Raw genomic sequence first — 121,896 nt, forward strand, 5'->3', positions numbered from 1 at the left:
AGCTTTTACTACATCCCATAGATTTTTGGATCATTGTGTTTTCATTGTCATTTGTCTCTAGGTATTTTTTGATTTCCTCTTTGATTTCTTCAGTGATCTCTTGGTTATTTAGTAACGTATTGTTTAGCCTCCATGTGTTTGTGTTTTTTATGGTTTTTTCCCTGTAATTCATTTCTAATCTCATAGCATTGTGGTCAGAAAAGATGCTTGATATGATTTCAGTTTTCTTAAATTTACTGAGGCTTGATTTGTGACCCAAGATGTTATCTATCCTGGAGAATATTCCATGGGCAATTGAGAAGAAAGTGTAATCTGCTGTTTTTGGATGGAATGTCCCATAAATATCAATTAAATCTATCTGGTCTACTGTGTCATTTAAAGCTTCTGTTTCCTTATTTATTTTCATTTTGGATGATCTGTCCATTGGTGTAAATGAGGTGTTAAAGTCCCCCACTATTATTGTGTTACTGTTGATTTCCTCTTTCTTAGCTGTTAGCATTTGCCTTATGTATTGAGGTGCTCCTATGTTGGGTGCATATATATTTATAATTGTTATATCTTCTTCTTGGATTGATCCCTTGATCATTATGTAGTGTCCTTCCTTGTCTCTTGTAACATTCTTAAAGTCTATTTTATCTGATATGAGTATTGTTACTCCAGCTTTCTTTTGATTTCCATTTGCATGGAATATCTTTTTCCATCCCCTCACTTTCAGTCTGAACGTGTCCCTAGGTCTGAAGTGGGTCTCTTGTAGACAGCATATATATGGGTCTTGTTTTTGTATCCATTCAGCAAGCCTGTGTCTTTTGGTTGGAGCATTTAATCCATTCACGTTTAAGGCAATTATCTATATGTACGTTCCTATGACCATTTTCTTAATTGTTTTGGGTTTGTTTTTGTAGGTCCTTTTCTTCTCTTGTGTTTACCACTTAGAGAAGTTCCTTTAGCATTTGTTGTAGAGCTGGTTTTGTGGTGCTGAATTCTCTTAGCTTTTGCTTGTCTGTAAAGCTGTTGATTTCTCCATGGAATCTGAATGAGATCTTCCTGGGTAGAGTAATCTTGGTTGTAGGTTCTTCCCTTTCATCCCTTTAAGTATATCATGCCACTCCCTTCTGGCTTGTAGAGTTTCTGCTGAGAAATCAGCTGTTAACCTTATGGGAGTTCCCTTGTATGTTATTTGTCATTTTTCCCTTGCTGCTTTCAATACTTTTTCTTTGTCTTTAATTTTTGCCGATTTGATTACTATGTGTCTCGGCGTGTTTCTCCTTGGGTTTATCCTGTATGGGATTCTGTGCTTCCTGGACTTGGGTGGCTATTTCCCATGTTAGGGAACTTTTCAACTATAATCTCATCAAATATTTTCTTGGGTCCTTTCTCTCTCTCTCTTCTCCTTCTGGGACTCCTATAATGCGAACGTTGTTGCGTTTAATGTTGTCCCAGAGGTCTCGTAGGCTGTCTTCATTTCTTTTCATTCTTTTTTCTTTATTCTGTTCCGCAGCAGTGAATTCCACCATTCTGTCTTCCAGGTTACTTACCGATTTTTCTGCCTCAGTTATTCTGCTATTGATTCCTTCTAGTGTAGTTTTCATTTCAGTTATTGTATTGTTCATCTCTGTTTGTTAGTTCTTTAATTCTTCTAGGTCTTTGTTAAACATTTCTTGCATCTTCTGGATCTTTGCCTCCATTCTTTTTCCGAGGTCCTGGATCATCTTCACTATCATTATTCTGAATTCTTTTTCTGGAAGGTTGCCTATCTCCATTTCATTTAGTTGTTTTTCTGGGCTTTTATCTTGTTCCTTCATCTGGTACATAGCCCTCTGCCTTTTCATCCTGTCTCTCTTTCTGTGAATGTGGTTTTTGTTCCACAGGCTGCAGGATTGTAGTTCTTCTTGTTTCTGCTGTCTTCCCTCTGGTGGATGAGGCTATCTAAGAGGCTTATGCAAGTTTCCTGATGGGAGGGAGTGGTGGTGGGTAGAGCTGACTGTTGCTCTGGTGGGCAGAGCTCAGTAAAACTTTAATCCGCTTGACTGCTGATGGGTGGGGCTGGGTTCCTTCCCTGTTGGTTGTTTGGCCTGAGGCAAGCCAACAATGGAGACTACCTGGGCTCTTTGGTAGGGCTAATGGCAGACTCTGAGAGGGCTCAGGCCAAGGAGTCCTTCCCAGAACTTCTGCTGCCAGTATCCTTGTCCCCACGGTGAGCCACAGCCACCCCCCTCCGCCTCTTCAGGAGAACCCCCAACACTAGCAGGCAGGTCTGGTTCAGTCTCCCCTGTGGTCACTGCTCCTTCCCCTGGGTTCCGATGTGCACACTACTTTGTGTGTGCCCTCCAAGAGTGGAGTCTCTTTTTCCCCCAGTTGTGTCGAAGTCCTGCAATCAAATCCCAGTACCCTTCAAAGTCTGATTCTCTAGGAATTCGTCCTCCTGTTGCCGGAGCCCCAGGTTGGGAAGCCTGAGGTGGGGCTCAGATCGTTCACTCCAGTGGGTGGACTTCTGTGGTATAAGTGTTTTCCAGTCTGTGAGTCACCCACCCAGCAGTTACAGGATTTGATTTTACTGTGATTGCGCCCCTCGTACCGTCTCATTGTGGTTTCTCCTTTGTCTTTGAATGTGGGGTATCTTATTTGGTGAGTTCCAGTGTCTCCCTGTTGATGATTTTCCAGTAGTTAGTTGTGATTCTGGTGTTCTTGCAAGAGGGAGTGAGAGCACGTCCTTCTACTCTGCCATCTTGGTTCCAATCTCGCAATCCTCCCTTTCTTGAGCAAGGATTAAATTAGCCTTTTACATGTTAAGATTGAACAATCGTGATTTATTTAACATTTTGAATATAGAAGCTAAAAATAGGTATTGTGGGGTTACGAGGTTAGGAAACAGAAGCTGGTCTTTCAATAAAATAAAATTACAGTTAAAGTTATTGAACTTAGCATAGGGAAGGCCTACTTAAGACACACAAAGAAACCACTACATAAATAAAAATATTGGTTCACTTGCCTTGGTCAAATATGACCTTTTGACAAACTGATAAACCAGGATAGACCATTTATACATATATAAGCTACATATGATGAAAATTGTTATTAAAAATAAATGAGAAGCTTCTACAAATCAATTTCCAAAGGAAACCAATTAAAAATAAATAAAATAGTTTATTTTTTCTTATCTAATCAACAATTTGGATGAAGGTGGAACTTATGTAAGGCAACCTTGATTGTTGAATATATTAACGTGCAGTGAAATATGTAATTGGGTGTGTGTGGTGTCTGTGTTTCAATCTAAAATGAACTGCAAGTGCCATTTATTTTTACTTAAAATACTTTGGACAAGAGAATTTAATATCTTGTCCCAAAACTCTCCCGTTAGCTAATAGGCACTTATTTTGAAGTCAATCTGATAAATTATAGTACCATTTATAGCTTTATACTTCAAGTTAGAAAGAAAGAATGGAAGGATGGAAGGAAGGAAGGAAGGGAAGAAGGAATTTCATGTTGTGTTTTTGCCAAAACAAAATTTTTAAAAATTTAAAGGACATTACAGGGACAATTAGCAAAGTCTGAATAAGGCCTGTATATTAGATAACAGTACGATATCAATGTTAATTTCTGATTTTGGTACTGTGGTTATATTAGAGAATACTATTATAGGAAACATACATTGAAGTAGGTAGAGGTAAAAGATCATCATGTCTGCAACTCTCAATGATTTACATATATACATATATAATAAATTAAATGAGATTAAATATTCAGATCTGGGAAATTTGAATGATGATAAATAGGAATTCTTTGTCCTGTTCTTGCAACTAAAAGCTAAAATTACTTTAAAAGTAAGAGTTAAAAGAAAAGGTAAGAATAAAATATAAGTTCAGATAATCAAATCCCTTAACAAAAGCCCACATTTGGTGAATGGCAGATCCAGGAAATGGATAGATACTTTATCACCTAAAACTCGATGCTCCTTTCTCTTCTGTGCATGGTCAGTCACTTTATTGCCAGACTTTTCTCTGCATTCATATATAGACAGATTTTGTTTTTTTACAATAAGAGTTTGGTCCATTGAATGAATAGTGCTTTCTTTAGAGGGAAGAAAACATCTCTGAATTGAATTGAAAGCCACTTCACTTTTTAATCTATGCCCCAGTGCAGAATCTTAGGAGTTTTCTGTTGAGTTTGCACTGTAAGGAGACCAACTGAGTTCTTTGCTGAGTATGAGGAGACTACAAACCTCCATTAAACCTCGTTACAAAACCGCACTTGGGGTTCAAATAACCTTAGAAGAGCTGACCTCGAATTTCTCTTATTTTGGTAGTTAAGAACTTCCAATAAGAAACAGAATGGAGAGTTAAAATTTCCAAAGAGAACTCCCTGTTAGCACAAATACCTTCTCACTCACTAAAACATTGGTGAATTCATCATCATTAGATAGAGAGAGAAAGGATAGGATTATGAATTATTGATCTAAAATTAAGGAAAAGGAATGGATGCATTTACTTTATTTCTGTCAAAGTTTTACTCTAAAACTGTCTTGGAAAAAAAGTCACTGTCAGCAATGCTTCCCCTGGAGTTGTAGAAATAGGTTCTTTCTCATTTGGGGGGATTTTCTCCCTAAAACTTGATGCCAGTTCCCTTTTATTATTTTTTACATTTATGTTTTCTGCACCTCTGGTTAAGTTGCTTAAAATCTACTCTTTTTCATTTTAAATCTATCTTCCAAAAAGAAAACAATATGCTCTGCCTCTCTTTCCTACATAATTCTTCCCCTTTTTTGCAACTCAAGTGTCCCCCTCTGTGACTTCCCAGATTAAACAGAATTTCTCATATATGTTCTCCTAAATCTCAGTCATTCTTTTTTGTAGCATTTATCATAGTCATGATATTATATTTCTGTCTGTGATCATGTAATTGATTTCTATCTCCTCCTTCCTTCCCACTAAGCTCTTAACTCCTTGGAGGTGGAGACCAGACCTGTTCAGCTCACCTTTCCACATGCTGAATGAGTAGGCATACAATACATAATTTTTGGAATGAGGCGATGAACGAATGTTTCATAGGTATCAGCTAAAATAGATAAAGGTAGATCTTCTGCTGCTTGGGGCCAGCTGTAAGAGTTGTTTTTCTGCACAGATCTTCTTTCAGAACTCATTTCATTGATCTCACATCCAGAAATATAACTTCTTGAACCTGATATGCTGGCCCAGAGTCATGATACTGATGACTAGATGTTTGCCTCTAATGGTCCAATTTTAGTCAGCCTAGGAGAGGGAATAATAGTCCCATAAAAATCAACATCAAGAAGTAAAATATGCCCCTATAACTGCCATGTTTCCTTAATACCAATTTGGGATTTACTTTATTGGTTTATGAAAGTCAAGGATTTTTTTTTCAGTGGTTCATGGACACCTAAGATCTTAAGGGGATCAATGAACACCTTCAAAGAATATAAAAAATTTATCCATATGTCTGTTGGAGCATTTTTTCGTGGTGATCATTGGCAAGTTTTCATCAGATAATCTAATGAGTTTATGTGCCATACAATTTTAAGAACTATTATTTTAAACCATACTGGATACTGTTTGATTTTATAAATAAGATTATTTGACATTTTAAACCATGACTTTGAACTGGAAAATATTAGGTTTAGACCCTAATTTGGTCATTTATTTCCTAGCTGTGATTTGGGCAAGCTACTTCATTTCTCTCCAATTCTCAGTTTTCTCATCTCTAAAATATGCATAATAATGCTTACTTTTGTGAGTGTTTTTAGGGATTTAAAGGTATGTGAGGAAACACAAAAATGCAACATAGTAAGTGTTCGATAAATTGCAGCCATTTTTCATCTATGTATAACTTAAGTAAGATTGCTTGGTGTTTGAGAAACCAGCAGAATATATTTTTAAATGATTTGAATAAAAAGTTTTCCAATTTTACTCTGGAAATCTCTATTCATAATTGATATTGAACACCTAAGTAGTTAAATTCCAGTACAGTATAACCATATGATAGACCATCAGTAGAGAGCCTGAGGGTGATTGAGAATGCAGGTGTATGAGAATGCAGGTGTAATTAGAAGAGGTTAAAAAAAACCTCCAACCACTGCGATTAAAGAAAATATCAGACAAACGACTTTTAGGAGGGAAAACAGACACCTCATTAGGCCCTGCTGGGATTCAAACCCAGGATTATCCTATTTACGTGACAGGCTCTTTAGCCAACTTAGCCACAGAGCCTGCGGTTCGAAAGTTAAGGCCTCCTTTCTGTTCAAATCGTACTCAATTAGGTGAAAACCTGAGTTAATTAGAGTCACTGCTCACTTTCTTCTCGAATAAATCGACCTTGCAGAGCAGACAGACCCGCGATGGAGACTCCTGGAACTTAAGACTCCCATCAAGCCTAGCAAAACGCATACACGCACTCACACCGTAACAGAGAAAATGTACTTAGAACAACCATGGAATGGAAAAGAGTAGATACTAGCCGAGTGTTCGTTGTGGGGGAGGGGACTTCTCTGAATGAGGCCAAAGAAGTTCTTATATTCCATCCGATTGTAGTAATTTAGAATCCTCAAGTAAGTGGATATTCTAAAAGTAGAGTGAAAAGCTTTAATAGCAGAATAGGTCAGTTAGAACTTCAATCAAATTAATGGCATTCCTGGTTGTTAGAAGAGGGCACACTTGTGCACTGAAAAACAAACAAAACGGAGACAAACAACCCAAAATTCCAAACACATTCAGACTCTGCTAACAGCTGTCCGCTTGTGTTCTGCTTGGGGAAGTAGGAGATGGTCATTCAGGAGGCAGCTCGGTCAGAGTTCACTTAAAGGTTTTATGATTCAAATCCCAGGAGCCTTTGCCTGCCCGAGGCTGGGAAATGACCTCTGTTCCTGCAGCTCTTAGGAAGGTGCACAGATGTAAACCACAGCTCCCTAGGCTCTGGGAGGCGTCGCAGATCGGGAAATTCCTCCTTTTCTATACTACCTTCTTCTTATTGGTTCTTCAAAAGGATGTTCTTTAGTATTTTCCTCATGGACCCTCAACTTGTAGAAGCTAAACAAACATTTACTGATTGTACAATTACGAAATTAAGAATCCATTCTTAAACTGTTAACACTTGCCTCCTGGTTTTCTGCCTGTAATTGGAATAAGGCTGACGCTGAAAAGGGAGTGAGTTCATCAAATTAGCAGATGCCATGGCATATCCACCCAGCTTCTGCTGCCTGGTTAAAATACAAAATGCGAGGACTCCAAAATTCTTTATTTAACCAAGTAAAGGCTGAAAGGAGCTCTGGGCCTGATAATACCTTTGAATCCCAAAGTCTTTTTTAATTCCTTTCTTGGGTCAAATGGTCTGGCACTGACATTTTCTATCCCATTCAGAATGTTTTTATAGTGAATATAAACTTATTTTCTTGCTAACCAGGATAGTCACTTTTTAATTTAATATATGCTAACAAATTTCTATGATAAGGGTCATGCTACTACTCCATTTACGGTTACTGTATATTTGGAAAATATACAGTTTGGAAAACAGCACCTTCAAAATAATAATGGACAAGGAATCATGGTGCTTCTGAATTCTAATTGGCTCAATTGTTTATGATCAGGACTGTATAAATTTCAGTTACAAAAGCACAATTGGGATGACAGCATTTTTGGCTAAGTATTTTTCAAGTATTGTCCAACAAGAGTGATATTACTGAGTACCTACTATGTGTCAGGGGCTGAAATTAGTTCTATGGATACAACTAGGTACCAGATGGCCAAAGATGATAGAAAATAGAACAAGAAACTTTAATAAAAATTTAATATGATAATAAAAGAAGCACAAGATGATAGATGAGCACCTAACAAGGGCTTGTAATACTCTGTACTATGAACACTGCCCAGTTCAATACATTTTTTGATGATTTCTCTTTAATGTATTTGATTTTTTGTAGAAAAAGTATATTTTACATATATATATAATGTATAACTGTACAAGTAGTACTTGGAAACATCTTTAAAACTTTCATGTTAATCCCAGGTATTTAACCAAAATAGGAATCTCTGCCAAGGTGGAATGAAATAAATCTGACCAAGGCCCAACAGTAGGAAGGTCTGCAAGGCACATGAAATAAAATTATCATGAGAGTAGAAAGAGTCAGAATCCATGGAACCTATTCCAATGAGGTCCTTCCGGAAATAGCCTTGCACTCAGGTAAACAATACGTATGAGAACTGAAAGAGCAAATAACATATGAGACCCCAGGACAATTTGATGCACAAGTGCTTGATTAATGTTAGACCCAAAATAACTAAATGAGGGATATGAATATGGATAGTGGAACAGGGGATTTTTCGTAACTGCAATGATTTCTCATTACCCTAATGAATGCTTCCTCTGTTGAGAATAGGGTGATTCAACATAATACTAGCTAGTAGATGTTATCAGTTGAATTTTGTCCCACTAAAAATTCATATGTTAAAGTCCTAATCCCCACTACTTCAGAATGTGACTGTAGAAGTAGTCGAGAAAAAGGGTCATTACTAATGTAATTAGTTAAGACAAAGTCATTCTGGAGTAGGGCAGGCCTCTCTGTTACAATATGACAGCGGTTCTTGTAAATGGGGGAAATTTGGAAACAGACATACACACATGTGAACATGAAAGTGGAGATTGGGGAGGGGGATGCACCCATAAACCAAGGAATACCAAAGATGGTCAGCAAACCATCAGAAGCTACAGGAGAGGCATAAGAAGATTCTCCCTCATAATCCTCAGAAGGAACTACCCTGCCAACACCTTGATTTTGGATTTCTAGCCTCCAGAATCATGAGATGATAAACTTCTATGGTTTAAACCATGTAGTTTGTGTTATTTTGTTACAGTAGCACTAGGCATCATCCTCTGAGTATGAGCTAAGTTTTTTCCTAAATTTTGCCCCGAACTTAACTGAAGACAATTTATTTTAAAAAGGGTTGAGAACTATATTCAATTTTCTATGATAAACCATAATGGAAAACAATATATATAAAACAATATGTATATATATACATTCTTATGTAATATATATATATTTCTATATAGATATCTAAATCACTTTGCTGTACAGCAGTAATTAACAAAACATTGTAAATCAACTGTATTTCAATAAAAATTAAAATAAAAAGAGAACCAATGAATAAGGGGTGATGGGAGGTAAGTGTGAGAAGGGCTCAAGTACACTAACTAAAAAGCTGAACAAAAATTACTATAAATTTTTTATAGATATACATACATGTAGTAAAAGATTAAAATGCAGATTGAAAAGATACTAATGGACTTCAGGATGGTGGTTACTTTTATGGAGAGAGGAAGGGGAATGGGAAGTGAGGGGTGATGCTTCAACCATACTTCTAAATTATTTCCTTAGGGAAAAAAGAAGATCTGGGTAAAGGGTACATGACATCTATTATAATATTCTCTGTATTTATGCTTTACTATTTCATAATTGATTTTAAGTTGAATAAAATAAAATATATTTGCATAAACTTTCACATTATCGTATTAGAAAAATAACAAAAGTAAAAGTAAAGATTAGTGCACTTGCAAAGCCCCAAGTATTCACATATTTGCTTTACATGTAGTAGAGCCTCTTCCCTTAACAGATATTGCCAGAATTTCTATAGTTTCTAGAAAATAACAGAGCAGAGACATAATCTTTGCCATTAAGTAGCTAAAATGTTAGTTGACAAAACAAAATGTATCTATGGGTAATGATACTGTAGCTTTACCTAGGCCACATGGAAATGGGCTTTCCCTGAAGCATAGTGACATAAGTAAAGGCAAGCCTTCCAACATTTTATGTCAAACATACCAGAAAGCTAATACAAGGGGAAAAAATAAAGGCAATGACTTGGAATAGTAATCTAAAGTTTCCTCAGTTTGTGAAACAACCATTCAAAATAACTTAGAATTTACCCTAAAAGAAAAGTTCGGGGGAAAAAAGTAGTAGGACCCCTTAAGGATTAAGCACAGGAAGTTCTATGTGAGCAAATGAGCTCTCCCCTGTATAACTTTTTTCTGTCTCTTCAGTTTATTTTCATTTTTAACTTTTATTGGTGATAGCTTATTTAGAATACCAAAAGATATGAATATTGCATTTTTATGCACCTAGCACATTTGTTACTTTGTTCATTACTAGAAAGTTAATCCTTTTTTTGCCATTTGGTAGCAACTGTGAAATAGCTATTCCAACCCCCTTATCCAACCCTCCTCTCCTTTGATCACCTCACACTCTATGAATTCAAAAAATGATCATCAGATTGCCTTCCCTGAATGTTTAAAATCTCCCAGATTTACAACATTTTCCTGAGGTCCTGTTGTCTAGAATGCACTTGGTGCTTTGTGACCACCTAGAGGGGTGGGATAGGGATGGTGAGAGGGAAGGGATATGGGGATATATGTATACGTATAGCTGATTCACTTTGTTATACAGCAGAAACTAACACAACAATGTAATGCAATTATACTCCAATAAAGATGTTAAAAAAAAAACAAGCCTTCCATTATAAAGTCTTAGCCCCAAGTTATCAGTATCAACTCCCCTTTTTCATGAGGAAATTTTATTTTAGAAAATGTAGTGTCTTTCCTGCTTCAAGTCTAGGTCAGAGCCATCTCAAACTACTGATAGATATCCCCGAATTTAAACTTTGGGGTTGGGGGAAGATTAGAGTATATTTGTTCTGTCCTGGAAGGCACTGAATTATTAAGTGATCTACTTTCTTCCCAGTGACCAGCTTTGCAAACACAGGGATCTCAGGAAGTAACAGTTTTCATTTCACAGTCCTTGAACAACTGTGGTAAGATAAAGAGAGAGAGAGGTGTTTCTCTTTACTTAGCAGAATGGTATGTGAAATTAAGTTATATCCCATGGATCACCCCTGTCTGCCCTTGACTTGGCCAGTCTGGGGGCTGCTCCTGTATCTGTGACTACCTCAGTCACCAGTGGTGTTTCTAGATAAGCTTAGACTAACTGAGAAAGGGATAAGCCTGCAGGTATACCTCTCTTATGCCTCTTCCTACCTTTGTGGATATTTTGAGATAATTTAAATAGAGAATTTCTAGACCAGTGGTTCTCAACCTTAGCTGCATATTCAAATCACCTAGGGGGATTTTTAAAACGCTAGTGTCCATTCCGCACTCCAGACAAATTAAACTAGAATCTCTCAGAGTGGGATCCAGGCATCAGAAAATTTTAGAGCTCTCCAGGTGACTCCAATGTGCAGCCAAGTTGTAGAACCACCGCTTCACTTTTAAAGAAATTTGTGGGCTCAGGGAAACCGTATTGATTTCATCTTTCCCTCCCATCACCCAGTACACACTTTACCTACCAGATAAAATAATTTAGTTAGGACACTGTTCTTGGATTGCACCTAAAACTTTTTTATTGGTTAAATTAAGGTGAGTCTTTTCATGTGGTTTGGAATAGAGAAATCTTAAAAACAATCTTTGATGAAGTTGATCATAGTCTGGTGACATGAAGTGACAAAAAAATCAGGTGGTAAGTCATAATTACAACTCGAAACTGGTTCCTAGGTAGAACTGTTGGTATCTCACCACTACTAGACTTGAGTGTGGGTAATATGGCATATTGAAAATGGGAGGAACAAGAAAGGATAAAGTCTGTGAACTATTTCCTTATTAACCGCTCAGCTGGTAGATGCTATGGCTACTATTTTAAGTTTGTTCGAAGTGTTCTAATATCTTTAGAGCTATACCAGAGTTAAACTATTGTAGATCTGTAATAAATATTGGCAAGACCAATTGTTCAATACATGACAGCACAGGATGATTTAGCTAATAGAATGCAAGCTTCAGCGCACCACACTTTCAAAGGCCCATTTTAAGACCCATACTTTAATTTTGTGGTTTTTCTTAAATAGTCAAGAGGCACAAGCACTAGATCCACCCATGAATGACAGACCAAATCATTAAAGAGTCCAACATAAAGGATCGCAGCCATTATTATTTTTTAACACTGGACTCTTGTACCTCTAAGAATTTGGTACATTCCATCCCCTAAGGTTCAGGAGCCCTTAACTACAGCCAGGCAAGGGACGCCTGGAGCTGCTGGAGGCCTTGCTGAGAAATAAACGAAACAACAAAAAACTGTTTTCTAAATTTCCTTCCCTTGCTAATGTGACAAGGTGTCACAAATTGGAAGTTGAGACAAAAGCACCAAGATACAGGAGATGCTGCATTCCAAAGGGGAATAGCACTTCAACAAAACACACAAAGGAGCTAGCCAAAGAAAGTCCTTACCCACATGAATGGTGTAAAAGGGCTAGGTTTAGAAAGAGAAGTGGATTTTTGGAGAGAATTAAAGTCAGTAACTTTAGAATCAGTGAGGCAAATTCAGAGATTACAAAAGAGATCAGTATAGAAGGAATGAAATCCACAGCGATGTGAACGCTGCGAGCTCTGGCAAAACGCACTGAGGGGGAAACATGTCTGCGTCGAAATGTTTCTACTTCACTCCTTTGTGTTCGATTTCTGAGAGAACTGTCACGTTTTAAGAAGCGAAATTTACCCAATACTTTCACAGCCTCCGGCCTGGGAAAAGCGTATTTTCTTTCTAGGGGAGCTTCCCGTGAAATCCATCTTTCTTATCGAGCCTCAGAGTATGAAACCAGAGACAGAAGCTCAGCCTACCGTCCCATCTCCCGTTCGAAACCCCGCAGCAAAATTAAGTGAAAATACTAATCCGTTCGCAAATCTTCCATTTAGAGTTTACATGAATAACTGTCATTTTGTTTTTTCATGGAACAGGGACTAAAGTCACTCTTGATTTCACTTTGTGGAAGACCATCTCTAATCCCTGCTGAGGATGGAAAGGAATAAAATTTTTAAACGGAAAGGTTACTAGCATAACCCAAGCAAACTGTTAAGTACCTGGAGGCAAGATGGTTAATCTTCAGATTCTACAGGAATGGGCTGTGATCGTAAGGCAGAAGAGAATTGTTTCCGGAGCTAGGAAACAAAAGGTTGGAGATGCTGGGGATCGAACCCGGGACCTCATGCATGCTAAGCATGCGCTCTACCACTGAGCTACATCCCCATCACGCTTGAAAGCTCTTTTCTAAACTACCTTCATGAAATAAAACAAATTTACATTTTTAAAACAAAATTATTTTGTTCTTTTCTAAACGATACAATTCTCACCCGCTATTTTATAGAACTCTGTTACCAAGGAATTCCTATTAACCTGTATCTTGCAGACATTCAGTGACTGATGAGAATACACTGATCTCGGAAATCTGAGTAGGAAACAGTCTCACAGACCCTCCTTTTCTGAGTGCTTGTCTCGTTTGCCAAAAGATATGTGGAACAAAGGAAAATTCCTTACAGGAAGGATAAGAAAAATACTTTGCCAATGACTGTCTTTAATTATGAAACCTACCAATCTATCCCCAATTCCCCTCCCCAATTCTGCACCCTAGTCCCGGACTCCAGAAACCGCTATGTAACTATTAGAAAACAAGGAGCCAATGAAGGTATTTCTGATAGAAAAATAAATTCCTTCCACTCTTAGGAACTGGGAGGGCTAAAGGGTAAAGATGTTGGATTGCTTCCTAAGGCCTCTGATCCTCATTTTATCCAAAGAATACAAATCAAATCCAAGGAATACGAATCCTCGGATCTTGTTCTGATTCTTTGGAAAGAAAAGCCAGGAAGTAAGAAACGTGTTACTTTTAAGATTGAGGCAAAACCTCTGCTTCCGGGTTGCTTTATTTTTTCTGCAGAGGGAGTGATCCTTTGGAATTCAGATCACTCTCAACAAGGGTCTCAACAAATCAAGAAGTTTTTATCCCTGCCTAGTTCTGGGAAGTCCCCAGATATAGTAACCTGTGAGCAAACCTGGAAGAATGAATAAGAATGTCAAATAGAAAGGAAATGAAAACTGAGGATACAACAGGCATACAGGAGTGGAACTGTATGTAGTTCAGAACGGTTTGAGTTGGGAGGTGCAAGGTGGAGATGAAGGCAGAGAAATCAGCTTGACCAAGATGACACCTGCATTTCTCATCTTTTCACCTTGCTAAGAGAACCTAAATTTTATTCATGTAGTAGAGATGGTGGTCCCAGACAGTTTACATAAAACATGAGTCATCTAAAATAATTATGGTTTTTCCATTTCTTTTTGCCAGGGATTGTTTTAATGGTAGATTCATGACCCTCTGATGGATAAGTTGCACTAGGCAATCAGCCTAAAATCTTCGGATTTTTTTCAGGATAAAAAGAGAAACATGTGAGGAGAGCCACACATCTTAATTTAGCATTGCTATTTGATTTTCAAATAGTAGTCTGCAAGCTTGAGAGAAACATAAAAATTGTATATTTTTTGTAAATAATGATTATTCCTTTAAGAGAAATGTTAAAAAGGCTTGCTGTGAATATTAGTTATCTATTGGTGAATAATACTCCAAAATGTACAGGGTTAAAAAAAATAATATTTATTATCTCAGATTCTGTGGGTCAGGAACTCCAGTGTGGCTTGGCTGGGTAATTCTGGCACCAGGTGTCTCTTGAAGTTGAACTCAGGGTGTCTACTGTGCATGCAGTGCTCTGAAGGTTGGACTGCGTCTGGAGGATCTGCTTCCAAGATGGCTCATTCACATGTGGGTAGGAAGCCTCAGTTCCCCCTCATGTCTTGGTGACTGACTCAAGTGGGAGAAGACTGCACAAGGGTGTGATTACCAGGAGGTAAGGATCATAGGGGGTCTTCTTGAAGGTTAGCTAAGACACTGTGTTATCCTTAATTGTATATCAGTACTTATTACAATACCCAGTGTAAGTAAATATTTGAATCATTTTTAAAATGTAAATGAATGGATGGATAGAGAGATGGATGTTTGCATAAATGAATAAACAGGAGAATATTTTCAGTGGCTACTTAGGAAATTTTAAAAGTGAGAAATCATGAAATTTGGCTTCAATCCTCTCAATTCCATTCAAAGAAATGGAAAATGTATAAAAATGTATAACTTATCAAAGCTAACATAAAAAGTTATAGAAAATCTGATTTAATATATTGCCATTTAAAAAACTGAATCGGGAATTGAAGCAAAATTTCCATAAAATTTGATTTCCAGTCTGAGATCAATTTACTGGCATGTTCTATGAAATCGTAAAGGAAGCATTAACCTCTGTGTTGTACAAAATATTCTGAAAAACTATAAATTATTTTAGGAGATTAGTATAATACTGATACCAAAACCCAGTGGAGAAAATACAAGAAGGAAAAATTATAGGACCATTTCACTATAAGTACAGAGACAAAAACGTATAAAAAACTAGCAAACAGACTTCCAGTTTCTGGTTCCATATATAAGAGGCTGGGAAGTCACCACTCCATTCTATCAAGAAGGAAAAAGCTGAGCAGACTGAAAAATCAACACCTTTTCTTGAATCTATAAGAGAGGTGTGGACACAGGGCAAACGGCTGCCCCCAAGAATGGAGAGATAGACAGGTGAATAAAGGGAGTGATGACTTACCTGAGCAGTGACTCACAAGTGGAAACCACAGAAAGAACAAAAACCTGAACTGTAATGATAAATTGCTTAAGGATCCATGTAAGCAAGTCTGAGAGTTAAAAACTCCAGGGACCCTGAATCATGGCCAGGGCAGGGTGGAGGTGGCATCCCCACAGTTCTGCGAGTTTTACCCCTAGGAGTTTGACCAGATTCTCACATTAAATATGCAAATATTGGGGGGAAATTCCTTCATGCTTCCAGCAGAGTGGGGAGAAGAGGAACCCTGTTGAAATATGCCAGAGCACTCTGTTGTTCTTAACAAGGCCTGCCTACTAAAGAATCTATTTAACCAGACCCTAACTTGCTGGGGTTTTGTCAGAGCCTAATTGTCCTGAAGGAAGGGAAATACTCAGTTCCAGCTGGCTCTAGACTTTCACATGAGAGAGGGAAAAACCCAACTCCAGCATACTCTAGCTATGTTGTCCCACCTAAGTCGGGGCATTTGCGGGGGCGGGGGGTACGACTGAGAAACAGTTGTGAAGTTCACGACCCAGAGGTAAAAGATCATTAAAAGACTGAGACTTAATCATTGGACTAGAGAAAGCTTCTCCTTCCCCAACATCTCACCACTACATTACTAAAGTTCTATATATCCTTTTATCAAGTAAACCATGTCAGGCTATACAGAAAAAATTACACAACATATCAAAAGGCAAAAAACAATTTGAAAAGGCAGAACCAGAAGAGAACCAGACATTGCAGGGATGTTGGAATTATTAGACCAGAAATTTAAAACAACTATGACTAATATGCTAAAGGATCTAATGAATAAAGTAGATAGTATGCAAAAACAGATAGGCAATGTAAGGAGAAAGATGAAAATCCTAAAATAAACAATGGAAAAAGAAATGCGAAAGATTAAAAACACAGTAATAGAAGGAAGAATGCCTTTGTTAGGCTTATTAGTAGAGTGGACATAAGTAAGGAAAGACTCTGAACTTGAGGCTATATCAATAGAAACCTCCAAAACTGAAAAACAAAGAAAACAAAGGCTAGGGGAAAAAAAAAAGAACAGAATACCCAAGGACTCTAGGACAAGCACAAAAAATATAACATATGTGTAATGGGAATACCAGAAGGAAAAGAAAGAGGGAAAGGAGCAGAATATTTGAAACAATAATGACTGAGAATTTCCCCAAACTAATGTCAGACAGCAAACCACAGATCTAGGAAGTTCAGAGAGTGCCAAGAAGGATAAATGAAAAAAGAAACAAACAGAAAACTATATATAAGCATATCATTTTCAAACTACAGAAGATCAAATAGAAAGAAATTACTCCTGAAAGAAGTCAGAGGAAAAACAAAACAAAACATCTAGCCTATAGAGGAACCAAGGTAAGAATTACATTTCACTTCTACTAAGAAACCATGAAAACAAGAATAGATTAGAGTGAAATATTTCAAGTGTTGAGAGAAAAAACCACAGCCTAGAATTCTGTACCCTGCAAAATTTCAAAAGTGAGGGAGAAATAAAAAATTTCTCAAACAAAAATGGAGGGAATGTGTTCCCTGTAGACCAGTCTTGCAAGACATGTTAAATGAAGTTTTTTAGAGACAAGGAAAATAATATAGGTCAGAAAGTCAAATCTTCATAAGGAAAGGAAGAATATCAAAGAAGGATATGGGAAGGTAAATAAAAACTTTTATTTTCCTTAGTTGATCTCACAGATAACGGTTTGTTCAAAATTATAATAGCAACAATGTATTTGGTTATATGGTTATACAAATATTGTATATATACTTATGTATGCTTATATATAACCGAAATAAATGATAGCAATGATACAATAGCTAGGAGGGAGGAAAAGTAGGATTTTTTTTATTACAAGGGTATTTACACTACCTGTGAAGAAGTATAGGGTTATTGGAAGGTGAACTTGGATTAATTGTAAATGTATACCACAAACTCTAGAGGGACCACTAAAAAAAGTTAAAGAATTATAACTGATAAGCTAAGACAGGAGAAAAAAAGGTTTTTGTGGTTCCTCAAAAAATTAAAAATAGAACTACCATATGATGCAGCAATTTCACATCTGGGTATACATTATTAATATTGTGATTTATAATAAGAAATGTATATTTGGCCTTCAGCCCTGCTGCTGGCACAGAGCTCCTAAAATCCTTAGAATTTCCTAAGTGAAGAGAGAGACAAAGGTGTTTTGTTATGTTAATGAGGTGAGCTTTGGCCAGCTTCTAGAGTTAGGGGCTGGTTGCTAGGAGAACAGTCATGCTGTTAAGGGTGCCTTCCATTTCCACAGGCTATTCCTAACCTTTACTGCATTTCCAGACCTCCTGTACTGGACTGTGACCAGCTTTTCTGCACAGAAACGTTGAGTAATGCCAAAGATGCAGTGAGAAATAAAATGGTAACTAGGTTAGTAACTATGCATAAAGAAATTCCTCTATGGTCATAGGGTGTACCCTTGAATACTGATGTGCAACTACCACATCAATACTAAAAACATGCTACCTTCTCCTCCCCTTAAAAAAAATTACTGAGATATTTTATTTTTACTGATTATTTTCCAGTGGATAGTGGGAATGGATAGGACCTCCTTTAATTGAGCTAAATAAATCTTTGATATGCAGCTGTATTCCCTTTTCCTGGGTGCATTCATAGGATGAATTTACTTGTGAATTGTCCCTTTGGCTTTGTACTACTCACTGCGTAATAAGACACCCCAAGGAAGTTTCCAGGAAGCAGGGGAAATGGCGGTGGTTATTTAACAAAACGGAAGAGAAATAAGCACATAGATGGAAAATAGCTCGATTTAAAGGGAATGATAATGGGAGAAAAATGAAAAAGAGCTAGAATATTTTATTTAATAATGTAAGGCCAAAGGCTGAATTTGACAGCAACGAAAACTAGAGGACCTACTGGAGATGCCGGGGATCGAACCCGGGGCCTCATACATGCGAAGCATGCGCTCTACCACTGAGCTACATCCCCTGCTGGAGGTCAGTCACCGGGCAGCATTCCTCTCCCTTTAAAATCTCAAAACGTTGTGCACAATTTTGGGTTTTTTTGTTTCCGACTAGAGAGTAGCCGTCATTGAAGACGAATTACATCTAAAGCCTCTTTCGGATTATATCCAAGTAGCCCCCTTCCGAGACCCGCCGACAACATCCAACTCGTATTGTTACTGAGAACAGAGCCCAATTTTAGTAGCTTCAGCACAATTATTCTTATTTTAGTAGTTTCAGCACAATTGTTTTTTCTCCCGTCAGTCAAATCGAACCCCCGGTGGAAAGAACTGAGGGATTTTTCAGGACCCTTTGAAAAATGGTCTACGAGCCAAAACAAAGGCTCATGGAAAATGAGACCCAATTTTTTTGCAGCAGAGTAAGTTGAATGGTCAAATGAATCTTTGGAGCTGCGTCGTCCAACTTGATCCCGCTTGGAGGAAAAAAAAAAAGAAAATTGTCCAGATAGATGAAATGTGAAAATCCTGCCCTCATATTTGTCCCCAGAGGCAACGGCTTGTCCCACAGAGACCTTCGAGTCCTCCTGACCACAGATAACCGGAGTGGTTATCTGTGAACTTTGGCTTCATAAAGAATCTTAGATTTAAAGAAGCCCGCATTCCTTTGTTTCCCCCTTTCCTTTATCCAGGGGCCAGCTTCTCGTTCCGCAGGCTACTTTACCCCGTGGAAGAATGAACGTGGACAAGACCTCCTAAACCAGCATCCGGGTCCGGAGCGCTTCTGCACCCGCAGCCCCGCTGCACTACTACAATCTACTGAAAAGGCTTTTCTGACCCCAGACCCAGATGCAGTGATTTTTGTCTCTCACTTCAGAAGTCATACAGCAGAGAACAGAAACTCTTCAAAAGTGAAAATGGCAACACCAAAGGCACGATTCATGATGATAAATTGGACTTCATTAAAATTAAAAATTACTGCTGCTCTGAGAAAGACACTGTTAAGCCATGGGCTGGGAGAAAATATTTGCAAAACACGAATCTGATAAAGGGATGGTATCTAAAATATACAAAGAACTCTTAAAACTCAACAAGAAAATGAAAAGCCGATTATAAATCAGGCAACGTATCGGAACAGATACCTCATCAAAGAAGAAACATAGATGACAGATAACCATATAAAATGATGCTCTACATCGTACATCATCAGGGAATTGTAAATTAAAGCAACAATGAGATACTACTACACACCTATTGGAATAGCCAAAATTCAGAACACTGACAATACCAAATGCTAGGGAGTTGTACGAACCCTACTCCATTAGTTTCCCTCAGATATCTACCTACCCACAGTTTTCTGCCCTCAAAAGCCTTTAAAACCCTTTTCCTTTATCTCATCACTTCTCTACAAATTTATTTTTCTTTCCTAAGACACTATATAAGCTCAGGGCTAACTACCCCTTTGAGTCATTTATCATTGAATCCTCCCATGTGTATGCATGATGCATGCATTAATAAACTTTTGTTTCTCTGTTGTTAATCTGTTTTTTGTCGCTTTAATTTGCACAGTTCCAATCAACGAAGTTAAGACGGGTAGAGGAAAAGATGTTTTTTCCCCTCTTCTACACTACTTTATCATCCTAAATCCCAGATTGAGAATATTGAAGAGCCAACAGCCAACCAATGAGGGAAAATATACAATGTGCCTTTATTGTTTAAGCCACTGAGATTTTGTGGATGTTTTCTTTTACATCATGATCAAGCCTATGCTGAGTGACACGGGGAAATTATGCCTTTTGTTATATGAATAGCAATTTTATTTTCCCAGTCTGAATTTTTCATTGACTTTGCTTGTGTATTTTTACAGGAGGCTTTGTTTTGTTCTGTTTTACTCTATTATTATTCAAATAATACATATTTATTGCAGAAAATTTGGAAAGTAAGAAAAGGATAAAACTACTAAACAAACTCTACCTATACTCTTACCACTCTTTCAGAAGCTCTCTTGAAAAATCAAATTTGTTAAAATTTTCCTTTAAATAATTTTGGAAATTTTTCTTTTTTTTTTTTTTTTTTTTTTTTAGCGGTACGCGGGCCTGTCACTGTTGTGGCCTCTCTCGTTGCGGAGCACATGCTCTGGACGCGCAGGCTCAGCGGCCATGGCTCACGGGCCCAGCCACTCCGCGGCATGTGGGATCTTCGCGGACCGGGGCACGAACCCGTGTGCCTTACATCGGCAGGCGGACTCTCAACCACTGCGCCACCAGGTAAACCCTAATTTTGGATTTTTGAATCACAATTGATTCAATAGCCTTCCCCACTCCAAAGTTATTAAAAATTTCACATGTGTTTTTGAAGTACTAGTAAGTTTTGTTTTCATAAATCTCAAACACCATTTAGAATTCATCCTGCTGTGAGTTGTGGGATATGGAGTCAAAACTTTTTTTCCAGGTAACTACCCAGCTTTTGCCACACCAATTATTAAATAGTCCATTTTTATCCATAATGGGGGATTATAACCCATTGTGCTCAGTAATTACCGTCAGAAATAAAGTATGGATACATAGTATTTGAATTGTGCAATTTATCTAACAGACACACATAGAACTCCTGATGAGAACAGAGTTCCCTCATAATGAAAATAGCATTATACCAATTAGAAGACTCTAAAGCCCAACTAATATCCTTTGTTTTACTCTCCTCCCTTCTTTTTTTCCCTGAAAGATATTGTAACTCTCTTTCTTTTCAAATGTGTATCTGAATTTCCTTTCAGATGAAAATTTTACCTTGTTTATGATAAAGTCCTTTGTTGAAAATATGTACATCTGAATCTCTTTTCAAATATATATTTTATCTTTTTACTGTGACACACTGTTTTCAAAGCATATACGTACTTGAATAGCTTTTTAAAAATATATATCAACCTTTTGAAGTTGACTTTCTTGTGAACAGAAGGATCTCTCTCCCCAGTGGCTCTCAAAGTAATTTCTTGAAAACTGAGGGATTCAGAGTCTTGTGGAAATGTGACCACTGACTTAGAAATTTTAAATATGGCTTTCTGTATACAGGAAGTAATGGGGGGAATATCCACTGGCACAAATATCCAATGGCATGTTTCCTCTCAAGTCTTAACACATGCATTTTTATGAGCGAATGATTTGGGTAGAAGACAATCTCTGTCACTCACAGGAAAACATATATTAGTCTTTAGGTATAGAAAGATAAAGGATGGTAAAAGGATATTAAATATTAGCACTTTATCAGAAAGAATTCAGGTAACCTTACATAGTGGCAACTTACCAGTATTTGCACATAGCCGCTCCTGGACTGTAGTTCTCAATAAGTTCCCAAATAAAACTGAAACTCATAGCTCCCGCATTGTGCATTTTTATTTCAGTTGACACATGTTGACTGGAAAAAAAAAAAACCACAATGTGAGAGTTGTGAGTTAAGTTTTATTTGGGGCAAAGTGAGGACTATAGCCCAGGAGACAGTGTCTCAGATAGCTCTGAGGAACGGCTCCGAAGACGTAGGGGGGAAGGTCAGTATTATATAAGATTCTGGTGCAGGGGGTACGTGCAGTTAAGCACACATTTTGGCAGAGGCTTGCTGATGTCACCGTTAATGATTTTAGTGCTTTTCTAGATATGACAAGATGTAAGAATTTGGGCTCATAAAATCTCCTGAAAATATCTAACTATTTGAAGGCCTGTTGTGCCAGTTTTTCCCAGAGCACAGAGTGCCTCATTTCTGATCTCCACTGCAAACTCCTTTCAGGGTGTGTTGAAGGTCAGCGGCTGCAGTGGCTAGTGATTTAGTCCTTGTAGAGACAGATGGCAAGTGCCAATTTTTAGTTGGCACGCCTCACAAATATGAGTGAAATTTTGCATATAGATTTTGAGTTGAGTTACAAAACTGCTCTAATTTGCACATCTATATATTTTCTTCTGTTTATTCAAATGCATTAATCCTTAGAACTCTGCTGTCCAATATGGTAGCCACTAGCACATGTGATTCTTGAGTAATTGAAATATGACCAGTCCAACTTGAGATGTACTGTAACTGTAAAGTACACAGCAGATTTCAAAGACTTAGTAAGAAAAAAAAAAGAATGTAAATGATCTAGGTAATATGCCTTTATATGGATTATTTATTGAGATGATAATATTTTAGATATACTGAATTAAATAAAATGTTATTAACTTCACTTGTTTCTTTTTACTTTTTTCAATGTGACTACTAGAAAATTTAAAATTATATATGTGGTTGGCATTTGTGCCTCATATTATATTGGGCAGTGCTTCCCAATTTACCGTGCTTTTGCTTATATCAGGAATGTACAAGACCCCACTTGGAATCCAGTTTGCTTCCGTCACAATGTAATGATTTACCAGGGACAATGGACATGATCCTAGTTATGCTTTACACCAAGACGCAGAGGCAAATTAAAGTCAGCCCAATTTCCCCACCCCACACATTTCTCTCCCTCATTGAGACCTGTCACTTTTCTGTTTCCTATTCCTTATTCTGGCAGTCAGATGAATCTATTGGACAAACTGAAAGACAAGTTCTTCCCGACAAATGGGGTCCTTCCAAGTTCAAAATCTACTTCATGGGATTTCTGTGAACATGAACAAAACTCTCCTATAGTCAGAAGCGGGCAAAAAGGAGATGAGATACCAATCACCTCACCTAGATTTCTAAGCATTTCCCGGGATTTCTAAGGAAGTTCAAGGAACATTATACTAGAGTCCAAGATTAGTCTAGCTTAATACACCTTTTTTTCTGGGAATACCGTTAATGAGTTCCCAATCTTCAAATCACAATAAGCCCTTTTACATTCTCACTCTACATACTGTCTCTCTTTTCCATAATAATAAAACCCCTCCCAATCACAGATTGCTGCAGAGTTGCCATCTTAGGGATCAGTGTGGTTGCCAAATATCTCCACAAGACTCCAGCTTAAATTTTCTTAAACAGGCATCTTAATCATGTTCAAACCCAAGCTACTACTCGTTCCAAGCTCGATCTAACGCCCACAAAGCAAAAACACAACAGACTGCCAAGAGGTATAAGGGGATTCATTCTTCTCCGCACACATTCCACAATCGAAAGCCCCACCCCAACCCCCCTTCTTCTGTCTACTTGGGCGAAGGTATGAAACATTTAGGATTAATCTGCTTGCCTCTGGCAGTTCATAGCCCAGAACAGGGACTTTTTTTTTTTTTTAAATGTTAGGAAAGAAAAGCTCATTTTCCGCCCGAACAGGGACTTGAACCCTGGACCCTCAGATTAAAAGTCTGATGCTCTACCGACTGAGCTACCCGGGCCCACGAACAGCCGCTTCTCTTACAGCCTAGAAAAGGTAAGTTCGTTAGGTTGGTTTCAATTTTGAGTTCTCAAAGCGTTGAAAAATAAGTCGCCGGCACAAGTACCTCACATAGTCAAGACAAAAGCAGCCGGCGGATCTCACTTCTACACTAACTAGCTGCCACCACAACAGGCAACACGTTTGAAACAATTTGACTTCCCTCAAAAATCCAGCGCTCTGAGGAGCTACCTCAGCTATTGAAAGAGCCCCACGATGCTCTCAAAAGCCAACAGTTTGAGTAAAAATGAGGAGGATCTTCTTGTGGGACAAAAGTTTGCTGCTCACTTCCCTAAAATCACGGAAAGCCAACATTTTCTTGTACCTATAGGATGCAAAGAAGAGAGGTGGAGCTTGGACACGTCCTTCCTACCCATTTACCCAAATCCTATTCATGTTTAGAGATTCATATTCAAGCCCTCTTCGCCCTACTTCGCTAACTCCAACCTCGCCTCCTCCCTCTTCCCATTCACGCACTGCTTCGCCTTTCCACTCTGGTCCACTCTGCCAGCTCCTGCGTGAGATCTTCCCAATAACTCAGTCCACTCCATCCAGGTTCCGGGTTGTTGACACTCCAGTCAGGGTTTCCCAAACCTGCCAGATTTTGAGTCTGCGGAGCTTTCTAATAGTATAAATTATTGTCCGGCCTCTTCTAAATATGCTTTCGGACTTCATCCAAAATTCATATCTGGATTACCTGTCGGACAAAATAGGCGGAAAGTGGTTTTGCGCCTGACTGCCTGAGGTGTGAGATGCTCTCTAGGCATACAAGGTGCTAGTTCCTTTCCCAGCCCACACGTTTCCCCGCTCTCTCACATTCCGGAGAGAATTCCGTCCGAAAGAGGTTGTGTATTGTTTCCTCCTCCCTCTTCCCTCCTTCTGTCTTTCAAAACAGAACCTCAGTAAGGAAAGCAGTTGCCGGGTCCCGACCGAGTTGCTGCCCTAGGTTTGCTAGACACTCTCTGTCGCTCTGCATTTCTTGGTAGGTTTTGTAAATTCTTTCCCTCTGTCATCTCTTTCCTTCCGGAAGGACCTAAATCCCCCTCTATCCGCCCCGTCCCTACCACCCTTACGCAATACTTAACGCTGAGGATTTCCCTGGTGGCGCAGTGGTTAAGAATTCTAAAGACTAGCTAAGTCACTAAAGCTAGTGACTAAGGGTTTGAGCCCTGGCCCAGGAAGATCCCCGATGCCGCGGAACAACTAAACTCGAGTGCCACAATTAGCCTGTGCTCTAAAGCCCGCGAGCCACAACTATGGAGCCCACGTGCTACAAATACTGGAGCCAGAAATACTTGACTTTTCTATAAAATACTTAACTTTTCTTCTTTGTATTCTTCTGCATTACCTCTGTGGTCTTTTAGGCAGCTTTGGAGGCAGAGGAGGATGAAGTTGGGGGAAAGGAAGAATTTGAACACAAGAAAAATGCCCCATTCCTGGGACTTTCCTTGGTGATGGAATGGAAACGCCTTCCTGAGAGCTAGCTGTGGAGCAGACTTTGAAGCAAGCTGAGAGAAGTAGGGAAGATACCCGAAGCAGAAACAAAGAGCCGCAAGGTCCGAAATCAATCTAAAGCCAGCCATTCTTTTGTTTTCCTGCAATGCATAGCAATGACTCCTAATTCTCCAATTCCAATGGGTCTTTTTCAGTCCGTGTGCTACTCTCATCTCAGGCGCCTTCTCTTCCATAGCCATGTGAAAATCCAGGTCTCTAGATGCAAGCTATCTGCTGAATTATAGACTCAGGTATGACCTTGCTTACCAGACATCTTCATCATCATGAAGTTGCTTCCTACACATTTCAAATTCATCTCATGTTCAAACAGTGCCAGAACCAGTGATTGTCCGTGGCAGACACTTACCCCTTTTCCTTTAGTAGCTGAAGGTTTTCTGTCTTCTCTTTCCATCTGGACCTAAATTTCCAGAGGTAACTTTCTGAGTTCCCTTCTTTGTACTCACTCCCCTGAATTTTTTGCTAGGTCTCTGGCAGTCAGGAGCAGCGGAGGTACAGTCCCCTGCTGTGATGATGTGGGAAACCGGTGGTACCATGGAGATGACCAGAGAAGGAGTGACAAATCCCAAGGTCCAAGCTGAAGCCACTTGAGGCACACTGACCATCAGGGAGCCAAAGGTGAACCTTAGAGGTCCTAGGTATTAGTTATTTTCTTTCCCTGGGAAAAGTGCCCAGAATATGGATTCCCTTGGGGGCTACAGTGTCTACAGTCCCAGTGCTCTTCAGAGACTTTCTGTCTTTCATGATTCTGCCCACTGCCTTCATTTATCTGAGACTGTATGGAGGCTCCATGTCTAATCCAGTGAGTATGAAGAGGAAGAGAGAGAAGATGCATCAGTGTTCCTGGCATGGAAAACACCAAGGGCAAGCTTTTGTTCTCTGCCAGGAGCTGCTAGGAGCCACTGGAAGGAAAATAAAGAGGACAACAGATAGCTCACTCAAAAAGGAATTTAAAAGCAGTCTCTACTTGGCATCTGCCCTAAAATAGACACTGCCTTGTAAAAGCATTTCTCAACTGGGAGGGTCCAAAAACGATGCCCTTGGATGTCTGTGCTTTAGGGGGTTACAGCAGCTGCTGGGTAAACTGGGCATCCTAAGGTCCAGTGTCTGTGGAGTCCTGTCTTCTCATCTTCCACTGTGAGTTGCTAATCCTACCCTCTCAGCCCTCCTAGCCTTTGAGAGGCTAAATGGAAATCTTTTTTGTTTGTACACATGAACCAGCTTCCCTCCCTCTGCAAAATTCACCTTTTGCATTATTCTACTCTTTTGATATACAAACTAGCAACCAAAAAAAAAAACTGAAAATGGAACTGATTTTGATATATTCACCTAATGCACAATTATGTATAGCAACAAAGTTGTTGTATAATTTTAATTAGCTCTTTGTTTATACCAATAGTGTTTATTTTAGGAAACACAAGAAATTTATGCATCCGTCTGTTTTTATCCCTCCCTCTTCATCTCCCCAACCCTGCACACACTACCCCTTTGGTTGCATCTCAGAAATCTTTGGTGTGATGTTAAATCATGTATTCCACTTTATGACTTTATTTAAAATTCTAAAAACAAGAAACTGGAATTCCGTGGGCAAATGTAGGAGATGTAGAAGGGAAGACATTTTAATTCATTACTCGCCAATATCCTTGCAGCTTTATTTCAGCCAGGAGTGTGTGTATGGGGTTGGGTGTTTTCTACTACCTGGTCTGTGAAAATCTCCAATGAGACCCAATTTATCATCTGCCAAAATCCAGCTTCTAACAAAAATTTTTAATGCCTTAAACCTAATTTCCACCCAAATCAAACTATTCCTGCCAGCTAATAGCTTCCAACCCTGAAACTTCCAATTATGTTCCCAATGTTCACGTTGACAGTCTCATCATTCCTTAGCACTGCCGTTTGGGTTGTTCAATGTTCTCTCAGTCACTCACTCAGAAAGATTTGGGACCCACTTCCCCCACCTCAACTGCTTGCGTCCAGTAATGAATGGAGGGGTGGAGGGAAAGGAGGTGGGGATGAGAAGGGGGAGGCAGGGGAGGCAGGTGAAAGCTTTTCTCTTGTCTGTTAGATGATGCAGATCTGACTGCTCATACAACGAAAAGAACTAAAAGAATAGGGCCGTTTCTCTTCCCCTTTATTCTGTCCTTTTTCTGTTCTGTCTTTATTTGCATATGCCAGTTGTGGTGGGAGGCTTCTTGCTTTGGAAGTGAAATGTCTGATGGGAATGTCTTTCTTTTCCTTTCTTCCCTTCTTCCCTCCTTCCCTCCCTCCCTTCCTTCCTTCCTTCCTTCCTTCCAGTCTTCCTCTCTTTCTCTCTCCTTCTTCTTGTCTTTATTTTGCTGTTGCCCCGCCCTGGGAGGTGATAAGCCAGAGGCAGCAAAAATGGGAAAACTATAAAAGCAATCCACTGCCCTTCTTTTCGCAGAGGATATGAGAAAAGGGGTTAAAACTTAAGTGGAGGTGCCAGGGATTGAACCAGGGACCTCGTACATGCAAAGCACGCGCTCTACCACTGAGCTACACCCCCATACCTCTACCTTTTTCTAGCTATTTCATAAAATATTATTTCTCCGTCTTTTTTTTTTTTTTTTGTAAGCTAAGAGTTCTCTGGAGAAGGTCTATCAGGTTAAATTACACTATTTCTGAAATTACTAAACTGGATACAGTCTAGTGGCTTCTCCCTGGCCTGCAGTTATTTAATTAACCCAGGAACAGTTGAAAGAATAATGCCTTCTAAGAGATAATTGACTGAGAATGTCTTACTTTTTTCTTTTTCTCTCTTTCTGTTCTTTTTCCTTCATGCTCCTCAATAATACTACCAATGGAATTGATTGCTCAAGATTGATGTTGTGAATCTGCCATGTTTGTCGTTTTGGGTTCAGGAAATCCTGAATGAGCCAGATCTTTCTTTTTTGTTTCCTTCAATTAAATATTCCTTGGGAAGACAGACATCACCAATGATGATGAGGCCCTTAGAGTGGAAAGGGATCAGGAGCAAATGGGTATGAAGTTAACTGTGCTATGAGCAAGAAAAAGTGAGTTAGGGAATATAAAGAGGAAAGTGGGAAATGTTTGTGCCAACATGGTTTAAGAGAGTAAAAGAAAAGGGCAGGAACAAAGGTGCTAGAAACCAAACCCAGTACTTCATTTTGTGCACTCTACTCTCACATAATCCAAGAAATTCGGAAAAATACCTGTCCCCACTGATTTCCATTATTTGCTACTGGTTCTCCAAGAATAAGTCTAGAAATGAAAAGCAAGGATTTAGAAATTTTAGGAGATCTTGTAAATTGCTTTCACTCCCAAGTTCATGATCAGAGGACTTGACTCATTTTAATAGTGTGTAGATCTAATGGGGTGCTGTCCAATTGCTTGGTGTATAGAATGTGGAGAGGGCAGCATACTAGAACGGGAGGGACAACACTTTATTCAACTTAGGCTTTCACCTGGCACACTTACACATAAAGGTAGGTTAACAAGAGAAAACCAGAGCTTATTAATGTGTGCAACAGGCATCACACAGAAGAAACCTAAACAAAAAGTAACTCAAAGTGGCGGCTTAGCACCGCGGCTAATGAAGTATATTCAACAAAGAACAGTAAATTTGTAGACAAATGACAGGATCGAGGAATGCAGTTTTCACCTTCCAAGGGCAGAAAACTGTGGGAAATTAAATATATGGGAAGAAACTAGTGGAGTAAGATTTGTTTGCAGATTCCTCTGGTGCGTCTCTGGGCTGATAAGAGTTTGTCTCCAGTAAAAGGAGAATTTATATCCTGCCTTTGGGTGAATATGGGAGGGTAGAGAGAGCTTTCCTGTGTGTGTGTGGTTTTTTGTTTTTTTTTTTTTTGCATCTTAATTAACTTCAGCTCAAAATAATTTTCATGTCAAAGAGGCATATTTTGCGTGACATAATCTGGTTTCATATATAGTCATGTGCAGAGGGAGCATGTTACAGTGTGTGATATATTAGAGCTAATTTGTCACTTCAACTCAAAAGTGCATGAAGATCTGAGAAATTATGAGTATGTCTTTCTATATCTTATCATATTTAAATCCTTTTAAGTTGCTTTTTAAATTTACAGTTTGATGTCATTAGTTTAAAAAGCCATTTAAAATTACATTATTTCTACTTAAACTAATTTACTGAATGCTAAACTAGATGTATTTCACTTTATTTTATTTTATTTTTTGGCGGCGCCGCGCGGCTTGCAGGATCTTAATTCCCCAACCAGGGATTTAACCCACGCCATCAGCAGTGAAAGCGCGGAGTCCTAACCACGGGACCGCCAGGGAATTCCCATATTTCACTTTTTTCCCATCCCCCCTGCAAAATAAGGAGGTAGCTCAATATGAAGAGGATAGTAGTGATTCCAAAAACCGAAGGCCAGTTTTAGGCAGAAATACGAACACTCACAAGGAGCTGGTCTCATCACGCAGAATGAGAAACACTCGCCTGCGGTTGGAGGTGCCGCGGATTGAACCCGGGGCCTCGAGCATGCCAAGCACGCGCTGAGCTACACCCCCTTACTCTTTTTGCTCGTGGAATAAAATTTAATGGCAATATCTAACTGCCTTGTGTTTCCAGAACCTGAAATTGTTAGTACAAAAATCCCTTATGTACGATTCCGTTATTTCTGAAATTCCTTTATTGCATTCTCTTTCCAGTCTACATGAAGAGAAAGGCATCTTCATGCTAGGCAGAAAGCTACATTCCTAGGATCTATTCACACTTGTCAACCTACAAAAGGTGAATAGAAGAAGGAAAAGAAAAGCCTAGAATCAGTGACACTCAAGGAACAACTGGGAGAACTAGCCCCACAACTTAATTTCTTCATACAGATCCCCATTGTAAGAATTTGCTGTCACCTAGAATATCATTCTGTGTCAGAATGTAAGAAGGTGCTTAAAGATGATAGTAAGCTCAACAGATTACAGTATCTTCGAGACAATCTTGGAAACACCGAGCATTAAAATGAATAAGAAACGATAAAGGAATACAAAGTAATGGATGAAATAAGACTGCTAGACCAGAGAGTTGACTGAAATACTAGGTCTGAGTGAGGAGATAGCCAGCATCAAAGGATCCTCAACTTTGCTCTGAGGATGGTAAGAATGACTCTGTTGTCTGTTACACAACATGGGGACTTCAAAAGTTCAGTCTGAATTGAGAGGCCAGTGGCTCAAACAGATTACTCAGACACTTGCTGAATTAAAGTTGTAAAATCACATGTACTTTGGCTAGAGTAAGATTCCATAAGTTCATTGAGGATTCATTCATAGAAAAATCTAGAGCCATTTTGTGACCTTCAGTGATGCCTAAAGGATTAGTGGGCTAGAAGACATAAGAAACCCCCAAACCCTTGAAATAAGGCAATTATAGCTTTCTCTCTAGATTTTTGTCGTGGCTCCATTACTTGAATAGGCAGGAAGCTCTGGGAGCAGCATTTTTTCCCCAGCACACACCAGGCACTTATCGCTAGCTTATCACCTTCTAGAATACGGTGGAGGAAAAGCTAAGGAAACAAAAATGTGACTCATGTTTTTAGTAGGATGATGTTTCCTTTAACTGAAATTATCTGTAAGTCCCATGTTCTTCACTATAGAAAATGTACATTGCTTCCCCGACCCTCACCAAACTTGAGGAATTGGGAATGGGTCTTTCCACTTTTTATTTTTCTTATTTATGCCCTTTAATTTATTGATTTCAAACTTTTCCCAAATCTAAGAGCCAGTGCACTTGAACTGAATGAAGAAGCCTCTTCCCAGTGAGTGATAGATGATGAGCATCACTTACTGCCAGGTGGTGGAGAGTTTGAGTTTTGAGGCATTGAAACTTGTTGGGTTTCCCAAGGGAAACTTGAAATCCTGCTCACAGAACTCTAGGTTGAGTTCTGACTGTGGTCAATGTGACACATTTATTTTTTCAAACTTTCAAAATAAAAAACAGTGCTTGTTTAATGTAGCTGGAGATAACAAGTGGATAATAGTAATAACAATGGGTTACATTAAATGATTATATCACCTCCTTCATAAACAGACTCCCTAAGAGGTGAAGTAATTAGTTGGCCACTAGTTCACAGTCAACATGTAACAGGGCAAGTTTCAAAGCCAAGCAGATTTCCTAGAACACCTGCTCCAGATCCTTCTTTACAGTCAGGAATCCTGAAGTCAAAAGACAGATAGAATGACTTTTGGATTCATCTCCGTTTGAAAATGTCATTATCACTCACAGGGAAAGGGATGGCCCTACATAATTTCTTAATGTTGAGCAGCTCTCAATGCTGTGGGGAAATGAGAAAGAAGGGAATGAATTCATAAATATGTACCACGAAATAAAACACCTTAAATGCAGCAATATGGCCTGCAAACCCTACTATGACATTTTGTAGGGGACGCTACAGCTCTGGTTCTGGACGCCTCAAGGAACGGAGGACACAAAGACAGGAGAGAGGAAAACAAAGTATTTCTGAGAGTGAGGCATTATAGCATCTCTTTCAAATGGAATTTTCTCTGCAATAAAGAGAATGCCAAGGAGTTTGTGACTAGGACAATATCTACCAAATAAATCAGTTGAATACGTGTCCACTAGCTAGACCTGTAGATTCGGGTAGCTCACTAGGTAAATTTCAGAATTTTTAATCTGGGGAAACAAAGTTTGAATCCCTAGGGGTTCAGGTTCCATGTGTTTACATTTATTCTCCAGTTATTTCTAATCGGCAAAAGGCTACTGAAGTCTTGCCTGCTTGATGTTCTGAATATTTACAATGGACTCTTCTACCCTAGTGGCTGGTAAACTATTGCGTTCGAGCTAAGAATGGTTTTGGAAAGTTTCATGGATGTGCATGTCATCCTTGCGCAGAGGTCATGGGAATTTTCTCTGTATCTTTCCAGTTTTAGTATAAGTGTTGCCGAAAGGAGTACCGTTTTTTATTTTTAAAGGTGAAAAATAAAACAAAAAATAGTATTGGGTGACACGTGAAGTTTATATGAAATTTAAATTTCGGTGTCCATATATAAAGTTTTATTCGAATACAGCCACTTCATTTACACGTCGTCTATGGCTACTTTAGGGCTATCACGGAGAGTAATTGCAACAGAGACAGCACGTGGCACCCCTTCCCCTTCCCACTGCTGCTGTGCGCACTGCGCATTGCAGCGACTCAGTGATCTTTCCTCAAGTTTTTCAGTGTCCTGTGCATCTCTGAACCATAACATTTTATTGTTATTACTTTTATTAGTAGTGCTTGCACATCATGTGAAAACAAAACAAAACAAAAAGTGTGAACTGTGGCGCAACATTGTTTTTATTGTGCAATTAGGCTTTAGCATGCTAAAGGAACTCAACATTCGTGGGCATCATCCGAGTGAATAGGTACCGGTCCACGGCCTGTTAGGTACCAGGCCGCACAGCAGGAGGTGAGCGGCGGACGAGCGAGCGAAGCTTCATCTGCCGCTGCTCGTCGCTCCCCACCGCCCCCCACCGCTCCCCACCGCTCTCTATCGCTCGCATTACCGCCTGAACCATCCACACCCCTGTCCGTGGAAAAATTGTCTTCCACGAAACCGGTCCCTGGTGTCAAAAATGTTGGGGGCTGCTGCATTACGACGTTCCTTATTAATGCGCAGAAAGGAAACTCACCCCTGGGATCAACTAAAACTCTTAGTGTGCCGAAACCCGGGATCGAACCAAGGACCTTTAGATCTTCAGTCTAACGCTCTCCCAACTGAGCTATTTCGGCTACCTGAAAATCCCCTATTCCTGACATTTCTTTTTTAATATTTAGATTGTTTTCAACTTCCGTTTTAGACGTTTTCAGATTCCTTAAGCGTGGCTGCCTAATTGTCCAATATACTTGCCTATCTGGAAAGACCTGGAATCTATACCTTCCACGTATGCCAGTTGCATCCAATTCCTGGCAGTATTGGATGAACACGTAAAGGTGGGAGAATTTGAAAAGAGGTAATAATGAGGGATTCAATAGAAAGCCTTTCCGCTCCTCTACATCCTGTCAGTTGACCCAGATACAGCTCAGAATCTAAAGGAAACTAAAGAAAATATTATTGGGGGGGGGGTCCCTTATTTTTCTCTTCTTTTCATTCTTTCATCTCTCACAATCTCCAAAAATGCTGAGAAATGGAGTCCAATGATGCTGTGAATTTGCTAAAAGAATACCGTATACATAAATATTACCAGACTAAACTCTTGAGACGATATTCCCAACTGACAGGGAAGCAACTTTCACAAAATTTAGAAAATTTGAAACGGCATATCTCATCATAACAGAATTTCTTCACAAAAATTCCTTCAAAAATGAAAATGAAACTACAACCAAATCAGATTTTGATTGGCTCCTTCGTTAGCCAGGCAAGGAAATCATTTAGCATTGTGATGTAATAAACAGTGCACAGCACCATTTCATATTCAAGTATAAATAGAATATATGAGCAGGGCCTACACACATGAGTAATTTGCATGAGAAAGTAGCTTATGTTCCCATGGCTCCTACACTTGATACAATCCTCCATTCGTCAATCTACCTCTATAGCTTCATAGGGAGTTCCTACAGCTAAAGAAGAAGAAGAAAAAAGAACCAGACTTGGTTTATAGGTGGTTCTGCTCACTACTGGTGAGCAGAGGTGAACAGCTCTGAGCAGGTGAGCACTTTTCTCAACTCTGGGAGCTGCTAAACCACTGTAAAGAATAATTAATGTTATTCTGTAGCAGTTCTCAGCAAAGAGACTCCTAAGTGGAGGTGCCGGGGATTGAACCCGGGGCCTCGTGCATGCTAAGCACGCGCTCTACCACTGAGCTACACCCCCGATGTTGGGGGCTTATTTCATTCATATTAGAAATCAGTGAGGATTTGGTGAGTCTCGCAAAACCACCAATTGTTCTGTGAATTAACTTAACGAGCTCTAGCGGGTGCACTCCACCCAAAGTGCACTCCACTCACAAAGGTGAGCAGCTTCCATAGTACCTGAATGTTGGTGGTGAAGGTAAACCCTCTCAGTGGGCGTTACTTCAAGCAGGGCACGTGACTGTTCATTTTGCTTGTAGAGTAGGGATCTACACTAATTTATGAGAGGTGGCTAATAGTTTGGCTGGTAATTAGGAGCTTGGAAGGAAAATTATTGAAAAAGTGGTGACAGAGAGGTCTGGGAAAGAGGCAGGTAGTTAGAATTGCCCAAATGTGCAGTCTAAGGATATTTGTTTCCATGTGAATGCCCTCCAGAGAACAATCTCCTCAGAGGCGATCTAATAGGCAGTTGGACACGATGACCCATTCTGTTGATGTCTGGAAGCTTCTCTTTAGCCACCATTCTACTTGCCCAGTGAGCTCATGGACAAACTGGCCATGATGACAGGAACAGAGGTCATACACAGGTTCAGCAACATGCACCTCTATGCACCGAAATGATGTAGTTCAAACCACTGCTAAGTGACTAAACTACCAATATCACAGACAAACTTTGAGCCCTCACAAGCTATCATTCCATGGGGGAAGCAGCTAAACCCCTGGTGTCAGGTTCATTATATTTGACCAATTCTGTATTAAGGGGACAGTGTATATCTCACTGGAATAAATACTTAACCTGGATGTGGATTTTCCTTCACCTCCCACAATGCTTCTGCCAAAACCACCAACCATGGATTTACTGAATGTCATATTCAACAGCATCCACAGCATTGTTTCTGAGACAAGAAGCCAGTTTATAGCAAATAAAATTTGGCAGTGGGCTAATGTTCTGGAATTCACTGGCCTCACCGTAAGCCCCTAACCCTGAAGCAGATGGCCTGATGGGATGGTGGAATGACCTTTTGAATACTTGGTTATTGTATGAGCTGAGAGACAATACTTTGGAGCGGGGAGGAGGGGCTGTGTAATGATATCCAGGACATGGTGAATATTCTTAATCAGTGACTAATAATGGGAATGTGTGTCTCTCTCATCAGGACTCATGGATGCACGAATCAGAGAGAGGAAGTGGTCTTTTCACTGTTACGGCTAACAGACACAGGGGCATTTTGCTTCCTCTCTAATCCACTGATAACTTTTATTTGGACTCCAAAGTCTTTAGGTGATTTTTCTGGTGTCTCTTTGTGATTGGAATTTATGAATAAAAGGCATTATTTTATTTAAAAAGATAAAAACAGTGTGGAAAGGGGGTTTATTGAGTGATGTCAAAGAAAGCTTGACAGCCTAAAATCCCTAATTTCACTAAATCAGTACTCTGATGAATTCACTTTAGGAACTGAAGGGAGGAATGTGTGGTCAGCTAATTTGTGTAAATTACTGAGAGGGGAATAATTCCTCACGACAAGAATCTGACCTCCTTTCATAATCCCAATAAGGATACGTAACTCCTCATGACAAAAATCTGACCTCTTTTCATAATCCCAATAAGGATGGGTGACACTATTTTGGCTAAATCAGAACACTTGTGGATTCACTTAACCACCTGCAACCTTTCTGCACATTTCTCAACCCTGGGAGCTGCTGAACCACTGTAAAGAATAATCAATGTTATTCTCTAGCGGTTCCCAACAAAGAGACCCCAAAGTGGAAGTGCCAGGGATTGAACCCGGGGCCTCGTGCATGCTAAGCACGCGCTCTACCACTGAGCTACACCCCCGATGCTGGTGGCCTATTTCATTCATATTAGAAATTAGTGAGGATTTGGTGAGTCTCGCAAAATCACCAATTGTTTTGTGAATTAACTTAACAAGGTCTAGCGGGTGCACTCCACCCAAAGTAAATGTCTTAACACCAGATTACTTGCTCAGAAAGACTGATGATCCATTGTTCCCTACTTCTGCTGACTATAGAAGATAATCATGCTTGGAGGTAGAAGAGTAGACGAGCACAGAGAAGGGATCATCACTGGGCAGATTTGCTTCTCCTTAGCCCACAGCTATTGCATTGACCAAGGCACAGTTGAAACAATAATGCCTTCTTAAAGATAATTGACCGAGAATGTCTTACTTTTTTTCCTCTTTCTGTTCTTTTTCTTTCATGCTCCTCAGTGGTACTGCCAGTGGCACTGAGTCCTCAAACCTGATGATGTGAATCTGTTGTGTTTGTTGCCTCAGGTTCAAGAGATCCTACATGAGCCAGATTTTTCTTTTTTGTTTCTTTCAGCCAAATGTTCGTTGGGAAGACAGACTTCAACAGTGATGAGGCCATTGGAGTGGAGTAAAGGGTTATGAATTTAACTTTGCTATTGAGCAGGAAAAGGTAAGGTAATATAGAGAGGAAAGTGGGAAAAGTCTGTGCAAGCATGGTTTAAGAGAGTGAAATAGGACAGTAATGGAGGTGCTAGAAATGAAAGGTTGCATCAAAGATGCTGGCTTGGAAATGCTGGATGAACATATGGCAAAATTAAGTTAAATGAAGCGATTTAGTATCCATATCAAGGAATATCAAGAAAGAAGTTATTGATTTAGAGAAGAATTGGATTGTCAAACCTGAATCTTTATGACCTTATTCTTTCATCTGCTTTCAGTTTTCACTACTCTAATCTGAGTGGTGAACTTATCCTTCATTTAAGAATGCTTAATACTATCTCCTGGACATTCCAGACAAATTTGGACATTCCAGACAAAGGGCAAAACTCTACCAGTGATGGCATGTCAGCTACAGGGATGTTTTGTCAGTAAGGAAAATGAGAAGGCTCAAGTAATTGTTAAAATGTCCAGGGATGTTCATCTCTTTCCCTCATGTCACTGGTTAATTAAGCAGTGAAATCAAGATACGAAATGTCACATAAATTCTCACACATATATATCATACATATAGCACTGACACACACACAATAAAGCGATTATTCTTTTATGTGTCATTTCACAGTGACTAAACCTCACAATACTCCCCAATGCACACACACACATAAAACCTCAAAGTAAAATGAAATTAAAAGTGTGATGCTGAGTAGCAAGTATATTGGAATTTCTTATCCTGCAACTTTCCTAGATTTTTCCAAGTAAACTTTATATTTTTATTTTAAAACTGTAAATGAAATCACAACCAAAATAGGTCAGTTAACAAAGCACAGTTGTTGGATTATGATAGTTCCATTTGGATTCCAAAGGTTTGATATAAAATTCCTGTAAGAAAATGAGATGTATTAAGAAACCTGGGAGACCGGCTAGTTTTGATGTCACTCCCATGATTACATATGTGTTGTCTGTGCGTGTGTTCAAAACAGAATAACAGCAAAAACCCCTAATCATTGATAACAATGACGGCATTTGGACTGGAGAAGCCTGAGCCGGAGGCTAAATTCTGCAGTGAAGGGGAAGGAAATGATGATGAGAGATGACAGGACTAGGGGAAAATAGAGCGCCAGAAGATAGTATATTAGGAAGGTTTGCCTATCAGAGGAAAGAACCTCCAGAAAGGACCTCTAAGCAGCAACTGGCATCTGTACCAGAAGGAAAAAAAAGTCTTTAATACAATTCACTTACACTGTAGATTTCAAGACGGTGATCCTACAACATATGTTTGGCTGAATCACCAGATGTTAAGGATGGGTAGACATAGTGGGTCTCAAATCTGAGTGGAAGGAGCGTCTTCTTGGGAGACCGTGACTTTGATGCTATGTCAAGCACAGTGGCACGGAATAGCTTGGCGGAGCGCTTCTTGCAAGAGACATTTACGTTGGGTGGAGTGCGCTCCCTAGAGTGCATGTAAGTTCATTCATGGAACAATTTCTAGTATGACTGAAACGGGTCGACTATGTCGGGGGTGTAGCTCAGTGGTAGAGCGCGTGCTTAGCATGCACGAGGCCCCGGGTTCAATCCCCGGCACCTCCACTTGGGCATCTCTCTTTATTGGGAACCGCGGCAAGCAAACCAGGAGTGGCTTAGGCTTTCTGAGTGAGAGAATATCCAAGTTTCCTGCCTTGTCCTGGTGCCACAATCTTCTTTGTCACTGTGGAATACAACGATGCTCGTGCTGAGTTACCCAAACCGTTTATTCAGGTTTTTATTAGCCATTTGCTCTCTAGCCATTTTGAACAATCACAGCTATGCCGTGGGATACACACAGCATAAGGGATGCCTGCCCCTACCCTTACTATTCTTAGGTATTGTGTGATGACTTCTGAAGTAGCCAAAGTGAAGCCAGGTACTTCTGATCCTCATGTGTCTTTGGTGGAAATAGCATTGGGCTTAAAGCAAAGATCCACAGGAGAGGAACAGAGGAAGTCTGTTCAAACTATTGCTCTTCAGACTCCCGCTGGGAGAAGTGTAGAATATAAGCAGTAAAGGAGAACACTGAAAATGTCCTAAAAGATATCTAGAAGAAAACTGGGTTTCCGAGGACTGACTTCTGCGTATGAGTAAGAAACAAGAATGTAAGAACTAAAGAACCTGCCCTCAGAGACTGAAACGGTCGACTTTCAGGTCGAAAGTTTGATGCGCTATCCGAGGTGCTGACACTTGTATTCTTGGACATCTATTCAAAAGTATTTGTTTGTTGTCCGGCTTACCTTTCTTTCTCATTTGTCCCTAACATTCCAAGCCCAATGCGCTAAAAATCAGTTGCTGCCTCAGATACATAAGCCCAAAGACACCGGCAGACCCTGCTTCTACGCTCAACATTGCTCCCACTACGGTCACACGGGAATCCAGATGTGGCTTTCCAGCTGCTCCCTATAAAGCTATCAATTCCAGCAGTACTGCACCGCAAACAAAAATTCAACCACACGAGCGCCCTACAAAGTGCTCAACTTGTTTAACCAGCGAGGAAAAGAGCAACTAGTAGCTCTCAGACTACGATAACTGGAACAAAACAAACTGGATTCTTGTGGGACATAACGTTTTCACCTACTTCGCTTAGAATAATGGAGCTTCTCTTGCGGTGGACCTGTAGAAATACAGAAGAGATAAAGACCTTGGATACATCCACATACTCCCTCATCCAAATATTACTCGTGTTTAATTCTCATTCCCAAACTTTCTTCTAGCGTCTCGTTCTCCTGTCCTCCTTGGCTGCTTCTCCCACTCAACTGTCTTCCCCTCCCCACAGGATACTCTCCGCTCTTCATCCCCTCTCTTCTCCGTCCCCCTTCAACTCTCCCTTTCTCAGCATTAGTCTAGGAACAACCGAACCTTGCTGACCTTTCAGAGTCATTAGTCACATGTCAACTAATACTCTTTTTTGTTTTATTTTTTCAACCTTTTAACGTTCCCAAACCATTCTTAGCTCGCAGGCAACAGTTTACCAACCACAAAGTATAGGGTCTCAGAACTTGTAAATACTCAAACTTTAAGAACAGGCAAGCTTTCAGTAGCCTTTTGCCAGTTAGAAATAACTGGAGAATAAATTCGAACAGAAGGATCTGAGCCCCTAGGGATTCAAACTTTGTTTCCCCGGTTTAAAAGCTCCAAAAGTTTACCTAGTGAGCTACCCAAATCTATAAATCTAGTTACTGGATATACATTCAGCTAACTCATTTGGTAGATATTATCCTAGTTGCAAATCTCCTTTGCATTCTCTTTATTGCAGAGAAAATTCCACTTGAAAGTGATACTGTAATCACTAGCTCTCAGGATTACTTTGTTTTCCTCCTTCTTTTCTGTCTTCCATTCCTTTAGGTGTCCAAAACCAGAGCTGTAGCGTCCCCTACAAAATGTCACAGCAGGGTTTGCAGACCATATTGCTGGACTTAAGGTATTTTATTTCCTGGTGAGTATTATGAGTTCATTCGTTTCTCTCTTCCCAATTTCCCCAAAGAATTGAAAACTGCTCAACATTATATGATTATGTGGCACCACTTCTTTCCCTATGAGTGATAATGACATTTTCAAAGAGGAATAAATCCAAAAGCCACTAATCTCAAGTGGTCTTTTGACTTCAGAATTTCCATCTCTAAAGAAAAGACCTGGAGTAGGTGTTTCTAAAGCAAATCTGCCTGGCATTGAAACTTGCCCTGTTACATGTTGGCTGTGAACTGGTGGCCAAGTAATTACTTCATCTCTTAGGGAGTCTGTTCATCAAGGAGGTGATATAATCATTTAATGTAACCCATTGTTATTACCATTATCTGCTTCTTACCCTTAGCTACATTAAACAAGCACCTTTTTTTTTTATTTTGAAAGTATGAAAAAATAAATGTGTCATATTGGCCACAGTCTGAACTCAACCTAGGGTTCTGTGAGCAGGATTTCAACTTGCCCTTGGGAAACCCACCAAGTTTCAATGCTCAAAACTCAAACTTTCCTACACCTGGCAGTAAGTGATGCTCATTATCTATCACACAGTGGGAAAAGGCATCTTGATTCAGTTCAAGTGCACTTGTTCCTAGATTTGGGAAAAGTTTGAAACCAATAAATTAAAGGGCATTAAACAAGAAAAAAGTGGAAATACCCATCCCAATTCCTCTAGTTTGAGGGGTAAAACAATGTATGTTCTCTATAGCGAAGAACATCGAACTTTGAGGTAATTTCAACTAAAGGAAACATCATCCTACTAAAAACATGGGCCACATTTTTGTTCTCTCAACTTTTCTCCCACCATATTCTAGAAGGCAGAGAAGCTGATATCAGTTCCTGGTGTGCTCTGGAAAAAAAAGTTCCTCCTCCCAGAGCTTCCTGCCTATTCAAACAATGGAGCCATGACAGAAATCAAGAGATAATTGCCCTATTTTCAAGATTTTGTGGTTTCTTGTGTCTTCTAGCTCGCCAGTCTTTTAGGCAACATTGATGATCACAAAATGGCTCTAGATTATTCTATGAATGAGCTCACAATGAATGTATTGAGTCTCACTCTAGCCAAAATACATGAGATTTTAGAACTTTAATTCAACAAGTGTCTGAGTAATCTGTTTGAACCACTGGCCTCTCAATTCAAACTGAAGTTCTGGAAGTCCTCAAGTTCTTTGACAGACACCATAACCATTCTTACCATCCTCAGAGAAGAAGTTGGGGATCCTTTGATGCTGGCCACCTCCTCACTCACACCCAGTAAACCAGTCAATATCTTGTCTAGGAAGAAGTTGTTCAAATTTCTGAATTATCAATGATTTGTAAAATAAAAATCTTACTGGCACTTTCCAGTTTACAGGCCATATCTTTTCCTCCCTAGTTACTTTCTACATTTCTCTAAATTTGTAACCTTAAAAGCAATACTGAGGTTTCTTTTTTAATGTTGTAAGGAACCTTCCTTAAATCAACAATATCCCTACAGTAGAACAGAATAAACCACTGCAAGTCAATAGATGTTACTCTGGTTTCTAGCTCTTCGTATTCCTGTTGAGCCAAGAGCTCCATGTCAGGAGGGTAAATGCATGGACAAGATTCTCCAGAACAAAGCTGGGTTGTACTAGTCTTGGCTCATATCTAAGTAAGGGAAACAAAGAAATAAAAAACTACCAGGCTCTAAAACAAGACCTAAATCCTGAACCATCAAATTGAAAATTTAATTTTCCATCAAATTATCCAGGATTAAAGACATTTTGTTATGAAAACCTCTGCAATTCAAAGAATTTAGGTTTCTGCCTAACCTATATTTTTTATCCTTTCTTTTGCTTTATAAACCCAATGTGCTAACAAATAGTCACTCCAGACAAATCTTAGGTACAGAAGCTCAAAAGTGTCAGCAGATTCCATTTCTAAAACAAAAGGGTCTCCTCACAGCTACAATGGGGTCGAGAAAATGTGGTTTCTTACTGCTCTCTTTAGCGCCACAAATACCAGTGACTATTTGCCAAAACCAAAAACTCAACTGCACGCATGCCCTCCTATGTACTGTTTGTCTTGTTTTGAAAGAAAGAGCAGTGAGACGTTCTGCAAACCTTGACATGCTTAGAAAAAACAAGCCAAGTATTACGTGGAACAAACACTTTCAGGCTACTTCACTTAGGTTAAAGGGAACTTGTTTCCTGTTTACCTAAAGGAAGAGTCAAAGAGAATGCACCCACCAAAATCCTATGCCAACACGAAGTGTTCTTCACCTTCCCTCCTCCACATTTGGGTCAGATATTGTAAATTCATTCCCATCTCCCCATCAAGGTCTAAACTTCCAGAGGTAGCACACACAGTACTATGGTTTAAATCACTATGCGTTACCTTTTATGTCATTCTGGCAGCATTTTGGCACAATGAGGAAGGAAGTTGTAAAAAGGAGGAATATTTAAAGCTTTTTTTGGAGATAATTTCAAACATAAAATACAGTTGCAAATCTATCTTATATATCCAGATTCATCTATTGTAACATTTTGCCACATTCATTGGTTCTCTTGCTCTCTCTCTTGCTCTCTCTCTCCACACATAGATTTTTTTCCTAAACCATTTGACAGTGTTGGCAAACATATCCTTTTACCCCAACATACTTCATTGTATCCTTTCAGGGCACTCCCTTATGTAAGCACAGTAAAATTGTCAAATGTAGAGAATTTAATATTGATACAAAACTATACCCCTCATACACAAATTTTGCTAATTGTCCCGATACTAGCTTTTACTCCATTTTTTTTTTTCCAAATCCAGGACCTCTCCAGGGTGACACATTTCATTTATGTTAATGTATTTTTAGACTCCTTTAATTTGGGACCATTTCTCAACTTTTCTTTGTCTTTCATGATATTTTCGTTCATTGACATTTTTAAAGAGCATGTTACAGTTGGTTTGTATAATGTGTTTCAATTTCGGTTTGACTGCCTGATTAGATTCAGATGATGATGCATTTTGGTCAGAATACAATAGGAGTGTTGCTGTGTCCTTCTCAGTTTATCTCATCAGAGGTACATGATGTCAGTGTCCCCATTATGATGAAGGTAATCTGATAATTTGGGGTAAGGTTTTCTCTGCTGAGTTTTTTAATGGTCAAGTTACCATTTTCATAAGAAATATGTGAGGATAAATACACTTTGATAAATACATCTTTCTTTATCAAACTGTCACCCATAGCTTGGGCACTGATTGATGAATTTTGCCTGAATCAATCATCACAGGACTGTGGAAAATGATGATGCTGTCATTTCTTCCACACAATAATTGGCATACTACGTAGGGTAAACTTTCTTTTCCTTCCTTTCTTCCTTTCTTTCTCTCTCTTTCCTTTTTTCTTTCTTTCTCTTTCCCTTTCTTATCAGTATGAACTCAAGTATTCTTATTTTATCCATCCAGACTATATTCTTTTTGTTTATTACTCATTTTAATGCTCAGTGTTTCCAAGATTTGACTCATAAATACTGCGCTCAATTATCTTTGAGTACATTCTTACATACTAGCTCAGAAAGATATTCTAGGCTCATCTTGTACTTTTTCTGTCCCAGCCCTCTGGTGACAACAAGTTCTTCCAGGAGCTTTGGTTCCTTCTAGTGGAAATCTGTATTAAGAAATTAAGATATGGGACTAGCTCCTCTCATTGTTCTTTGAGTGTCATTGATTCTAGGCTCTTCTGGGAGACAGGGTCAGGAAAGGCTCTTCTTTGCCTTCCTCTATTCAAGTTTTGTGTAGCCGGGTCTTTGGGGGTAGGTTGACAAGTGTGAATCAGTCCTAGGAACGGTGACTTTCTGCCTAGCATGAAGTTGCTTTTCTCCTCATGTCACCGCGAAAGAGAATGAAAGAAAGGAGTTTCAGAAATAATGGTGTTGTGCATAAAGGATTTTTGTGCTAACAATTTCAAGTTCACAAAAAAAAAAAAAAGCAATGCAGATAGATATTGCCATTAAATTTTCTTCAGCCAAGTTAGTAAAAGTGTGAGGGGGTGTAGCTCAGTGGTAGAGTGTGTGCTTAGCATGCACAAGGCCCCAGGTTCGATCCCTGGCACCTCCAGCTGGAATATCTTACATCTCGTTCAGCGTTTCTTTGGTCCTTGGCTTTCTTCTTATTCCCTGGTTTTCTTACATGTTGAAACTTCTTCGTCACTCATAATTCATGCTGATTTGCTCAAACTTATTTGTCCATCTTTAAAAGCCATCCACTCTAGTCACTGAGCAGTCACTCCTATGTTGGCTAAAGTCTGTACTACACAAAAATTAACTACTGGGGAAAATTAGAGTTCTGAGAGCAGGAAAATCACTTTGACCATGGTCCCACCTCACCTTTCATCAAACTAGCATCAGGAATCAGTTCAACGGGGTTTTTCCTGGATTTGGAGAAAGTTTAAAATGAAGAGGCTAGAAAATCTGAAGTCAACCTGCTCTAGTACTTTGGGGAACAAAGTTCCTTCTCTGGCATGAAGAGCACAGGATTCTCCGGTAGTGAGTCGTAGGACAGACTGGCTGCATAATTTGCTGGTCACAAGGCTCTCTGAAATGCACTGGTCACAGACACATGAGGCTGGCCATGATGACAGCTATAGAAGAGAACGCTCCAGCCAAAGAAGCAAGCCACTCTCTTGAGTCCTTGCCCTCTCTTAAAAGCTTGAGAGTGGATGTTCACCAGTGCCAGGTTTGAGCTGAGAAGGCAGGAGATACTCATTCACCACACAGACTTGCTGTCCTGTCCTGTCCTGTTTGGATCCCAAAGGAAAGAAGTAAAAAGAGTATAGGAAAACTTCTTTTCTCCTTCTACTTGTTCTGAACTCTCACTCTGGGTATGCTTGGGAGAGCATCACCTCTTGAAAAGGCTGCTAAAGGAGATACACAGCTGGAGTCCTAAGCACTTTTGGAAACATCAGAGAACACAGATTTAGGATACTGGTCTCCAGAAATTTGGGATAGTTGCTTGGTACTTGTGGGATGATTCCACCTTTTCCTACAAGTAGTTTTAACTTCGTGATCCTATTAATAACAATGATTTTGATGAATCAACATGAATTTGATTATACAATCCAGTTTATGAAGTAAAAAAGTTTTTGTGTCTCACCTAAACCAGGGAAAAATGTAGAGGGAGACCTGAATGCAAAGCAAGAGGTTTGAGGGAAAGAGAAAGGCTATTCTTGGTCACAGAAGAGGTGAATGGTTTGATTTATGTTAGTTTACTGTTTGTTGCAAACAATTGGCCACTTTCAAGAAGCCAAGTCACATAAAGTGATTGGCCATTGTAAAAGTTTCATTTCAGCAGTTTGGGAACATTGCATCTCTCTTACCTGATAAATTTGGCTGACTAGACGTGCAAAATCTCCAGTAGTTCTCTGAAATTAACCTACATGCACTCTAGGGGGCGCACTCCACCCAAGGTAAATGTCTCGTAAAAGAAGCGCCCCACCAAGCTACTTCGAGCCATTGTGAAGTCGAGGTCTCCACGGAAGACACTCCTTCCACTCTGTCAGAGAGACTTGAGACCCACTACGTCTGCCCATCCCTTGTATCTGGTGATTCAGCCAAACATGTTCTAGGATCATGTTCTTGAAATCTACAGTATAACTGAATTGTATTAAAGACATTTTTCCTGCCGGTAGAGGAGTCAGTTGCAGCTTACAGATCCTCCCTGGAGCGTCCTCAGATACGCATACCTTCCTAACATACCTAACATACCTTCCTCTGGCGCTCTATTTTCCCCTGTTCCTGTCACTTCCCCATCGTCATTTCCTTCCCCTTCACTGCAGAATTTAGTCTCTGGCTCAGGCTTCTCAACCTTAATTGCCCTCAGTATCATCAATGATTTCAGCGTTTTAGCTGTTGTTCTGTTTTGAATACACACACACATAATCATGAGGGTGCCCGCAAAATAAGCTGGTTTCCCAGATTTTAAATATATCCCCTTTTCTTATAAAGAAAATTTTACTTTTGTTTTGTTTTTTCCAACCTTGGAATCCAAATGGAACTATCATAATCAACTCTGCTTTGTTAACTGATCTATTCTGGTTGTGATTTAATTTACAGATTTAAATATGAAAATCTAAAGTTTACTTGGAAAAATCTAGGAATGTTGGAGGGTCAGAAATTTCAACACACTACTTAGCAACACGTTTTAGCTGCTCCGCGGCATGTGGGATCTTCCCGGATGGGGGCACGAACCCGTACTCCCTGCATGGGCAGGCGGACTCTCAACCACTGCGCCACCAGGGAAGCCCAGCAACACATTTTTCATTCATTCCTACTTTGAGATTTTCTTTGTGTGTCTGTGCATTGGGGGGAGGGGTGCATATTGTTACGGTCAGTCACAAGACACTGTGAAATGACCCATAAAGGAAGAACTTCTCTACTGTGTGTGTGTCAATGTGCTATGTATGGTGTATATGTATGAGACTCTATTTGACATTAGGCGATCTTTATTTCACTGCTTTATTAACCTGGTGACATGAGGAAAATACCTGAACATCACTGGACATTTTAATAACTACCCAAGCCTTCTCATTTTCCTTACTGACAAAATACCCTTGCAACTGGCATACCATCACTGGTAGAGTTTTGCCTTGTCTGGAATGTCCATATGTTAAGGGCTCCAGAAAGAACAATACTAAGCATTCTTAAATGAAGGATTAGTTCACCACTGAGATTAGAATACTGAAAACTGAAAGGAGAAGAAAAGTAAGGTCATAAAGATTCAGGTATGACAATCAATTTCTTCTTAATGTCGAAACTTCTTTCTTGATATTCCTTGACCTCAATACTGAATCACTTTATTTTTATTTTATTTTGCCATATATTCATGCAACAGGTTCAAGCTAGTATCTTTGATGCAACCTTTCATAATGCCTTGGCAGTCATAGTTTTTTAAATCAAGTGCCATTTTATAAAAATCCCTTGGATCACTAATGAAATTATGAAAAATATTAAACATCTACTCCTATTGACATTTTAGTTCAATCTTCCTTTCACAGAACTCTTTTTATTTTGAATTTATTTCATTTTATGATGTTAATGTTACTTATGTTTTAAGTATGTTGGTAGTTTAGTCATTTTGCAGTGGTTTCAATCTGCTCTATTTTAGTGTACAGAAGTCTATGTTACTGAGCTATATATGACTTCCATTTTTGTCACCGTGGCCAATATTTTCATAATCCCATTGGACAGGACAGTGACGGCTAAGGAGAAGCTTCCAAACATCAAGAGAACGGGTCATCTTGTCCAACTGCCTATTAAGATCCCCCTCTTAGGAGGTTGCTCTTTGGAGAGCATCTACATTGAAAATAATCCTTAGATTATTTAGTAATCTATCCTTCTGCCCATTTAGTAAAATCTATCCCTCTGTTTCTTTCCCAGACCTCTCTGTCATGACTTTTCAGCAATTTTCCCTCCAAGTACTAATCATCCAGCCAAACTATTAGTCACTTGTCATGAATTAGCGTGGATCCCTCTGCTCTATCTGTCCTTCCAAGTAAAATGAACAATCACGTGCCCTGCGTGAAGTCATGCCCACTGGGGGGATTTACCTTCACCACTGGCCTTCAGGTGCTATGGTAGCTGCTTACATATGTGTGACGTCAGCATAGGGTGCAGAATTACTGATAAACCAGTCCTGTTTTGTTTTGTTTTTTTTCTTCCTCAGTTACAGGGAACTCACTATGAGGCTATGAATGGGGGTTGAAGAGATAAAGTACCAAGTGTAGGAGCCATGGGAATATAAGCCACTTTTCTATGCAAATGACTCATGTGTGTCGGCCCTGCTCATATATTCTGTTTATACTTAATAATGAAATGATGCTGTGCATGCACAACTTTATGGCTAGATGGATTAGAGAACAAGTAGGTCACGACTGGAAGCTCAAGTCTCATAGTGACTCATGCCCAAGCATTTATTCTCTCTCATAACATAGACCAAAAACGATTTTTTAACAAGAGAATAAAAATTTGAGGAGGATGTCATAGTTTTGCACCAAATCCCAAAGGTTTGCCCTGTGATTCACTAATAGAAGAATGCCAAAAACTCCAAATACCATCTCTGTCTTACATAGACGTTTGAGTACTCTGCTGGGTCATACAGGTAAAGTGATAGTGTAGCCTTCGTACAGCCTGGACCTACTGCAGAACTTTCTCTTGTTCTGGGCTTTAAATAAAACTGGTAGCTTTCCAGGCTACTTGTTAAGACCATTACATTATTAGGTCTGGAAGACTCTATATTGCCTCCAAAATTCAAAGAGGTCCTGTAGGGTTACCTTTCTCACAAGTTTTAAAATTTGTTCAACTAAGTCTTTTTCTGTTCCCTTCATAATTTTACCACCACCGGTTGAAACATATTGTGGCAGGTTGTAATGAATTGCTCTTTGTTCAACTTCTCACAAAATAGTCTCACCTGGAGTTTTTCCATGTAGACTATTCATGTAGGTTATTTCTTCAGTCACTTCAAACTGACATTGACTCCTTGAATAAACAACTGAATAATGTCAGTAACATCTGTTAGACTGACTCATCAAGAGTCAAAGAAAATGATGCCAGATCATTTGCTTATTTTTAAAATCAACTCGATGTTGCTCCTGATGTCCTCAAGGCTCAGTCAGCGGGGTCTTAGATTTCTTTTCTCTAGACTTTTTAAAAATTTTTTGGCCACACCCTGTGGCTTAGTAGGGTCTCAGTTCCCTGACCAGGTGTTGAACCCCGGACTACAACAGTGAAAACCTGGATTCCTAACCATTAGGCCACGAGGGAACTCCCTGGATGTATTTCTTTGGCTACTACAAGTAAACACTCTGTAATTACTTCTCCGTGATAAATGGTTTCCTTGCATGACTTACAGAGGAGCCAATTATAGAATGACTTGGTTGCAACCTCATCTTCATTAAAAACATTTTTGTGTGTGTGAAGAAATTCTATTGCAATGAGATATGCCATTTTAAAATTTCTAATTTTTGTGACAGTTGCTGTCCTGCCAGTTGGAGTACTGTGACGAGTGTTTATGAACCTGTATATACACTGGTAGTGAACCTGTATATTGCATTCTGGTAATGAACCTGTATATTGCATTCTTTAAGCAAATTTATAGCGTTATTGGATTCCATACCTCAGCATTTTTGGAGATTGTGAGAGAGGAAGGATCAAAAAGAAGAGATAAATAAGGGATCCAAAAAAATATTGCCTTTAAGTTCCCTTACTTTCTGAACAGCGTCCTGGGTCAAGTGACAGGACGCAGGGGAGCAGAAAGGCTTTCCATTGAATCCCTCATTATCACCTCTCTTTAAAATCTGTTTTATACCTGTCCATCCCGCGCTGCCAGGAATTGGATCCAACTGGCATACATGGAAGACAATTTATTCCAAGTCTTCCTGGGTGGGCAAATATATTGGCCAACTAGAGAGCCATACTTAAGAAACCTGAAACCTTCCAAAGACCGAAGTTGAAAATAATCTAAATATTAAAAAGAAAAGTCAAGAAGTCATTTTTTCGGTTAGCCGAAGTAGCTCAGTTGGGAGAGCGTTAGACTGAAGATCTAAAGGTCCCTGGTTCAATCCCGGGTTTCGGCAAGCTTAGCATTTTAGTGAATATGAAATGATGCTCACGATACACCATACTCCTTTAGTATGTTAAAGCCTAATTGCACAATAAACACAATGCTGTGGCCATAGTTCAGCCATGCAGGAGCTCGCAGTTGAGGCCCACGTTTATTGTTTTTAAGTGATGTGTAAGCACTGCTACTTTAAAAAAAAATAATAAAATATTATGTGTGCGACACTGAAAAACGAGGAACGATCACTGAGTCACTGTGATGTGTACTGCGCACAGCAGCAGTGGGAAGGGAAAAAGCTACCACGTACCGTCTCTGTCACAAGTACTTCCTGTTGTAGCCCGACAGCAGACATAGATGATGTGTAAATGAATGAGGTTGCTGTATTCGAATAAAACTTTATATATGGACACCGAAATTTGAATTTCATATAAACTTCACGTGTCACAAAATACTATCCTTCGTTTTATTTTTCAATCTTTAAAAAACGGTGCTCACATACTTCGGCAGCACATATACTAAAATTGGAAAGATACAGAGAAGGTGAGCATGACCCATTGCGCAAGGGTGACACGCAAATTCGTGAAACGTTCCAAAATCATTCTTAGCTCGCAGGCAATAGTTTATCAGCCACTAGGGTAAAGGATCCCATGCAAATACTCAGAACTTTAAGAGCAGGCAAGATTTCAGTTGCTTTCTGCCAGTTAAAAATAACTGGAGTCATATCCCGGCCGCCCCGCCTTCCCCAATAACTACAGAACAAGTGCGAACATTGCAATACTAAACTGCTAGGGATTCGAACGTTGTTTCCCCAGCTAAAAATTTGAAAGCTTAACTAGCGAACTACCCAAACTTATAGATCTAGGTACTGCACATATAAACAACTAATTCATTTGGTAGATCTTATCCTAGTGGAAATCTCCTCTGCATTCTCTTCATTGCAGAGAAAACTCCATTTGAAAAAACTCTATAATAGCTAGCTCTCAGGAATACTTTGTTTTCCTCCTCCTTTCTTTCTGTCTTCTGTGTCTTTAAGAACCAGAGCTGTAGCATCCACTAGAAAATGTCACTGCCTGAAACGGAAGTGTTTCATTTCGCCACAAGTATTGTGAATTCATCCTTTGTCTCTAATTTCCCCATATGCAGTTAAATTCTCAAGGAAGCACGCTACTCTTCCTCACATCCCTCTGCATTATGTTTCTCATTTTTATTGCCGGCTGTGTAAGCAGAGGGGAAGAAAGTTGAAGGAGTGAGCATTTGAAGATACAAGGGTAGGTTCCATAATGGGCTTCTCTCTTTGGGTGGATGGAACTGCTACTCAGGCAATCCCTTGGCAAGCAGACCTCAGAGCCAGCTAACTTTGGGAAGACCAAGTGTCTTTTCATCTGGGCTGCAGTGCCCCTTCTCTTGATGTAGCCACAAGACCAGATTCAGAGTAGGAGCTTCCCAAAATAAAGGAACTGAACAGACTAAACTCTTCTGCCAACTATTAGATCCTCGAAGACATCCAGAAAAGGAAGGTAATTAGTCAAAAACTTTTTCTCAGCAGCCACATGTCCGGGTGGATGTAGCTGAGTTGTGGCGAGATTACGGAGCATGGAAGAAGTCCTAGGTTTAATCTTCCCTATCTCCATGCTCGCATTTCACAGCTGCATTTTCCTGACCATGTCAGAACCTCTTCTCTTTTTTTTGGTTTTTTCTTACTTTTGCTTTTGCCTTTCTCTACTCATCTTTTCCTGCTCACATTCAAGGGAGACTACTTATCTAATTTAGTTGGTTGCTTTAAGCACTCAAGCATTTCTACCCCAAGGGCTTTGGAGTCCATTACCGAACCTGATTGTGTCAGAACAAGGAAGGCTGCGTGGAGCGGGATAACAAAGGAAGATACTGTTCACCCAGGGCAGTAAACATACCAAATGCACATTCACAAGCCAGTAAATGATTCATTTGCAAAAATAATTGAGGATGGGAGGGGGAGGGGGGGAAGAATGGGAAGAGAAAAAAATAAGAGGACCATGCACAACTTCCTACCCCTATTTTCTCAGCTGTGCCTTTCTTGAGAGACAGGTTTCTGAGGAGCAGAAAGCCTGCCCACTAATTTTCTTCCACTCCCTCCTTATCTTCCAGGCTCCACTGAGGGCAACTCAGTGCAGTCACCAGACATTGAAGTCTACAGATCTCAGCTCTACCTTGCATGGGTAGACGTTGCACAATAAATCCACTTCTCATAAGAATGCTGTTGTTATCCAAACCTCAATTCATTAAAATGAGTGTTTGAGTCAGTAAGTGTAGAGTTTTCTAGTGTGACTGAAATAGCTAGATTGAGAGATCCTTTAGCACGAGAGTACTCGTATCTGTTCCCATAGTATGGTGGCGATGGTCATGTTTAGTCAATAATTCTTTCCCAATTCACATGTAGAAGCTTCCTGACCACAGACACCCTCCTCCATCCTTGAAGTGAATTGTCTAGGGGGCTGAAATGGGGGGTGGAATCGAAATTCCATGCTTTGTCATCATATATAAATATATTAAGGAAACCCTGCCAGGTACATGTCAGAAAATCACACAGAAAATACTGGAGAAGCCAGCAGCTAAAGTTGAAAGGCTTTGGGGGAAAAATGGCCATCATCAGCTGCATAGACAAAAGTGATCCCATCTCAGAGGTTTCAGCTATTTAATTTTATTCTTTCAAATTTCTGTGCCAATCTTTCCTGTCAGTCATTGCATTCTCAGAGGGAAAGGAATGTGAGGGCTTTGTTCTCTCTACTACTCTTACTCTGCTGCCCCGTATCTGTTCTTAAAAATTGCCCTCCTTCAAACGAAAATGAAGAGTAGGTGCATTTCTGAAGTTTTGTTCTGATGCTATTTGTAACAAAACTCACAAGATGAAGTGTGTAGTAAGAACTGAGAACAATCTCAGAATGTGATAGTGCATGAGCGACAGCTGGAACTTCTGATTCAGCATAGGTGGGGTTCCATTCCAGGCTGCCCAATGGGGTTGAGTTCATGCATTCATGTCGTGGCATTAAACTGTTAAAAACTAACCTTTCTGTTACAAAATTTTAAGACAACAAATCAGCTAGCTTTTTTTAATCATTGATAATTCTTTGGCCAGATAAGGAAGATGCCAACAGAATGAATTGTAACACCCTACTGACAATATTAGAATCTGGTATCTGGGTAACAGACCCAAAATAAAAGGAGTTTTATGGAACCATTAACAAGCTTTGAAGACTGGTGGTTACTTTCCAAGGAAGTCAGCATTAAACTTTTGGAATCAAAGCTCATTATTTCATTTTCTTTTTATCATGTGCAAATAATCATCATTTCCCTCCCCCGGCCCAAAATTTTATAATTCTCTCTTTTTAAAAACTGTCTCATTACTATTGTTTCTAAGCCAAGCCTGATTATTTTAAAAAGTTACTATGGTAAATCCCTCAACCTCTGTTGCCTACCTTTCTTCAAGAACCCAGGAATCATTCTGCCCACCCCTCTCCCTCCCTAACCACCACTTCCGGATGAAGTTTGTCACCAGATTGTCTTACTTCCACTCACTTAACTTTCTAGACCAATGGTGGTTCTCTAACCTGGCTGGCCATCTGTAAAATATGAAGAAGATTTTAAATTATAAAGATTCCTGCCTTATTTTTAATTCATTTAGGAGTTGTGTGTGGGCCCAGGAATCTATACTTTCATCAAGTTCTCAAGCCATTCCCCAGGTCTGGGTACTACTGACATTCGTCTACAACATTTATGTACCTTTTTCTCTCTACCTTGGAAGGTTGCTTGTGGTTGACTTTGCTATTTATCATAACATTAATGTTAATATATTTAAATTTTTATTTAATATATTAAGTGTATATTAAGAAATATTGATATATTTTCATATATATTTCCAGTGACATCCCCAGAGCCAGTTGAGTTTCTGTCTTGTTAATGGGCAGAGAGGGGAACTGACCTGTGGTACAGAGGAACTGGAGAGTTAGTTATGTTATTTCTGTCCTCAGGAAGATAGGACCTCACACCCGTAAGAGAGGTCGGAATGAAACTTCAAAGTAAGACAGAAAATGAAATGATTTAGGATTACCTTAAAATTAAAAAAAAGAATCTTAAATTCGTATCTGGGTTGACTGACAGGTCAAAATTTGGCTAAAGGCAATAGCGTCTACTTTGAGCTTTATTGGTTTTAAGGTTTGGGGAATTGTTCAGTTGCATGAAGGGTGTGACAAAAAGTTAATTTGCTTTTCATTTTCAGGTCATGTCCCCAAGCCATGTATCATCCCCCTCCTGTTGTCTTCTTTTGGTAGAAGACTGCTTAACACAGTCGCAGTATTTGATGGGACGGTCTATTCTAAGGTTTTCAGAACCAGGTCTTTAGGATCCCACCACAGGGTTCCCGATCACCTGCTGGGCCAAGAGATTTGCAAGCAGGGACTGTCTTGCCTTGTCTCGTCTTCATTTAGCTCCTGGTGGTTTTGTGTCCTCTCTCCAACTGGACCTTTATTTCCTGAGGCAACTTTATATTCCTCTTCGAAGTTTCTGCCCAGCTTTGTCAGCCGCGGTTCTGCCAGACAGGAGCAGTGGAGGGCAGGGATACCGGTGTAAAGATGTGGGAAAGGCCTGGTAGCGCAGGGCCTTTTCCAGAGAAGGAGAAACCAACCCAGATGCCCGCGGCGAAGCGTGGGGACTCTCAGACGCCAGCACGGAGAGGTTGAAGTAACCCTGACCACAGGTGGACGAGGTAGATTTTGAGCCTTTATGGTTTTGCTAGTTTCGTCTCCTGGAGAAAATGGTTCACTCGGAATATTGATTTCCTTGCAGTTTACCAAAGTCAGTGGCCCAGTGCTTTCTGAGGAAATCTACACATAGTCTCTGCCTTTCTATCTTGCTTGAACTTTTCTGCCTGAGTTTCCCTGAGGCAGTATCGAGGCTCCACGCCAAATACAGTGAGGTCATGCAGAGCGAAAGGAAAAAAGACAGATGAATAACGCTTGGGTCAAAGCTGTTATTCATTGGTTGGGTGGCTCTGACCCCAGTCAAAAGCCAAGAGTATGAAAGTCCATGAAAAGATGTCTTATTATTAAAAAGAGATGAATATATAGTTCCCGTCTCAGGTCCTATTCTGAAATACAGCAATACAAATGCATTCTCTGACAGAAGAAAACCCTAACGCACTCACAGCGTGGGCTCCGTGGCTTAGTTGGTTAAAGCGCCTGTCTAGTAAACAGGAGATCCTGGGTTCGAATCCCAGCGGGGCCTCTCTAGGTGTGACCTGTTTGTTTCTCCGAGTGCATCTTTTGCTCTCTTAAAATTCGACTTTGGCGGGGTTTTTCCTACCAGCAGCCTACCAGCCACCCGTTAATAGGTAGTTTCCAACGGCTTTGGAAACAAAATGGAACTGATTTTGTTACATCCACACAACGCAGGACTATATTAAGAAAGCAAAGAGCAGGACTGATTTTAGTGTACTGCCTATTTTCTTAATGTTTCCTTTTGGAAATACAAACCACATCTTCCCTTGGGATTTTCCTTGCAATGTTATCTCAGGTATCCCAATCCTAATTTCATGTAAAGAATTAAGAACAACGCATTGAAATTCAGAGAGGGACTGTAGACTCTGGGTGTGGATTTTAATACGAAACTCGCCAGTGCTCGAGATTATAATTCAATGATAGGTGTGTGGGAAGACTGAGAGTGGGTGTGGAGGTAAGATGTAATTAGCCCAAGAAATTTGTGAAAGCATAGAATGTCGATTTAATGTTGGTCAGGGCCGGCTGCATAATGTACGGGACCAGGGCAAAATGAAAATGTAGGGTCCCTTACCCAAAAAACAGGAAAAGATGCCGGTAAAGATAATAAAACATAAATTTAGCTTTTTTTCTTCCTCGCTCTCTCGACATGTTATAGTATTTCTTAATTTGCCATTTGATGTCATTATTATTAAGGGAAAATAGCATCGTAAATTATAAGAACGAATTTTACTATTCATTAAAGATGAATCAAAATTCAAAACTCACAGGTCATTGCAGTCGCACGCATACGGGAGAAGCAAGGAATGCCGGACATTTCCTTTGCTCATGTGACATCAATTACAAGACCTCAATTTAAAGATTGGAGTTTCAAGTACTAGGTCGCGGGAGTTGCTAAGATTGCCCCTCCTACCGGCTGTAGGCTGAAACACTCAGACTTGCCGAAACTAGGGATTGAACCAGGGACCTTTAGATCTTCAGTCTAATGCTCTCTCAGCTGAGCTATTTCGGGTCCTTAAGAATGAACTTCTCTGACACATTTTTCAAAACTGAGATTGTTTTCAACCTGTTTTTAGAATGTTTCAGACTCTGCAAGTGTTGCTGTCTAATTGTCCAATATACCTACCCACCCCCAAAAGTTTGGAATGTCTTCCATGTATGGTGCTTGCATCCAATTCCTGGCAATGTGGGATGGTAGGTGGAGAGAGAAGAGAAGTAATAGGGATTCATTAGAAAGCCTCTCTGCTACTCCGACACAGCTCAGAAAATTACAGAAAAAAAATTTAATTTCTTAGAGTCCCTTATTTTTTCTTCTTTTTGTTCGTTCTTGCATAATCTTCAAAGATGCTGAGAAACAGATTAATTTTTGTGAACGTGGGATCAGTTTTTTGTTTCCTGTGATGATTTCGAGTGATGATAAAAGGTGATAATTTCCTTTCTTTTATACTCTTCCATCTACTCTGTCTTTTGGCCCAGGTGAGAAGGTCTTGGAGAGGACTGACCCGGCTGAGAAGAAACCACGAGCAGGAAAGGTAAAAATTTGGGTTTAGAATTTACTATTCTTTTCTTTTTTTTTTTTTTTTAGAATTTACTATTCTTGAGCATAGACATCCACCAAAAAAATCTAATTTAAAAACTGTAGAAATAGTGGAGTTAACAGAATAAATTTTCTGACGAAAGAAAATAGTTTTGCCAAAGAATACGGAAAATGGGCATATTTCCTAATATATCAAAAAAAGAGTCCACTACTACTCGGGGGTGTAGCTCAGTGGTAGAGCGCATGCTTTGCATGTATGAGGCCCCGGGTTCAATCCCCGGCACCTCCACGAGCACTTCGTTTTCTGCTCCCCAATATATTGTATATTTTTACATTCCTTCAGCCCCGCGGAATCTGCTCTCCTACTTTTCCACCTTTCGTCACTTTTTTCCCCCTGCTCACATGGAAAGTAAACATGATTGCTGGGACAGCAGAAGGAATAAACAAGAGAAGGAAAAAAAAAAAAAAGAACAGGCTTATTCCACATCCGCGAATGTCCCCAATTTAACCAGCTTTTTCACCTGAACTACCATTTTACCATACTACTTAAGAGAAGGAAGATCCAAAGTAAGACGGGAAAAAAGAAAAAGAAAGAAACCTGTGTGCAATTTCTTTGGCCAGAATAACTAATCCTAAAGACAGTAGCCACGTGAAAAATTAGGGTGCTGTGAGCAGGATTCCAACCGTCCCTGGAAAAACACTTTGAACTGCAAACCAAATGCCTTAGACACACAACTATTCATGAACTTTTATCACATACCTGGAATAGAACACATGAATTCGAACAAGGACTTCTGTTTCTCCAGTAAGAGCCCAGAAAAAGACAAAATAAAGAAAGCCCCACCACCAACCTGCTTTAATTTTGGAGACAAAGTGATGTTCATCCCCTGCCCTAGAGAACACTTGACTTTCAGATAAATTCAAGTAATGGAGAGGTGTTGGTTTCTAAAAAGTCAGCCATCTCTTTGTTCCCTTCCCATCCTTTCCACTGAATTCTCAAAACGTTGAGAAGCAGATGCTCAGCAGCAAGTGGGTGCGGTGGAGGCAGGAGACGTTCCTTTTCAATAAACCAGACCCCATGGACAGTATTTCTGCTCAAAGGTTGTCCTTTGGGGACTGGTGGAATTGATGCTGTTTCCTTTTACAGACAGCTTAAGAGATCTGCAATTTCTGCAGAGATAATCACTTTATGTGGAAGCTGATGGCAGAAAATGGGACTTTTATTGGTCTTCTAAGGAAACTTTAGGACCATAACAATAACCAGTATAAATCAAAGAAGAATGAGATCAGCCTAGGAGCAATCTCATTTCTTTGTTTTTCACAAGCCCTAACAATAACCTCCTTATCTATTCCTCTTTTTTTTTTTGGCCGTGCCACGCAGCATTTTAATCCCGCGACGAGGGACTGAACCCGTGACTCCTGCAGTGGAAGCACCGAGTCTTAACCACTGGGCCGCCAGGGAAGTCCCGTTACCTACATGTCTGAATGCATAACTTTAAGTTCTCACTCTACCTACTCTTCCGAGTCTTTCTACTCCTAGCCACATATGTGTCCAAACTTGAGGTTCAGAGATGTCCACAGAATTCCAGATTCAGGTTATAATGTGTGTAGGTAGACATCCTCAAGAGGCCATCTTGTAGGCATTTAAAATATGTCATACCAAACCCCAAACTCAACGTTACCCCTTTATTACCCCGTCTTATGCTCCCGACGCAAAAATAAATCAACAAACCAATAACAACAACAAACAGAATTCCCACCACTTCCCCTGTTTTTATTAGCTTTGTGAAAGGCATCACTGTCTGCATAATCCAATCTACCTGTAAGTCTTCCTAAGTACTAAGTATTGGACTCCAGTAAGAGTCCAAATCCTGTGTTGTTCTACCACGTTACATCAAATTTCTCCCTTACCTTTCGTCATTCAATTCACTGTTTTATTTGTCTAGCGGACCCTTGAAAGCACCTCCGAAGTTGTCTTTCAGTCTAGATTAAGACAGAGCAAAACATCACTGGACTGTATACATTTATGACTTTCTCATTCTATTGCTGCCCTGGATTTGCCCCTCAAGGTCCTGCTTTTCAGAAGCTAGTTGAAGCCAACGGCAGGATGTGAGAAGTGAAGGAACACCCTAACATGCTCTAAAGACCTTCCTAGAAGAAAGCCAAGTTCCATCTGGCTTCCAAATAAAAGTTGGAAACAGTGTAGGGGAAAAGGAAAAATGACTCCTCAATAAGAAGCAGGGCAATCATCAGTTATAGATTTACTGAAGTATAGGGTCTATCTGGTTGTGTAGCTCACTGGTAGAGCATAAGCTAAGCATGCAGGAGAATCCAGGTAATCTTGGACTCCATTATTGCTTTTCCCTTTCCTCACGAATACTATATTTCAAGAACACATCCAAATTTCCCCATCAAAAAAAATTCTTTAGTCATTTTTTTTCCCCTGCTCACATCCAAAGTAAATCCGTTACCCAAAAGATTGCTTTTAAGCTGATCTATTTCAACTCTATGACTCTGGCATCTACCAACCTAACTGCATCACCACAAGTAAGATAAGAAGAAATAAGAGAGTGAGCCCATGCTCCCTTTTGTTCCATATCACAGTTTACCCAGGAAAAGGAAAGAAAAAGATACAAAGGAAAGGAAAAGAGGTTCATAGTCAATTTTTGTTAATGGATTCCTTTGTGTTCTGGCTCTGCCTATGTCAATTAAAAGACTGAAGACTGAGGAACAGAAAACCTACCCACTGATTTTCTCTCCTCACTCCCTCCCACACCCATTGTTGCTAGTAGTTGAAACTAATTACCACATGTGGCAGGATATCAAACACCAACTTTCTCAAAGTGAGGGAAAAAGGGAACAACATCTCTCAAGGGTTGCTGTGCTTTCCAAACTTGAAAGTGGAGAAAATTATTAGTGCTGATGATGACAGTAGAGATTTGGTCAACATAGCTTAGTTGGAAGAGCTCTAAAAGGCTGAACTAAAATCAGGATTCCCTCCCCATGATTTGAAAAGCCCACAGTTTGTGTCAAAACAAATTCTCCTTCCTGTAACATGTCACCCTAATACAAATGCTTCTGAATTCACTTTCTCAAGAAAAGGGCTTAGAAGGCTAAGGCAAGAAGAATTGGAATTGCGTGCCTCCAGTCGTCCCTGCCTTCACCAATAAACACTTATGTCCGGTATTTTCAAGCCATTAAATGAAAAGCTTCCTGGATTACTTCCATCAGTATCATATGAAGATCATGATAAAGAAGTATAGTTTAGGGCTTTGGACTCATGGAGGTCATTGGCCTTACACAAAGCTGAAAGCATCCCAGTGAGAAAAGAGCTATTACCTCTGCTCTTTCCCACGCGTCCAATACTATCAGCTTTGAGTTACCCAGGACCTCCTCGAATTTTCATGTTCTGAAGAATTGCAGGTTTTCCCACTGTGATAATGGGTTCCTTCAGGGAAAGCAGTTTGACAGTTGCTAGGTTCCCCAATGTTGTTTCGCTGCCTTGTGTTTGTCCTTTCATTCCCCCAGTCTAGAAAAATGTCACTTTTTTCTTTTTCTTTTCTTTTTTCTTTTTTTTTCTTTTGCTGTGCTGCGTGGCTTGCAGGATCCTAACTCCCCCACCAAGGACTGAAACTGCGCCCTCAGCAGCGAAAGCGTGAAGTCCTAACCACTGGACCACCAAGGGAATTCCCATGACAGCTTTTTTTTTAAGTTGATAGAACTTTAGATTTTTTTTAGTTGATAGAACTAAAGATTTTTTTTCCCCCTGAAATCCTTTGTAGACATAATCCTCAAGAGGTGGGGAGATGTGGAACCAGAACTGAAAACAATCTCAGAACATGTGGTGATGCGTGAGCAAACAATGAGTGTCAGCTGGATAAAGGATGTTCGTTGGCCGTCTTCCGACCCAACCTGGTGTGGAATTCAATTCGGCTGCCTCTGGGCTGAAAAGCACTTCATCTGAGCCAGTACTGCTGGAGATTTGTGTTGGAAATCCGTGACTTTTCCAGGCGAAAGAAAGTAATTTTCACGTAGTTTCTTCTGAGTGGACCTTGCAGCAGGCTAACAGAAGTAGGAAAGTTCTAGAATCAGAGACTGTGTCAGTCGGACTGTAACCTGAGTGAAGCCGCTAGACAATATCCAGTTTAGTAATTTCACAAATGGTGGGATTTAACCCAGTGGATTTTCTCCATTAGAAAATAAAGCCAATCTCAAAATAAAAGTAGTATTTTATAAATGATCCCCAAGGAGCTCCTGCAGGAGGGGGTGTAGCTCAGTGGTAGAGCGCGTGCTTCGCATGCACGAGGTCCTGGGTTCAACCCCCGGCTCCTCCATCTAGGTTTTTCCCTCATCCTCCCCTTTCATTTTTGTCATACATTTTGCCATGTTTCCTCTGCTCCCATTTAAAAAAATACGTAGTCCAATGGATTCCCTTCGATATTATACCATTTCTACTCCACGGGCCCTGGAGCAGGGAATCCGAGATAAGCAACGGAGGCGCAGGGCACAGACCCCAAGTATTTTTTGGTGAGTGAGTGGGTGGACGTTGGCCCAAGGTAAGGTGACATTTACCAAAGCCTTTGCCACGTGAACGTTTAAAACATGATTTGGAAGACTGAAGAACTAGCTCACGCTCGCTGGAATAGCTTAGATGAGCAAGTGACCAACGGATTTTAAAGGTTAGATCCTAGGTTTGGGCAGCACAGTCATTTGTATTCCATGTTAAATCAACTTCCACAGGAAATTTACACAAAATATATACTAGAAGACACCCACTAACTCCCCACCATCCCCTCAACCAAAACACCTAGCTGAAGTAAATCTCAGAAACCCTGCAAACAGCGGATTTAGATTCCTTACCTTCTACACTTCCTCGCTGAACTTCACTTTTCTGTTCTTAAATCATTAAATGAATTAACAACACCTCATGTAACACCACACTGATGTCCCAGAGGAAGATGTGGCCAAAGGTGTTTGGGTGGAAGTAAGAATAGATATATAATTTGCTTGTATTTAACAAAACAAGCAAACAAACAGAAACAACAAACAGAAACAACTCGTTTAAGAATCAGTACAAACTACAGAATATCATTGCTCTGCACTTTGTTCTCTGTGCAAGTCGCGTGTTGGGTGAATGCACAAAAACGGTTCCATTTTTCTTTACCAAAACCTTTGCATGATAACTTTTGTATTTGAAAAGGATGTTTTAAAACGTGAAGTCAAAAATTTTTAAATGACATCTATTTTCCCTCATTTGGAGAAACTAAAATCATGTTTCTCCTAGGTCCTTCAAGATCAAGAGAAAGCAGGGATCAGTCACAAGCTCAGCTTCCTCTGGGACTCAAACCCTGGACAGATGCTCAAACCAGCCAAGCCACTAAGCTCCCTTCCTACCAGGGCTATCTCTGGGCTGCCTCCATCCAAGTATGTTGTTGTCAAGCTGCTGTATAAACCATTTCAGGGCAAAGATTAAGTGAATGAGTTTTCCTTCTATTTCACTCTCATTCTCTAGACTTCTAACATGGGAGAGTAGACAAAGCAGTGAAAAACAGCTTAGACCACCTTTTCCCATTTTGCCAAACACGGATTCTCAGGACATTATTCCTTTTGCTCTTTAAGCCTCACTGTATTTAGCATGGAGCCCTCCTTCTGCCTTAGGGAATCTCTCAGGCAGCTGTCAAAAGCCATGAGACATAAGAAGTCCCCATAAAGAACAGTACTCTGGCCACTGTAACCCATGAGGGAATACATATTTTGGATCCGTTTTTCCAGGAGAAGGGAGTATCTAAACCCTAGGGCTGTGAATCCTCAGCCATGGCCATGCATAGCCCATGTTAACTCAAGTGGCTTCAGGCTGGAACTCTGAATTCCTTCTCCCGGTGGCCTCCACCAGAAGGCAGATCCCACGTCATCACATCGAGGGGCCCTGCACCTCTAATGCTTCTGGCTGTCAACCCCAGCTGGAAATGCTAGAACAAGGGTGCAAAGGGGCAGAACCTGAAAAGTTCCCTGGGGAATTTAGATCCAGCTGGAAAGAGAAAACAGGTCACTCTAGCAAACTCTGGAGCCCAGCGAAACTCCAAACTCTGGAGCCCTGCACCTCAGTGGCTTTGTCTTGGGGACTGTGCAGTTCTGTTTCTGAGATCCACAATGACGCTTAAGGGAGACACTTCGGAGGCTAAGCAAGAACGGCGAAGCAAATTAAACTTTTATAAGAACCTTCCCGCTCCAACCCGATGCTCTTGGACAAATACTCAAACCTCAGCCATCACAGAGATGCAAGGAATAGACACTTTCCTCCTGTTGCCAAAATCTGTGGTGACCAAAGGTGAGTTTTAGGAGTAATCCTAAATCATTGTGTCTTCTCTTTTACTTTTTCTCACGAGTGGGAAATCTGTATTTTCCTGAATATCGGAATCAATTACATATATATCAACTCTTCCATTCCTCCTCTGCTCCTCCCCCTCAAAAAAAAAAAAGCCCGAATGAGGCTTAGTTGGCTCTGGAAAGTCGCTGAAGTGGGAGCTTAGAGGCGAAACGACTTTTAAAAGTAACTTGGTGAATAATACAGGCAGCCTGAAGCGACTCACCAACACAGAGATAAAAGGTTTTAGACTAGAATGCAATATTCCCTAACCTGGGAAACCGTCGGATAACTTTGTAAATATACGTATGCCCATTTCTACCTTGTAGCTCCTGAGTGCACTCAGAATCACGGGATAGGGGGGTGGGGTGGAGATCTATAGGATGGAAATGCCTCCCCAGATGATTTTGTTGATCATCCAGGTTTGAGAACTGTTAATCAAGAAAGTGGAGCTGCGGGAACTGAAGTGAGCTGCTTGGAAACAACTAGCCTGGAGGAAATGGTGAAACAGAATGAAAGGAGAGACGGGAAGGGAAAGTGAAGGAGAAGGTGAAGCAGCAGGTGATGAAGAAAGTGGATGGGGGTGGGGTGGGGTAGGAGGAGGCAGGTGGCTGCGGTTGGGGAGGAGGAACTAAAAGAGGAAAGGGCGAAAGAAGGCTTGGGACTAGGTCTTTACGATGCCCACTATTTGGTTGGCCCGGGAGGTAATTTGCGCCCGCGTTGCCTCTGTTTCCTCTGCTCCCTCTAGGGATGCAGGAAACCAGAAGGTTATCTTCCTCCTAAGGGAAGCGGGCTTAAAAGCGTTTGTGCCACAGGAAGGAGCAACCCTTTTTGCCCGAGTCTGGCTTTGAGAGAGACTAGCCGCCCTTTCCAACACTGGAAATAACTTCTTCAACTACGGATTTTGGAAGCCTCTGAGTTTCGTGAGAAGCGTTTTTCCCATGGACAGTATCTTAAACACTCCTTCACCGAGAAAAACCTGGGAACACAGAGCTCCATCGTTGGTGATTGGACCGACCTTTTGCTGCCCAACCAAGGTTCGATGTGTGGTGAAAGCGCAGGGGCGAGTGGGGAAAGGAAAAGGAGAAGGAAAATTTCCTCTGGAGCCCGCAGCCTGTCCATTGACACAAACCAGCTGAGAGGAAGACGGGACGGGAGGTGGGAGGGGTAATCTAAAAGAATTTTCCCAAAGGCCCCCTTCCCCCTTTTCTCTTTCAGTCTGTCTTTTTCTTCCCTGCTCCTTAATAATAATGAAAAAAATGCAGCAAAGGAGAATGGACCCTACGTGGCATACTCGGTGCTCCGCCTTCAGGAGACTGATTCTGAGCGAGCAGTTTCTGTACTTAACTTGGTTCCTGGCTTTATTGTACTGAAGTAGTCAGGTTGGGAGATCCAAGGAATGTCAAGGCCCATAGTCACATGATTAACCGAAGGCTACAAAAGTTAAGGTCTACACAAAGAAAACCGAGAAGGACCTCAGCTGTGAGGGAGTTGAGGACAAATGGAGGTGCTGGGGATTGAACCCAGGGCCTCGTGCATGCTAAGCACGCGCTCTACCACTGAGCTACACCCCCCCCACACCGTAAGTTCATTTTCCTATTGTCCCATGTTATTTATTTATCACTGTATGACGGTGTTGGCAAGCCAAAGTCCATTATGTTCAGTTCCTCTGTTTCTGAAACCTCGGGACTGACTCCTGTCTCACAGCTAGGGCAGGAAAAAGAGAAATGCATTCTGGACCGAAAAACCCTTAGGTCTTCCCACAATCCTCCTCCCCATCACGAACTTTTAGCCAACTGCCTCTTGTGTCAGTTCTAGTCCACCACGAGGGAGAGTCCCAGAACTGAATCTTCTGTTATGTCTTTAGATTCTCCCTTCTTTAGAAAGTCCTCCTCTGCCCACGAAGCTGCCAAAGATGCAAAACGTAGCGCTGGGGATACAAAGGCGCGCTCCGTGAGTGCAGCCGAGGGAATGTAGGTCCAGGTGTGAAGTTAAGACAAGAGGTGAATTAATTCACAATACTTGACCGAAACAAAGAGCGACAAGTATGTGTCTCAGGCAGTCTTGCGTGCTCTTGCAAACCACTGCATTCGGCATCTGCACCCGGGACGTGACAGCAGCTTTGTTACGGCGACGCTATTGCTCTGGTTTTGCAGACAACACAAGAGTGGCGGCAGACAGAGGTAAGAGTAGAAATGTGGGCGCTCCTGTTGTTACAGCATCACATTATTTGCGCAAGGAGGAGAGCGCAAGGGAAGCTGCGCGCAACCTGCGAAACGAATTCGCTGTCTGTAAACCTTCCCTATGCCTGGAACAAGTCTGAAAATTTCATCAGTACCCAGGGCGCAGAACGTCGACACCTCCCACCTTTAGGTAAACATTGGTGCGACTGTTAAGCTAGGTAAGATTTTTGGATAAAATCCTAAACCTTCTGTCAGGAGAGGGAATGGGGAGGAGAGGACAGGTACCGACTGGGATGGGTTATACTATCACCATACTAGAAAGACGAGCGGCTGGGAAGTGGAATAAGCAGAAGAGGTGTTGGAGAAGGGAGAGTGGCCTGGTTCTTGGAAGGGAAAAGGATGAAGCCAATGAAGGGGAAGAAAAGAGGCAGCAGAGGAAGAAGATAGAAGAGTTTGGAGATGGGTCTCAATGGAGAGGCTCGGAGGTAGAAAGTGACCAAGCCTGGCACTTCTGCTACACTTTCTGCAGGCCCTCGGGAAGAGAAGAAGGCTCCTTCCTAAGGTAAGTGATTTGAAAGCGTGTGTCCCACAAAAAGATACGTCCCGTTTTGCCCAAGATTTTGTGACTCTGAGAGTGCCTTGCTCCACTTTCTGTCACAGCAAACACAGGCTGAGCATCTTCAAGGGCGCACCTGTGGTTGCATATCTCTGGAGCAGTAGACTCCGGTATTAGAGATTTTAGAAAGTCGACGTTATACGTAACCCGATGCAGCGTTGAGTTTAGAAACAAATTCCAAACGCAGTTTTGTGTTTGGGCATTTCAACTGCCATCAGCTAGTTTTTAGCGTGTTTGGCTTTAAAATACAAGGGAAAGAGTGGAAGGAAAAGGTTAAGCAGTGACTAAACGTTTTTGGTTTGAATAGATTCTTACTGAAACCTTCGTACTCTTGGGTAGCTCAATTGGACCTGTATCAGGCCCTTAGTCTGAGGACCCAGGATTCACGACCCGGTTCTGGTGTAGACTCTTTCACTTTCCCCATAATTTCATGTATACATACATACACAAAAGCCTACTGAAGCCAGCTTTCGTTTGGAGCACGTTACTAATCACATGCTTATTCTTTTGTTTTAGCCTCTGTTGAATGTTATTTAAAATCATCATAGAAATCAGACAGTGGCATAGGTCCTATAAGTCACCCTCCTGTTGAATGTGGGCGCTAACCGGTACAAGAGCCCTGTTAGAAATGCATTCACTCTCTGCAGCAAAACCTTTGCTCTAAATCCTTTTAAATGCTCTCTTCTCTTGTATATCTAAAAGAGAGATCATTTTATTTTATAAAAAGAGTTTAACTTTAGAACAGTTGTAGATATAGAGAAAAATGGAGAGGACATTACAGAGAGTTCCCCTATACCCTGCATTCAGTTTCCCATATCGTTAACAGCTTACAGTAGGATGATACATTTGCCAAGTTAATGAACTCAAATTGATACATTTTTAAAAATGGAATCTACAATCTATTCAGATTTCCTTAGTTTTGCCTAATATACTTTTTCTGTTCCAGAATATTGAACCAGAGATGCAAGAGAGGATCTAGTTTAATGATTTTTACATTGGTGAAATTTATCTCAGTGGACTTTCCCTTGCCAACTTTCAGTTTCTCAAAACCATCCAAAAATGGCACTGATATGTTATGAAGAATTTCTAGGGCAAGGTGATTTTTAGTGTTAAGCAGGTGCCTTCCACATACAAGGTCTTGAGTAAAACCCCTGTAATTCCATGTGTGTTCTTTACTCTGTAACCCAATCCTTCTTGCACCTTTTCATTCATTTTCTCATGATTTCCCCGCTCATACGAAAAGAAAACCAATGATTCAGTGCATTGCCTTTACAGCTGTTCCAGTTCTATTCCATAGACCTTGGTTCCACATAGGGTGGTTGTTTTTGTAAAAGGAAGATGGGATGGGAGAGGAAAAGTGCGGGGGGGTGGGGAGTCCATCCTAAATCTCCACCAAAAAAAAAAAAAAAAAGAGGCCCAGGGTATTCCCTGGCGGTCCAGTGGTTAGGACTCTGCACTTTCACTGCTGAGGACGCAGGGTCAATCCCTGCAATCCACACTATGAAGCCAAAAAAGGAAAAAAAAAAACCAGTTAAGAAAAAGAGGCCTACCCCAACATTAAGAGGAAGTTCACCTTCAGTACAGGGAAAAAAGATGGAAAGAAGAGGGAAAATAAAGAACCTGACAGACATTTTTGTTGAGTCTCATAATTTTTGAGTCATGAAATAGACAGTAGATGGAGGAACAGAGATGCTTCCCACTGAAATTCCCTACCCCTCTTCCTCAATTACTTTCAGCAATGTTTTGTTGTTTTCAGTGTACAAGTCTTTCACCTCTTTGGTTAAATTTTTCCTAGGTATTTTATTTTTTCAGATGCTATTGTAAATGGAATTGTTTTTTAAATTTCCTTTTCAGATTGTTCATTGCTAGTGTAGGGAAAAACAACTTACTTTTGTGTGTTAATCTTATGTCTTGCAGTTTAGCTGAATGTGCCTGTGCTCCTGGACTTTACTTTGTTGGAAGGTTCTTGATTACTGATTCAATCTCTACCTGTTACAAGTTTGTTCAGATTTGCTAAGTAGGAAGCTATGCTGAATGTAGAAGGAGGATCCCTCTGCCAGGTGAATTTCTCAAATATTGGTGCCCTGTATTTATAACGAAGGCAAATAGTAGAAAGGTTAGAGAATAATCCACTTATTAGCTTTGAATAAATTCTCAGGATAAGTTGAATTCCTGAGCTGGATAGTTCAGTTGACAAGCATCAGACTCTCACTATGAGGGTCCAGACTGCAAGTGCATGTTCAGGGTTTAGTATCTCCCCTAGCCCTCCAAGCACATATTCTTAACTCCTAGATAGAAACTCTTTGAAACCCAGCTTTCTCCAGAGAAATGTTTGCAGTCAACTTTTCTTCCCCTTCCTATCCTTTTCTTGGCCACTGTCTACCAGTTCTACAGAAGGATTCTGAGCCAGAAAATCCAGGGTCATTATGGTATCAATAACTATACATGCATTAGTATTTCACTACTGGGTATTATCTGGTGATTAGATGCCAATGACAAAACGCAAGGTATCGGTAATTAGTGGGTATACTAATTTTGGTTTTTTAAGACTCTTGCCTCATTTCAGGTTTTCTTCTCAAGGCCAGCCCTTAGAAAGTCAAATGAAAAGGATTCCGTTTCTTGCCTAGCAATAAGCAACGACCACGAAGGGACTCGAACCCTCAATCTTCTGATCCGGAATCAGATGCCTTATCCATTAGGCCACGTAGCCAGTTGGTAAACATCTGTATTCAAACCTGAAAGCTGAAACGTGGTAGGTTTCTGTTTTCAAATTTCTAACTTCATTGGAAAGAAGATCTCATTAATAACATTCCTGACCCAAAGGGAATAAAACTGCATCAAGTTCCTGACAACAGTTACTTAAAATTAATAAATGGTGAGGCGATCAGAAGTGACACAGCCTTTGAAGGCTTTCTTACCTAAGTCTGATGCAAGTTAATGTTGATGCAAGTTCAGTGGAGAAATATGAGCCAAGAAGTAAAGTCTGCAATGAAGGGATGATGATAGTGTAAGGAGAGGGAGCTTCAGAGTTTGGTACGTTCTGACCTGTTCCATCTCAAAGATACAATGGCGCATCCTCCAGGGAGAAAAGTCTGTAAGCTCAAACAGGAGCAGTGGGGGGTAAGAGCTACGGCCTGGACTGAATGAGCCTGGTTAGACCAAGGAAGTGCCTTCTGCTGTTTCCTATGAAATTGTTTTAGTTAAACCTCTTTCCTTCTTGAAATGGGTTCAATGAGAAGCATAGATTGGATAATGGTCCCTTGCTGTTTTCCTGTTTGAAGAGCTACTGGCTCCAGTAGAAGCTGAAGAATGTAAATCCACACCACGTTGGGCAGAATGCCTGGCCAGCATGAGCTGTTTCACCTGGTTCCCACCCTCCCGTCAGCTAGCTCCAAGACTCCCTTGCCAAAGGAATGTTTGGGGGCAATTTCATCCATCAACAGAAAGGGACCCATTATGGAACACTTTCTTGCATCTTCAATTTCCTCCTCCTTCAACTCTCTTTCCCTCTGTCTACAAAGGCTGCAAGAAATATGTACAAGACAATGCAGAGGGAGAGAAACAGAAATAGTGTGAGTGTTGCCTGGAGAAATTTAGGTGAGGTACTTGGCAAGAAATGAAACCCTCTTTGTCTAGCAATGTAGTCTGAAACTTGGCAATGCTTTGTCTAGGGGATGCAGCATCTCTGGTTCTGAAAACCTAGAGAAGGAAGACAAAGAAGAGAAGAGGAAGGAAAATGTTCCTAACGATTATAACATCTCTCTCAAACAGAATCTTCTTAGCAATGAGGAAAATCCAAGAAATCTGACTTGGGAACTAATACATGAAAGATAAAACGAATTGTCCAAATGTGTGAAGATAGATAAGATACTACGGGAAAAACTAACATTGTGGGCCTGGATAGCTCAGTCGGTAGAGCATCAGACTTTTAATCTGAGGGTCCAGGGTTCAAGTCCCTGTTCAGGCGTACTGCCTCTGTTTTATCTTTATTCATACAGGAAGAGTTGGGGGAAATGATATCCTGATTTTACACTGATTGAAACTTTGCTCATTGCTTTATAGGTGTGAAATGATTATGTGATAAATTTACCAACCCCAAGGGACAGTCTTGGGAAGTCATTTGGAATAGGGATTGCTGACCTGAAGATATGGATTTTATGTGGTTGCTTTATAGGTGTGAAATGATTACATGATAAATTTACCAACCCCAAGGGACAGTCTTGGGAAGTCATTTGGAATAGGGATTGCTGACCTGAAGATATGGATTTTATGTGGTTTTTAGAAGAGAGTCTCTTTCATCAGTTGACTGGGGAAAAAATCAACCAAGACTTCTGAACTCTTAAAAACAAAGGGAGAAAAAGGACTTGAAACCAGAGACACATAGCACTTTACCCGTATAGAGAAACAATTCAAATGACAGCGGCTATCTATCTCATCAGAAAACATAGAGGTCAGAAAGAGTGGTACAACATTTTCCAAGTGCTTAAAGAACAGAATTATAAAAAAAAAAAAAAAAAAGAACAGAATTATCAATCCAGAATACAATATCCGGAGAAAATATCTTTCGGGAATGAAAAGAAAATCAATATATTCTCAGATAAAGGAAAACTAAGATAATTTGCTGCCAGAGAACTACCTTAAAAGAATGACTACAGTAAGTTCTCCAAACAGAAAGGAAATGATAGAGAAGGAATATTGAATATCAGGAAGGAAGAAAAAAACATGATAAGCAAAAAAACATGGTAAGTACAATACACTTTCCTTGTCTTGAGCTTTTAAAATTATGTTTGAAAGTTGAAGCAAAAGTATAACACTGTCTGATGTGGTTCTAAATGTATGTGAAAGAAATAGTTAAGACAGTCATATTACAAGTGAGGAATAGTAAAGTGACAGAAAGGGAGGTAAGGTTGCTACATTTCACATGAACTGGTAAAATGGTACACCAGTACAGTCTAAGTTAAATATCTATAATGGAATTTACAGTAATGACTTTTAAAAATCTATACAAAAGGATACAATAAATAATGGTATAGATAAATGAATATGGAATTCCAAAATATATACAAGTAGTCCATAAAAAGGCAACAAAAAAAGAGAGAAGTGAACAATAAGAATAACAGAGAACAAACAGAAAACAAAAAAAATAAAATGCCGGACTTAAGCCCTACATACCAATAATTACATTAAATGTAAATAGTCTAAATGCACTAATTAAACCCACAGGGTAGATTAGAAAACATGACCAAAGTATATGCTGTCTGTCTACAAAAAAATTCACCTCAAATATAACCTGTAAATATATAGGCAGTTTGAAGTTAGGAAGATTAAAAAAAAAAGGCATGTCATGCAAACATCAATAAAAAGACAGCAGGAGTAGCTATATTAATGTCAAATAAAGTCAGTTTCATAACAAAGAAAATTATCAGAGGCAGAGAAGGACATCATATAATGATACAAGTGCCCATCTACCAAGAAGGGCATAGTAATCCAAAATACGTATGCACCAAACAACAGAGCTGCAAAATATGTGAAGGAAAAAAAAATCTGATAAAACTGAAAGATAAAATATGCAAATCCACTTGAAAAATGCCATCAGCCACCAGAATCCAATCAACATAGAATGGTTCATCCAATACAAGCAGAGTATAGATTCTTTTCAAATCCATCAGAACGTATTCCAAGATAGAACATATCCTGGGACATAGAATAACCCTCAACAAATCTAATAGAATTGAAAGATACAGTGTGTTCTCTGACCACAGTGCACATTAGTCACAGAAAGATAAGAGGCAGATATTCAAACACTTGGAAACTAAACAGCACAGCTCTAAATAACCCACAGAATAAAGAGGAATCTCAATGGAGATTTAAAAATAAATAGAATGAAATAAAAATACAATGTATCAAAATTTCTGATACACTAAGACAGCACTAAAAATTTCTGATACTTATTAAAACAGCACTGAGAAGGAAATTTATAGCACTCAGTGCATACAAGAAAAGAAAAATCACAAGTTAGTCATCTAAGTTTTCACTGAGATAGCCAAGGGGAAAAAGAGCAGAAGAAACCTAAGGCAAACAAAAGGAAGAAACTAATAAAAACAATACCCTTGTCAACGCCTGGGCCAGCACCATGGTTGGGAAATCCGGCATCGGTTTGTCTCCCGGGCTTTTGCAGCTCTGGTTCTGAGACGCACAGAGACCAAGTTGGGGACAAGAACAGACAGCAGGATGCTGCATCGATTTTTGCCCCTCTTAGTATATACGGAATCCTTTTCTTGAATGAAAGAACACCAGGGGGGAGGTTCAGCCGCTGGGCCCGACGTGCAAAATGAGCTCGCCGGTTGCCAAATTAGTTCTTGAGATCTCATTGTCCCTGTGGAAAGGGGAGACGCTTCCCACCTTCAGCCAAAATTTGTTCCGACAGTCAACTCAGGTACTAGGTTTGGAGGAAATTCTGAATTATCTCTGATGGGCTAAGCCAGAAATCGACCTTGTTTAAAAGCTCCCCCCGATGATTCTGAAAGTCAGCCAGGTTTGGCAGTTCTCGGCTTTAGAGACTCCAAGACGAGTGGGCTGATATCTTTGGGAAAGTTAACACCAGGAGGGAGATTAGTGCGAGAGCAGAATACAGGTAACGATAACGAAAGGCAGGCGTGGAGTCCGCGGCTTCAGCGGCCACAGGAAGGTGGAGGAGGAAAAAAGTGGACGAGTGCTTAGGTTGGCGTTAGTTTCAGATGGGCGGAGAGGCGGTTAGTTACGCGTCTCTGCTGCGCTTCCTCTGGGTACGTGGGGAACAAGCAGGTCCATTCCCGGTGAAAGAAGTGAGCTGAGACCGCTTTCCCGAAGAAAGATCCCCTTCGTTTTGTCCGACTGTCGCGGTTTTCAGAGAGCCTCGCTGCTCTTTCCGTGGTTGGAGCACTTGAGAGAAGTCCTGCGGTTGAGTTTCTGATTTTAGTGTATCCCGGTGGTATTGGAGGTTTCAGACCGCGCGGCAGGGAGGCCACAGTGTCCGGATCCCCACGTGCTAGTGGTAGAAGAGCGCAAGGTAGAAACAGGGACCGCCTTTGTCTTTAGACTTCACCATCTGAGCTATACGTAGGAGTGAGTGTTTTTGTTGTTGTTGTTTGTTTAATGTGTTGAGCTTGGAATGCAAGACATGGAAGATAAGAGGGGTAAGGTAGTAACCAAGTATTTTTAATTTGAAATGGTTTTCAGAGGCTGAACTCTAGATAGTTCGGTGTGTAGGTTGTCATGACTTTAATCTCAGGGCCAAGATTTCGAGACTGTTCCTGTTGGCATCCCGTTCTTTCTCCCACTTCCTTTTTGTCTTTCTTCTGCTTGTTGAAGTCGTCTTGGTGAGGTCGAGGCTCACAGCAAGAGAGGAGGGACTTCACCAGAATCCATTGGGTTATGTTTTTACTTTGTATGTGTACAGGACTATAACGGGAAAAAAAGGGTTAGGAGAACTAAATCTGTATTCCTTGAGGTTTGAGGGAAAAGTGAAACCAAGGCCTGGAGATGCCGGGGATCGAACCCGGGGCCTCATGCATGCAAAGCATGCGCTCTTCCACTGAGCTACACCCCCTCCCCGACAGGTTTCCTGATAATGCTTCTTTGGGAATAAATTTTATTTCCTGAGGCTCTGGATCCTTGGGTGTCTAGGCGGTAGAGGAACCAAAGAAGGATACTGATGCTTTGGAGTATAGAACTTGAAGTGGAAGGCAAAAGATTGGAAACCTGTGTCAGATAACCAAAAGAAGTTGACACCATAGCTTTAAAACATAGTTGGGGTCTCCTATTATGCTTGGCAAGAGATCAAATCAAGTCCCAGTTTTTGGACCTTTTGATTTCCTCCAGATATGTCTTAAGCTGAGACACAAGGCCATTGAAATTCAGCTTCTTTCCGGCCTAAAATGCTTCATAATCTTGGTTGTTTGCTCCATTGGAATATTAAGGACCAGATTTGATGGAGGAAAGCCACAGGCAGTAAAAAACCCTAGAACGATGCATTCAACATTGCAATGTAAGGGGCTCTTTTTCTTTTCTAATCTAGGCACCCAGCTAATTTAGCAGGCCCCGCCAATAATCCAAAATCTCTTCTTCATAAGTATTCATAAGGCATGAATGAAACAACAGCTTCAGGGATGGAGAGGAATATTAAATTATGAGAGCGAGACCAAAGACAAATAGCCGCAAGACATTAGGGATAAAGAGGAAAAAAGGTATTTATTTATGTGTTTGTTTGTTTGTTCATGCATTTATTTAGGGAGGGAAAAAAGCTATGTCATTACCAAACAGAAGAAAGTGCAGAAAAGCGGTAGGTTTTAAAAATTCTTTTGGAAATGGGAGGAAGTTTGGAAGACGGAGAAGATGGGCAAGCCTTGCTCATGTTAAATTCAAGATCTATGTGGTGCACACTTGTGAGAATGTTACATGGTGAAATCACACAATTACCCCTGCCTCCAGATTTGGATTTGTGAGTGATCAGTAGATACAACTATGTGGAGGATGGATAAAGACAGAAAAGTATTCTCATTAGTGATATTCGTAGGAAAATAAGTTTGCTCCTGGACATCTCTTGAACCCTGGGATTTATTGTGGTTAAGGCTGTGTTCTTTGAAATATATAAAAAGACTGCAAGAGAACCCATTTCCTGGCACCAGATTTCCAGTGGCTAACCCTTTCTCCTTCTGGTTTGCTCATTTATGGACTTTTGCCAATATTCATAAAATAACATTGAGTTCCTTTTGAAGCTGAAAGAATATGGTTTGTCTGACAGATTTGTTCTTTCAGTTGGCTCATGAAATTTTTAGCCCATGAAGTGCTTAGGAGGATATCTTGACTGTTTGATGTTGTAAAATATTAGGTTTATGATGCTTTCCAATATTAGGAAGGTTTTCAGACACACTGCTTGGTCATAATTTTGTGTTACACCTGGTGAAAACTGCATGTCTATTGGGGTCTCAGGAATTCATAATAATAAGGTATGCCTTTTTTTTTTCTTTTTGCCCCATGAACAAAGTGGGGATTTTAAAATTAAATATTTAGAGTTATAAAAATTGTTGAGTAACTATGTTGTACACCTGAAACTAATATGATATTGTAAATCAACTATACTTCAATTTTTTAAAAGTCTACAGCCATCTTCAGACTATGGATTCATTTAATACAGAATTCTTATCAGGAATTAAACTTCTAAATTGAGTGACAGAACACACTCATGCCATATATACTCAATTCAGAAAATCTGAAAATCTATGATGTGTATGTTTAACCCTGCACTGTCCAAAATGGTAGCCACTAGCCACTTTGAGTATTGAACACTTAAAAATGGAGATGTGCTGTAAGTGGAAAATATATATCAGGCCTCAAAGACTTAATATGATATTTAAAATGTAAACTATATCACTAATAATTTTTTGATTGACTATTTAAATGATGTTTTTGATACACCAAGTTATTTAAATATTCTTCTTCAATGAAGGCCACTTATTTTTATCTTTTATGTGACTACTAGAAAATGTAAAGTTACAAAAGTGACTCATTTATGGCTTTATTATATTGCTATTTGACATCCCTAGCTACAGAAGACATGACATGTTCAGATGCTGTTCTGGGAACACCAGAACCAAGGAATATAGAGCACAGTCTACCAGTTTCCTACTATGTGCGGACATGACACAAAGCATTCACTTGCATGATCTCCTTTGGTATTTACAGTATCCCTTTTTACATAGACATCATTAGCCTCATTTTTTAGATATTGAATGTGAGGCTAATTATGTTTTGTGAACTACCCTAGACCTCCCACTTCAACAGAATCATTACTGTGTTAGGCAATAAAATACTCAATGATGCTGTTTGTCCAATCAAATACTTCTTAATGAAATAAAATGCAAGCTTCTGAATTGAGGAGGGATAGATTGTTAATGGATAAGTTTCTAATGCCAAGTTCCTGTACAGCGAATGTCCCTACCTTGACGTTGCTTCTCAGTTTGTACCAATTTTCCATTTGCAACTTGATGCAGTTCTGATGTTGAAATAGTGTTTTATTTTCTTCTTTCAAAGTGTCCAAGAGTTGTCGGTGGAAAACAGACACTATGAAACTGACACAGAAATTTGAAAAGAAGAAAACAGTTCAGAATGACACAAGAGTGACCTATTATCCCTAACAAAGAGTTTCAAGAAATAAAGTCAAAATTAAAAGGAAAAAATGGGGTATTGGTACCTGAGTCTTGACGACTTTACTGTCCATTTGCTTTCATTTTTCAGTATTCTAGGTCCCCTTGTGAAAATTCAACAGAATAATTCTTAAAGAAGTGCTTATTCTCATTCTTTCCTGGATAACAAAACAGAAATAACTTAAGATGTGCAAATTCTAGACAGGGGTGGAAGGCTGAAGGAATGAATGTCTTGTCAAAAAGAAAACTCTGCATGTTCTTGTAATTGTTTAAAAGTTCAATGATGTTCAACAAAGCTCCTTATTCTAGCAGTTTAAAAACGGGGTGGACTCAAAATACAAACCCATATTTTCTGATCGGAAATTTTTCCTTGCATATACCACACCCACATATATACACTTACACAGTGTAGTAGTTCTTTTTTCTGCAGGTTTCCCCACCACCACCACCAACAATTCTTGTGATTAAAAAGATCACACGCACACACACAACATAAAGGCAGAAATGAATTGTAAGTGCAAGGCCATGTAGCACATTGGAATTTCCTAGCTCCTAGGAAAATAATTTCCTAGGTTTTGAAACTTTAAATAAAATATCACTGTCAGGAAACACTTCATGGAAGACACTTCACACACACACACACACACACACACACACACACACACACCTTGATCGCGCTTGCAAAAAGCCGTAAAAATTGTAGTTATATATGGATTTTGGGGATTGGGGCATAACTGTCGTGTAACGGGTTAATAAATTACACCACAGTAAAACACTACTGCCGAAACCCGGGATCGAACCAGGGACCTTTAGATCTTCAGTCTAACGCTCTCCCAACTGAGCTATTTCGGCCACCTGGGAACGCTCGGCTTAGCTGTTCTCCCAAAATTTAAAGTTTTCATCTGTGCGGGCCAGTCTACTCTTATTTTGTTCAACATCACCCATTCGTTCGCCCCAAAGTATATGGGCTCCCCTGAAATCCATGTCTAAAAATAGGATCCAGTTTTAGGAGACTGGATGGGTTGGTAGAGGAGGAGGGAAGTATAGGGGGAGAAATGGATTCGGCTACTCCACTACTCAAAGACAGCTCAGAAAACTAAGGCAATTCAAAATGAAATTATCGAGCCTCGACTTTCGGTTCTTTTTCTGTCTTGCTCTTCAATGACAAGGCTAAAAGGATTGTTGGGCACGTTAATATGGAGACGGGCTTCTTGCTTCGGCTTGAGGAAATCCGGAAGGAACCAATTCTTTTCTTCTAGTCACTTCCTTTCCCTCTTCCTTGTGCTGACACGTGGTTGTTAGCGCGGAGACACAGAGAGTAGAAACCGGAAGCATTTAAAGGCAATCCATCGGATAATGTGTCTATTTCCGTGTGAGCAAGCAAAGCGTAAAGGGAGAAAAATAGATGCACGTGTATGGTTTCCAGCCCTCTCGTAAGGAAAGGATAAACCACCACTGAACTACACCTCTCACGACAGAAAGGTCGTGAAGATCATCTTTGAAATAGTAACCATATTTCTGAGGGGGGTCTTCAAAGATACGGTAGTTAGCCAGATAGAAAAGCCACTGCCTCAAATCCTACTCATTTCTTAAACCTCTAAACTGTATCCTCTTAAGCTGCTACACTAGGAGAAATGTAAGGGTCGCAAGCCAAATAGCACCGTTTCTGCTCTTAACACATTTAATCCTATCAGCTCTTTCCCAGGTTCCCGCCCCAGCAAACTGCCTGGAGGCGTTTTTTCTGCAACCACCAGGAAAGATTTCCAGATGGAACTTTTTTTTTTTTTCTGACTTCAACCTCTCTCTCTTTTTCTCTTTCCTATTCTTAGAAAAATTTTCAAGTCCTCTCCTTCTTAAGAAGAGATGAACTACAGTCTGAGAGAAGATATTTCAACACTCATGTTTTATGAAAGACCATTATCTGTGAAGAACTTCTACAAAACACTAAGAAAAAGACTAAAATCTCATTAAGAAAGAGCAAATTAACATGCACTTCACAAAAAGAGGATACCCAAAATAGCCAATAAGCAATTTAAAAGGTGCCCAACATAATTTGCTATGAGGGAAATGTAGATTTAAAAACCAAATGAAATAATACTTCTCTTCACCAGAATCAATTACCTTAAGAGAACTGACAATATCGAGTGCTGCTGAGCACGTGGAGCAACTGGAATACTCACTCACACAACTGCTGATGAGACCGTAAACTGGTGCACACACATTGGGAAACTATTTGGAAATACTGACTAAATCTAAATATACATGTAAGCTATGCCCCCAAAACTCCACAGCTGCATTTATACCCAAGAGAAATGCATGAGTATTTCCCTTGAAAGACAAATACAGGAATGCTAGTGACCACATTAGACATTTCAGCCCCAAACTAGAAGCACTCTAAATGTACATTGACAGTAAAATGAATTAAAAAGTTGTGATGCACAGTATTCATACAATGGAATGTTACCAAGCAATGAAAAAGAACTGCTGCTACTAGCAATAACATGGATATATCCAACTTTTTAAAAATTGAGTGAAAGAATCCACACTCAAATGAGTACATACTGTATGATTCTACTTATATTATTTCAAAATGCAAGAAAAAGTAATCTATGGTGATAGAGGTCAGAGAGTGGCATTGATTGGGATGAGGCACAAGGAAGCAGCTGGGGGCTGAAAAATCATGTATCTTTGCCAGAGCTGTTGGTTACATGGGTGTATGCATACGTAATAACCCATCAAGCTGAATCATTAAATTTCATGCATTTTTGTTTACATTAATTAAGCCTCAATTTAAATAACAAGAAAAGAAGAAAAAGGATCTCCTTGGATACCTCACCACCTCCAGTACATCTTATCTCTTCATTAGTGCTTTTCAGATTGTGGTCTGCAGACTGGTGCCTGGCTAAGAATTGTATTTTACCTATCTGTGAGCATTAGGAACTTTTTATAAGAAGTGAACAGTGCCAGGACATAGGACTCCTTTTGTTAAACAACATAGAAACAATTTCAGGGGCTTTCAGGATTTCAGAAATAATAATCTCTGGAATGAGGAAAGGGCAGCACCCAAGAACCACCTGCTCAGTGAATTTTAATAAACCCCTGTGTATATCTGGACAGGTTCTGAAATCTCAATCTCCAATTCTGAAAGGGTCGAGCTTTTTGCCTTTAGCCAAAATTTGGTGTGAGTGGAAATTCGGATGCAAGTCTTTGGATGACTTCCACTAAAAATATTTTAGATTCTCTTACTGATTCTTTCTCCCCCCAGCATTTCTCTGTCTACCCAGGGCTTTAGCCCCAGCCATGCACCTAGCCCCCCACCTGACCAAGCATCAGCCTATGCTGGGGAAAGGCTGATCTGGGAACATAAGGAAAGGAATTAGAAAGCAATGTGGAAATTAAAATATCAGCTACACATGAGTGTCTCAATACAGAGATTAAAATGTGTGTAAATGCGACTAGTAGTGCGCTAAGCTACTGTGCAAATTTCATTCCGGAGCACACAGTAGGGAGGAGACGAGTGCCAAAAGAGGGAAGAGGCGGGGTGGGGTGAAGTGGAGGAAGAAAAGGAGAAAAGGGACAGAGAGGAAGTGGGCAAAGGAAAAGCATCCTCAAAATGAACAGGATGTGAGGGGAAGTTGATGGGGTGAGGTGGGGGGGTGTCTAAGCTCCACGTCTCTCCGTGGCTTCGTCCGGGTATGAGGGAAAAGATGAGATCTTTTTCTCTCAAGGGAGGTAGGCTTGTCCCAGAAAAGGATTTGGCTCTTTATGTCGAAGACTGTTCTGGCTTCGGGAGTGCCTCGCAACTCTCCATTGCTGGATAGACAGGCTGAGCGCTTTGGGGGACGAACGTGAGGGTGAGATTTCGTTTGAAATTCAGGAACCTCTGGGACTGGTAGTTTGGAAGCTGCAGGGATGCCTCGGTTTGGGGGCGTGGATGCAGTGGGAGCAGAGTCAACAGTAGAAGCGGCAGCTTTGAGGTTGAACACAGCCGAGACTGTGGAAGCATCTTATTTTTTTTAAGGTTTTGCTTGAAAAGCAAAAAAATTGAGAAAGTTCCCGTTTGCTTGCTGCACATATTTCTAACTCTTAGAAGCTTACTGAAACACAACTTTCTCCTGAAGAAACTCTTCCTGGCATTTGCAACAGGCTCCTTTACTCCTCACACGATGCTCTTGCTTCAAAAGGAGGGTCTGAAGACTCTGGTTGTGGAAAGCCACTGTCACTGAACAGTCGGTGATACCTACAGACGAAGCCATGGTCTCTTCACTCCTAGTACAGGCACAGAACAATATAGATGAGTCCCTCACAAGTCAAGTGGATGACCTCAAGATTGGCTGTACAGGTGGTTTGTGACTGCCTGATGGACAGTTACAGCTTCTGGAGAATAAAAAAAGGGGAGGATGCATTATGGAAGACCTCCAGGTTTCTTGGCTTCTCTAGATGGAGAAAGAGACTGCTTTTCTGCTTTCTGAATGTTTAGCAGTTTGCTGGCTTGGTTTTCCCTTTGGTGGCTGAAAACAAGAATAGATTTTAAAAAAAAATCCCTATCAAACTACCAATGGCATTTTTCAGAGGACTAGAACAAAAAATTTCACAATTTGTATGGAAACACAGAAGACCCCGAATAGCCAAAGCAATCTTGAGAAAGAAAAACGGAATTGGAGGAATCAGGCTCCTGGACTTCAGACTAAACTACAAACCTACAGTAATCAAGACAGTATGGTACTGGCACAAAAACAGAAATACAGGTCAATGGAACAGGATAGAAAGCCCAGAGATAAACCCACGCACATATGGTCACCTTATTTTTGATAAAGGAGGCAAGAATATACAATGGAGAAAAGACAGCCTCTTCAATAAGTGGTGCTGGGAAAACTGGACAGCTACATGTAAAAGAATGAAATTAGAACACTCCCGAACACCATACACAAAAATAAACTCAAAATGGATTAAAGACCTAAATGTAAACATTTAAACACTATAAAACTCTTAGAGGAAAACATAGGCAGAACACTCTATGACATAAATCACAGCAAAGATCCTTTTTGACCCACCTCCTAGAGAAATGGAAATAAAAACAAAAATAAACAAGTGGGACCTAATGAAACTTAAAAGCTGTTGCACAGCGAAGGAAACCATAAACAAGACCAAAAGACAACCCTCAGAATGGGAGAAAATATTTGCAAATGAAGCAACTGACAAAGGATTAATCTCCAAAATTTACAAGCAGCTCATGCAGCTCAATATCAAAACAACAAACAACCCAATCCAAAAATGGGCAGAAGACCTAAATAGACATTTTTCCAAAGAAGATATACAGATCGCCAACAAACACATGAAAGGATGCTCAACATCACTAATCATTAGAGAAATGCAAATCAAAACTACAATGAGGTATCACCTCACACTGGTCAGAATGGCCATCATCAAAAAATCTACAAACAAGAAATGCTGGAGAGGGTGTGGAGAAAAGGGAACCCTCTTGCACTGTTGGTGGGAATATAAATTGATACAGCCACTATGGAGAAGAGTATGGAGGTTCCTTAAAAAACTAAAAATAGAACTATCATACGACCCAGCAATCCTACTACCGGGCATATACCCTGAGAAAACCATAATTCAAAAAGAGTCATGTACCAAAATGTTCATAGCAGCGCTATTTACAATAGCCAGGACATGGAAGCAACCTAATTGTCCATAGACAGATGAATGGACAAAGAAGATGTGGCACATATATACAATGGAATATTACTCAGCCATAAAAAAAAATGAAATTGAGTTATTTGTAGTGAGGTGAATGGACCTAGAGTCTGTCATACAGAGTGAAGTAAGCCAGAAGGAGAAAAACAAATACCGTATGCTAACACATATATATGGAATCTAAAAAAAAAAAAAAAAAATGGCTGTGACGAACCTAGGGGCAGGACAGGAATAAAGATGTAGAGTATGGACCTGAAGACATGGGGAGTGGGAAGGGTAAGCTGGGACAAAGTGAGAGAGTGGCATGGACATATATACACTACCAAATGTAAAATAGATAGCTCATGGGAAGCAGCCACATAGCACAGGGAGATCATCTCGGTGCTTTGTGACCACCTAGAGGGGTGGGATAGGGAGGGTGGGAGGGAGACACAAGAGGGAGGAGATATGGGGATATATGTATATGTATAGCTGCTTCACTTTGTTATAAAGCAGAAACTAACACACCATTGTAAAGCAATTATACTCCAATAAAGATGTTAAAAAAAAAAAGATGGTGTATCCTGTGGATTTCTGCTTAGGCATTGTGATACCAGAATCTGAAGCTGTGCAAAGAGCTCTGATCTGGAGATACAGGTTGTTCAGTAGTTTGGAAGGAGGGTGTCCCTGGAGAGTAAGTAGAGTAAGGTTGGAAATGATCTGTTGGGATTGGGAGAATAAGAGCTCTTTCTCTATATGTGGGAAACAAAGAAATGAACTTTCCCCTAGATTGATCTTGGACCCCGGAGTTCAGAATGTTTGCCATTTCAGACTGGAAACTTTCTTCGAACACCCAGAGAAGTATTATTTCCCTTTACAGATTTCTGCTGAGGTGACTGCTATCTTTTCCTTGTTTGTCATTTGTTTGTAGTTAAATGACTTTTATGTAAGCTCCAGAGTTTGAGGGGCTCTGAGCCAAAAAGTGCCCACCAGCACACCATCGTCAACCACTGGCAGTGAAATCTAGTGAAATATTTTAGTGAAATCTTCTCAGCCTCCTGCATCCTGGTTAGGAAGGAGCTAGAATAAAAGAACCATAGAAGAACTTAAGTGATTAACTTTCTGACAAGGAATCAGATGGCTTGTCCATTAGGCCACACAGACCCGCGTTTGCTAAGGCTTTCAGATTCCATACAACTGGAAATTGGGTGGTTGGGAAAACCTATTGACAGTGGCCCACGTGCTAGTGATTGCTGAGAGTGCTTGGAGAGATGCAGTCAATAATAGAGCAAACAACAGACAACTTTAGTGAAGGAGCACAATTCCTCCCTGTGTCCCAAAAAGGTTAAGAAAGAATTGCCATAGCCAAGACGACTGAGTTTGACAAAGATATTTCAGGAAGCAAGAGTTCTTAGGGTATGTGGGTAAGAAGAAAATACAAAAGTGGAGGTCCTGCAGATTGAACCGAGGACCTTGTACATGCTAAGCCCACGCCTTACCACTGAGCTATACCCTCTCACTCTTATCAGCTTCTCAAAAGACTCTCTGTGACCTTCTAGTGACCAGCATTGCGTCTTTGAAGACCAAGTTATCAAAATAAGCCACCTTAAGTTCAATTCTGCTATTTCTAAACTCCTTACACTTTATCCTCTCTCAGGCATGGCTACTCCAGGAGAAAGGAACCTTAATGGTAGAAAGAAAGGCACTGTTCTTGACCTGTGGTCAGCTTGTGATCAGAATCTGATCACAAAGTTGGGTCCCCATCAGATTAGATTGCTTGGATTGTGCTTCCATTCCATCACTTGGGTGAGTCACGGGACACAACATTCTCCCACAATTTATCTGAATATTACTCTCTGAATTCTTTTGACTCTTGGAAACATTAATGTTTTACATAGTCAAAAAATAAAACTGACTCAAGTGTGTGTGAAACTAGTGCAAAATTGAATATGAATAGAAAAAAAATCTAACTGCAATTCAAAAGGATAACATAACCTCATTCAAGAGAAAAAGAAAGAACACATCCAAATAAATGTTTTACACAGTACTTTATCCCAATTGTAAAAATAAGAAAAAAAAAAGCAAACAAATCATAACCTCTACGTAGCAGGGTTATTTTTTGTAGTGTTAAGGGTATGTCAATTCTGATATTTCGTGTGAATTTTATTTATTTTTATGAGTGCGTGTGTGTGTGTGAATTTACTTTTGTGTGGTTGGGAAAATGAACACATATATTGTTGTTGGAATTCAGGGCTCTCACTGTAAGAGAAGGAGGTAAGTAACGAATAGCCCTGTTGGCTCTGGATATGAAATATGTGTGTGTGTGCGCGCGTGCACGCCTGTTTGTGTATCTGTCATTTTCCCTCCCCATCTGTCTGCTAACAGGACCTAGAAAAACTAATACCTCAGTAGCAATAAGCAATGCCAGTCCCATATCTTGATTTTTGAATACCAATCCCCACTAAAAGGAAACAGCTACTTGTAGGATTCACAGACTCTAAGACTGGATGAGGGAGAGTACAAGATGATCCTAAGTTATCTTTCTGTGCTAGAATATAACTGCTCAAAAATCATGAGGACAGGGCTTCCCTGGTGGCGCAGTGGTTGAGAGTCTGCCTGCCGATGCAGGGGACACGGGTTCGTGCCCCTGTCTGCGAAGATCCTACATGCCGCGGAGCAGCTAGGCCCGTGAGCCATGGCCGCTGGGCCTGCGCATCCAGAGCCTGTGCTCCGCAACGCGAGAGGCCACACCAGTGAGAGGCCCGCATACCGCAAGAACAAAAAAAATCACGAAGACAATTCAAAAGGATCCAGAAACCAACTTAAGGGGCCTCTCACTGGTCAAATCTGGGGCAGTCTGAGATGAATAATGACAATAAATGATTACCATCCTTGGATACTTAAATGAATAAATATGGAAGAAGAGAAATTTTTCCTTACAGTGGTATGCCAGCTAATAAATGCAGAGGTAGTAACAAAGTTATAAAATTACCATCAGAATAATAATAGACTCTGGCAAAATTCATAGATCAGTGCTAAAAGCATAGGTAAACTTTTGATGAGGATCGGAATATCTATATAGTCTCAAGAGTATCCCTTACTAAAAAAAAAAAAAAAAAGAGTATCCCTTACTGATTACTTATTAATTATGAGGGAATGAGTTTATGGGGAAAGAAACCTATTAGACACAACTTTAACCAAGTAATCAAAGCTGACATCACTAACAATGGGAGAAACTGATATCACATGCCCCTTGGTGTGATAGAGGGAAACGTAATTTCTGTGATATTCCTTCCAAAGATTCATAACCTGAGCTTAGTCTAATCAAAACATAAATTGAAGAATATTCTGCAAAATCATTGGCACGTGCTCTTCAAAAACATATCAATCTCACAAAAGGCAAGATTGAGAAACCGTTCCAGATTAGAGACTAAGGAGTAACTAAATTCATATGTGACTCTGGAATGGACCCTAGTTTGGGAGAGAAATTTCTATAAAGTATTTTATTGGTAAAATTAGTTAAATATGCACTGTATATTAGAAAAGACTTCTTATCACTGTTAAATTTCCTGAATTTGATCATTGTGCTGTGGTAAGGAAATGCCCTTACTCTTAAGAAATATATATTAAATGTATAAAATAAAAAGATTACGATGGAAGTGTATAATAAGAAGATTTGTGGAGAAAAAGATATAATATCTGCAAATTGTTCTCAAATAGTTTAGAAAAATATTGTTTGTCCAAGTAATTATATATTCCACAGGTTTTGGTTATTGAGGGAGAGGCAACCCAGTGTTCTGAAATGATCCCAAGATTTGGACAGGAGGTGCTTCTCAAGTGGTTCCCATCATATTGAAAACATTGCTAAGCAGAGACAAAGATGCAAATTTCCCAATTTATATTAGAATTTAGCAGTGTTTTACTCTCTTTTCCTTTCACACTCCTTGCTTGTGAATTAATCAACTAAGGACATTTGAAAGAGATTGAATTTCTTTCTCAGAGCTGAGAGGTGAGGAGGGAAAGAAAGAGTAAAGTTCTCATAGGGAAAGAAAGAGTAAAGCTGGGAGACAGAATTCCCTTCCCTCTCTAATATTCAGTGGTGAAGATGGGCAGAGATAGTGATGGATTTGTAACCATAATGGCCCTTTAACGGGGCCATCAATGGACTAGAAATTTTGAGGAGTGCCTGGAAAATGCAAAGCAGAAGTGATTATATGGGCAGGAAACAGTAGAGGAAATGGTTGGTTTTTCACTACAGTGAAAATGTCTTAGACATTTGTGAACTACATGTCTTCTTGTTTTGGCAGCGAATAATTTCCATTTTGACATACATACCAAAAGAATTTTTTTCTTGCCACTTCTTCATGGTAGCATATTTGTTGTTAACTGACATTTCCAGGCATAATCTTATTTAGAGATTTGAAAAGAAGGAACAATGGATGAGTTACAAAATAAAAGGAAATTGGATAGTACAAAATAGCAATTTGGCATGTGTAAGCTGAGTCGTGTAAAGCTGATTCTTTTTTGTTGTTGTTCATGTTTGGCAGGACTCTAGCTTCTTGACAGCTGTCCTTTCCGGTAGCAACACCCACTTGTTCAACTAGTATTCTCCAGTTTATTTTTGGACTAAACTTTTGGTGATGGAGAGACTAATCAGAGGGAAGACTTTCTGTTTCTCATCCTAAAACTTCACATAAAACAAAGGAAACTAAAGCAATTTTTCCTCAAGCCTCTTATTTTCTTCTCCTTTTTCTCTTCTCTCAGTAATAGTGGAAAATAGAAGCCAAGGTGAAAAGTTACGATGGCACACTTGTTTTGGGTTTAGGGGATCCTATGAATAGTAGGCTGAATAATTGCTCCCAAAGATAGCAGGTCCCAATCCCCAGAACCTGTGAATGTTATCTTATATAGAAAAAGTCTTTGCAGATGCAATTACATTAAAGATCTTGAAATGGAGAGATTACTTTGGATTATCCGGGTAGGCCTGATGTAATCACAAGTGTCCTTAAAAGAGAGAGGCAGAGGGAGATTTCACACACACAGAGGAGAAGGCAGTGTGACCACGGAGACAGAGATTGGGGTATTGCTGCCACAAGCCAAGGAATGCCAGCCGCCATCAGAAGCTGGAAGAGGCAAGAACGGATTCTCTTCCTAGAGCCTCTGGAGGTAGCAGCACTCTGCCAACACCCTGATGTCGTTCTAGTGATATTAATTTTGGACTTCTGGCTTCCAGAAGGGTAAAAGAATAAATTTCTTTTGTTTTAAACCACCGAGTTTGTGGTAATTTGTTATAGCCTCCATGGGAAACTAATAGACTTCTACTCTGTCGGCTGACGAGTGGTTTTGAGGCTCATGAAGTCTAAATAGTGCAGCATTAAAATGAACGTCTTAGATCATATGTTTACTTTTCTTGTGAGCAGGCAATGGGTAAAGGAATCAGGAAAAAGAGCAGTTGAATCTCATGGCTTCCTGAAAGCCCACAACTGGAGGTGCCGGGGATTGAACCCGGGGCCTCGTACATGCGAAGCACGCGCTCTACCACTGAGCTACACCCCCTTCCTGGGAAGCTGGTGGAGGTCCTTCAAGAAATATCTCACTGTATTCCGTGGGCCTGTCTCCCCAGCTGCTGTGTTTGTTGTTTTAGCAGTACTGTGTGTCAGAGCAGGATTTGTGACTGCTTTAAGATAGAGAAGGCCAGGGAGCTGATTCTTTATCAAATAAAACTTGAAGTGGAACGAAAAATATTGAAAACGTGTGTCAGAAAATTGACGAACTTTTCCTTGGATAAAACACTTCTTGCTATTTGCTGTTTGCTCCACAGGAATGTTAAGGGCAAGATTTTAATGGGAAAACCCCAGGTGAAAATAAAAACCACCGGCAATTCGTTCAGCGATTCATTCCCAACAGTCTATTCATCTTGATTACATCCTGATGGCAACTAAGAAGGTTCATAGAATAGTCTAGGAGAATAGTGCTCAAGGCACACACTAAACAGCAGATTCAGGGATGGAAAGAAGTGTTGATTAAAAGCAAGTTAATAGGTATCTAGACACAGATTGGAGATACCTACTGGGTGTACAGAGCAAGAAACAAAGTGGGAGGCACATAAGAGAACCCAGTCATCCAAGAAACAGGAAGAAAAGCAAAAAAGAGATCTATTGTTCTTTTGTGCCCTCGGCAGCAAAAGCTCGGAGTCCTAACCACCGGACCAGGCCTTTACCCTGGGGAGCTCCTCCTCCCCCTCCTCCTCCCCTCCTCCCCCTCCTCCCCCTCCTCCTCCCCTCCTCTTCCTCCTCCTCCTCCTTCCTCGGAATGGAAGACAGATTATGCGGAGGAGATGGTTTTGGACATGCTGAATTTAACAGATCCATCCATAGGTTCCCGCCTGTCAGTGTAGCGCAGTGAACTCAACTCAGCGCTCTGATATGAATACACGGGAGTGGCAGTGCTCAGAAGGCACAGCACACAGAGAGGGAGCAGAATGAGAACTGAAAACGTCCTTTGAGATTTAGCGATCAGGAACTCTTTTACTGATAGTTGTGCAAAGCCAAAAAACAAAAACAAAAGCAAACAAACAAAAATGCTTCTTAGTCTGATCTTGAACCCTAGCAGTAGCACTGGTTAGCATCATGGCCTTGAAACTTCCATAGAAGGCCCAGAAAGACTCGTTTTCTGGTACAACTCCTAGTATGTGTTATATCCTCCTCATTCATCTTATGTCTTTGCCTATACTAGTAAATATATCATTGAATATCTTTTGGAATTGAGAGAACATTATTGGTCTGGCAGAATTTCTCTCTCAGTTGGCTCATGGGGCTGGTAGAATAGATAGGAGGAGACAGAAGTGGCAGGTTTCACTGAAATTGAGTGCTAGGGAAGAGGCACCCACAAAATTCTGCAAGCTCTAGTATATGAGCGTGTGTGTGTGTGTGTGTGTGTGTGTGTGTGTGTGTGAGAGAGAGAGAGAGAGAGTCCAGGAGGATGAGTAGGAAATTATTACACTAGGCTGTTTGAGTGTGAAAGCACAAATATGAAAGTTTCCAGAGTCATTGAAATTGGAGAAGCCTAACTACAGTTACATTAACAGAAGTTCCTCACAAGGAGTTTTGGCTTCATTTTGTTTTTTTCTGTTTACTCCAACGTACACTGAACACCAAAATTGTTTATCAATTTTCTGTGAAAATAATCAGCAATTAGCAGATGTATGAAGTGCTTTTCTAATGCATCTAAAACCAGGGAGAAAATTGTAACTGGTTGGGTGCCATTTTTTAATGACAGACAAGGATGAAAGGGTAAAGAAGATGTTATATATCAGAAACATGGATGGGTCTTGAAGACATTGTGTTAAGTGAGATGTCAGACAGAGAAAGACAAATACTATATGATAGCCCGTATATGTGGAATCTTAAAAACAACAACAACAACAAAAAACAGAGTAGAATGGTGGTTACCAAAGCCTGAGGGGTGGGGAATTGGAGAGATGTTGTTTAAGGGCACATACTTGCAACTAGTAGACAAATAAGTCCTGGAGATCTAATACACAGTCCAGAGACTACAGACCACAAAACTGTGTTGTAAACATTTAACTTGCTAAGAGACTAGATCTTAATTGTTCCCACCACTAGAAGAATAATTATGTGACACAGTAGAGGTGTTAGCTAACACACACACACACAAAGTTGACAGACCAAAAGGGATAAAGTATTCATGTAAAAAGGTTTTATGTAATGCTCTGGAATTTGAATTAACACTCATGATGCTTGGTGTTTACAACATTTCGATTTGTTGACCTGGACAGAGAGGTTTAGTCATATTGCTCTAAGTTCCCCACCTTGATTGAATATGAAGAAACTGTTCCTAGAGTAGGCAGTAAAGGATTAAGTATTCTTTATTCTCCTATTAAATATGTCTTTGAAAAAAATAAATCACTGCCTTTTGAGTCAGAGTGACTGCATGGCCTAGTGGATATTGTCTGCTTCCATATTCCTATGCAGCCAATGGTCCTGCCCAACTGTGACCTCTCACACATTCACAGAGGGTGTCACACACATGGGCCACCTCCCCTTTCCTCTCAGAGGTCCTTAATCTTTAATTCCTCCCCGAAGAAAGCTAAACAAAAGCTTGTTGAAGGATAGAGCCCATAAATAAAACATAGTTGAATTTCCAGAATTCATCTACAATGTACTTTAAAATGAGCCCTTTTTGTCCTGGGCCAAAGTTAGACACAGCTAGCCTTCAAAGAAGTACCTCCATTTGTCACATGTTGCTTTTATTAGCATATAATTTTTTTGAAATTTCCACTCTATATTTCCTATGGTTTTCTCATACTAAGTTCTTGGCTTTTCCACTCTATCCTCTTCTCCCTTAAATTTCAGAGGTGAACTTCCTTGGAGAAGTCTATGGTTGGAAGGGAAAAAAAATCTCCATTTGGACCTGAGCCCGAATATAATACGTAAAAGCAATGGTAAGAATTCATGATATTCTTTTTCAAGTTTAGTCTATTTGCCTTTTGCAACTTGATGAATTTCTATGGTTGGAGCATGTGAATACATTTCTCCTGACACAGTAGATACAAGTGGCAAAATGACATTGTAAAATTGTACTTTGAAAACAAGAGAGAAAAATATGTCAACAGAACCGAAAATGACCTATTACTCCTATTAAAGAAAATCTGGCTCCTGAGTGCTAGCTCTTATTCTTCCTTTGAAGAGGTAAATTCCAAAGTGAAGGCATTTTAACTCGAGAAAGATCTTATCCTATTTAAGATGTTGCCGAGCAGAAACAAAGATACAAACTTCCTAGTTTATACTGGAAGCTAGCACCGTCTTGATTGCAAAACTTGCAAAACTTTTATTAAAAAGAAACTTCACCTCTAATTCAATTATGTATATTGATTCAAAAAATTAATATTAATAAATATATTACCATGAGAGGGGAAACAGTGTCAATTATTAGAATACAAAAATTGTTCAACAATAGAAATACATTTTTTGCAATTGTTTTTTCTACATTAGAGTAGGAAGTTGCAAAAAATTATAATACAGCCATATATTTATAATATATACCCTTTAAGTCCACATCATAGCACTCAAACCAGTGATTCTCAAACTTTCACGTGCAAAGGACACACTTGGGGATCCTGTCGCAATGCTGATTCTAGTCCAGTAAGTCTGGGGTGGAACTGACATCCTGCATTTCTAACAAGCTCTCAGGTACCACCAACTCCTTTGGTGCAAGGACCACACTGACCCTGGGTCTGGAAAATTCCTTTCCGATAGAGGGGGCAACAGTCTCAGATAAAATTACTTCTGTATATCATCTAAATTATCTAGTTAAATCCTATTCTCGGGTAAGAGTAAAGACAGAACAAAACTGGAAATTAATCTGTGACTTCTGAAATCTTCAGCCCAAGGTATTGCTCAATGTATTCCCAATGGAGCTATTGCTGCCTAAGTGTGACTTCTCCACATCCACTGATGAAAATAAATTTCTCGATTTCCCATTTTGGAACGCTCTCTTCTTGCTCAACCTTCAGTCTCATCATGGCCAAAACGGCTCAGAAAACAAAAGAAACTAAGAAAAATTGTCTTGCGACCATGTGTTTCCTTTGTTAAATTTTCCCATCCTTATCTCTTCTTTCCTGCTTTATTAATAATACTGTGACGTGCTTTTTGTTCCGGAATCTCGAGCTGCTGGATGGGCCCAGACTTTGTCTTCTCGTTCCATCTTTTCCTCCTTTCACAGCCACCCTGGGTGTTGCCAAACCCGAGAAGTAGAAACAGGGCAGCGCCAATACTGATAGCAAATAGTTGCGTAATAGGTTTACTTTCTTTTTGAGCAGGGAAAAAAAGTAAAATGGGGAGAGAAACAAGCACTTTCAAAAGTGGAGGTGCCGGGGATTGAACCCGGGGCCTCGTGCATGCTAAGCACGCGCTCTACCACTGAGCTACACCCCCTCGCTCTAACTGTGCCCTCGGGAATATATACAAAACACAACATAGCCATTTTGAGTAGGTTTTACAAGAATTAATATCAAGCTAAAGTCCAATCTACCTAATTTCTCTTATTTCCGAAATCTTAAATTTGGAACCTAAATCTAGGTCCTATGACATGCTTTGCTAAAAGAGTAAGTTGCATTCTAGACGGAAAGCCATTATTGGTGGTCCTGGGACCTTTTCGCTCCAATCAGTCTGGAGTCACTTCCTTGACGCCTCTAGAAAACCACGGGATGAAATATTTTCTCTCCTATTTTCACTCCCTCCTTTCCTCTTTCCTTGCCGCTTGAAAGGGCTGCCAGAAAGCCACAAAGTATAATGCGGGGGATGCAAAAATAGAGACCATATGAGCTCCAGAGGGGAGAGAAGACGATAGGACAAATGGAGAGCTGTTTGTTTTGGTCGCCGAGGAAAGAGGGCGCATGGGCTATGATCGCGCCCCGCTTGGGGGTGGAATTGAAGGCCATTAGGAAGGCTACACCTGTGATGCACATTAACCCTCTGTAAAACCCTCCGCACGGTGGGACTGGTTCACTAACCACATCCTTCTCTGAGGCTCTGAGCCTCTCGCTTTCAGCCCCACAAACCGACAGAGCCTCAGATAAGATTGGAGAAGTCGCTTATACGGGCAAAAGACATAATAAGGTAATGCGGTAAATAATACTTCTCCAAACAGAGATGAAAAGGCCGTTAATAAAATGACAAATAACGAATCAAACACTCAGTTCAAGATGTTAGAAAATGAACAAAATAAGCCAAAAAGAATGAAGAAGGAAGGGTTCATAAAGACAAACTCAGAAAATGAGTTTTTTAAAAGTAGAACTAATAAAGAAAAAAGCTGGTTATTTGAAAAGTCAACAAAATAGACAAACCTCTAACCATCCTAATCAAGAAGAGTGAAAATAAGTGCAAATACACAAAATTAGAACTGATGGGAGAAAATAACTATCAAAACAGAAAAACATTTTTAAAATCATAAGACACAACTCAGCAAATGATTTAAAAACTTTAGATGAAGTGGATTTTATAAATGCATTATACCCAAATTACTTCTTGTAGAGACAGAAAGTCTAAACAGACCATTACTATAGAAAAATAGAAAACAGTTGAATAGGTATGTCTCCCAAAAGGGCACCAAGCACAAATACTTTCACAAAGAAATTTTACCAAACTGTTAAATATCAGAGAATCATGATGCAACTTAAATTTTCAAAGCACAGAAAAAGGAGCCCCTCCAATTCATTTTATAAAGTGAGTATAGCGTTCATCACAAACTTTTTAAGTTCACACAGAAAATGAAAACTATAGTCTAATTTCACATAATACAGAACATCCAAGTGGGGTTTATTCCAGAAATGCAAAGATCACTCATTATTAAGGAAGACATTAACAAAGATTCTCTCCTCTACCAAGCTCTACTCAGGATTCCCTGAACACTTTTTCAAATAGGCCTTGACTTTTGGATTTCTGTTTTCCTCTCTGTGTTGTCCAATTTTAGCAAGAATCCTGTTAGGTTGGTTTGGATAGACTCCTCTATCCTCCATGTCTGGTCACCCTTGATATCTAATTGTGTTCCTCATCCGCTGCCATCCCCTGGGTGATGTCTGATCACCTTGGCCTACTTTCAACAAGAATCCTGTTTGGTTGGTTTAGCCAGAATTCTTCCTCACCTCTGATGTTTCTTCTTAGTAATTTTCTATCCACTGACCCTCACCCCCACTCCACCCTTCTGCTTAGTTATAAATTCCCACTTGGCTATGCTGTATTTGGAATTGATCCTGGTTCCACATTGAGGCCTTCTGCCCATTGCAATACTCCTGAATGAAATCTGTTTTTACCACTCTAGCTACTGTCCAGCTCTGGTTTATCTTTAAAAACATTAACATAATCCATCAAATTGATAAAGGTAATGAGAAAAACCATACATGATCATCTCCAAGAGCTGCACAATAGACACTGACAAAAGCCAACATGTATTTCACATTGTAGTGGGTTGAATAGCGTCCTCCAAAAATTCATGTGGACTCAAAACCTAAAAATGTGACCTTATTTAGTAATAGGGTCTTTGAAGATGTAATTAGTTAAAAAGACAACGTATTGGATTAGGGTGAGCCCTAAATCCAATGACTGATGTCCTTACAAGAGGAAAACATGCAGAGACAGAGATATACAAAGGGAAAAAGGCCATGTGACGATGGAGGCAGAGATTAGAGTGATGCAGCTACAATCCAAGGATTGCCAGGAGACACCAGAAACTAACATGAGGCAAAAAAGCATTCTTCACTAGAGACCTCAGAGGGAGCATGGCCCTGCTGACACCTTGTTTTTGGACTTCTGGGCTAGAGAACTATGAGAGAATAAATTCCTATTGTTCTAAGCCACCCAGTTAGTGGTACCTTGTTATGACAGCCTTAAGAAATTAATACAAATGTGCCAAAAGCACTCAATAAAATAAGAATTGATGGACATTTCTCAACATGATAAAATACTTCAGGCCCAAAACTAGCATTTTAGTTAATTGAGCAACACTAGAGGCTTTGCGGGCAGGAAAAAATAATATTCAGTATTTCTACTGCTATTTAATATTAAGTTGGAGACAGTTGTCAAAGCAATTAACAAGACAGTTAAGGGCATAAGAATTGAAAGAAGTAGGAAAAACGATGTTATGATTCAGTTATAATTATGTATCTGAAAAATCAAAAAAAAAGAAAAACTATGAAACAATAAGAGATTTTAGTGAAGTGGCAGGTTAGAAAAATAACACACAAAAATCAATATCCTTTACATATACCAAAAAAAAAAAAAAAAATATATATATATATATATATATATATATATATATATAAAACACAATAGAGGAAGCCATTAACAACAGCAAAGAAAGGGAAAAGGGGGTGGGAGGAAGGAATCAGGGAGGGTGGGGAGGGGAGTAAAGGGAAAAGGAAATAAAATTTTAAAAGAAAAAATTCCTGGGTATAAACTTTAAAAATTTCCAAAATCTATATGAATAAAACTCTAATACACTCCTTGAAGTCACAAAAATATACTTGAACATTGTAAAAATATATAATATTCTAATAGAAAAAGACACAACTTCATATAATTGTCATTTATTCCTAAGATAATTTATTAATTTAATGCAATCCCAATAAAAATGCCATCACTTTTTTTCTGGAACTGAGTAATTTTTATAAAGTTTACTTAGAAAAACAAGCCATCAGTAATAGCCAGGATGGGCTTCCCTGGTGGCGCAGTGGTTGAGAGTCCGCCTGCCGATGCAGGGGACACAGGTTTGTGCCCCGGTCTGGGAAGATCCCACATGCCGCGGAGCGGCTGGGCCCGTGAGCCATGGCCGCTGAGCCTGCGCGTCCGGAGCCTGTGCTCCGCAACGGGAGAGACCACAACAGTGAGAGGCCCGTGTACAGCAAAACAAACAAACAAAAACAAACAAAAAAAATAATAGCCAGGAAACCGCTAATATAATGAGCAAAAAAGCAAGGAGGGAGAGCTAGCCCAACAGGCTTAAAACATACCATAAAACCTCTGTAACTGGAATTGTTTGTTATTGATACAGAGAACAAAAAATCCTATAACAAAACCAGTTGCAAATAAAAAGTAGTTTACAATAAAAGCAGTAACTCATATCAACAAAGGAAAGATGAACTTCTAAATTTGTTAGCACTGAGATAATTGAATAGTCACATGAATAAGGATTAAATTGAATACATTTCTCACCTTGCATACCAGGATAAATTCCATATGTATTAAAAATTTTAATGTTAAAAAAAATGAAACTATACAAATACAAAAAGAAAACATATGTGAACTCCTCTATAACCTAAGGAGTAGCAAAATTACCTAATATGGCCCCAAATCTAAAAGCAATATTCTAAATATTTATAAATATGATTATACAAACATTAAAGGAAAAATTTTTGCATTACAAAAAACACCATAATCAAAGAAGCAAATGATAATAGGCTGAAAAAATTATTAGCAATTTATATCATGATAAATGGTTACTATTCCTTCTACATAAATAAAATTTTTAAAAGGAGTAAAAGGCCAACAAATCCATAGAAAAAATAGTTTAGAGATATGAATAAAGAGTTAAGAGGAGGAAATACAAATGGTTCTTAACTATATGAAAAAAATGCTCAATTTCACTCATAATAAGGGAGATACAACTAAGTTAACACTATGATACAATTTTTTCGCCTATCAGATTGGCAAAAATCTACAGGTTGGATAGCATATTCTGTTGTTCAAGGTTGCAGAGACATTAGTCCATCTGTGGATTGCTGGTAGGAATACAATCCTAACGGAAGGAGATTTGCAGTATCTAGAAAAATTACATATTTATTTACCCTTTGACCCATAAATCTCTCTTCTAGGAAGTTATCCAAAGATATACTGGCAAAAATAAAAAGGTAAGTAGATGCATAGGACTATTTATCATATCACTATTTATAAAGCAAAAGATGAGAAATGATCCAAATATCCATCAAAAGGAAAAACTGAGACAACTATGGCACATCAATATAATGCCACTGTAAAATGGAACACAGAAGGATAAACTAAATTTTGTTTCTCAAAACAAACAATCAAACAAACCAAAAACAACCAAAAAAAGCCTTACTTATATGGAGAGAAAGGTAATACCTTAAGGACAAAAAGAAGTGAAAAAAAATGATTACTACACTATTTTAAGTAATCATTTGTTAATTGTGATTTTGGTGTTGTAATTATGACCTCTTTGTGTTTATGTAATTAATCAAATAAGTAGTTATGTTGCTGTCATTAATACACTAGAAGGAATCAATAGCAGGATAACTGAGGTGGAAGAACGGATAAGTGACCTGGAAGACAGAATGGTAGAATTCACTGCTGTGGAACAGAATAAAGAAAAAAGAATGAAGACAGCCGAAGAGACCTCTGGGACAATGTTAAATGCACCAACATTCACATTATAGGGGTCCCATAATGTGAAAGAGAGAGAAAGGACCCGAGATAATATTTGAAGAGATTATAGTCAAAAACTTCCCTAACACGGGAAAGGAAATAGCCACCCAGGCCCAGGAAGCACAGAGAGCACCAGGCAGGATAAACCCAAGGAAAAACATGCAAAGACACATAGTAATCAAATTGACAAAAAATAAAGACAAAGAAAAATTATTAAAAGCAACAAGGGAAAAACGACAAATAACATACAAGGGAACTCCCATAAGGTTAACAGCTGATTTCTCAGCAGAAACTCTACAAGCCAGAAGGGAGTGGCATGATATACTTAAAGGGATGAAAGGGAAGAACCTACAACCAAGATTACTCTACCCAGGAAGATCTCATTCAGATTCCATGGAGAAATCAACAGCTTTACAGACAAGCAAAAGCTAAGAGAATTCAGCACCACAAAACCAGCTCTACAACAAATGCTAAAGGAACTTCTCTAAGTGGTAAACACAAGAGAAGAAAAGGACCTACAAAAACAAACCCAAAACAATTAAGAAAATGGTCATAGGAACATACATATAGATAATTGCCTTAAACGTGAATGGATTAAATGCTCCAACCAAAAGACACAGGCTTGCTGAATGGATACAAAAACAAGACCCATATATATGCTGTCTACAAGAGACCCACTTCAGACCTAGGGACACGTTCAGACTGAAAGTGAGGGGATGGAAAAAGATATTCCATGCAAATGGAAATCAAAAGAAAGCTGGAGTAACAATACTCATATCAGATAAAATAGACTTTAAGAATGTTACAAGAGACAAGGAAGGACACTACATAATGATCGAGGGATCAATCCAAGAAGAAGATATAACAATTATAAATATATATGCACCCAACATAGGAGCACCTCAATAAATAAGGCAAACGCTAACAGCTAAGAAAGAGGAAACCGACAGTAACACAATAATAGTGGGGGACTTTAACAGCTCACTTACACCAATGAACAGATCATCCAGACAGAAAATTAATAAGGAAACACAAGCTTTAAATGACACAAAAGACCAGATTGATTTAATTGATATTTACAGGACATTCCATCCAAAAACAGCAGAATACACTTTCTTCTCAAGTGCACATGGAACATTCTCCAGGATAGATCACATCTTGGGTCACAAATCAAACCTCGGTAAATTTAAGAAAACTGAAATCATATCAAGCCTCTTTTCCGACCACAACGCTATGAGATTAGAACTCAGTTACGGGGGGAAAACGTAAAAAACGCAAACACATGGAGGCTAAACAATACATTACTAAATAACCAAGAGATCACTGAAGAAATCAAAGAGGAAATCAAAAAATACCTAGAGACAAATGACAACAAAAACACGATGATCCAAAACCTATGAGATGCAGCAAAAGCAGTTCCAAGAGGGAAGTTTATAGCAATACAAGCCTACCTCAAGAAACAAGAAAAATCTCAAATAAACAATCTAACCTTACACCTAAAGGAAGTAGAGAAAGAAGAACAAACAAAACCCAAAGTTAGTAGAGGGAAAGAAATCATAAAGATCAGAGCAGAAATAAATGAAATAGAAACAAAGAAAACAAGAGCAAAGGTCAATAAAACTAAAAGCTGGTTCTTTGAGAAGAGAAACAAAATTGATAAACCTTTAGCCAGACTCATCAAGAAAAAGAGGGAGAGGACTCAAATCAATAAAATTAGAAATGAAAAAGGAGAAGTTACAACAGACACCACAGAAATACAAAGCATCATAAGAGACTACTACAAGCAACTCTATGCCAATAAAAAGGACAACATGGAAGAAATGGCCAAATTCTTAGAAAGATACAAACTTCCAAGACTGAACCAGAAAGAAATAGAAAATATAAACAGACCAATCACAAGCACTGAAACTGAAAATGTGATTAAAAATCTTCCAACAAACAAAAGTCCAGGACCAGATGGCTTCCCAGGTGAATTCTATCAAACATTTAGAGAAGAGCTAACACCCACCCTTCTCAAACTCTTCCAAAAAATTGCAGAGGAAAAAACACTCCCAAACTCATTCTATGAGCCCACCATCACCCTGATACCAAAACCAGACAGAGGTACTACAAAAAAAGAAAATTACAGACCAATATCACTGATGAATAAAGATGCAAAAATCCTCAAAAACTACTAGCAAACAGAATCCAACAGCACATTAAAAGGATCATACACCATGATCAAGTGGGATTGATCCCAGAGATGCAAGGATTCTTCAATATATGCAAATCAATCAATGTGATACACCATATTAACAAACTGAAGAATAAAAACCATATGATCATCTCAATAGATGCCAAAAAAGCTTTTGACAAAATTCAACACCCATCTATGATAAATACCCTCCAGAAAGTGGGCATAGAGGGAACCTACCTCAACATAATAAAGGCCATATACGACAAACCCACAGCAAACATCATTCTCAATGGTGAAAAACTGAAAGCATTTCCTCTAAGATCAGGAACAAGAGAAGGATGTCCACTCTCACCACTATGATTCAGCATAGTTTTGGAAGTCCTAGCCACGGTAATCAGAGAAGAAAAAGAAATAAAAGGAATCCAAATCGGAAAAGAAGAAGTAAAACTGTCACCGTTTGCAGATGACATGATACTATACATAGAGAATCCTAAAGATGCCACCAGAAAACTACTAGAGCTAATCAGTGAATTTGGTAAAGTTGCAGGATACAAAATTAATGCACAGAAATTTCTTGCATTCCTATACACTAACAACTAAAGACCAGAAAGAGAAATTAAGGAAATAATCCCATTCACCATTGCAACAAAAAGAATAAAATATCTAGAAATAAACCTTCCTAAAGAGGTAAAAGACCTGTACTCAGAAAACTATAAGACACTGATGAAATCAAACATGACACAAACAGATGGAGAGATATACCATGTTCTTGGATTGGAAGAATCAATATTGTGAAAATCACTGTACTACCCAAAGCAATCTACAGATTCAACACAATCCCTATCAAATTACCAATGGCATTTTTTACAGAACTAGAACAAAATATCTTAAAATTTGTATGGAGACACAAAAGACCCTGAATAGCCAAGGCAGTCTTGAGGGAAAAAAACGGAGCTGGAGGAATCAGACTCCCTGACTTCAGACTATACTACAAAGCTACAGTAATCAAGACAATAGGGTACTGGCACAAAAACAGAAATATAGATCAATGGAACAGGACAGAAAGCCCAGACGTAAACCCACGCACCTATGGTCAACTAATCTATGACAAAGGAGGCAAGGATACACAATGGAGAAAAGACAGTCTCTTCAATCAGTGGTGCTGGGAAAACTGGACAGCTACATGTAAAAGAATGAAATTAGAACACTTCCTAACACCATACACAAAAATAAACTCAAAATGGATTAAAGACCTACATGTAAGACTGGACACTATAAAACTCCTAGAGGAAAACATAGTAAGAACACTCTGACATAAATCACAGCAAGATCTTTTTTGATCCACCTCCTAGAGTAATGGAAATAAAAACAAAAATAAACAAGTGGGACCTAATGAAACTTAAAAGCTGTTGTACAGCAAAGGAAACTCCAAACAAGACAAAAAGACAACCCTCAGAATGGGAGAAAATATTTGCAAATGAATCAACAGACAAAGGATTAATCTCCAAAATGCATAAACAGCTCAGTATTAAAAAAACAAAACAACCCAGTCAAAAAATGGGCAGAGGGGCTTCCCTGGTGGCGCAAGTGGTTGAGAGTCCACCTGCCGATGCAGGGGACACGGGTTCGTGCCCCGGTCCGGGAGGATCCCACGTGCCGCGGAGTGGCTGGGCCCGTGAGCCATGGCCGCGGAGCCTGCGCGTCCGGAGCCTGTGCTTTGCAACGGGAGAGGCCACAACAGTGAGAGGCCCGCGTACCCCCCAAAAAAAATGGGCAGAAGACCTAAATAGACATTTTTCCAAAGAAGACATACAGATGGCCAAGAAGCACATGAAAAGCTGCTCAACATCACTAATTATTAGAGAAATGCAAATCAAAACTACAATGAGGTATCACCTCACACCAGTTAGAATGGGCATCATCAGAAAATCTACAAACAACAAACTCTGGAGAACAAAAAAGGTCATGAAGAACCTAGGGGCAAGACAGGAATAAAGACACAGACCTACTAGAGAATGGACTTGAGGATACAGGGAGGGGGAAGGGTAAGCTGGGACAAAGTGAGAGAGTGGCATGGACATATATACACTACCAAACATAAAATAGATAGCTAGTGCGAAGCAGCCGCATAGCACAGGGAGATCAGCTTGGTGCTTTGTGACCACCTAAAGGGGTGGGATAGGGAGGGAGGGAGACGCAAGAGGGAAGAGATATGGGGACATATGTATAACTGATTCACTCTGTTATAAAGCAGAAACTAACACACCATTGTAAAGCAATTATACTTCAATAAAGATGTTTAAAAAAAAAACAACTAAAAGTAGAATTACCGTATGACACAGCAATCCCACTAGTGGGCATATACCCAGAGAAAACCATAATTCAAAAAGACATATGCACCCCAGTGTTCATTGCAGCACTATTTACAATAGCCAGGTCATGGAAGCAACCTAAATGCCCATTGAAAGACGAATGGATATAGAAGATGTGGTACATGTAGACAATGAAATATTGCTCAGCCATAAAAAGGAACGAAATTGGGTCATTTGTAGAGATGTGGACGTATCTAGAGACTGTCATACAGAGTGAAGTAAGTCAGAAAGAGAAAAGCAAATATTGTATATTAATGCATATATGTGGAATCTAGGAAAATGGTACAGATGAACCGGTTTGCAAGGCAGAAATAGAGACACAGATGTAGAGAACAAACTTATGAACACCAAGGGGCAAAAGTGGCAGGGGAGTGGTGGTGGTGGGATGAATTGGGAGATTGGGTTGACATGTATACACTGATATGTATAAAATGGATAACTAATAAGAACGTGCTGTATAAAAAAATTAATAAAATTCTAAAACCAAAAAGAAAGAAAATATATTAGAATTCAGTTATAACAATGAAGATCTGTGGCATTTGAGTCACGGCCTACTCCCTCCCCAGGCCAGCCTGATGGAACCTGTACTCCAAACTATACAGCCAAGAAAACAGGGCTCCATGCCCCCTACCCCCCACCCGCTTTCCACTTGGAGAACTATAATATCTTCCCTCCATTTCTAATCCTGCCCTCAGCTCGTTCTTGCAGAGGTTAAGTTCTGGACAAGTGCAGCCAAGAGGTGAGGGCTCCTGTCTTTCACCGAGTCCCCACTCATGGAAAAGAGGTTCTATTTTATTGGAGGCCTGAAAATACTGGGGCCCCTTTATGCCCAGCATGAGACAGAGGTTCCAGGCCAGGAGAGAGATGCCAAGAAGACCTGAGGCTATTGCTTCTTGCCCAGCATCCAGCTACTATAACAGGAGTGCCAGTCATAAAGAAGTATGCCACTGTCCCTGCCCCCAGCTGAAATGCTGAAGGGAATCCTTCAAGTTGAGCAAGGTGATAAACAGAATACAAAACTGAATGAAAATATACAACTCCCTGGTAAAGGTAAATATATAGATAAATATAGAATCCTGTAAAATTTATGATGTAGGTGTACAAGTCACTTTTAAATCTGGCATAGAATTTAAAAAACAAAAGCATAAAAATTAATTATAACTCTAAGTTAATGGTTACACCATATAAAAAGATTATTTGTGTCATCAATAACAAAGTAGGGGGCTTCCCTGGTGGTGCAGTGGTTAAGAATCCACCTGCCAATGCAGGGCACATGGGTTCGAGCCCTAGTTCGGGAAGATCCCACATGCCGCGGAGCAACTAAGCCCCTGCGCCACAACTACTGAGCCTGTGCACTTACAGCCCGTGCTCTGCAACAAGAGAAGCCATTGCAATGAGAAGCCCACGCACTGCAATGAAGAGCAGTCCCCGCTCACTGCAACTAGAGAAAGCCTGCTCACAGCAACAAGGACCCAACGCAGCCAAAAATAAAATAAAAAAAAAATAATAATAAGCCTCTTTCTTTCTACTTTACATTGAATCTGTTGGCTTCAGGGGACTCTGAAGTTATCAGAAACAAAATAATGGCATGGAACAGATAAGAGAGCTTGATAATATGGGAGCCCAAAATTCAAGGGTCTTTTTCCTCTGAGTCTGAGCCTCCACATCTCTGGGCCTGTACTGAAAATCAGGACTCAGAGTAGAACGTAAAATAATTTGGTTGAGGAGAGAAAAGCCATTGATTCCATATACTGTACTTGGTTCTATACAGCTGTTTTCAATCAAAAAATGGAAGAAAAATGTATTCATAGATGACAAGAGTTTTGTTGCCTTTTTATTTTCTGGTTAAAAGACTGATAGAAGATTCTGATTTCAATCCCAGTTGGTCCTCTTTAGGCTTTTGACCTGAAGCATGATTTAAAGTAAGTGGGGAACTGCTTTAATACACTAGGTCCCTCTCACTTCACTGTCCCTGAGACCAAGCAGTCATATTCACTTAGAACTTATGGTTCTTCTCACGTTGGCACATTTGTTAGTCTCTGCGGTTGTCCCTCTGTGCTGCAGGCAGCACCTCGCTCTCCTTCATGGCAAGGATGGTGTACATGGTGGTTCTCCCTAAGGAAAGCTTAGTGTTTAAACATAGTCCAGAGGAAACGACAAGAGAAATACCCAAGCAGAGAAAAAAGCTTCCTCTGATTCACCAGTTTTTGTAGGCTATGAAAAGACATGGATCATATGAGCAAGAATATTCAAAAGCGGAAATTCTAAAACAGAATCCTATTAAGATGCAGGCTGGAAGAGGCTGTTGACTGTGCTGACTGCCAAGCTCTTCAGAGGCAAGAGGTCTGGTGAGGTCAGACATGAGTGTATTTAAAAGCTGATGAAGAAGACTGCGGTGACCAGAATTATCTATTGATATGACTATATTAATGATCCTCCTTTGATCCTTTTGTCAGATAGAGAAAGGGGGAGTATATCCTGACTTCCATGTGCTGATTGATATTCCCCCAGACAATTCATTGTCAATGGTTCATATCTTTAAAATTTCAAGGTATACTCTGTGCTGGAGACACTGCAACTTCTTAAACTGTAATGGAAGCTACCCCTTTGCCAACATCTACTCAGATGACTGGACTAATAGTTCTAATGTGAGCATCTTTGCTAAAGATTTAAGAGTTATCATCTATACTGAGAGCACATATGACTTCGAGTTTTTGTGATTTTGGAATGCTATAATATGGAAACACAGAGATTTTTATCTGTCTTGGGAACCTCAATTAAAAATTGGAAAATGTTAATGATTTATTAGAGAAAATAGCATCTGAAAAATAGCTCAATTATGAATAGTGAATACTATTCTAAAGGCAGAAATTTGAAGCTAAATAAAAATGTATTGTAAAAACAGCTTCTCAATATGATTTTAAGACTCCAGAAGGACATACTCAAAAACAACAATCTACCATTACAGAAAGATATTGGCCATCTCAAAACTCTCATACATAGCAAAGGATTTTGGTGTTCCCAAGATGACCACCTGGTGGCGCCTAAGTCATTCTCCAGAACTTTGATGCTTAAATTACCAATAACATAAAAGCACTTACAATGGTGAGGACAAATTCCTCCAAACTTTCCAAAGTTATGGTTAGGAAAACTTTACCCAAGAAGCTCTCTGGGTAGCTGAATCTTTTCTATCTGTATTTATCATACCTCCCCTTCCAAAAAAGAAAAGAACTAAAGTTATGGCAAGGCTTCAATCCTTTATCTCAAAGACCATCTGGGTATTTACAAATAGATTTCATTCAGTGGTCCAAATTTTTAAAAAATTTATTATGTTTCAATAATATCTTGAAAAGTAAAATTGTATAATTTTTGGTTGGAGTGAAGCTCTCTCTTCCAAAAGACTAATATTTTAACTTAGTGTGGTCCAACAGAACTTTTTACAACAATGGAAATGTTGTGGATCTGTGCTGTCCAAATGGTAGCTATTAGCCACATGTGGCTATCGAGCACTTGAAGTGTGACTAGGGCAACAGCTCTGTTACCAATATATAGTATCTTTTACAGTTTACAGAGTTTATTTCTCTATTTGGGAAATACCTTTAGCACTCTTAATTGACAGAGAAATTCACTTTAGAGGTGAGATTCTTAAGATTCTCCCATTAAGACATACATTTCATTGTTCTTATCATTCTGAAAACTTTGAGAAAGTAGTATAAATTCACGTTTTTTTTAAATCAACATTTTCAAGTTTTCAGAAGAGCTTTCTTTAACATACCTTCTGACAAGAGCTAGGGGAAAGACTTATATAAAGAAGGTACAGAAGCAGAGAAAGAAAATTATTTGATTGGCTATAGCTCAAAGCCTAGTTGGCTGTTTGTGACGGGTTGTCCTTATTGTTTCTATTTTGTAACCTTGAAGCATTTACAGCCTTAGGTTTAGTTTGCTTATGTGGACATTAGAGCCACCTCAGTCTATTGGTCTCCTTGTTCGATTAATTTAACAGCCCTAACGTAGGCAGATTCGGTAGGGGGTCCACGGAGAAAGAGAACCAGGCATGGCTTTCTTGACATAAGAGAAGCCATTTTAGGCCTAAGCCATTTTGCGATCTAAGCCTGGCCACAGTGCTTGCCCTTGCAGAAGAAGAAGTCTCAGTAGTTAATGATTTTAAGGGGAACAAAAGAATATAAGAACTAACAGCTATTATCAGAACAGGGAAATAACCGTATCAGAGGCAATATATCAGTTGTAAAGACTCCCAGTTTTGTTTTAAAGGTAAAGATTAGCCTGAAGCACATTCTTGAACTGTCCTGCGGATCCAAACCTTCTCTAGCGCTCAACCACCAGACTAACTGGAACCTAAGGAACGATAATGCTGACCTTTGGTGACCCTTGTGACTTCAGTCAACTAGAGCCTGGACTCTGTCAACCTTTGCCCCGATTCTATGCTGAATTCTCCTCTGCTTGAGCCCCTTCGTGAATATGCATGTACCCTTAACTTAAAACTTCTCCAATTTTGCCGTTCAGGGAGACACAGCTCTGAGAAATATCCCCAGTGTTCTCCCTAGCAAGTAGTAAATCCTTCCTTCTCCCACTCTTTGGCTTGGTTGTGTCTTTTGGCTCAACACTCACCAGGAAGTGAACTCAGTTTTCAGGTAACACTAAGATAATATGATCTATGCCACAAAATCCCCATAAACCTTTAACATATAACGTTCTTAGAGAAATCTATAAAGTTTAGATCAATTCTTCCTTTGACAGATTCTATCTTGTTACTGACAGGGTTCCAGACATACAACTCCTAAATACAACACTTTACCATATTGAATATCTTAAGCTGAAGGAATTTGAGAAAACAGCAGAAGCAAAAAGGGCACTCTGACCTCCCTCCATTACCTTTTTTTCCTGAAACAGGTCATAAAAGGTGACCTGTGACAGGTACTCTCCGTATGCAGGAAAGAAACACCCTTATCTCCAAAGACAAAGGAATGCCAAGAAGAAAGAAGACCCCTAAAAGACAAGCCTTGCTAAATTTATCACAATGTCCTTAACCTATGTCAATGAAAAATTAATCTATAGATGATCTAAGAAAGAAATGGAAAATATTATTTGAGCCAACCTGAGGATTATAACCTGGAAGACAGTCTTTCAGAAAGCTCTGAGGAGGAACTTCCCTGGTGGCACAGTGGTTGACAATCCGCCTGCCAATGCAGGGTACATGGGTTTGAGCCCTGGTCCAGTAAGATCCCACATGCCACGGAGCAATTAAGCCCCTGCACCACAACTGCTGAGCCTTCGCTCTGGAGCCCGCAAGCCACAACTACTGAGCCCGCATGCCGCATCTACTGAATCCTGTGCGCCTAGAGCCTGTGCTCCACAACAAGAGAAGCCACCACAATGAGAAGCCCACGCATCACAAAGGAAGAGTAGCCCCCGCTCTCTGCAACTAGAGAAAGCCCGCGCACAGCAATGAAGACCCAATGCAGCCAAAAATAATAAATAAATAAAATAAATAAACTTATAAAATAATAAAAAAGAAAGCTCTGAGTACTGTTCCACCCGTTAGAAGTCAAAGTACAGTTATATAAGTTTTTGAGACAATATGTCATTGATAAATACGTCAAATGACATAGTGACAGTTTACACAATCTAGATCTGCATGTACAAAGCAAGTAGTGGGTCATCCTGACCCCTTACAAGTTTAAGGAGGGATGTTATCTCCTAAGGAGGTCTGGTTAATGCAGATGCACAATACACACTAAAGGGGAGAGAGGACACCCAAAAGGGCAGAGAAAAAATTCATGTTTAAATTTTTCTTGTCTTATCATAAAATATGAATTTTATTTCATCATCTATCATATTCCTCCATGACTCTCCACTATGCCTCAAACCTAGCATAAAATACACAGGTCTAACTACTTCTTTGGGTCTTCATTTTCTTATGAGGGTTCCCATGTCATAATAAAACTTATACTAAATAAATTTGCGTGCTTTTCTCCTGTTTATCTGTCTTTATTGTTTCAATTTTCAGACCTAGTCAGGGACCCTAAAAGGGTCGAGGAAAATGTTTTCCTCCCCTACATTACATTCCAATTTTTCAAGTATTGTCAAGTATACAGTCCAGCAGGTACAAGTTGCAAGAGATACTACCAGACCCACACATACATGGGTCAGGAAACTGAGAATTTTGGAAAAGACAGCATGAAAGGTTAATCTTAGAACTACATCGGGAAAGACTGTTTCAGGTATTGTTTTTGTTTGTTTTGTCCAGGTCTTGCAGCATGCGGGATATTAGTTCTCCGACCGGGAATCGAACCCGTGTCCCTGGCAGTGGAGGCAAGGAGCCTGGGTCACTGGACAGTCAGGGAAGTCCCTCAGGTATTGTTAAACACAAATATACCCTTAAACTCTGGAGCAAACACTCAGTGGCAGGTTTAGCCTGGGCAAAAAGTGCTTATGCCCTGGGGCCTCTCCTGGCCAAGTATCTCCCTAATGATACCAGGGTTCCTAGAATTCTCTGCTCAAACAGCTCTGATCCTCCCTTCTTCCAGGCCCTGCACAGGCCTCCTTCTGAATCTATCCTCCTGGGGGCAGACCATGACATTAATGTGCATGGTCCTAGGCCTAGGAGGTGGCCCTGGAAGGGCCAAGGGTATGTATGAATCTTGGAAGTGTGTGTGAGATGTTCACACGTGTATGTGTGAGGCCCTTCAAAATGTGGGATGGAGACAGGAGTGGTAAGAATAGGGGGTAGGAGTGTGTATCTTTATTTTTTGATTGATTCCCCTCCTTAACTCATCTTTTACAATTAGCCAATCACATGCTACTTCAAGTCAGGTAAAAAGGGGAGAACTTATTTAACGCAATAAAGAACTTCTATCTAGATCCAAAGCTTACATTATACTTTAAAAGTTACTCTAAAGTCAGGAACAATGAAAAAAAAAAAAAAAAGTCAGGAACAAAAAGTCAAAGAAATGCATATAATGTATAAAAACGGAGAGATGGAGAAAAGAAGAAAGGGAGGCTGTAATGGGAAGAGAGTGGTAGGGAAACCCATAGGAAAGCTTTCCTCTCCGAGGATCTATTCCTTCACCCAGGAACAGCTCAGAAAGTGAAGGAATCTAAAGAAAATTTCCTTCACATTTTCAAAAGTTCAAATGGACTTCACATTTGTTCTTGTTTTTTCTCCTTTCTGTGTTTCTTGCCCTTAGATGATACTGCGAAACGTAACTATGTAATTGTGCTTGTTAATTTGGTACCTCGCTTGTTTTTCGGTTTCTGGAGTCCTGAGCGGTTTGGTGCTCCCCCAGCCTCTTTAATCGTGTCTTTCGCTAGTTGACTCAGCTACCCAGTGTGGTGCCACGGCCCTAGAGCAAAAATGCGTCCATATTAAAAACAAAATAGAGTCGGTTTGTTTTCCTTGTTTTTTCCGTGACTTAAAAGACCTGAAGGGAACAAAAGAATCAGAAAAGAGGCCAGACGGCGGACATTCTCAGCAAACGTGAATGTGCCCAGGAACGATTCAGTACTAAAAATAGTAATTGTTAAAGGAGAAAAACCTGGAGGTGCCGGGGATTGAACCCGGGGCCTCGTGCATGCTAAGCACGCGCTCTACCACTGAGCTACACCCCCTCCTTCTGAAAGAAGCTCAGAAATGTTCCTATGACCCGCTACTATATTTTCAAAGAAATTTTACTTCAACAAATTCAATCTTTGAATTTTCTATACTGGATACTGTCTTGTAGCTAGGCTGTGAGAAGGCAAACTAAACATTTTACCGAAAGTCCCGTCTGGTCCTGAGCTCTCCCACTACTGGTCACCCTCTCGGACGTCAGCTCGACGGCCACCTGCCGGTGGAGAAGGGAGCAGTCCTGACTGGCCGCCCCCAGGGAAAGGTCTGGGATAAGACCTCTGCTTAAAAAGGTTGCCAGAAAACCGAGTACAATGCAGGAGGATAAAAAGAAGAAAGTCTAAACGGTGTCATGGGGTTTCAGGTCCAGGTAGGAGAGAAGACTGAAGGGGCATTGTAGACAGGCCCGCGTCGGTCGCAGCCCCCGACTCCGGTAGGTTCCCGCGTCCAGCCTCGGAGTCGGGAAACCGCATGGCGGCTGGGATCGCGAGCACCACCGAGAAGCGCGCACCGGGAAGAGGAGCGAAAGAAACCGAGCAGCCTTATAGCGCCCCCTTTCGGGCCGAATCCTCCACGGAGTGAAAAGTACGCAGAAGGAAGGCGTTTTAAGGAGTAGGCTTGTCCGTGCGCCTGCAGTCGTTAGACCCCTTACTCTCCGAGGTTCAGCCATCAGGCGCTTCCCGCCATTCTCTGGCTTTGGGTGCGAGGGTCAACCCAGAAATGAGTATTTGGGGTAAATCCTAAATCCTTTTCCTAAGTTTTCTTCTGATTCTCTCTCACACCTGTGGGAGTCTTGAAGACCTGAAATCACGATCTTCCTTTCGGCTCCTCCCCAGCTCCGAACCTGGCCATCCCGGCGACTCAGACCCTGTCGAGACCCAGGGGATTTGCACGCGGGGCGGGGAGTGTCGGATAGACAAGGGGCCACATACAAAGCATGGGCCACAGGCGACCCTCAGACCCAGAGGTTAAAGGGATATATAAGTGTTTTTTATACAACACTTCTGCGGTCCCTAAAGATGGAACATCACCTGGAGGAGCTTAATAAAACTACGGACTTCCGTCCCCACTCCCTAGACGCTGAGTGCGCTCAGAATCTCCGGCTCTGCTGGGGAATCTTATGTTATTTAAATGTCCCTCAATTGGAAAAGGGAACCTCCTACACTGTTGGTGGGAATGTAAATTAGTGCAGCCACTATGGGAAACAGAACGTTTGTTCCTCAAAAACCTAAAATTAAGAGTTGCTATGTGATCCAGCAATCCCACTCCTGGGCATATATCTGGACAAAACCGTAATTGGAAAAGATACATGCACCCCTATGTTCATTGCAGCACTATTTACAATAGCCAAGACATGGGAGCCATCTAAATGTCCATCGACAAAGGAATGGATAAAGATGTGGTACATGTAGACAATGAAATATTGCTCAGCCATAAAAAAAGAAATGAAATAATGCCATTTGCAGCTACATGGATGGACCTAGAGGTTATCATCTTAAGTGAGGTAAGTCAGAAAGAGAAAGACAAATACCACATGATATCACTTATATGTGGAATCTAAAGTATGACACAAATGAACTTATCTGTGAAACAGAAACAGACTCACAGACTTGTGGGAGGGGGGGAAGGAAGGATTGGGAGTTTGGGATTTGCAGATGCAGACTATTATATATAGAATGGATAAACAACAAGGTCCTACTGTATAGCACAGAGAACTACATTCAATATTCTGTAATAAACCATAATGTAAAAGAATATGAAAAAAGAATGTATATCTATGTATATATACATGTGTATAACTGAATCACTTTGCTGTACAGGAGAAATTCACACAACATTGTAAATCAACTATACTTCAAAAAAATAAATGTTAAAAAATAATAAATATCCCTCAGTTGAATCAGATAGACCAGTTTGGGAACAACTGGGCCTGAAAATCTAGGGACAGAAACTGGAATGAACTAGGATCCTGGGAAAGTTAACACAGAAGGAGGAGAAAGACAAGAAGGGAAGTGAGGAGCAGGAGGCAGAAAGGTGGGAGGAAGAGTGCAGCAGAGGGGGGTTCCTCAAGACGCTGGGGATTTGGATGCGCAGAACAGTAGAAGTGTCCCAGATCCCTATCACTCCTGCACTTTCTCTAGGCAGGAGAGAAAAAAGGCCCCTTGCTCTAAGGTGAGAGAGCAGAAGGCATTGGTCCTACTAGTCCAGTCATTCACAAACTTTAGGTGCATCAGAATCATCTGCAGGGCTCGTTGAAATATAAATTGAGGACATCATCCCCAGAATTTGATTCAGTGGGTCTGGGGTAGGGCCCGAGAATTTGCAGTTCTAACAGGTCTTCAGATTTTGCTGATGGTTCCTGGGACCAAAATTCACAACCTTATAAGAGAATCTCATCAGTGGAGAAGGCCCTGACTTAAATCTGCATAACAAACCGTACCCTCCTTTACCATGCTTTTCTAGGTCAACTCCTCACGTACTTCTTTCTTTGTTTTTGGCTGAAGATCATAGTTAAGCATGTATTCTAAGCTGCTTCTTTGAGAATTGTTCATTTCCCTGGGTGTCTCCCATGTGTATATGAGATATACACGTTAATAAATATGTCTGCTCTTTCCTTAATCTGTCTTTTGTTACTGGGGCTCAGCTGAGACCTTAGAAGGTAGAAGAAAAGTTATTTTTCATCCCCTACTGTTGGAAGTTATGTAACCAAATATAGGTGTCTTTCTAAAGTGCAGCAGGGAAACCAATCTATGTGGTTGTCAGGGAACAGTGTTGAGTGTTAAAGAAGGACGCTGTCTGCTTAGACCTGGGTTGCTGGGACAGCAGTGGGAAACACTGACTTTGCTTGCTTGCTTGTTTTTATGTTTGGTTGGGATTCCCAGGCAGAGGGTGAGAAGACAGACTGTAGAAAAATGCTTATGCTTTACAAGGTTTTCAGAAAAAAACAAAATTTTTGAATTTAGACATTGTTAAAAATCAAAATTCAACTGCATAAATTTAAAAGATCTTATTGGCTTTGTTCAACAATTAATGAATCAGGCAGCATGCCATCTAGCAGATAGAAAGAAGCTCCAAAGTGCTGTACAAAGTGAAAGACTTTTACAGACAGGAGGGGGCAGGACAAGGATGTTACTAGCAAAGAGTGGATTGTTTGTGGCAAGGTCACCTTCCTTTGGAGGATGGCAGGGGTCTATCAGGCAGATTATCTCACTAGTGTTGACTAGGTAATTCCAGATTGACTGGTTTAAGATTCCACTCCATAGATAGTGATTACTCTGATGGATCTGGGCAAAGTAAATTGAAAATCTTCTGGAAAGGATTCACCATTCTAAATGCCATTAAGAAAATTCATGGCCTAGGAGGAGGTCAGAAGATCAACATTAACAGGAGTTTGGAAGAAGTTGATGCAAACCTCATGGATGACTTTGAGGAATTCAAAACTTCAGTGGAGGAAGTAACTGTAGATGTGGTGGAATGCATGGAATCACCTCCACCATGAAACAAGGGGTACGCAGCTCACAGAAACAGAAGTCATATCTTCCACCCTCAAGTAATCTCTAGTGATGATCCTTACGTAGAGCTGCTGGACGGAGCTTAAAGTGATTAAATTAAAATGATTTCCCTGCTTAGAATCATTTTGGGTAAAAAATCAACTGCTCCATGCTGCCAGCCCATGCTGGGAAAATAAATCTTCCAGAGTGCTGAAAATAGGACACCCCCCACCGTGTCAATGTCCCATGCCAGCACATGCTTTCACAACCGATACTCCACCCAACAAATGTTGCTTGTGAATTCATCAGCCAAAGAACTATTACAATAACCCCTTAAAATGTCTTCAATTTTTGAAGAAATTAAAACTGGGGGATAAGACGGATGGAGAAAAAGTAAAAGAGAGCAGGGAAGGCATGGGCTAGGGCAAGGAGATTGGCAGGTAGGTACTATCTCTTGCCCTTCCAAGGAACCATGGAAATGACAGAAAAGACATGTATTTGGAAGAATAAAAATGTAACTGCTCTTGAAGGGGAAAGAGATTTTGGATTAAATGGAACAAACAGGTGAAAGATCAGAATTACAGAGAAAGAGCAGAGAAATCACAGTTCTATCTGTAGGGGATGTGAGGTAAGGATGCTCTTTTCCTCCAGGTATAGGGAAAGCACCTCCACCTGAGAGTTTTATAACCTGTTTTCTCAAACTCCTTCAGCTTAAATATTCAATATACCAAGGTACCACATTTTGAGGTAGCATGTCCTGAACCCCGTTAGTAGCTTAACATTAATTTTTAAAGCTGCAAAGATTGCATATAAAGGCAGCAATTATTAATAAAATGCAATATCACCATGAACAAAGAAGGGAGGAAATATAAAAATCTAAGAGGATTCTCCACTGAGATTCAAAACATCTTGAAGTTCTCACTCCCTTGAAATAAATAGAAACTGGAATCTGTACCAGACACATTTTAAGTGTGAAAGAAACTTATATGATGAAAGAAACTTATAAGGAATTTCTCCTCTCTCTTTTCAAAAGATTGGTGATGTTTCAGTTAAAGCAAAATATATGAAGTTATATTATTATTTTTGGACCTTCACTTTTACTCACTCTTTAAAACACCAATCAAGAAAATACCTCAGAATAAATTTAACTTAGGAGGTGAAAGACCTGTACCCTGAAAACTATAAGACCCTGATGAAAGAAATTGAAGAAGACACAAATAAATGGAAAGATATGCCTTGCTTATGGTTTGGAAGAATGAATATTGTTAAAATGTCCATACTACCCAAAGCAATCCCTATCACAATTCCAATGGTGCTTTTCACAGAAAAAGAACAAACAATCCTAAAATTTTTATGGAACCACAAAAGATTCTGAATAGCCAAAGCAATCTTGAGAAAGAAGAACAAAGCTAGATGCATCCATTTCCTGCCTTCAAGCTATATTACAAAGCTATGGTAACCAAAACAGTATGGTATAAAAAAAAGACACCTAGATCAGTGGAACAGAATAGAAAGCCCAGAAGTAAACCAACACAAAGGAGCGAAGAATATATAATGGGGAAAGGATAGTCTCTTCAATAAATGGTGTTGGGAAAACTGGACAGCCACATGCAAAAGAATGAAACTAGAGCACTACTTTACATCATACACAGAAATTACCTCAAATAGATTAAATTGTAAATCAACTATACTTCCATTTTTTTAATATTAAAAAATGTATTAAAGACTTGAACAAGAAGCAAAGAAGAGGCAAAAGAAATAAAAAGTACAAAACTGAGTTAGGGGAGACCAATTTTTATTTGCAAATGGTATGGCTGCTAAGATGAAAATCCAAGAGAATCCATTAAAGAGTTTACACTTCAAAAGTTTGTTTTCTCCTCTGGAATGTAACCACCAGTTTCCAAAGAGTGCAACTTAATTGCTATGCAAAACTCATTCCCAGCTAGTATCCCTAGTCCGCCTTCAATTTTCTAAATTTGTTTAGTAGAGGGTATTAAGATTCCTTCAGTCTGTATTTTCACTCTTGGCCAAAGGATTATTAATAAAATCACTAACTCTAGAATGTTCTTTTCTTAAAATTATGTGCCCAAATGGTTTCATTTCTGCAATATGGTCCATAATAGAACTGAAAACGGCAGGTCTGTAGTTCGTTGAGCTTTATATCTTCCCTCATTTCTTCTTTTCCTCTCTGAAATGTAAATTCTAAGGTTTTTAATCCTAAAGTTACTTTTACAGCAGTGCAAATATTTGTCACTTTTTTTGCTCTGCAACAGTTTATATAATCTTGTGTTGGAAAGACAGGGAAGCACACTTGTTATTACTCCAAATGTCGTGCTCATTCTGGGACACCCTCCACCCAACCCTCAGTAGTCTCTCCCTCATCAATGTCCCTAGATTCCAGCCCTGAGCGAGATGTCAAAGTCTACAGTAGGCTCTCCAAAAATCTTGATTGACAGGTTAGGCGATAATTTGAGTTTTGTGTTAACTCCAAGAGAAGATACCGTAGGAGAAAACAGTGGGAGGGATGGGAGACGTTGGTGGGGAAAAGTCTTTTTGTGAAAGAGTGTAAGATAAAGGAGGGGAGAAATTTCTCTTTGATTTGGTTTTGTTTCAAATAGCTGGCCATTTTCGAGAAACCAAAACCATTGAGTAAATGGATACATGAGTGTTACTGCTTTACTTCTAGGGCTGGACGTTTCACATCTTTCCTATTCCACCCACACTTTTGATGATCATGGTTCTTTCAAAAAACCCTATTGCTCTGTGGCTTAACCCATAAACGAACCAGTGGACATCTTCTTGTCAAAAACAAGTCAAATTTGGGACGTATCCAAGTCAAGCATGGAAATCACCAAGTTCCTTGACAGCGTCCATTCACTCCGTTCTTTTTAAACCTACAAGCATATGTGTGTGTGTATATATATACTGAATAAACTATTCCTTTCTAGGCTTAAGCTAACCTTGCACTTACAGGAGAACCTTCTATGAAGCTTCCAGGCTATCTCTGTCCTTCCTCCAGCACCTCCATTATTCCCTTCAGACTCCCCTCCGAATGCACCATCTGTGCTCACTCCTTCCTCTTTGCTGTTTTCCATAAGGGATGCAGCATCAGCTCTAGACTCAAAGTCTTCCTCTCTACCCCACCTCTCGAAGTCATTAATCAAAGACTTCAACAGGGTCCACAACGATGAACCGTCTAACAGTTCCTGACATTTATGTATTAGTTTTTACAACTTTTAGACGGTGTTGGAAATAGTTTTTAACTGTTGGTGAATTTTGAGAACTCTTGTTTAGCTAGATCTTCAGAATCCGCGGTAGAAAAGCCCCCCTCCCCCTCCTGTTTACATACCTTTTGTACGCTACGTGAGAAACGGCTCCCATCAGCTGGCCGCGTGGCCTAATGGATAAGGCGTCTGATTCCGGATCAGAAGATTGAGGGTTCGAGTCCCTTCGTGGTCGTCGTTTTTTTTCCCTTTGCTGGTCTCATTCACTGCCGGGTTGGATAAAGCTTGGAAGATATTTAAAATCTGATTTGCTTCCTTTCCCTTCTTGTTGCTGATGTGAGTTCAATAAATAAACTCTTATATAACATTTAGATATTGGAGGCCTGGTGTGTGACGAGTACTTTACAAATGAACAAGGAGGAAATACCACGTGTCCTCAAGGAGCTTACTTTCTACCGGACCCAACAAATGAAATCAAATAAACAGAAACAAAATAACTAAAATTTGTTTCACGTCCTATCAAAGAAATAAGCAACGGGCTGAGATCAAAAATAAGGGATGGGGGCTCCTTTAAACAGAGTTTTATTATTCCTGGCATAAGGAATAATAGTGCTAACTCGCTGAGAATATGAAGGCACTTGGTCTTTTCAAAGTTAAAATACCGAACTTTTTCGTGGTGGGGTGGAGGGAAGGGGTCACTAAAAAAAATCAATTAAATGGGGGTAATGGTGAGTTAAATTTCTGGAAACAAGGTGTCTGCTAGGATTCTCTACTACTGTGGCTCTGAATGGTTTGAAATAGGTGTTCTCCAGATTTTCATTAGCTACCTTAAATATAACGGCCTCTACCTCCCAAATAGCAATCTCAGAGAGAAGCCTAAAGGCAAAAGCCACCAAAGGCTTTTATTCCAATTGAACTGTACTCTGGAGCAACTTCTATGTAGCCATGATAGGTTTAGTTTTAGCAAGAGTGCAAATGCCATAAATGGATCTGAACAGCAGGGAGGTTCCTCAAATAATTTAAAAATAGAACTATGGTATGATCCGGCAAGCAACTCCACTTCTGGGTATTATATCCAAAAGAATTGAAAGCAGAGTCTCAAAGAGATATTTGCACCCATGTTTATAGCAGCATTATTCGCAATAGCCAAGAGGTGAAATTAAACCCAAACAGCCTTAGAAGGATAAATGGATAAACAAAATATGGTATATACCATGGAATATTATTGTCTTAAAAGGGAAGGAAATTCTGTCACATGCTACTACATGGATAGACCTTGGAGACATTATGCTAAGTGAAATCAACCAGTCACAAAAAGACAAATACTGTATGATTCCACTTATACAAATGTAGATGAAAAATTAATCAAGTCCATCTAAAGAAGAAAAAGAGAATTTTATTCAGGCCAACATAAGGATTATAACCCGGGAGACAGTCTTTCAGAAAATTCTGAGGACTGTTCTGCTTGTTAGAGGTCAGTGATACAGTTATATACATTTTCAAGACAAAGGATCATTCATCAAAATGACACGGTGACAAGTTACATAAAGTTCACCAAAGATACATAGTCCAGATCTACATGGCTTAGTTGCTCCATGGCATGTGTGATCTTCTCAGACCAGGGCTCAAACCTGTGTCCCCTGCATTGGCAGGTGAATTCTTAACCACTGCACCACCAGAGAAGTACAGGCATGCTATTTTAAGTGGTGAAATATAGTCTCTTTCTCACCTCATGTTCCATGAAAGGGAGATTTCTGTAATAAAAATGGATGAAATGGGGTTAAAATAGGAATTTTCAATGTGTCATTTCAATAAAGTGCTACCATTCTACAACAAATTTATAAGACACCGAATGATACTAGAGCTGATGAGTTAACTGAATACTCTACTAAATTTCAAAGAGAAATCAGATTTGGCGACTTGTACTACTGCCTTCCTAGGAACGCTCTGATGGTGTACCACACTCATCTCATTTACAGTCAGACCTCCATATCTGCAGGTTCTGCAACCATGGATTAAACCAACTCCATATCAAAAATATTCTGAAAAAAATTCCAGAAAGTTCCAAACAGCAAAACTTGAATTTGCCACGCACCAGCAACTACTTACATAGCATTTACTCTCTATTAGGTATTATGAGTAATCTAGAGATGATTTAAAGTATGTAAGAGAATGTGTATAGGTTATAAGCAAATAACTATGCCATTTTATATACAGAACTTGAGTGTCCATCGATTTTGGTATCCACTGGGGTCCTGGAACCAATCCTCCATGGATAGCAGGGGACAACTGTATATCTACTCATCAGTGGAGATACTGGGCCTGTGTTGTAGTGGTTATAGTTTGGTCCCCACTGAACCTAATTTCTATGCTGGGTATTCCACATTTTTTTAAAGTATCTTTTTAAATTTGAGCTGGAGCTATCCACAGTTTAGTTGAATTTTAACTTCACCTTTTAAATCTTAGACATGCTTTACACTGGTTAGTATTGGTTAGGTGCATCATATGAACTCAGTGGCTAGGATGAAATGTATCATTCTGAGGATAGCTTAGTCAAACTCCCATTTACTGATATTTTCACTTTTAATTTCTTTTAAAATTATGCAACGCTTCACAAATTTGCGTGTCATCCTTGAGCAAGGGCCACGCTAATCTCTGTATCATTTTCAACTTTAGTATATGTGCTGTTGAAGCGAGCATGATTCTGCATTATTTACTCACACTTTAAAAGCCAAACAAGTCAGGTACTCATTCCCTATTACCCTCCAATCAATTTTTAGCTAGTACACAATCATGTGTTTTATAAACCTTTCTGGATATAATGAGCATCTTTTCCTGAGACAGAAAGCAGGGAATCATGAATATTACAAAACACTATTTTTACAAGGGAAGTCTCACAGTGAATGAACACTTCCAATATTTCACCTACCTTCTGAGTTTCAAAGTTTTCAAATATCTATGGGCTCAAATGAAATATGCTTCATTCTTGCCTAAGAGTCAGGCTGGACCTTGGAACTGGTCACTGGGTGAGACTCTTTCCTGAAGGAGTATGACTGTAAACTTTTATCTCTGCTAAACCAAGCTCCAGCCAACTCATGCCTGGGCATGCCCTGATGGATTTGCTAATGTTAAGTGAGTGTGGTATAATAAATATATGTGGTCTTTGTCCCTGGTTCCTGGCACAAAGCTCCTCAAACTCTTGGGATTTCATAGTGATAGGAGTGTGGTTTGTCAGTCACATCCTTATCTTATCCTTATCCTTGCTCTTATCCTAATGAGGTAACTTAGGGTGGTGCCCTTAGATAGACTCAGAATAAGGCTGGTCACCAGAAAGACCAAGAGATTAGAAGCTTGGCACTTTCAGTCCCACCCACCCACCTCTGAGAAGGGGAAGAGGGTCTGAGGATCTGCAGAAAGTGTGCAGACGAGCCTTAAAGCAGGTGGTCCCTGGACCCGAGTCAGACCGACGCGGAGGACCACAAAGAAGTCCCAAGTTTGAAACGTCCGAGAGCGCCAGAGCAGAAAAGTGGGCCCCAACTGGAGCTCCAAGCTCTCCACACAGCCGGGAACCACCTCACCCCTGACTCACCCCACCCTTCGGGCCAGTGAATGCGACCTCCTCCCCGCAGCTCCAGATGGGGATGGTAAAAATTAACTTATCCTAAAGAGGCCACTCGTAAAGCGAGCCTAGCCTACAAAAACCAAGGTTACTTCCCGGTCCTCTCTAGGACGTTGGCTGTCTCGCCTTCTCAGTGGTTCCTCCGCTTCAGTTTCCTGCATCGAAAGCAGAGAAGCCGCTAAAACTTTCGAACTTACTCCCCGACACCACCAGAGTTAACTGGTTGTTTGCCTCTCTACCTACACATAGCATTTACAGACCCCTTTCTTTGTGCTACGAAGAGTTATGCACTTTGCACACATTGTCTCATTTAATCCTGGAAGTAAAGCATGAAGTAGATGGTCTTATGATATGTTCTTTGGAACATAGCTCCAAAGAACTTGAAACAACCTTGGCCTTTTGCCACAAGTATTCACAGTTCTACTCAGTCACTGTGTTTCTTCCTCAACTTCTATGACAGGAGAATTCAACAGTTTGACGCTTTTGAAAAGTCATCACTTGATTGTATTTAACTCATATCCTACAACCTCTCTAGATTAACTTGGGCTCTAAAACCTGTAACAAATGTTCATTGCTTTCCTCTTCAGCACAATCTGTAACCGGGTCCCAGTCTAGCTTTGCTTTCCTACTTCTTTTATGGATGAAACAATGGTTGAGACTCTCCCAGAAAAGGCGTGTAGAATTTTACAACTTGTAGTGGAGGAAAAAATAATTTTCCCTCTATTCTTCTAAGTTCTTGACGGGGTCGCCTGTAATGAAAGTCAGATAAACGAGAGAAAAACAAACAGAAGTTTATTAACATGTGTACATATACATGGGCGATACTCAAGGGAAAATGAGTAACTCTCAGAGGTGGCTTAGAATTCAGGCTTGACTACCATCTTCAGCTAAAGATAAAAGAGTCAGGGTGTGGGGGAGGTCAGTTATGAGGAGGTGACCAGGAAAAGGGGAGGAGAGAAAATGAGAAAAGGAGGAAAGGAAGTAAGAAAGAGGAAGCTTTCACAGAAGACACTAATAGGTCAAGGGTCAAAGTTCAAAGGCTAACACTTCAAACCATAAGTGATTGAATTAGATAGAAATTTTAGTCATTTTCCCCTCTCCTATTTTTCCTTTTCTCTCTTGTCATCACTACCCTGATGTTAATGAAAATAAAAATACCTGAAAAACGTACATATAAAGCACTTGAATGTTCTACCATATATAAAATATATAACCAACAAGGACCTACTGTATAGCACAGGCAACTATACTCAATATTTTGTCTAGGGCAACTGTCTTAGATTGGGCTGCTATAACAAAATATCATAAACTGGATGGCTTAAATAACAGAAATTTCTTTCTTACAGTTCTAGAAGCTAGAAAGTCTGAGATCAGGGTGGTCCGAGAGGTCAGGGTTCCAGTGAGGAACCTCTTCCTGGTTGTAGAAGGCTGTTTTCTTAGAGCAGAGTGAGGAAGTAAGCTCTCTCAGGACACTAATCCCTTTCATGAGGGTAGACCTCATCTAATCCTCATTACTTTCCAAAGACCCCATCTCCAAATACCATCACATTAGCGGGTAGGGTTTCAACAAACGAATTGGGGGGAGCGGGGGAGGGAACATATTCAGTCCATAAGAACAACTTTCATAGATTTGAGGTGTCTTACAACTCTTAAATTGTAGAAAACTGATAATAGTGCAAATGATTTTCATCCACAGAAATGCAAGTGAACTGTGTTTAGTGGAATGCAATTGATCATTGCCCTGAAATTGACAGGTTAAAAAAATCCATTTGTAAATTTATTCCAACATTACAATTGTCTATAAATATGTGATATTTTGAATTTTCTTTTGAACCAGTTGTAACATCTTACTGGTTGTTACATTTTTCATGAATTAAGTAGTCTTTGACATATATTTGTTTTCATTAGTGTGAAAGTCATAACTTTACCTTTTTTTAAAAAGTATCATTTAACAATTTGGAAACAATTGAGGCATATTCACTAGTGGCAGAAATAAAATATCAACTCTGTGGGGGGTAAATGTAGATTGAAAAACATGGTTTGGATCTGAAGCTAGAAAAGACTTTCTCTACTCCCTCTCACCATGCCTACACCTGGAACCCAGAAGACACACTCACCTGGCAGCTCGTGAAGACACAGGTACACCTAGAAACCACCAAAGCAAAGGGCTGAGGGAGACCACAAAAGGACAGCTGAACATTAATGCCACCCAAAAGAGAAATGTGGGTCAAAGAAGGTAAAAACCCTTATTGACTCTTACTCAGTTTTCTCTTCCCATGGGGAGGGCAAAGAAGAGGATGAATGAAGTGGTGGAGTATCTTCTCAATAATTCCAAGAGGCACTTGCAAGTGAAACGGGAAATTTCCTCTTAAAAAGTAGTTTTGTTAAAATTCTGTAATTGTGTGTTTTTTTAAACTAAAATCAACCTTTTAAATATCCAATATCACAGTCATATGAAAAGTCATTTATGATAGCATCCTTGCTTCTTTTTTTCTTCTAGAACTCTCCAAGAGAAACAGCTGCTATCTCTTCGCCTCAACTATCTTCCTGACTTTTTTCAGTTCACCCAGTTCTCCAAAGAAGATACACATTCTTCCAGAGTATTCATAGATACACTTGTCTGCTCCTCTGAAAATGATTTTATTAGGCAGTGGATATACATGTATATGATATAATATGCCCTGTACAGTTATGTGTTTAATAAAAATAATAGAAGTCTTGTGAGAATCGATTTCCCCTCCTTAAGCTTTTATATTTCATTTCATATTTCAGTTAACCACAGTTAATTTAAGAACTGCAGGGAGCTGAGCATGTTTGGTAGTACTTGAAACCATTTGGTTCCAGCCATCTGAATTCAGAATGTGACCTCTCAGATCAAACAATTGGATCTGTCTCTGATGAATGTCTCTGGAGAATTTAATTGTCAAATAAACTAGGTTTTCTTTTCACCTGCCTAGTCTCTTGCATTTTGACTATTAGGATAAAAATCAAAGCTCA

General features: G+C 39.9%; 2 long non-coding RNA genes and 25 other non-coding genes across 28 annotated transcripts; 9 read left to right on the plus strand and 18 right to left on the minus strand.

Annotated features, from left to right (window-relative positions):
* Nucleotides 1-12,997: 12,997 nt before the first annotated feature.
* Nucleotides 12,998-13,069, minus strand: TRNAA-AGC (transfer RNA alanine (anticodon AGC)). Its single transcript has one exon. It is a non-coding gene; the product is annotated as a tRNA-Ala (tRNA).
* Nucleotides 13,070-18,424: 5,355 nt separating this feature from the next.
* On the minus strand, nt 18,425-18,496 carry TRNAA-CGC (transfer RNA alanine (anticodon CGC)). Its single transcript has one exon. It is a non-coding gene; the product is annotated as a tRNA-Ala (tRNA).
* A 5,228-nt stretch (nt 18,497-23,724) lies between these two features.
* TRNAK-UUU (transfer RNA lysine (anticodon UUU)) lies at nt 23,725-23,797 on the minus strand. Its single transcript has one exon. It is a non-coding gene; the product is annotated as a tRNA-Lys (tRNA).
* Nucleotides 23,798-27,799: 4,002 nt separating this feature from the next.
* On the minus strand, nt 27,800-27,871 carry TRNAA-UGC (transfer RNA alanine (anticodon UGC)). The gene has a single exon. It is a non-coding gene; the product is annotated as a tRNA-Ala (tRNA).
* Nucleotides 27,872-32,161: 4,290 nt separating this feature from the next.
* Nucleotides 32,162-32,268, minus strand: LOC137233158 (U6 spliceosomal RNA). Its single transcript, XR_010947328.1, has one exon. It is a non-coding gene; the product is annotated as a U6 spliceosomal RNA (small nuclear RNA).
* A 745-nt stretch (nt 32,269-33,013) lies between these two features.
* On the minus strand, nt 33,014-33,086 carry TRNAF-GAA (transfer RNA phenylalanine (anticodon GAA)). Its single transcript has one exon. It is a non-coding gene; the product is annotated as a tRNA-Phe (tRNA).
* A 1,009-nt stretch (nt 33,087-34,095) lies between these two features.
* TRNAA-AGC (transfer RNA alanine (anticodon AGC)) lies at nt 34,096-34,167 on the minus strand. The gene has a single exon. It is a non-coding gene; the product is annotated as a tRNA-Ala (tRNA).
* Nucleotides 34,168-35,910: 1,743 nt separating this feature from the next.
* TRNAA-AGC (transfer RNA alanine (anticodon AGC)) lies at nt 35,911-35,982 on the minus strand. The gene has a single exon. It is a non-coding gene; the product is annotated as a tRNA-Ala (tRNA).
* Nucleotides 35,983-38,089: 2,107 nt separating this feature from the next.
* Nucleotides 38,090-38,161, plus strand: TRNAA-AGC (transfer RNA alanine (anticodon AGC)). The gene has a single exon. It is a non-coding gene; the product is annotated as a tRNA-Ala (tRNA).
* A 5,895-nt stretch (nt 38,162-44,056) lies between these two features.
* TRNAA-AGC (transfer RNA alanine (anticodon AGC)) lies at nt 44,057-44,128 on the plus strand. Its single transcript has one exon. It is a non-coding gene; the product is annotated as a tRNA-Ala (tRNA).
* Nucleotides 44,129-49,567: 5,439 nt separating this feature from the next.
* On the plus strand, nt 49,568-49,640 carry TRNAF-GAA (transfer RNA phenylalanine (anticodon GAA)). The gene has a single exon. It is a non-coding gene; the product is annotated as a tRNA-Phe (tRNA).
* Nucleotides 49,641-50,111: 471 nt separating this feature from the next.
* LOC137233232 (U6 spliceosomal RNA) lies at nt 50,112-50,223 on the plus strand. The gene has a single exon (XR_010947391.1). It is a non-coding gene; the product is annotated as a U6 spliceosomal RNA (small nuclear RNA).
* A 4,583-nt stretch (nt 50,224-54,806) lies between these two features.
* Nucleotides 54,807-54,880, plus strand: TRNAT-AGU (transfer RNA threonine (anticodon AGU)). The gene has a single exon. It is a non-coding gene; the product is annotated as a tRNA-Thr (tRNA).
* Nucleotides 54,881-56,624: 1,744 nt separating this feature from the next.
* TRNAA-UGC (transfer RNA alanine (anticodon UGC)) lies at nt 56,625-56,696 on the plus strand. Its single transcript has one exon. It is a non-coding gene; the product is annotated as a tRNA-Ala (tRNA).
* Nucleotides 56,697-60,669: 3,973 nt separating this feature from the next.
* On the plus strand, nt 60,670-60,741 carry TRNAA-CGC (transfer RNA alanine (anticodon CGC)). The gene has a single exon. It is a non-coding gene; the product is annotated as a tRNA-Ala (tRNA).
* A 3,532-nt stretch (nt 60,742-64,273) lies between these two features.
* Nucleotides 64,274-64,345, minus strand: TRNAA-AGC (transfer RNA alanine (anticodon AGC)). The gene has a single exon. It is a non-coding gene; the product is annotated as a tRNA-Ala (tRNA).
* Nucleotides 64,346-68,207: 3,862 nt separating this feature from the next.
* TRNAR-CCG (transfer RNA arginine (anticodon CCG)) lies at nt 68,208-68,280 on the minus strand. Its single transcript has one exon. It is a non-coding gene; the product is annotated as a tRNA-Arg (tRNA).
* A 1,184-nt stretch (nt 68,281-69,464) lies between these two features.
* Nucleotides 69,465-69,537, plus strand: TRNAK-UUU (transfer RNA lysine (anticodon UUU)). The gene has a single exon. It is a non-coding gene; the product is annotated as a tRNA-Lys (tRNA).
* Nucleotides 69,538-73,086: 3,549 nt separating this feature from the next.
* On the minus strand, nt 73,087-73,158 carry TRNAA-UGC (transfer RNA alanine (anticodon UGC)). The gene has a single exon. It is a non-coding gene; the product is annotated as a tRNA-Ala (tRNA).
* Nucleotides 73,159-75,435: 2,277 nt separating this feature from the next.
* Nucleotides 75,436-109,021, minus strand: LOC137231746 (uncharacterized). Its single transcript, XR_010946720.1, has 4 exons — nt 108,714-109,021; nt 108,195-108,302; nt 75,802-75,912; nt 75,436-75,679 (listed from the first exon to the last, which is right to left on the minus strand). It is a non-coding gene; the product is annotated as an uncharacterized lncRNA (long non-coding RNA).
* On the minus strand, nt 76,534-76,606 carry TRNAF-GAA (transfer RNA phenylalanine (anticodon GAA)). Its single transcript has one exon. It is a non-coding gene; the product is annotated as a tRNA-Phe (tRNA).
* TRNAA-CGC (transfer RNA alanine (anticodon CGC)) lies at nt 86,918-86,989 on the minus strand. The gene has a single exon. It is a non-coding gene; the product is annotated as a tRNA-Ala (tRNA).
* On the minus strand, nt 91,318-91,389 carry TRNAA-AGC (transfer RNA alanine (anticodon AGC)). The gene has a single exon. It is a non-coding gene; the product is annotated as a tRNA-Ala (tRNA).
* Nucleotides 108,496-108,567, minus strand: TRNAA-AGC (transfer RNA alanine (anticodon AGC)). The gene has a single exon. It is a non-coding gene; the product is annotated as a tRNA-Ala (tRNA).
* A 6,421-nt stretch (nt 109,022-115,442) lies between the features above and the next one.
* On the plus strand, nt 115,443-115,515 carry TRNAR-CCG (transfer RNA arginine (anticodon CCG)). Its single transcript has one exon. It is a non-coding gene; the product is annotated as a tRNA-Arg (tRNA).
* A 1,141-nt stretch (nt 115,516-116,656) lies between these two features.
* Nucleotides 116,657-119,046, minus strand: LOC137231745 (uncharacterized). 2 transcript variants are annotated; one of them, XR_010946718.1, is made up of 2 exons: nt 118,870-119,046; nt 116,657-117,034 (listed from the first exon to the last, which is right to left on the minus strand). It is a non-coding gene; the product is annotated as an uncharacterized lncRNA (long non-coding RNA). The 2 variants fall into 2 exon arrangements; XR_010946719.1 differs by having other exon boundaries at nt 118,210-119,046.
* On the minus strand, nt 117,876-117,980 carry LOC137233234 (U6 spliceosomal RNA). Its single transcript, XR_010947393.1, has one exon. It is a non-coding gene; the product is annotated as a U6 spliceosomal RNA (small nuclear RNA).
* Nucleotides 119,047-121,896: the final 2,850 nt, after the last annotated feature.

The sequence above is a fragment of the Pseudorca crassidens genome, chromosome 10 (genome assembly GCF_039906515.1).
Source record: "Pseudorca crassidens isolate mPseCra1 chromosome 10, mPseCra1.hap1, whole genome shotgun sequence".
NCBI lineage: Eukaryota > Metazoa > Chordata > Mammalia > Artiodactyla > Delphinidae > Pseudorca > Pseudorca crassidens.